At 52.6% G+C, this 141,600-nt stretch overlaps 1 protein-coding gene across 4 annotated transcripts; it reads left to right on the top strand.

Moving 5' to 3' along the window:
• Nucleotides 1–35,337: 35,337 nt before the first annotated feature.
• On the top strand, nt 35,338–130,038 carry LOC132835248 (ephrin type-B receptor 3-like). Of its 4 annotated transcripts, none has more exons than XM_060854631.1 (16): nt 35,338–35,459; nt 80,675–80,739; nt 82,571–83,243; nt 91,505–91,660; nt 94,719–95,051; nt 95,751–95,878; nt 97,924–98,086; nt 100,625–100,724; nt 104,766–104,818; nt 110,772–110,894; nt 119,957–120,204; nt 121,684–121,899; nt 124,277–124,426; nt 125,942–126,135; nt 128,164–128,319; nt 128,843–130,038. In XM_060854631.1, the coding sequence occupies exons 1-16, from the start codon at nt 35,369–35,371 to the stop codon at nt 128,949–128,951; spliced, it is 2,958 nt and encodes a 985-aa protein (XP_060710614.1). In that variant the 5' UTR covers nt 35,338–35,368; the 3' UTR covers nt 128,952–130,038. The 4 variants fall into 4 exon arrangements, with proteins under 4 accessions (XP_060710614.1, XP_060710613.1, XP_060710612.1 ...); XM_060854630.1 differs by having other exon boundaries at nt 97,924–98,092; nt 121,687–121,899; XM_060854629.1 differs by having other exon boundaries at nt 97,924–98,092.
• The last annotated feature ends 11,562 nt before the right edge of the window (nt 130,039–141,600 follow it).

Genomic DNA, 141,600 nt, shown 5'->3' with positions numbered 1-141,600 from the left:
TCTGCCTCTCTCTCTCTGTCTCCCTCTCTCTCTCTGTCTCTCTCTGTCTCTCTCTCTCTCTGCCTCTCTCTCTCGTGTTTAAAGTGATACAATGCCACCCTCTGCTGGTCCCTCTGCGCCACTGCACAAGCAGCTGATGTTTTTTGGGACATTCCCTGTTCATTCCATTATCTGTAAACTTCTGTCCCTGTCCCCAGTCCAAATCAATCCCCAAACAATAACAAACAGAAATACATCTGCATAAGTGGATAGATTGTTTTATCTTTGCAAGCCTGTCTAAGAATTTAGCTTTTCGTCACAAACTGTAAAGATTCGTGACTTAGCCGCTCTGAGCAATCCCACAATCCCCGACACAGAAATACAGCAGCTACCACAGCAGGGTCAGAGGTGGGGATTACTGAGGCAGGTAACACACCTCCTGCCCCCACCCAAAGCCCGTCCATCGTCGACAAGGCACGAGGCAGGAGGGTGATGGAATATTCCCAGGAGAAAGTGAGGACAGCAGATGCTGGCGATGAGAGGGCGGTGCTGGAGAAGCGCAGCAGGTCAGGCAGCATTCGGAGGAGCAGGAAAACCGACGTCTGGGACAAAAGGTGGAATATTCCCCACTTGTCCCGGGATGGGGGCAGCTCCAACAACAGCTGAGCCACAACACACTGCAGTACGCCAGAACTGCGAAAAGAGGAAGAGGAACACCTATACAAGGTATTCGCCAAAAACGGATACCCACGCATCTTTATCACCAGATGCCTAAGAGATAGACCACGGAACGAGGACATGCCACAACCAAAAGGACTAGCCACACTACCATACGTCAGGAGCGTCTCAGAACTGACAGCCAGACTACTGCGACCCTTAGGACTCATAACAGCACACAAGCCAACAGCCACGCTTAGACAACAACTTACTAGAACAAAGGACCCAATAGCCAGCACGAGCCAAACTAACGTAGTTTACAAAATACCATGCAAGGACTGCACAAAACACTATATAGGACAAACAGGAAGACAGCTAACAATCCGCATCCATGAACATCAGCTAGCCACAAAACGACACAACCAGCTATCCCTAGTAGCCATACACTCAGACAACCAGCAACATGAATTTGACTGGGAAAACACTACCATCATAGGACAAGCCAGACAGAGAACAGCCAGGGAATTCCTAGAGGCATGGCATTCATCCACAAACTCCATTAACAGACACCTGGACCTGGACCCCATATACAAACCACTACAGCTGAAACTGACACCCGGAAGCGGCAAGAACAAACCACTATAAATACCGGAAGAAACATCAAAGCAGCGCTTCACAGGAGGCTCCAATAGCACTGATGATGTTCCCTAGCCAGGGAACGAAACGTTTGCAGCAAAAACTTCCAGCTCGGCGAACAGAACCACAACAACAGCTGAGAAGCTCGACATCATCCTGGTACAAAGCAGCCCCCCTCCCCCACCCCCCCAGCTTGATTGGGACCACATCCTCAAACATCCCCTCCCTCCCCCACCGATGCTCAGTTGCAGCAGGGAGTGTTATCTACAAGATGCGCTGCAGAAACTCACCAAAATGCCTCAGACAACACCTTCCAAAACCCACGGCCGCTTCCACCTGGAAGGACAAGGGGCAGCAGATATATGGGGAACACCACCCCATCCCCTCTACACAATCTCCTCCGTTCCCTACCCTGAGTTGGAAATATATCGCCGTTCCTTCACTGTCGCTGGTACAAAACCCAGGAATTCCCTCCCTAATGCATTGTGGGTCAACCCACAATCGGAGGACGGCAGCATTTCAAGATGGCAGCTCAGCCCCACCTTCTCAAGGGGCAACTAGGGACAGGCAATAAATGCTGGGCCCAGCCAGTCACTCTCACAGAGGAATAAAGAGGCAACTCTTTTCTGGCAATGAGCAATCTCAACTGAACATTTCTTCCACTTGGGTTCTGCCAAGAGTCAGATCCTAATCCACCCTAACCTGTACACCCTGGGCACTATGGGTAATTTAGCACGGCCAATCCACCCTAACCTGCACATCCCTGGACACTATGGGTAATTTAGCACGGTCAATCCACCCTAACCTGTACATCCCTGGGTACTATGGTTAATTTAGCACGGTCAATCCACCCTAACCTACTCATCCCTAGGCACTATGGGTAATTTACCATGGCCAATCCACCCTTACCTGCACATCCCTGGACACTATGGATAATTTAGCATGGCCAATCCACCCTAACCTGCACATCCTTGGACTGTGGGAGGAAACTGGAGCACCCGGAGGAAACCCACACAGACTCAGGGAGAACGTGCAAACTCCACACTGACAGTTACCCTGAGGCTGGAATCGAACCCAGGCCCCTGGCGTAGTGAGGCAGCGGTGCTAACCACTGAGCCACCATGTGTGTGTTTACACTTAATAAAGGTTTCAAATGTTTTCCAATTCTTATTTTCTTCTGACCTTACATCTGCACAATGTGAGAGAGAGTTTATAATTCTCAGCCCAATACAAACTCCTGCGCAATTATTTATTTCATAACATCAGTAAATAAATAGACAGACTCACATGAAATACACGTTCACGGAATTCATAACCTTACATTCTGAGGTCAGGTGTACCATATTTACCGGGAACCAAATCCCAAACCATAACATTCAGGGATTACATGGAAGGGGACATTGGGAATGAGTGAGAATCATGAACAGATCCTCGGCTGACCGGAATATTTGGGATTTGGTTCCAAGCTGAAGAAGTTGAGAAGCAGAATATTTTGTCAATGTTTCCCAATCATCTCAGGACCCACGGGGTTTCGGGGACTGAAATACCACACTGTTTAATGTTGCCTCTGGATTCCCAGATCCAATTATTTCCCCTTGCTCCGTGAATCTGTTCCCCACCGTCCCGATCGAATTCCATCAACAACTCCCTCTGCCTCCCAGTCACCCTGGAACTGTCACTGCTTGAGCACACTTTATTGTTCAATCTGCTGGTCAAGTTCAACTGCACACAGAGGTAAGGCATTCGGCCCCTCTAACCTGCTCTCCCATTCAGTGAGATCGGGAATGATCCGATTGCTCCACATTCCCATCCATCTCCATAAACCTTTCCCTCCATCGCTTCCCCAGAACCTATCGGGGTCTGAATGATGTCCTCTGGAAGCTGGGGATCGGACATAAACAGGACAGAAAGTGCTCAAGAAACTCGGCAGGTCTGGCAGCATCTGTGTGGAGAGAGAGAGAGAGAGAGAGAAACCAAAGATAATGTTTCGAGTCTGGTCTGACTCTCCCTCAGAACAGGGCCTAAGCATTCCAAACACGCCATCAGCCTTGAAACGTTAACTCGGTGTCTCTCTCTGTAGTTGCTGCCAGACCTGCTGAGTTTCTCCAGCACTTTTGAACGGCGTTCAGGAATTTCCCCGTCTCTGCTGTGAAAGTAAACCCACTCTCACCAACTGGAAGGAAGTCAGGACTTGGAGAAATGAGATGCAGGGGGACAGTCTGCACGGAATAAAAGAATTCTCCATCTTAAATGGACAAACCCCAAATTAATTGCACATGATGTTCCAAACCCAGCCAGCGTTTGTTTTATTGCTCACTTGTGAGCAAGGGTGACATGTATGAGAGAGAAATATGTCGACAGCACAAACAGAGATGGAGAACTAAGTTGCAATGAGGACATAAGACATTTGCAAACGGATATGGATGGGTTGGGCGAAATGGGGAAGAAATGTGGGTGCAGGAACAGACTGAAGGTGGGTACAAAGGGGCAGCACGCTGGCTCAGTGGTTAGCACTGCTGCCTCACGGCGCCAGGGACCCAGGTTCGATTCCCACCTCAGGCGACTGTCGGTGTGGAGTTTGCACGTTCTCCCTGTGTCTGCGTGGGTTTCCTCCGGGTGCTCCGGTTTCCTCCCACAGTCCAAAAATGTCCACGTTAGGGTGAATTGGCCATGCTAAATTGTCCCGTAGTGTTAGGTATTTGAGTCAGAGGTAAATATAGGGTGGGGGAATGGGTATGGGTGGGTTGCTCTTCGGCGGGTCGGTGAGGACTTGTTGGGCCGAAGGGCCTGTTTCCACACTGTAGGGAATCTAATCTAATTTGAAAACGGAGCCCGTATTCTCTCGGGTTTCGTGAATGTGAGATAATCTCAGTGAACATTGCAAAATAGCTCAAGTAAATGACCAGGGGGAGGATGTGGGAGTGAATCCAGGGTAAAGGAGTCTACAACCAGGGAGCGCCTTCTAAAAATAAGGAAGATGCCATTTAGGATTGAATTTATAGAATCATGCAGCACAAAAGAGGCCCTTCAGCCCATCAACTCTGCTCTCCCAGAAATACTACCTCCCATGAGGCCTGTAGCCTTGAATGATGAGGCATTTCACCGGGTGCTAACCCATCCGAGCTCAATAGCTTATCCTGAATCATGCTGGAATCAGAGTCCATGGGAATCACATCACTCTGTCTGCGGATGGGGCTTGAAGCTAAGTAGTAATGGGAAGGGGACTTCAGGTGCATGGAACATTCTGGAAAATGTTTGAGGCTGGAGCGCTCAGCAGAGTTTAGGAGCATTTCCAGGACTGGTGTTAGGATGCAGAGTAAACTTCAGGGACAGCAGACAAGGGGACAACAAGAGAAGGGGCGAAGTCAACACAGGGATGAGGCTGTTGCACTTAAACGCACACGGTCCACAAAGCAAGGTCAGTGAGAGTGTAGCACAGATTGGAATTGGCTGGTGCATTGCTGTGGGTATCCCAGAAATGTGGCTGTAAGGGAATCAGGTCTGGGAATGGAATTTTCAAGGATATCCATGCTGTTGGGAGGACAGGCAGAGAGTGCAGGATTGCTGCGTTACTAAACGGTGATGTTATATCGGTCAGAAGGATGGGGTCAGATAGGTTGGAATCTCGGGGGATTGAACTGAGGAACCACGCTGGAGAAATGCCCCTTGATGGGAATGGTGTACCGGCCTCCCAGCGGCACTCAGGGTGTGGGAGTGAAAATAAATAAGAAGATTGATCAGCCAGGTTAAAACAGCAGTAACCCCGTGATCATGGGGACAGGGGGACAGGGAAAATCGAGTCAACAGCGTATCCCAAAGAATGGGAACTTGTGGAATGTCTATGACCTTTTTTTTGTAGCAGCTTGTGGGAGAACCCACAAGGGAACAGGGAACACGGGATTTAGCATCGTGTCATGTGCAGATTTGATGAGGGAGCTGCAGGTGATGGAACCCTCCCTCCCTCCCCCTCCCCCGGGGAGCAGTGACCATAATATGATCCAGAGAGATCGATGGCTGACAGTGTGGGCTGGTTTCCTGAAGAAGGGCTCATGCCCGAAACGTCGATTCTCCTGCTCCTTGGATGCTGCCTGACCTGCTGCGCTTTTCCAGCAACACATTTGCAGCTCTGATCTCCAGCGTCTGCGGTCCTCCCTTTCTCCTGGTCGGTCTTTACCCTGTTTCGGATTTATTCACGAGGGTGGAAGGGTACAGAAGTCTAAATCCAAACTCTGAAACCCAACTCCAGTACCAACACATGACACCCACGCACCATTCCTCACCTCATGCCCGGTCGCTTGACCCACCTTCTCATCACGAGGAGGGGCCAGTGTTGGACTGGGGTGGGCAAAGTTAAAAATCCCACAACACCAGGGTGGCACTGTGGCTCAGTGGTTAGCACTGCTACCTCACGGCACAAGGGACTCAGGTTCAATCCCAGCCTTGGGCGACTGTCGGTGTAGAGTTTGCAGATTCTCCCCGTGTCTGTGTGGGTTCCCTCCCACAATCCAATGATGTGCAGGTCAGGGTGGATTGGCCGTGCTAAATTACCCACAGGTTAGGTGCGTCAGTTAGGGGAATGGGTTTGGGTGGGTTACTCTTCGGAGGGCTATTGTGGGCTTGTTGGGCTGAAGGGCCTGTTTCCCAACTGTCGGGAATCTAATCTGGGGAGAAAGTGAGGACTGCAGATGCTGGAGATCAGAGCTGAAAATGTGTTGCTGGAAAAGCGCAGCAGGTCAGGCAGCATCCAAGGAGCAGGAGAATGGACGTTTCGGGCATGAGCCCTTCTTCAGGAATGAGGAAAGTGTGTCCAGCAGGCTAAGATAAAAGGTAGGGAGGAGGGACTTGGGGGAGGGGCATTGGGAATGCGATAGGTGGAAGGAGGTCAAGGTGAGGGTGATAGGCCGGAGTGTGAGTGGGGACAGAGAGTTCAGGAAGAAAATTGCAGGTTAGGAAGGCGGTGCTGAGTTCGAGGGTTGGGACTGAGACAAGGTGGGGGGAGGGGAAATGAGGAAACTGGAGAAATCTGAGTTCATCCCTTGTGGTTGGAGGGTTCCTAGGCGGAAGATGAGGCGCTCTTCCTCCAGCCGTCGTGTTGCTATGGTCTGGCAATGGAGGAGTCCAAGGACCTGCATGTCCTCGGTGGAGTGGGAGGGGGAGTTGAAGTGTTGAGCCACGGGGTGGTTGGGTTGGTTGGTCCGGGTGAGCCAGAGGTGTTCCCTGAAACGTTCCGCAAGTAGACGGCATGTCTCCCCAATATAGAGGAGGCCACATCAGGTGCAGTAAATGATGTGTGTGGAGGTGCAGGTGAATTTGTGGCAGATATGGAAGGATCCCTTGGGGCCTTGGAGAGAAGGAAGGGGGGGAGGTGTGGGCGCAAGTTTTACATTTCCTGCGGTTGCAGGGGATGTGCCGGGAGTGGAGGTTGGGTTGGTGGGGGGTGTGGACCTGACGAGAGAGTCACGGAGGGAGTGGTCTTTGTGGAACGCTGATGGGGGAGGGGAGGGAAATATATCCCTGGTGGTGGGGTCTGTTTGGAGGTGGGGGAAATGACGGCGGATGATACGATGTATATGGAGGTTGGTGGGGTGGTAGGTGAGGACCAGTGGGGTTCTGTCCTGGTGGCGGTTGGAGGGGCGGGGCTCAAGGGCGGAGGAGCGGGAAGTGGAGGAGATGCGGTGGGGTCTAATCTAAACCTGGTTATAGTCCGACAGGTTTGTTTGGGAGCGCTGCTCCTTCTGCTCACAACCACCTGATGAAGGGGCAGCGCTCCGATAGCTAGTGCTTCCAAATAAACCTGTTGGACTCTCACCTGGTGTTGGGTGGTTTTTAATTTGTACACCTTTTCATCATCTCCAATCCTGTGGAAGGTCTTTGATCAAAACACAACAAACAGCAGATCTCTCCCCAACTGGGGCAGACACAGTTTCTGTGGTCAGTACAGTAGCTCAGTGTCCAGGTGGGACAGGGGAGATCTCTTAGTGACACCTCATCTCTCTCTCTCTCTGCCTCTGTCTGCCTTTCTCTGTCTCTCTCTGCCTCTCTCTCTCTCTCTCTGTCCCTCTCTGTCTCTCTCTGCCTCTCTCTCTCTCTCTCTCTGCCTCTGTCTGCCTCTCTCTGTCTCTCTCTGCCTCTCTCTCTCTCTCTGTCCCTCTCTGTCTCTCTCTGCCTCTCTCTCTCTCTCTCTCTGCCTCTGTCTGCCTCTCTCTGTCTCTCTCTGCCTCTCTCTCTCTCTCTCCCTCTCTGTCTCTCTCTCTCTGTCTTCCTCTCTCTCTCTCTCTTCCCTCTCTGCCTCTCTCTTTCTCTCTCTCTCTCTCTCTGTCCCTCTCTCGGTCTCTCTCGTGTTTAAAGTGGTACAATGCCACCCTCTGCTGGTCTCTCTGCGCCACTGCACAAGCAGCTGATGTTTTTTGGGACATTCCCTGTTCATTCCATTATCTGTAAACTTCTGTCCCTGTCCCCAGTCCAAATCAATCCCCAAACAATAACAAACAGAAATACATCTGGATAAGTGGATAGATTGTTTTATCTTTGCAAGTCGGTCTAAGAATTTAGCTTTTCGTCACAAACTGTAAAGATTCGTGACTTAGCCGCTCTGAGCAATCCCACAATCCCCGACACAGAAATACAGCAGCTACCACAGCAGGGTCAGAGGTGGGGATTACTGAGGCAGGTAACCCACCTCCTGCCTCCCCAAAGCCCGTCCATCATCGACAAGGCACGAGGCAGGAGGGTGATGGAATATTCCCAGGAGAAAGTGAGGACAGCAGATGCTGGCGATGAGAGGGCGGTGCTGGAGAAGCGCAGCAGGTCAGGCAGCATTCGGAGGAGCAGGAAAACCGACGTCTGGGACAAAAGGTGGAATATTCCCCACTTGTCCCGGGATGGGGGCAGCTCCAACAACAGCTGGGAAGCTCGACACTATCCTGGTACAAAGCAGCCCCCCTCCCCCACCCCCCCCAGCTTGATTGGGACCACATCCTCAAACATCCCCTCCCTCCCCCACCGACGCTCAGTTGCAGCAGGGAGTGTTATCTACAAGATGCGCTGCAGAAACTCACCAAAATGCCTCAGACAACACCTTCCAAAACCCACGGCCGCTTCCACCTGGAAGGACAAGGGGCAGCAGATATATGGGGAACACCACCCCATCCCCTCTACACAATCTCCTCCGTTCCCTATCCTGAGATGGAAATATATCGCCGTTCCTTCACTGTCGCTGGTACAAAACCCAGGAATTCCCTCCCTAATGCATTGTGGGTCAACCCACAATCGGAGGACGGCAGCATTTCAAGATGGCAGCTCAGCCCCACCTTCTCAAGGGGCAACTAGGGACAGGCAATAAATGCTGGGCCCAGCCAGTCACTCTCACAGAGGAATAAAGAGGCAACTCTTTTCTGGCAATGAGCAATCTCAACTGAACATTTCTTCCACTTGGGTTCTGCCAAGACTCAGATCCTAATCCACCCTAACCTACACATCCCAGGGTACTATGGGTAATTTAGCACGGCCAATCCACCTTAACCTACACATCCCTGGGCACTATGGGTAATATAGCATGGCCAATCCACCCTAACCTACACATCCTAGGGTACTATGGGTAATTTAGCATGGCCAATCCACCTTAACCTGCACATCCCTGGGCACTATGGGTAATTTAGCATGGCCAATCCACCCTAACCTGCACATCCCTGGGCTCTATGAGTAATTTAGCACAGCCAAACCACCCTAACCTACACATCCCTGGACACTATGGGTAATTTAGCATGGCCAATCCACCATAGCCTGCACATCTTTGGACTGTGGGAGGAAACCGGAACACCCAGAGGGAACCCACGCAGACTCGGGGAGAATGTGCAAACTCCACAGACAGTCCGAGGCTGGAATAGAACCTGGGTCCCTGGCGCTGTGAGGCAGCAGCGCTAACCACTGAGCCACCGTGGGGCCCATGAGGCAGCACGCTGCATTTCTTGGGGCCGCTGTCCGTTGTAAATATTTGAACCTCTACTTTGACATCATGTAGTGTGAGACCAGGGCATGCTGGTGAAGTTACTTAACACAGAAATAACAGGCGTATCCTTTGTTCTCTTTCACATCGGTCAGTATGTTCCTTGCGATGCCCCTTTAACTCTGAGAGGGGTTCTAACTGGATCGTGTTGTTTCATTGCTGTCGGCTGCCTCTCCTGTTACTCCATCACCGCAGCCAAACTCTGGTGCAGCCGCACTCGGAGTATTGTGTACAGTTCTGGTCACCGCATTATAGGAAGGATGTGGTAACTTTGGAAAAGGTGCCGAGGAGATTTACCAGGATGTCACCTGGTACGGAGGGAAGGTCTTATAAGGAAAGGCTGAGGGACCTGAGACTGTTTTTGTTAGAGAGAAGAGGGTTGAGAGGTGACTTTGTTCAGACATACAGGATAACCAGAGGGTTAGATAGGGTGGACAGCGAGAGCCTTTTTCCTTGAATGGTGATGGCAAACACGAGGGGGCACAGCTTTAAATTGAGGGGTGATAGATATAGGACAGATGTGTGAGGTAGTTTCTTTACTCAGAGAGTAGTAAGGGGTGGAGCACACTTACCTGTAACGGTAGTAGACTCGCCAACTTTAAATGGTTATTGGATAGACATATGGACGAGAATGGAATAGTGTAGGTTAGATGGGATTGAGATTGGTCAGCACAACATCGAGGGCCGAAGGGCCTGTACTGTGCTGTAATGTTCTATGTTCTACTGACCTACAAGTTTATCATGAGAGATTTGTGGACTAGAACTCCCAAGTCCCTTTGACGTTCAGACTTATGAATTTTCTCCCCATTTAGAAAATAGCCAAAGTCCATGACCTCACACTTTCCCAACGTTGTATCCCACTTCCTTTCCCACTCTCCTAACCCATCCAAATCCTTCCGCAGCCTCCCCGCCTCCTCACTACGACCTGTCCCTCACTCAGCCTTCCCTACTCTCAGGGTAATGAGCCTACTGAGATTCTCTGAGTGTAGGGAAATGGCTCCATCCCAGGGGAAGATCGTCTCTGCACCCCGTCCAGCACGGTCCTATTCCTCCCACGGTGTGTGGTGACCAGAACTCAATCCAGCTCTCCAAACCCGGACCTACCGAACAGCTCCATCGCAACCTCCCTGCTCCTGGTTTCAATACCCTGTTCCATCAAGAGAAATATCCCCGTGTGCCTCCTTCACCACCCCATCTACCTCGCCGTCTGCCATTAAAGGATTTTTGAACATACACACAGCCCATGTTTCTCTGATTCTTGGTATTACCCAGGGTCCGACCAACCAACATGTCCCACCCTTGGTTATAGCTGTCCCATAACGTATCATAGAACACAGAACAGTACAGTGCAGAACAGGCCCTTCGGCCCTCGATGTTGTGCCGACCAGTGAACTATTCACAGCTCATTCCCCCACACTATCCCACGATCATCCATGTGCTTATCTAAGGATGGTGTAAATCTCCCTAATGTGGTTGAGGTGACTACATTGGCAGGTAGGGCATTCCACGCCCTTACCACTCTCCGAGTAAAGAACCTGCCTCTGACATCTGTCTTAAATCTATCACCCCTCAATTTGTAGTTGTGCCCCCTCGTACACGCTGACGTCATCATCCAAGGTAAAAGTCTTTCACTGTGTACCTTATCTAATCCTCTGATCATCTTGTATGTCTCCATCAAATCCCCCCTTAGCTGCCTTCTTTCCAATGAGAACAGACCCAAGTCTCTCAGCCTTTCCTCAGAAGACCCTCCCTCCAGACCAGGCAACATCCTGGTAAATCTCCTCTGCACCTTTTCCAATGCTTCCACATCCTTCCCGAAATATGGGGACCAGAACGGGACACAATATTCCAAGTGTGGCCGCACCAGGGTTTTGTAGAGTTGCAGCATTTCCCACACCTTTCTGAGGTATACATTCCATCGGGCACAGCCCTGTCCCTCTAACCAGCCCACACCCTGTTTGTGTGAGAGACTGAGTGGGCCTGTGTGAGCAGCAATGGTTGGTGTTGTCAGGATGTGTGATGGTTCGAGTGTGTGTCTGAGTGTGAGTGTGTGTGAGTGTGTGTATCTGTGTTTGTGTGTGTGTCAATGTGTGTGAGTGTATGTATGTATGTGTCTGTATGTGTCTGTCTGTGTGTGTGTTTGAGCGTCTGTGTTTGTGTGTGTGTCTGTGTTTATGTGTGTGTGTCTGTGTGTCTGTCTGTGTGTGTGTTTGTGTGTCTGTGTTTGTGTGTGTGTCTGTGTCTCTGTGTGTCTATGATAGCGAGAGTGTGTGTGAGTGTGAGTGTAACAGTGAGAGTGAGTGTGAGTGTGTGTGGGTGAGTGTGTGAGTGTGTGTGTGAGACAGTGATAGCATGTGTGTGTGACAGTGTGTGTGTGACAGTGAGTGTGTGTGTAAAAGTGAGAGTGTGTGTGTGACAGCAAGAGTATGTGTGTGTGACAGTGAGAGTGTGTGTGAGTGAGTGTGAGTGTGTGTGAAAGTGAGAGTGAGTGTTTGTGTGTGGGTGTGTGTGTGTGACAGTGAGTGTGTGTGTGTGTGACAGTGAGAGAGTGTGTGTGACAACAAGAGGATGTGTGTGTGACAGTGAGAGTGTGTGTTTGACAGTGAGAGTGTGTGTGTTGGTGAGGGTGTGTGTATGACAGTGAGAGTGTGTGTGTGAGTGTGTGATAGTGAGAGTGTGTGTGTAAGGGTGTGTGTGTGTGAGTGTGTGTGTGAGTGTGAATGTATGTCAGTGAGAGTATGGGTGTGACAGTGAGAGTGTGATGTGTGAGGGCGTGTGTGAGTGTGTATGTGAGGGGGTGTGTGAGTGTGTGTGACAGTGAGTGTGTGAGAGTTAGAGGGTGTGTGTGAGTGTGTGTGACAGTGAGAGTGTGTGTGTGACAGTGAGAGTGTGTGTGTGTGAGGGTGTGTGTGTGAAAGTGTGTGTGACAGTGAGAGTGTGTGTGTGTGAGAGTGTGTGTGACAGTGAGAGTGTGTGTATGTGTGAAGGTGTGTGTGAGTGTGTGTGACAGTGAGTGTGTGAGAGTTAGAGTGTGTGAGAGTGTGTGTGACAGTGAGAGTGTGAGAGTGTGAGGATGTGTGCCTGACAGTGAGAGTGTGTGTGTGTGACAGTGAGAGTGTGATGTGTGAGGGCGTGTATGAATGTGTGAGTGTGTGTGTGAGGATGTTTGTGAGAGTGTGATTGACAGTGAGAGTGTGTGTGTGAGGGTGTGTGTGTGTTTGAGTGTGTGTGACTGTGAGAGTGTGTGTGTGACAGTGAGAGTATGAGAGTGTGAGGGTGTGTGTGTGACATTGAGTGTGTGTGTGTGTGTGTGTGTGTGTGTGAGAGAGGGTGTGTGTGAGTGTGTGTGACAGTGAGTGTGTGAGAGTTAGACGGTGTGTGTGAGTGTGTGTGACAGTGAGAGTGTGAGTGTGACAGTGAAAGTGTGTGTGAGGGTGTGTGTGTGAGAGAGTGTGTGACAGTGAGAGTGTGTGAGTGTGTCTGAGAGTGTGTGTGACAGTGAGAGTGTGTGTGTGAGTGTGAGTGTGTGTGACAGTGAGAGTGTGAGGGCGTGTGTGTGACAGTGAGAGTGTGAGTGTGTGAGAGTGTGTGTAAGTGTGTGAGCATGTGTGACAGTGAGTGTATGAGTTAGAGAGTGAGTGTGATAGTGAGTGTGTGAGGGTGTGTATGTCTGTGTTTTTCTGTGAGTGAGTGTGTCTGTGTGTGTATGTCTGTGTTTGTGTGTGTGTGTCTGTGTTTGTCTGAGTGTGTGCCTGTGTGTGTGTGTCTGTGTGTCTGTGTGTTTGTGTCTGTGTGTGTGTGAATGTGTGTGTCTGTGTTTGTATGTGTATTTGTGTGTGTGAGTGTGTGGGAGAGAGAGTGTGTGTGTGACTGTGTAAGTGTGTGCATGTGAGTGTGTGTGTTTCTGCTTTTGTTTGTGTGTGTGTCTGTGTTTGTGTGTATGTCTGTCTTTGTGTGTGTGTCTGTGTTTGTCTGTGTGTCTGTGTTTGTCTGTGTGTGTGTCTGTGTGTGTCTGTGTTCGTGTGTGTGTGTCTGTGTGTGTGTCTGTGTTTGTGTGTGTCTCAGTTTGTGTGTGTGTGTCTGTGTTTATGTGTGTGTGTGTCTGTGTATATGTCTGTGTGTGTGTCGGTGTGTGTTTGTGTGTGTCTGTGACAGTGTGAGTGTGCGAGTGTGTCTGTGTGTGTGTGTGAGACAGTGAGTGTGTGTGTGACAGTGAGAGTTTGTGTGTGTGTGGGTGTGTGACGGTGAGAGTGTGTGTGAGGGTGTGTGTGTGACAGTGAGAGTGTGTGTGTGAGGGTGTGTGTGAGTGTGTGTGACAGTGAGAGTGTGTGTGTGACAGTGAGAGTGTGTGTGTGAGGGTGTGTGTGAGTGTGTGTGACAGTGAGAGTGTGTGTGTGACAGTGAGAGTGTGTCTGTGTGAGGGTGTGTATGTGTGAGTGTGAATTTGTGTCAGTGAGAGTATGTGTGTGACAGGGAGAGTGTATGAGTGTGAGGGTGTGTGTGAGTATGTGTGACAGTGAGAGTGTGTGTGTGACAGTGAGAGTGTGTGTGTGAGGGTATGTGTGTGACAGTGAGAGTGCGTGACAGTGAGATTGTGAGTGTGTGAGGGTGTGTGTGACTGTGTGAGCGTGTGTTACAGTGTGTGTCTGAGAGTGTGAGGGTGTGTGTGTGTGAGGGTGTATGTGTATGTGTGTGTGAGTGCATCTGCCTATGTGTGTGTGAGTGCATCTGTGTTTGCATGTAAGTGTGTGTGTGTGTGTCTGTGTTTGTTTGTGTGTGTTTGTGTGTTTCTGTGTTTGTGTGTAGTGAGTGTGTTTGAGTGTGTGTGTGTCTGTGTCTGTCTGTGTGTGCATCTGTGTGTGTCTGTGTGCATCTGTGTGTGTGTCTGTCTGTGTTTGTCTGTGTGTGTGTGCCTGTGTGTGTTTCTGTGTGTGTGTGTGTGTGTGTGTGTGTGTCTGTGTTTGTGTGTGCGCGAGGGTGTGTGTGTGTGTCTGTGTTTGTCTGTGCATGTGTCTGTGTTTGTGTGCGTGTGAGAATGTGTATGAGTGTGTCTGTGTGTGTGTGCCTGTGAGTGTGTGTGTGTCTGTTTTTGTCTGTGTGTGTGTGTCGTTGTTTGTCTGTGTGTGTGTATCTGTATGCGTGTGTGTTTGTCTGTGTGTGTGTGCATCTGTGTTTGTGTGCGTGTGCATCTGTGTTTGTGTGTGTGTCTGTGTGTGTCTGTTTGTGTGTGTGTGTGTCTGTGTTTGTGTGTGTGTGTGTGTGTCTGTCTGTCTGTCTTTGTGTGTGTGAGTGTGTCGCTGTTTGTGTGTGCGTATCTGTGTTTATGTGTGTGTTTCTGTGAGCGTGTCTGTTTGTATGTCTGTGTAAGTGTGAGTGTTTATGTGTGTGTGTATGTCTGTGTGTGTCTGTCTGTATGTATTTGTGTGTGTCTGTGACAGTGAGAGTGTGTGTGAGTGTGAATGTGTGTGTGTGAGTGTGCCTGTGTTTGTGTGCGTGTGAGAATGTGTATGAGTGTGTCTGTGTGTGTGTGCCTGTGAGTGTGTGTGTGTCTGTGTGTATGTGTCGTTGTTTGTCTGTGTGTGTGTATCTGTATGCGTGTGTGTTTGTGTGTGTGTGAGTGCATCTGTGTTTGTGTTTGTATGCGTGTGTGTCTGTGTTTGTGTGTGCGTCTGTGTTTGTCTCTGTGTGTGTTTGTGTGTGTGTGCGTCTGTGTTTGTGTGTGTGTCTGCCTGTGTTTGTCTGTGTGTGTGTGTATGTGTGTCTGTCTTTGTGTGTGTGAGTGTGTCACTGTTTGTACGTGTGTATCTGTGTTTATGTGTGTGTTTCTGTGAGCGTGTCTGTTTGTATGTCTGTGTAAGTGTGAGTGTTTATGTGTGTGTGTATATGTCTGTGTGTGTGTGTGTCTGTATGTATTTGTGTGTGTCTGTGACAGTGAGAGTGTGTGTGAGTGTGTGAGTGTGCCTGTGTTTGTGTGTGTGTGTGTGACAGTGTGTATGTCTGTGACAGTGAGAGTGTGTGTGAGAGTGAGAGTGAGTATGTGTGTGTGAGTATGTGTGTGTGACAGTGACAGTATGTGTGTGACAGAGAGAGTGTGTGTGTGTCAGTGAGAGTGTGAGTGTGTGAGGGGTTGTGTGTGTGAGAGTGAGTGCGACAGTGTGTGAGAGTGTGTGTGTGACAGTGAGAGTATTATATGACAGTGAGAGTGTGTGTGTGAGGGTGTGTGTGACAGTGAGAGTGTGTGTGTGACAGTGAGTGTGAGTGTGTGAGGGAGTGTGTGAGCATGTGTGACAGTGAGTGCGTGAGTGTGTGACGGTGTGTGTGAGTGTGTGTGCATGAATGTGTGTGTGTGACAGTGAGAGTGTGAGTGTGTGAGTGTGTGTGTGTATGTCTGTGAGACTGTGAGTGTGTGAGCATGTGTGAGAGTGTGGGTGTGACAGTGACAGTGTGTGTGAGGGTTTGTGTGAGTGTGTGAGGGTGTGTATGAGGGTGTGTGACAGTGAGAGTGTGTACGTGACAGTGAGAGTGTGTGTGTGACAGTGAGAGTGCATGTGAGTGTGTGTGTGAATGTGTGTGTGAAAGTGAGAGTGAGTGAGTGTTTGTGTGTGAGTGTATGTGACAGTGAGTGTTTGGGGGGGGGGTGTGACCATGAGTGTGTGAGGGTGTGTGTGTGTGTGTGTGAGTGCGTCTGTGTTTGTGCCTATGTGAGGGTGTGGGTGTGTCTGTCTATGTGTGTGTGTGTGTGCGTCTGTGTTTGCGAGTAATTGTGTGTGTATGAGTGTGTGTGTGTGTCTGTGTGTGTGTTTGTGTGTGTGCGTCTGTATGTGTGTCTGTGTTTATCTGTGTTTGTGTGTCTGAGTGTGTATGTGTCTGTGTTTGTCTGTGTGGGCGTCTATGTGTGTATCTGTGTGTGCATCTGTGTGTGTCTGTCTGTGTCTGTATGCGTGTCTGTGTGTTTGTGTGTGTTTGTGCGTCTGTGTTTGTGAGTGTGTGTGTCTGTGTTTGTCTGTGTGGGCGTCTATGTGTGTGTCTGTGTGTGCATTTGTGTCTGTCTGTCTGTGTCGGTGTGTGTGTCTGTGTGTTGGTCTGTGTGTGTTTGTGCGTGTGTTTGTGTCTGTGTGTCTGTGTTTGTGTATGTGTGAGTGTGTCTATGTTTGTGTGTGTGTCATTGTTTGTGTGTGTGTGTGAGCGTGTGTGTGTGAGTGTGTCTGTGTATGTGCCTGTGAGAGCGTATGTGTGTCTGTTTTTGTCTGTGTGTGTGTCTGTGTTTGTCTGTGCGTGTGTGAGTGTGTCTGTGTTTGTCTGTGCGTGTCTGTGTTTGTGTGTGCTTGTTTGTGTGTCTGTCTGTGTATGTTTGTCTGTGTATGTGTCTGTGTGTGTTGGTGTTTGTGTCCGTGTACGTCTGTGTTTGTGTGTCTGTGTCTGTGTTTGTCTCTGTGTGTGTGTCTGTCTGTGTGTGTGTGCCTCTGTTTGTCTGTGTGTGTGTCTGTGTGTGTGTGTCTGTGTATGTGTGTGTGAGTGTGTCTCTGTTTGTGTGTATGTGTCTGTGTGCGTGTCTATGTGTATTTCTATGTGTGTGCACGTCTGTGTGTGTGATATGTCTGTGTGTATCTGTGTGTTTGTGTGTGTCTGTGACAGTGAGAGTGTGTGTGAGTGTGTGTGTGTAAGTGCACTTGTGTTTGTGTGTGTGACAGTGTGTGTGTCTGTGACAGTGAGAGTGTGTGTGAGTGTGTTTGTGACAGTGAGAGTGTGTGTGTGTGACAGTGAGAGTATGTGTGTGTGACAGTGAGAGTATGTGTGAGTGAGTGTGAGTGTGTTTGGGACAGTGAGAGTGTGTGTGTGTGAGTATGTGTGTGACAGTGAGTGTGTGTGTGTCTGTGACAGTGAGAGTGTGTGTGAGTGTGAGTGTGTGTGAGTGTGTTTGTGACAGTGAGAGTGTGTGTGTCTGACAGTGAGAGTATGTGTGTGTGACAGTGAGAGTGTGTGACAGTGAGAGTGTATGCGAGTGTGCATGTGAGTGTGTCTGTGACAATGAGAGTGAGTGTGAGTGTGTGTGTCTGAGTGCATGTGTGAGATAGTGAGAGTGTGTGTGTGAGACAGTGAGAGTGTGAGTGCGAGGGGGTGTGTGTGTGTGTGTGTGAGTGCGTGTGACAGTGAGTATGTGAGCATGTGTGAGAGTGTGTGTGTGACAGTGAGAGTGTGTGTCTGAGGGTGTGCGTGAGTGTGTGCATGAGGGCGCGTGTGAGTGTGTGTGACTGTGAGAGTGTATGTGTGACAGTGAGAGTGTGTGTGAGGGTGTGTGTGTGTGACAGTGAGAGTGTGAGTGTGTGAGGGTTGTGTAAGTGTGTGAGTGTGTGAGGGTGTGTGTGTTACAGTGAGTGTGTGAGGGTGTGTGTGTGAGTTTGTCTGTGTTTGTGTGTGTATGTGTGTGTGAGTGTGTCTGTCTATGTGTGTGTGCATCTGTGTTTGTATGTAATTGTGTGTGTGTGAGTGTGTGTGTGTTTGTGTTTGTGTGTGCGTGTGCGCCTGTGTGTGTGTACGCCTGTGTGTGTGTCTGTGTTTGTCTGTGTGTGTCTGTGTTTGTCTGCGTGTGTGCGTCGGTGTGTGTGTCTGCATGTGTGTCTGTCTTTGTTTGTCTGTGTGTGTGTGCCTGTGTGTTTGTCTGTGTGTGTTTGTGCATCTGTGTTTGTGTCTGTGTGTGCGATTGTGTCTGTGTGTGTTTGTGTGTATATGAGTGTGTGTGTGTGCCTGTGTTTGTCTGTGTGTGTATTTGTTTGTGTGTGAGAGTGTGTGAGTGTGTGTCTGTGTGTGTTTGTCTGTGTGTGTGTCTGTGTTTGTGTGTGTGTGTCTGTGTTTGTCTGTGTCTGTCTGTCTGTGTTTGTGTCTGTGTGTGTCTGTGTATGTGCGTCTGTGTTTGTGTTTGTGAGTGTGTCTCTGTTTGTGTGTGCGTGTCTGTATTTATGGGTGTGTGTGTCTGTGTGCGTGGCTGTGTGTATTTCTGTGTGTGTGAGTGTCTGTTGTGTGTGTATGTCTGTGTGTGTGTCTGTGACAGTGAGAGTATGTGTGAGTGTGTGTGTGTAAGTGCGCCTGTATTTGTGTGTGTGTGGCAGTGTGTGTGTGTCTGTGACAGTGAGAGTGTGTGTGAGTGTGTGTGTGAGAGTGTGTGTTTGTGACAGTGGGAGTGTGTGTGTGTGACAGTGAGAGTATGTGTGTATGACAGTGAGAGTGTGTGTGTGACAGCGAGTATGTGTGTGTGACAGTGAGAGTGTGTGTGTGACAGTGAGAGTGTGTGTGAGACAGTGAGAGTGTGAGTGTGTGAGGGTGTGTGTGAGTGTGTATGACATGTAGAGTGTGTTTGTGACAGTGAGAGTGTATGTGTGTGTGAGTGTGTGAGCATGTGTGTGAGGGTGTGTGTGGGTGTGTGTGACATGTAGAGTGTGTGTGTGTGACAGTGAGTGCGCCAGTGTGTGAGGGTGTATGTGAGTGAGTGAGTGTGTGTGACAGTGAGTGTGTGAGGGTGTGTGTGAGTGTGTATGTTTGCAACAGTGAGTGCGTCAGTGTGTGAGGGTGTGTGTGAGTGTGTGAGGATGTGTATGTGTGTCTGTGTTTGTGTGTGTGTGAGTGCGTCTGCCTATGTGTGCGTGAGTGCATCTGTGTTTGCGTGTAAGTGTGTGTGTGTGTGAGTGTGGGTGTCTGTTTTTGTCTGTGTGTATGTGCATCTGTGTGTGTGTGTCTGTGTGTTTGTCTGTGTGTGTGTCTGTGTTTGTGTGTGTGTGAGTGTGTGAGTGTGTTTTTTGTTTGTGTGCATCTATGTGCGTCTGTGTGTGTGTGCCTGTGTGTGTGTGCCTGTGTTTGTGTGTGTGTGTGTGTGTGTGTGTGTGTGAGTGTGTGTGTCTGTGTCTGTGTTTGTCTGTATGTGTGTGTCTGTGTGTTTGTGCATCTATATTTGTGTCTGTGTGTCTGTGTTTGTGACTATGTTTGTGTGTGTGAGTGTGTGTAAGAATGTGTTAGTGTGTAAGTATGTGCTTGTGAGTGTGTGTATGTGTCTGTTTTGTCTGTGTGTGTGCCTGTGTTTGTCTGTGTGTGTGTGTGTCTGTATGCGTGTGTGTTTGTCTCTGTGTGTGTGAGTACATCTGTGTTTGTGTGTGTCTGTGTTTGTGAATGTCTGTGTTTGTGCGTGTGTCTGTGTTTGTGTATGTGTCTGTGTGCATGTCTGTGTGTATGTCTGCGTGTGTGAGAGTGTCTCTGTGTGTCTGTCTGTCTGTTTGTGTGTGTTTGTGTGCGTGTCTGTGACAGTGAGACTGTGTGTGAGTATGAGTGTGAGTGTGTGTGTGAATGTGTGTGTGTGACAGTGAGAGTGCGTGTGTGACAGTGAGTGTGTGTGTGTGACAGTGAGAGTTTGTGTGTGACAGTGAGATTATGTGTGTGTGACAGCGAGAATATGTGTGCGTGACAGTGAGAGTGTGTGTGTGACAGTGAGAGTGTGAGTGTGTGTGGGAGTGTGTGAGTATGTGAGCATGTGTGACAGCGAGGGTGTGAGTGTGGGAGGGTGTGTGTGTGTGACAGTGAGTGTGTGAGTGTGTGTGTGAGGGTGTGTGTTTTTACGACAGTGAGTGTGTGAGAATGTGTGTGTGTGTCTGTGTGAGTGTGTATGTGTGTGTGTGTGTGACAGTGAGATGTGTGTGTTTGATAGCAACAGTATGTGTGTGTGAGTGTGCATGAGTGTGCGCGTGTGTGTGAGTGTGTGTGTGTGTGAGACAGTAAGAGAGTGTGTGTGACAGTGAGAGTGTGTCTGTGTGAGTGTGTGTGACAGTGAGGGAGTGTGTGTGTGAGGGTGTGTGAGTGTGAATGTGTGTCAGTGAGAGTGTGTGTGTGACAGTGAGAGTGTGAGTGTGTGAGGGTGTGTGTGTGAGTGTGTGTGACAGTGATTGTGTGAAAGTGTGTGTGTGTAACAAGGAGAGTGTGAGTGAGGATGTGTGTGAGTGTGCGTATGAGGGTGCATGTGAGTGTGTGTGACAGTGAGAGTGTGTGTGTGACAGTGAGTGTGTGTGTGACAGTGATTGTGTGAGCGTGTATGAGAGTGTGTGTGTAACAAGGAGAGTGTGTGTGTGAGGATGTGTGTGAGGGTGCGTGTGAGTGTGTGTGAGTGTGTGTGACAGTGAGTGTTTGGGGGGAGTGTGACAGTGAGTGTGTGAGTGTGTGCGAGTGCGTCTGTGCTTGTGTGTATGTGTGTGTGTGTTCGTCTATGTTTGTGTGTGAGAGTGTGTGTGAGAGTGTGTCTGTTTTTGTCTGTGTGTGTGTGTCTGTGTATGTGTCTGTATGCATATGTGTTTGTCTGTGTGTGTGTGAGCTTGTCTGTGTTTGTGTGTGCGTGTTTGTCTGTGTGTGTGTCTGTCTGTGTGTGTTTGTCTGTGTGTGTGTCTGTGTTTGTGTGTGTGTATGTCTGTGTTTGTATGTGTCTGTGTCTGTGTTTGTCTCTGTGTGTCTGTGTATGTGCACCTGTGTTTGTGTGTGAGTGTGTCTCTGTTTGTGTGTGCGTGTCTGTGTTTATGGGTGTGTGTGTGTCTGTGTGTATTTCTGTGTGTGTGAGTGTCTGTCTGTGTGTATATGTCTGTCTGTGTGTATATGTCTGTGTGTGTGTATGTGTGTGTCTGTGTGTGTTTTTGTTTGTGTGTGTGACAGTGAGAGTGTGCGTGAGTGTGTGTGTGAGAGTGTATGTTTGTGACAGTGAGTGTGTGTGTGTGACAGTGAGAGTGTGTGTGCGACAGTGAGAGTGTGTGTGTATATGAGGGTGTGTGTGTGACAGTGAGAGTATGTGTGCGACAGTGAGAGTGTGTCTGTGTATGAGGGTGTGTGTGTGTGAGTGTGTGTGAGTGTGAATGTGTGTCAGTGAGAGTGTGTGTGTGACAGTGAGAGTGTGAGTGTGTGAGGGTGTGTGTGAGTGTGTGTGACAGTGATTGTGTGAGCGTGTGTGAGAGTGCGTGTGTAACAAGGAGAGTGTGTGTGTGAGGATGTGTGTGTGTGTATGAGGGTGCATGTGAGTGTGTGTGACAGTGAGAGTGTGTGTGTGTGACGGTGAGAGTGTGAGCGTGACAGTGAGTGTGTGAGTGTGTGAGGGTGTGTGTGAGTGTGTGTGACAGTGAGTGTTTGGGGTGGTGTGACGGTGAGTGCGTGAGGGTGTGTGTGTGAGTGTGTTAGTGTGAATGTGTGTCAGTGTGTGTGTGTGTGTGACAGTGAGAGTGTGTGTGAGGGAGTGTGTGAGTGTGTGTGACAGTGAGAGTGTGTGTGTGAGGGTGTGTGTGTGACAGTGAGAGTGTGAGCTTGTCTGTGTTTGTGTGGGAGTGTGACAGTGAGAGTATGTGTGTGACAGTGAGTGTGTGTGAGTGACAGAGAATGTGTACGTGTGCCAGTGAGAGAGTGTGAGTGACAGTCAGAGTGTGTGTGTGACAGTGAGAGTGTGTGAGTCTGTGTGTGTGAGTGTGTGTGTGTGTGACAGTGAGAGTGTGTGTGAGTGTGTGTGACAGTGAGTGTGTGTGAGACAGTGAGAGTGCGTGAGTGTGTGTGACAGTGAGTGTGTGAGTGCGTGTGTGTGTGACAGTGAGAGTGTGTGTGTGACAGTGAGTGTGTGAGTGTGTGAGTTTGTGTGTGACAGTGAGTGCGTGAGTGTGTGACAGTGAGAGAGTGAGTGTGTGAGGGTGTGTGTGAGTGTGTGTGTGTGTGACAGTGAGTATGTGAGTGTGTGTGCGTGACAGTGAGAGAGTAGTGTGGGAGAGTGTGTGGGAGTGTGTGTGACAGTGAGTGTGTGTGTGTATGAGGGCGTGTGTCAGTGTGTGATAGTGAGTGTGTGAGTGTGTGTGAGTGTGTGAGGGTGTGTGTGTCAGTGTGTGATAGTGAGTGTGTGAGTGTGTGTGTGTCACTGTGTGACAGTGAGTGTGTGAGTGTGTGTGACAGTGAGAGTGTGAGTGTGTGTGAGTGTGTGAGTGTGTAAGTGTGTGAGGGTGTGTGTGTGAGGGTGTGTGTAAGTGTGTGTGTGAGGGTACGTGTGAGTGTGTGTGAGTGTGAGTATGTGTGTGACAGTGAGTGTGTGTGACAGTGAGTGTGTGTGTGAGAGTGTGTGTGACAGTGAGAGTGTGTGTGTGTGTGTGTATGTGTGAGTGTGTGTGTGACAATGAGTGTGAGTGTGAGTGTGTATGTGTGTGGGGCTGAGGGTGAGACAGAGCAGCGTTCCGTCTCTCTGCGTGAAGTGCCTTGAACAGCTCTTTCCCACGATGACGCCCTGCTGGAGCATTCCCAAGTTCTGCTTTGTTTTTCCAGGATATGTTGTGACGATATGGGAAGTATAGGCAGGAATCCAACACAAAGAGATGATAGTATTGGCCTCTCGATGCCTGAATTGCTGATATTGTTGTTAAAATTGGCATTGCGGGAAGCTGGTATGAGGGGGCACTGGGCACCAGCTCAGGTGTGCTGCCAGTTTGGTGATGCTGCAATACAGGAATATTTACCACAAAACTCACAGCAGGACAATGCTGGCCATTCCCAGTGACCCCTGCAAAGCATAAGGCTGAAGTATTCCCAACAATCTTCAGCCGGAGGTGCCCATCCGTGGAGGTACGGCTTGACTGTTAATCTAGAAACTCGGCTAATCGTCTGGGGAGCTGGGTTCGATTCCCAACACAGCAGAATTAGAACTCGGTTAAAAAAAAGTGTGGAATTAAGAATCCAGTGCTGAACCTGGCTCACACATGTTCAGGAAATCTGCCGTCCTTTCCCTGATCTGGCCGACAGACCCCCACCAACCCAACCTCCACTCCCGGCACCTTCCCCTGCAACCGCAAGAAATGCAAACCTTGCGCCCACACCTCCTCCCTTCCTTCCCTCCAAGGCCCCAAGGGATCCTTCCATATCCGCCACAAATTCACCTGCACCTCCACACACATCATTTACTGCATCCGCTGCACCCGATGTGGCCTCCTCTATATTGGGGAGACTGGCCGCCTACTTGCGGAACGTTTCAGAGAACACCTCTGGGACACCCGGACCATCCAACCCAACCACCCCGTGGCTCAACACTTCAACTCCCCCTCCCACTCCACCGAGGACATGCAGGTCCTTGGACTCCTCCATCGCCAGACCACAGCAACACGACGGCTGGAGGAAGAGCGCCTCATCTTCCACCTGGGAACTCTCCAACCACAAGGGATGAACTCAGATTTCTCCAGTTTCCTCATTTCCCCTCCCCCCACCTTGTCTCAGTCCCAACCCTCGAACTCAGCACCGCCTTCCTAACCTGCAATCTTCTTCCTGACCTCTCCGTCCCCATCCACCTCCGGCCTATCACCCTCACCTTAACCTCCTTCCACCTATCGCATTTCCAACACCCCTCCCCCAAGTCCCTCCTCCCTACCTTTTATCTTAGCCTGCTGGGCACACCTTCCTCATTCCTGAAGAAGGGCTCATGCCTGAAACGCCGATTCTCCTGTTCCTTGGATGCTGCCTGACCCGCTGCGCTTTTCCAGCAACACATTTTCAGCTACAGGCCGAAAGCCCATCATCTCAGAAATGGGGGAGCGAGCTCTTTTCTACCAAGTCTCCAAGCAGTGGCGGATTGCCTCGCAGTGACCCAAACGATAACGGCAGAAACAGCCCTGTCAATCCCGTAATGTCCTCCTCGCTAACAGGCGGGGGCTGGTGCCAATATTGGGAGAGCTGTCTCACAGACCAGTCAAGCCACAGCCTGTCAGAATCAGGCTCATGGAATCATAACTCACGGCCAATGAGTATAGAAGCAAAGAGGTGCTTCTGCAGCTGTACAGGGCCCTGGTGAGACCACACCTGGAGTACTGTGCGCAGTTCTGGTCTCCAAATTTGAGGAAAGACATTCTGGCTATTGAGGGAGTGCAGCGTAGGTTCACGAGGTCAATTCCTGGAATGGCGGGATTACCTTACACTGAAAGACTGGAGCGACTGGGCTTGTATACCCTTGAGTTTAGAAGACTGAGAGGGGATCTGATTGAGACGTATAAGATTATTAAAGGATTGGACACTCTGGCAGCAGGAAACATGTTTCCGCTGATGGGTGAGTGCCGAACCAGAGGACACAGCTTAAAAATACGGGGTAGACCATTTAGGACAGGGATGAGGAAAGACTTCTTCACCCAGAGAGTGGTGGCTGTGTGGAATGCTCTGCCCCAGAGGGCAGTGGAGGCCCAGTCTCTGGATTCATTTAAGAAAGAGTTGGATAGAGCTCTCAAAGATAGTGGAATCAAGGGTTATGGAGACAAGGCAGGAACAGGATACTGATTAGGAATGATCAGCCATGATCATATTGAATGGTGGTGCAGGCTCGAAGGGCTGAATGGCCTACTCCTGCAGCTATTGGCCCAGACACCACCACAGCCACCTCTGGGTATGTCCTGTCTCATTGGCCGGATAGAGAGGGCGGCACACTGGGATCCAATCGGGAGGGAGTTACTCTGGGAGTCCCAACATTGATGCTTGCCACTTATCGGCCCAAGCGTGGATATTGCCCGGCCCTTGGGTATCTGAGTGATGCTGAGCTGACGGGCAAGCTTGACGTTAACTGGAAAGCAAGCAGTTAGCTAGTAATTCAGCTCCTCATGTGACGGAACGCATGTTTCCAAACGACCAGAATCCCATCCATCCATCCAGCGGGAAATCGCATCATCAATGTATTTTCGACCTGGGATATGAGCTTCGAGCCAAGGCGCCAGTTCCTTTCGAAACGGGTTGCCGGGGCAACCGGCTCATAAACCAGCATCCTTATCAGTCCGAAACAACAGCGATCGATGATTGAGTGGCAGGAGAGCTGAGAGCCAACCGCTGGGAGTGCTGGGTCATCAAAGATCATGTCAAACCCAGCCCCGACACAATACACGAGGTCGGTAAGGCACTGGCCGAGCTTCCCATCCAACGCTCAAGGGAGTTCCACCCAAACTCAGACAGGAAGTATCAGAACAAAGCTGAGCCTGAAACCACACAATGAGAGAGACTTTTTTTTTAAACTAATGCTCTGTTCTCTCCCTGGTCAAAGCTGTTCATAAAACTGGTGTGAGGCCCCACACCAGGCTGAAGGGACGATGTCGAGGGTGCCAGTCGTTGGCACTGCCAGCTTTCTGATGCTCACCCTCTCCTATTTGAGATCAAACCCACAGGATTGTTCTGTCGCTGGGTTATCCTTCCTCCTCCCAGCCTCCAGCTCACCACCAGGAGCCAGTCCAGACATCGTCTGCCCCAGCTCCCCTGGCCCTTACACAGTTGTCGCACAGTGTAGGGCATTGCTGGTGGGACAGAGACAGACACACACTCTCACACTTCCCCCCTTCTCTCTCACACTGCACTCCCTCTCTCTCACACACACACACATCCCCTCCCTCCCTCACACATTGTGCCTCACACAGACACTCTCTCTCACACTCTCTTTCTCACACACTCTCTCACACATAGACATTCTCTCTCATACATACTCTCTCCTCTCACACAGTCTCTCTCACACTCTCTTTCTCACCCGCACACGTTCTCTCTCTCACACCCTCTCTCTCTCACACACACTCCCTCTCACACATTCTCTCTCTCTCACACTCTCTCTCTCTCACACATTCTCTCTCTCACACACTGTCTCTCCCATTCTCTCCCTCTCACACACTGTCTTTCACTCTCTCTCACGTTCTCTCTCTCTCATAGATATCCTTTCTTACACTTTCTCTCTCAAATACACATTCGCTCCCTCTCTCTTTCACATTCTGACTTTCTCACGGGTTTCCTCTCTCTCTCTCTTTCTCTCTCTCTCACACACTATCCCTCATTCTCCCTTTTCTTCCTCACATTCTCTTTCCCTTGATTTCCCTCACATTCGCTCTTTCACACTCTCTCTCTCTCCTACATAACCTCTCTCTCCCATAATTTCTCTTTCACACACTCTCCCTCTGTCTCCCATAATCCAAACTCTCTCTCACACAATTCCTCTGTCACACTCTCTCTCTCTCTCTCCCACAGCCTCTCTCTCCCACAATCTCTCTTTCACACAATGCTCTAAAGACCAACACAGCACAGGAACAGGCCCTTCGGCCCTCCAAGCCTGTACTGACACATTTTGTCCTTCCATACTAAAACTATCTTCACTGACAGGATCCGTATCCCTCTATTCCCTTCCTATCCATGTATCTGTCCAGGTGTTTCTTGAATACTGCTGTTGTATCTGCTCCCACCACCTCCCCTGGCAGCACGATCCAGGTCAAATCTGCCTCACACATCTCTTTTAAACATCCCCTCACTCACCACAAACCCGTGTCCCCGAGTAATTGTCCCTGACGTCCTGGGAAACATTCTCAGCCTCCCCCTCTCCGGCACTCTGTCCCACACAGTCACCCACGCTCCCGGCCTTGTACTCTCTCACCCCTCGCGCTACACGAACGCACGAGCAAGGAACAACAAGAGGCCACTCGGCCCTTCCAGCCTGCCCCGCCCGATCTGATTGCAACCTCTCTTCCATCTTCCTGCCGTTCCCCTAGAAACGCCCATCCCCGTGGACAATGGGAATCTCTCCCTCCCTCTGCCCCGAACATATTCCAAAACTCTACATCCGCTGACTTTTCAGGAAGGGAATTCCCAAAGACTCACAACGCCATGAGAGAGAGAGAGAGATGTTTCCTCATCTCCCTTCTGAATGGGCGGCCATTTTTTTTTGCTCTCTCACGGGATGTGGCTGGGCCCAGTATTTTTTGTCGGCCCCTAATTGCCCAGACCAGGTAAGGATGGCAAAGACAGAATGTTAGAGGGGTAGTGTGTGAGAGGGGGAGGGAGATAGTGTAAGGGAGAAGGACATTTAATTGAGATCCTTTTCTCTGAATAGTCCACAATGAGTCAGTATTCAACTTCAGCCCGGATTTTTTTTTTCGATTGAATTCAAGTTCCGCCGTCTGCCGAGGTGGGATTGCGAACCCGCAATCTTTCCCAGATTGGAAGGCCAATGATAATACCCCTTCCACCACCGACCTGCGGCCCTCGCTCTGGAGGAGACATCCCTCCAACGTCTACCATGACCAGTTCCCCTCGGCATCTTCTGTGTTTCACCAGCGTCGCCGCGGATACAGGGCCTACCCCGTCTAGGCTTTTCCCCCCTAAGGCTTATTCCACATGTTAGTCTTCCATCCCGGCACTCGCAACCTGATCAATGAGGTAGTCTTTCCCCAAACCAAGCTCCATCAATGGGTTGGGCGATCTAACACTGCCTGGTCTCCTCAGGCCTGTCAAACCTGACTGAAGTTCCTGGGCCCGCTCTCCACCCCCCCAACATTTTCGCAGGAAAGGGTCAGTTCTGTGGCTTTCCGGATGTCCAGATTTCATTCAGTTCGCGACTCCCCTTTGCCGTGTTGTTGATTAAGCGATCCCTTAACATTTCCCGAAAAGCGGACCCGTACAGTGGGAAATGAAGGTGAATGCTAAAGTTGTAGAGTCGTAGAGGTGTACAGCACGGAAACAGACCCTTCGGCCCAACCCGTCCATGCCGACCAGATATCCCAATCCAATCTCGTCCCACCTGCCAGCACCCGGCCCATATCCCTCCAAACCCTTCCTATTCATATACCCATCCAAATGCCTCTTAAATGCTGTAATTGTACCAGCCTCCACCACGTCCTCTGGCAGCTCATTCCATACACATACCACCCTCTATGTGGAAAAGGTCTCTTTTACATCTTTCCCCTCTCCCCTAAACCTATGCCCTCTAGTTCTGGCCTCCCCCACCCCTGGGGAAAAGACTTTGTCTATTTATCCTATCCAAGCCCCTCACATGATTTTATAAACCTCTGTAAGGTCAGCCCTCAGCCTCCGACGCTCCAGGGAAAACAGAGGGGGTTCACTCGGCTGATTCTGGAGTTGAGGGGGTTGGCGTCTGAGGAGAGACTGGGTAGACTGGGATTATATTCATTGGAATTCAGAAGTTGAGGGTGGAATCTTATAGAAACATATCAAATTCGGAAGGCGATAGAGTAGAAGGTGGGAGATTGTTTCCATTGGTGGGTGAAATTAGAACGAAGGGGCATAGCCTCAAAATAAGAGGAAGCAGATTTCAGACTGAGTTGAGGAGGAACATCTTCCTCAACAGAGAGTTGTGGAATTCATTGCCCTGGGAAGCAGTCGAGGAGCTCACAGCAGGTCAGGCAGTATCCGTGGAGCGAGAGAGCAAGCTAAGGTTTCGAGTCCAGATGACTCTTCAGCAGAGCTCTGAAGCAGTTGACTCTGCTTCATTGAACATCATTAAGGGGAAGATAGACTAGACTAGATTCCCGACAGTGTGGAAACAGGCCCTTCGGCCCAACCAGTCCACACCGACACCTCCACAGAGTAACCCGCCCAGGCCCATTTCCCTTAGACTAATGCACCTAACACTACGGACAATTTACCGTGGCCAATCCACCCTAACCTGCACATCCCTGGGCACTATGGGACAATTTAGCATAGCCAATCCCTGGGCACTATGGGTAATTTAGGATGGCCAATCCACCCTGACCTGCACATCTTTGGACCGTGAGAGAAAACCGAAACACCCGGAGGAAACCCACACAGGGAGAACACACAAACTCCACACAGACAGTCACCCGAGGCTGGAATTGAACCTGGGATCCTGGTGCTGTGAGGTAGCAGTGCTAACCACTGAGCCACAGGGCCACCCCAATGCTCTTTGGGCAGAAGAGGAATTAAGGGTTGTTAGATTAGATTACTTACAGTGTGGAAACAGGCCCTTCAGCCCAACAAGTCCACACCGACCCACCGAAGAGCAACCCACCCAGACCCATTCCCCTACATTTACCCCTTCACCTAACACTACGGGCAATTTAGCACAGCCAATTCACCCTAACCCTCACATCCCTGGGCACTATGGGACAATTTAGCATAGCTAATCCCTGGGCACTATGGGTAATTTAGCACGGCCAATTCACCCTAACCTGCACATCCCTGGGCACTATGGGACAATTTAGCATAGCTAATCCCTGGGCACTATGGGTAATTTAGCATGGCCAATTCACCCTGACCTGCACCATTTTTGGACTGTGGGAGGAAACCGGAGCACCCGGAGGAAACCCACGCAGACACGGGAAGAATGTGCAAACTCCACACAGACAGTTGCCTGAGGCAGTCATGGTGAGCCGGAGGGGGGGGGTGTGATGGGGGTAAGGGGAACTGAGTACATGTGAAATCTCCGTGAATAGTGGGATCAGGATCGATGGGCCAGCCGGCTTCCTCGGCTCCTTTTCCTTCTGTCCTGACAGACTCCGAGTGATTTCCACAGTCCCCTCAAGAATTCCGCGGCTGGTTCCCCAGGAAGTCTCGTTAAACCCTTGCGAGAGCCGCACTTGGCTCCCACTACCATTCCTGATGAAGAGCCTCTGCCCGAAACGTCGGTTCTCCTGCTCCTCGGATGCTGCCTGACCTGCTGTGCGTTTCCAGCCCCACGCTTGGCTCTGAATCTGTGGGGCCCACTTTTGCCTCCCATCTCTATCAGTCCGTCGGGAGATTAGGACTCTGGGTGGGTTAAAAGTGAGGGCCCCACCACCAGTCAGGACAATGACCTCTTGTTGGTGGCCCCCCGGGCCCACACTTCTCTCCCCATCGGCCTGAATAAAGTACCTCATTCTAATGGAGGTGGATCCCCCACACAGTTCCGGTTCCGCAAATGGCGGCCTTTCCAATATTCCGCAGCCATGCTCTTTCCTGGTTGCTTGGGAGACCAGGGCTACCCGAAATCATTTTCCCGTGTAATAATCTCCAGGAAGCCCGGATGGAGAGGAACATCATTTCTCATTGAAAACCAAAGCTAGCAATACCAATGGTTACCAAGGCAACTGAAGGAGCTAGATCAGTGATTACCATTGGACCCTGTGCAGTGGAGACTCTCCCTAGATGTCTCCTCCATAGGGGAGGGACATATAGTCTCTGAATGCCCCCATGCAGTCTCTCCATAAGACCATAAGATGTGGGAGCAGATTTACACCATTCGGCCCAACTATTTGAGGATGGCTGATTTGTTCCTCAGCCCCATTCTCCCTATAACCCTTGACCCCTTCACCCATCTATCTCTGTCTTAACGACACTTGGTCTCCACAGGCCTCAATGAGTCCCACAGATTCACCAGGGGATGGCAAAATTCCTCCATGTGTCAGGTCTAAAGGGTCACCCCTTCAGCCTGAGGCTGTGCCCTCGGGTCCTAGTCTTGCTGACTGGTGGAAACATCTTCCCAGCATCCACTCTATCCAGGCTCCTCAGTGTTCTGTAAGCTTCAACCAGATCGTCCTCATCTTTCTACACGCCAAGCACAGCCCCAGTCCCACACCTACCCCTATGTATCCCTATACTGGGGAGACACACGCTATAGTCTCAATATCCCTCTATACAGTGACAATTCTCTCTATAGCCTCGATATCCCTCTATACAGTGAGAATTCTCGCTATAGTCTCTATATCCCCCATACAGTGACAATTCTCTCTATAGTCTCTATATCACCCATACAGTGAGAATTCTCTCTATAGTTTCTATATCTCCTATACAGTGAAAATTCTCTTTACTGACTCTATATCCCCTTATACAGTGAAAATTCTCGCTATAATCTCTATATCCTCCTATGCAGTGAGAATTCTCTCTATACTCTCTTTATCACCTATACAGTGAGAATTCCCTCTATAGTCTCTATATCCCTCTATTCAGTGTGAATTTCCCCATAGCCTCTATATCCCCCTATACAGTGAGAATTCTCCCTATAGTCTCTATATCCCCCAATACAGTGAGACTTCTCTCTATAGTCTCTATATTCCCCATACAGTGAGAATTCTCTCTATAGTTTCTATATCCCCCTATACAGTGTGAATTCTCTCTATAGTCTCTATATCCCCCTATACAGTGTGAATTCTTTCTATAGTCTCTATATCCACCTATACAGTGAGAATTCTCTCTCTAGTCTCTATATCCCCCTATACAGTGAGAATTCTCTCTATACTCTCTATATCACCTATACAGTGAGAATTCTCTCTATAGTCTCTATATCCCTCTATACAGTGAGAATTCTCCCCATAGTCTCTATATCCCCTATACAGTGAGACTTCTCTCTATAGTCTCTATATTCCCCATACAATGAGAATTCTCTCTATAGTTTCTATATCCCCCTATATAGTGTGAATTCTCTCTATAGTCTCTATACCCCCCTGTACAGTGGATACTCTCTCTATAGTCTCTATATCCCCCTGTACAGTGGATACTCTCTCTATAGTCTCCATATCCCCCTGTACAATGGATACTCTCTCTATAGTCTCTATATCCCCCTATACAGTGGATACTCTCACTATAGTCTCTATATCCCTCAATGCAGTGAGAATTCTCTCTCTAGCCTCTATATCCCTCTATACAGTGAGAATTCTCTCCATAGTTTCCATATCACCCTATACAGTGAGAATTCTTTCTATAGTCTCTATGTCCCCTATACAGTGAGAATTCTTTCTATAATCTCTATATCCCCCTATACAGTATGAAATCTCTCTACGGACTCCATCTATCCCTATACAGTGAGAATTCTCTCTATAGTCCCTATATCCCTCAACACAGCGAGAATTCTCTCTGCAGTCTCTATATCCCCCCCCATACAGTGAGAATTCTCTCTATAGTCTCTATATCCCCCTATACTGTGAGAAATTTCTCTATAGTCTCTCTATACCCCTATACAGTGAGAATTCTCTCTATAGTCTTTATAACCCCTATACTGTGAGAATTCTCACCATAGTCTCTACACCCCCCCTACACAGTGAGAATGCTTTCTCTTGTCTCTATATCCCCCTATACAGTGAGAATTCTCTCTATAGTCTCTATATCCCCCCCCATACCATGAGAATTCTCTCTATAGTCTCTATATCCCCCTGTACAATGGATACTCTCTCTATAGTCTCCACATCCCCCTATACTGTGAGAATTCTCACCATAGTCTCTATATCCCCCATACCGTGAGAATTCTGTCTATAGTTGTTGTGGTTCTGTTCGCCGAGCTGGGAGTTTTTCTTGTTAACGTTTCGCCCCTTTCTAGGTGACATCTTCAGTGCTTGGGAGCCTCCTGTGAAGCGCTTCTGTGCTGACTCCTCCGGCATTTATACTGGTTTGAATCTGCCGCTTCCGGTTGTCAGTTGCTGTCCGCTGCAGTGGCCGGTATATAGGGTCTAGGTCGATGTGTCTGTTGACAGAATTCGTGGATGAATGTCAACAGACACATCGACCTAGACCCTATACACCGGCCACTGCAGCGGACAGCAACTGACAACCGGAAGCGGCAGATTCAAACCAGTATAAATGCTGGAGGAATCAGCACAGAAGCGCTTCACAGGAGGCTCCCAAGCTCTGAAGATGTCACCTAGAAAGGGGACGAAACGTTAACAAGAAAAGCTCCCAGCTCGGCGAACAGAACCACAACAACGAGCACCCGAGCTACAAATCTTCTCACAAACTTTGAATTCGTCTATAGTCTCTATATCCCCCCTATGCCGTGAGAATTCTCTCTATAGTCTCTATATCCCCCTGTACAGTGGATACTCTCACCATAGTCTCTATATCCCCCTATACAGTGGATGCTTTCTTTATAGTCTCTATATCCCCCTGTACAGTGGATACACTCTCTATAGTCTCTATATCTCCCTGTGCAGTGGATACTCTCTCTATAGTCTCTATGTCCCCCTGTATTGTGGATACTCTCTCGATAGTCTCTATATCCCCCATACAGTGAGAATTCTCTCTGTAGTCTATATATCCTCCTATACAGCGATAATTCTCTCTATCGTCTCCACATCCCCCATACAGTGAGAATTCTCTCTATAGTCTCCATACCCCCCTATAAAGTAAGAATTCTCGCTATAGACTCTACATCCCCCTGCGAGTGAGAATTCTCTCTATAGTCCCTGTATCCCTCTGTACAGTGGATACTCTCTCGATAGTCTCTATATCCCCCTGTACAGTGGATACTCTCTCTATCATCTCTATATCCCCCTGTCCTGTGGATACTCTCTCTATCACCTCTATATCCCCCTGTATAGTGGATACTCTCTCTATAGTCTCCATATCCCTCTGTACAGTGAACACGCTATCTATAGTCTCTATGTCTCCCTGTACAGTGGATACTCTCTCTATAGCCTCTGTATCCCCCTGTACAGTGGATACTCTCGTTATAGTAAAAAATGAGGTCTGCAGATGCTGGAGATCACAGCTGAAAATGTTTTGCTGGTCAAAGCACAGCAGGCCAGGCAGCATCTCAGGAATAGAGAATTCGACGTTTCGAGCATAAGCCCTTCATCAGGACTCTCGTTATAGTCTCTATATCCCACTGTACAGTGGATACTCTCTCTATAGTCTCCAAATCCCCCTGTACAGTGGATACTCTCTCTATAGTCTCTATATCCCACTGTACAGTGGATACTCTCTCTATAGTCTCCAAATCCCCCTGTACAGTGGATACTCTCTCTATCGTCTCTATAGTTGTGGTGGCACAATGGCTAGCACTGCCGCCTCACAGCGCCAGAGACCGGGGTTCAATTCCCGCCTCAGGCGACTGACTGTGTGGAGTTTGCACGTTCTCCCCATTTCTGCGTGGTTTTCCTCCGGGTGCTCTGTGCTTTGGCGGGTCGGTGTGGACTTGTTGGGCTGAAGGGCCTGTTTCCACAAGTAATCTAATCTAATCATATACCCCTGTAAAGTGGATTCTCTCGCTAGCACTGCTGCCTCCCAGGTTCGATTCCAGCCTCGGGTGACTGTCCGTGTGGAGTTTGCGTGTTCTTTCCCGTGTCTGCGTGGGTTTCCTCCCGCAATCCAAAGATGTGCAGGTCAGGGTGAGTTGGCCGAGCTAAATTGCCCGCAGTGTTCAGGGATATATGGGCGAGGTGCGTTAGTCAGGGGGTATGTGTGGAGTGGTTGGGGTCTGGGTGGGTTAGTCTGCGGAGGGTCGGTATGGACCTGTTGGGCCGAAAGGCTGTAGGGGGAATCTAATCTACATGGAGAAAGCGAGGACCGCAGATGCTGGTAATCAGAGCTGAAAATGTGTTGCTGGAAAAGCGCAGCAGGTCAGGCAGCATCTAAGGAGCAGGAGAATCGACGTTTCGGGCATAAGCCCTTCTTCAGGAATCTGAAACGTCGATTCTCCTGCTCCTTGGATGCTGCCTGACCTGCTGCGCTTTTCCAGCAACACATTTTCAATCTAATCTGCATCCCATCCGCACAGTAGGGACTCTCAGTTACCCCTCTCGATGCCACCTTACAGGTGGGTAAGGAATGAGACAGAGAGTGCCACTCTGGTGGGTTGTGTGTGTTTATAGTCTGTATCCTTGCCTCGGAGGGGAGTGGGGATAGCTGCAGCTAGTGCAATGAACAAAGGGGGACACATATACACACACTCCGCGTTCACCCTCCATCAGGGGGCGGTCACGTACCACCCCTGGGAGACAGAGAGGTAACTTTCATTTCATCTTAACCTTCCCCCCTCCTCCCCTTCCCTCTAAACCCCAAAACAACAACAACAACAACAAAGCAACTCGAGGGAAACTTTTCAGCGAACCCTTAGTGGGAGGGAATGGGTCTATTTGCCCTCCCCCCCTTTTTTTTCCCCCACCCTGGAGGGAGAGCAGTTTATTTTAACGAAAACTTGCCAAGCAAGGGAAAAAGTTTTTGGAAGTGGCTATTTATTTGGTGCAGTTTGTAATTGTGAGGATGCAAAATGCAAAGGGGGTCCTCCGACGAGGTGAGGGTACAGAAATGAAGCCGGGTTGTTGTTTTATCTCGGGAGGGGACCTGCGAGGTGGGGGAGAGAAAACTATCCCGTCCCTGCAAACTTGGTCGAGTTCAGGAAAGTTGCTCCACTCTGCCCTGGGGGCGAGCTGTCAATCACAGGGTTGAGCGGCAGCGGGAACGGGCCAATGGGAGGGCGGCGGGCGGGGTCCGCCGACGCGCCTTGGCCAATGGGCTGCAGGCAGGGGCGGGGCCGGGGCCGGCTATGGTCCCGCCCCCGCCCTCTCCCTCCCTTCAGTCCCGAAGTTGCGGCTGGTCCCGGTCCCAGCGATGGCCCGCTCCCTGGTCCCGATCCCGATCCCGATCCCGATCCCGATCCTGATCCGGATCCTGATCCTGCCCGCTGCACTGGCAGTGGAAGGTGGGTGCACCACCGGGGGAGAGGGGTACAGAGGGAATGGGAAAGGGGAGAGGGAATGGGAACGGGGAGAGGGAATGGGAACGGGGGAGAGGGAATGGGAAAGGGAGAGAGGGAATGGGAAAGGGAGAGGGATTGGGAAAGGGAGAGGGAATGGGAAAGAGGGAGAGGGAAAGGGAAGAGGGAATGGGAATGGGAAAGTTCAGGGAGAGGGAATGGGAAAGGGAGAGAGGGAATGGGAAAGGGAGAGTGAGTGGGAAAAAGGGAGAGGGAAAGGGAAGAGGGAATGGGAATGGGAAAGTTCAGGGAGAGGGAATGGGAAAGGGAGAGGGAATGGGAAAGGGAGAGAGTGGGAAAAAGGGAGAGGGAATGGGAAAGGGGAGAGAGGGAATGGGAAAGGGAGAGCGCGAATGGGAAAGGGTGAGGGAATGGGAAAAAGGCAGAGGGAATGGGAAAGGGAGAGAGGGAATGGAAAAGGGAAGAGGGAATGAGAAAGAGAGAGAGAGGGAATCGGAAAGGCAAAGAGGGAGAGGAATTGGGAAAAGGGGAGAGCGAATGGGAAAGATGGATAAAGGGAATGGGAAAGGGAGAGAGGAATTTGGATAGGGGAGCGGGAATGGGAATGTGAAAGGGGGAGAGAGGGAATGGGAAAGTTGAGGAGAGGGAATGGGAAAGTGGGGGAGAGAGAGAATGGGAAAGGGAAAAGATGGAATAGGAAAGGGAGAGAGGGAATGGGAAAGAGGAGAAGAAATGGGAAAGGCAAAGAGGGAGAGGAATTGGGAAAAGGGGAGAGGGAATGGGAAAGATGGATAGAGGGAATGGAAAAGGGAGAAAGAGGGAATGGGAAAGTTGGGGTCAGGGTATGGGAAAGAGGAAGGGGTGAGAGGGAATGGGAAAGTTGGGGGAGAGGAAAGGGAAAGGAGAGAGGGAATGGGAAAGGGGGAGAGGGAATCGGAATGTTGGGGAGAGGGAATGGAAAGGGGGAGAGAGGGAATGGGAAAGGGGAAGGAATGAGAGGGAGTGTAAAGGGGAGAGAGGGAATGGGAAAGTTGGGGGAAAGGGAAAGGAGAGAGGGAACGGGAAAGTTAGGGAAGAGGGAATGGTAAAGTTGGGAGAGAGAGAATGAGAAAGGGATCGGAGAGGGAAAGAGGAAGAGGGAATGGGAAAGGAGAGAGGGAATGGGAAAGGGGAGAGAGGGAATGGGATAGTGGGGGTGAGAGGATGAGAAAGGAAAAGGGGGAGATAGGAGAATGGGAAAGGAGGAGTGGGGGAGGGGTATGGGGAAGAGGGAGGGCAATAGGATGGAGAGAGAGGAAAAGGGGAGAGATAGAGGGGGATTGAGGGAGAGAGAGGGGGATTGAGGGAAGACCAGAGAGGTGGATTGGAGGGGGAGAGGGGCAAAGGTGGATTAGAGGGGGGAGGGAGTGGGGATTGGCAATGGAGGCAATGAGAAGTTTTTGGGGAGAGAGGGAGGGGCCAAGACAGGACGGGCTAAGGGGAGACGGCTGACGGGAGGGAATGTTGAGAGGTGATGGAGGGTGTTGAGGGATGATGAGGGGGTGAGTGTTGAGGGGCGATGTGGGTGGGTGTTGAGGGATAATGGTAGGTGGGTGTTGTGGGGTGAAGGGGGGATAGGTGTTGAGCAGCGATGGGGGTGCGGGTGTTGAGGGACAATGATAGGTGGGTGTTGTGGGGTGAGGGGGGATGGGTGTTGAGGGGCGATGTGGGGGGGTGTTGAGGGGCGATGTAGGGGTGGGTGTTGAGCAATGATGGGTGTTTAGGGATGATGGGGGGATGGGTGTTGAGGGATGATGGGTGGTGGGTGTTGAGGGGTGATGGGAGGGTGGGTGTTGAGGAACGATGGGGAATGGATGTTGAGGGATGATGTGGGGGTGGGTGTTGAGAGATGATGGGGGGATGGGTGTTGAGGGGTGATTGGGGGGATGGGTGTTGAGAGATGATGGGGGATGGGTGTTGAGGAATGATGAGGGATGGGTGTTGAGGGGTGATTGGGGGGATGGGTGTTGAGAGATGATGGGGGATGGGTGTTGAGGAATGATGGGGGATGGGTGTTGAGGAATGATGGGGGATGGGTGTTGAGGGGTGATTGGGGGGGTGGGTGTTGAGGGGCGATGTGGGGTGGGTGTTGAGGGATGATGGGGGGGTGAGTGTTGAGGGGCGATGGGTGTTGGGGGCGATAGTGGGGTGGGTGTTGAGGGACAATGGTAGGTGGGTGTTGGGGGTGATGGGGGGGTGGGTGTTGAGGAATGATGTGGGTGGGTGTTGAGGGGCAATGTGGGTGGGTGTTGTGGGGTGAAAGGGGGTGGGTGTTGAGGGATGATGGGGGGGTGGGTGTTGAGGGGCGATGGGGGTTAGGTGTTGGGGGCGATGGGGGGGTGGGTGTTGAGGGATGATGTGGGTGGGTGTTGAGGGGCGATGTGGGTGGGTGTTGAGGGGCGATGCGGGTGGGTGTTGTGGGGTGAAAGGGGGTGGGTGTTGAGGGATGATGGGAGTGTGAGTGTTGAGGGATGATGGGGGTGGGTGTTGAGGGGCGATGGGGGGGGGTGTTGCGAGCTTTGAGGGAGTCAGTGCTGGACAGGGCTGTGTGGAAAGTGCAGTCTGTTTGGTGTCGGGGTGATGTGGGGCTGGTGCTGGTTGGGGAGCTAGCTGGCTGTGCCCGATCCAGTGGAACAGGAGGCCTGTTTAAACGTCTTCGGGGCGAGTAGGGTCAGGTCTGAGCTGCCTGCTCCCTCTCCCAGCTCCGTGTAATCCGACCTGAACAAATATTTCTCTCATGGAGTCAGCGGCTTGCTCTTTGTGCTGGGTTTTTTTGTCTGAGTCAATCATTTGCTTTACTGTTTCCTTTTCTGCGTGTGTTTATATATATAGCCAGAACAGGAAGAAAATCTGTATAAGTGGGATGTTTGAGATTGTAAAGTAGTTTCTCGATTTCTCGTGGTGTTTAAATTGATGGTATCAGGATGGTACAGGCTTGGAGATAATTACTGTTTGGATTTGAGAGAGTAGAGAATCATTAACTTGAGTACAGCAGCTCGACTACGAACCTTCAGAAGGGGACCTTCAGAAGGGGCCAGTTAAAGTCACCGAGATGTACAGCACAGAAACAGACCCTTCGGCCCAACCCGTCCATGCCGACCAGATATCCCAACCCAATCTAGTCCCACCTGCCAGCACCCGGCCCATATCCCTCCAAACCCTTCCTATTCACATACCCATCCAAATGCCTCTTAAATGTTATAATTGTACCAGCCTCCACCACATCCTCTGGCAGCTCATTCCATACACATACCACCCTCTGTGTGAAAAAGTTGCCCCTTAGGTCTCTTTTATATCTTTCCCCTCTCACCCTAAACCTATGCCCCTCTAGTTCTGGACTCCCCCACCCCAGGGAAAAGACTTTGTCTACTTAGCCTATCCATGCCCCTCATGATTTTATAAACCTCTGTAAGGTCACCCCTCAGCCTCCGACGCTCCAGGGAAAACAGCCCCAGCCTGTTCAGCCTCTCCCTGTAGCTCAGATCCTCCAACCCTGGCAACATCCTTGTAAATCTTTTCTGAAACCTTTCAAGTTTCACAACATCTTTCCGATAGGAATTGCACACAATATTCCAACATTGGCCTAACCAATGCCCTGTACAGCCACAACATGACCTCCCAACTCCTGTACTCAATACTCTGACCGATAAAGGAAAGCATACCAAACGCCTTCTTCACTATCCTATCTACCTACGACTCCACTTTCAAGGAGCTATGAACCTGCACTCCAAGGTCTCTCTGTTCAGCAACACTCCCTAGGACCTTACCATTAAGTGTATAAGTCCTGCTAAGATTTGCTTTCCCAAAATGCAGCACCTCGCATTTATCTGAATTAAACTCCATCTGCCACTCCTCAGCCCATTGGCCCATCTGGTCCAGATCCTGTTGTAATCTGAGGTAACCCTCTTCGCTGTCCACTACACCTCCAATTTTGGTGTCATCTGCAAACTTACAAACTGTACCTCTTATGCTCGCATCCAAATCATTTATATAAATGACAAAAAGTAGAGGGCCCAGCACCGATCCTTGTGGCACTCCACTGGTCACAGGCCTCCAGTGTGAGTGGTGAATGTTTGTAGAAGACTCGGCAAACGAGCACAGGTTTCATGGGATGGGGAGGGAGGTACATCCTCCAAGGTTTGAGGTGTGGAGGCGGGGAGACACAGGATGGGGGCAGCTCCACCTTCGATGTGTGGGCTTTCTGCTTTGGGAGTGAGGTTCTAACTCTCCGAACGGATTCGATAACCGAGGTGGCTCAGCGGAAACAGCAGGGGGACGTTCGGCCCCTCGAGCTCTCTCGCGGCCTCTCTCCCAAAGGGATTGGGAGCTCCGAAGCGCAGAGCTATCCCGGGACCTCGGTGGTTCCTCCCCCCCACCCTGAGGGTGAAGGGCAGTGGGCAGTCAGGAAGGCAAACACGACGCTGGCGTTGGTTTCGAGAGGGTTCGATTACAAGGGGAGTGCTGTTCTCTGCGTCAGGCTAGGGCAGACCGCTTCGGGAATATTTGAGGGCGGCTTCCGACCCTGGACTCAAGAGAAGGGTGCTGTGAAACATGGAAGGGTTCAGAAAAGGATGTTGCTGGGGTTAGAGGGTTTGAGTTACAGGGAGAGGCTGAACAAGCTGGGGCTGTTTTCCCTGGAGCGTCGGAGGCTGAGGGGTGACCTTATAGAGGTTTATAAAATCATGAGGGGGCATGGATAGGCTAAATAGACAAAGTCTTTTCCCTGGGATCGGGGAGTCCAGAACTAGAGGGGCATAGGTTTAGAGTGAGAGGGGAAAGATTTAAAATGGACCTAAGGGGCAACATTTTCACACACAGAGGGTGGTACGTGTATGGAATGAGCTGCCAGAGGAAGTGGTGGGGGCTGGTACAATTGCAACATTTAAGGGGCATTTGGATGGGTATATGAATAGGAAGGGTTTGGGGGGATATGGGCCGGGTGCTGGCAGGTGGGACTAGATTGGGTTGGGATATCTGGTCGGCATGGACGGGTTGGGCCGAAGGGCCTGTTTCCGTGCTCTACATCGCTATGGCTCTAACTGAGGGTTAGGGTGAGCGGGCCGGTAAGTGGAAATATTAGCCATGATCTTATTGGACAATGAAGCAAACCGTGAGGGGCCCAGGGGCCTACTCAGGCAGCTCTTCCTGGCGTTCTGAGGCAGGAGCAGGGAGAGCTGGGTAAATTCGTGCCGAAAGGTGGCAGAGACGGGCAGGGAGAGCTGCTAAACAAAATTGCATTCTCGGTTTTATTGGGAAAAGGTGCAGGGAATGCGCTTAATCCGGTGATTACACGCCATCTCCCTCAACCTGTGAGTTTACCAGCAACTAAGCAACGAGTGCTCTTTGATGTCCCGTGTTGCGTGTCGGGTAGTCGCAGGGTTGAGTTTCACAACAACTCCAGCTGACTCCCAGGGTCAAATAAAGAGCCGACAGCACAGAATGAGGCCGCTCTGCCCCTCAGTGTCCCTGGTGTACGCGAGCCTGAACTTCAGGAGAGCCTACAGCGCAAATGGAGGCCGCTCTGCCCCACAGTGTCCCTGGTGTACGCGAGCCTGAACTTCAGGAGGGTCTACAGCACAGAATGAGGCCGCTCTGCCCCACAGTGCCCCTGGTGTACGCGAGCCTGAACTTCAGGAGGGTCTACAGCACAGAATGAGGCCATTCTGTCCCACAGTGAGCCTGCTGTACGCGAGCCTGACTTCAGGAGAGCCGACAGCACAGAATGAGGCCGCTCTGCCCCACAGTGTCCCTGGTGTACGCGAGCCTAAACTTCAGGAGGGTCTACAACACAGAATGAGGCCGCTCTGCCCCACAGTGTCCCTGGTGTACGCAAGCCTGAACTTCAGGAGAGCCGACAGCGCAGAATGAGGCCGCTCTGCCCCACAGTGTCCCTGGTGTACGCAAGCCTGAACTTCAGGAGGGCCTACAGCACAGAATGAGGCCACTCTGCCCCACAGTGCTCCTGGTGTACACGAGCCTGAACTTCAGGAGAGCCGACAGCACAGAATGAGGCCGCTCGGCCCCACAGTGTCCCTGGTGTACACGAGCCTGAACTTCAAGAGAGCCGACAGCACAGAATGAGGCCGCTCAGCCCCACAGTGTCCCTGGTGTACGCGAGCCTGAACTTCAGGCTCCCTGTCAATCGAAGCCAGAGATGTCCGGATGCAGGATCCGAGCAGAGATTCCGGGATGGCAGTTGGTAGAGTTGGAGGGGGGGCTAAACTCTTCCAAAGGGAAGCTTTCGGATGCCCCCCTCCCCTCCATCTTCCATTGAAGTTCGGACCCTCGCGAGGAAGTGGATTCCTTCCGATAGGAAGGAGACCGGAATCGCACACACTATTCCAACAGTGGCCTAACCAATGTCCTGTACAGCTGCAACATGACCTCCCAACTCCTGTACTCAATACTCTGTCCAATAAAGGAAAGCATACCAAACACCGCCTCACTATCCTGAGTATCCTGAGAGGGGATGTTTGAGCCTGTTGTTGGGGTCTATGTCAGGCTGGATTGATCTGAACCTGCTCCATGCCTCAGGTCAGAGGCTAGGGCCTTTGCAGTGACCTCACCAAGGGCGGGCATCACTGTCCAACCAGCTGAGCTAACCAACCGCCTTGCCGTTCGCCCTTCGAGATGTGCTATCCAAGGAGCCTTGGTGGGTTTCTGCCGTGTACTGTGCGGGTGGGACACACTGAGTGTCGGTGACTGAGGGAACGCGGGGAGAGCTGGCCAGACAATTCAGCCAATGTTGAGGGCCGCGGCTCACAGGGGCGTTTAGGGACGGGGAGTAAATTCTGGCCCGCATCCCAGGAATGAGTTTGAGTCATTCAGTGTCAGTGAAACTTTCTCAAAGAGGTAGAAATTAAGACTTGATTTGATGATTGTCACATGTACCGAGGTACAGTGAAAAGTTTTGTTTTCTATGTCAAGAAAAGTGCATCAGAACAGAGCAAGGTTCCAGCGACAGAGGAGGGACAGAAAGAGCGAGATCGACATTAAATATAAAGTTTGGGAGGTCCATTCAGATATCTGCTATCAGCGGGGAAGAAGCTGTTCTTGAATCTGATTATGTGTTTTGGATCATCTGCCCATAAGAGATTGTAACCAGGTCTTTACTGACGCGGCTGCCGTCCCGAGGGAAGTGTAGACGGAGTCAGTGGATGGAAGGTCGGTTTGCGTGCTGGACTGGGCTGTGTTCGCAGTTCTCTGGGGTTTCTCACACCTCCTGGGTAGAGTAGTTGCTAGACCCAGCCACGGTGCGTCCTTGATGGAATGTTTTCTCTGTAGACGGTAGGCATCAAGTTCCTCGGCGTGCCAACTCTCCCGGCCCCGGTGTTGCTCTCTTGCAACCCCTTCGGTCGGGCAGGAGGTTGAAACGCACGCACGCCAACAGGTTCAGGAACAGCTTCGTCCCTGTCGTTATAAGAATGGACCACTCGAATTTCAAATCTGACGTTGACCCTGCGCCCCTCCTGTGAGGTGTTCCCTTGTGTACCTAGCTCGGGCTAAACACCCCCGTACGACCTGTGTGTCCTTAATGGCTACGATCTGCCTGTAACGCTTGCAAAACCTTTCTCGTCGCACTTTGAATCAAACTGAAAAGTGGTGGGAGCTGTGACTCAAACTGGGCACCGTGTTTGTAAGGTAGATAGTCAAGTTCCAAATTGAGGGGGGAACCCAGGAGAAACATCCTTCTGTTCGGATACTGTGGGGAGAATGTGGAACATGCTGGGGTGGGGTGAGGGGAAGCACACTGAGGGGGTGAAGGGGAAGTTGGGTAAACCCACAGGGAGGTAAGGACTGGGAGCGGACGAGCTAGTTTCTGGGCTGAAACACAATAGAAGCAACTGGAACACTGAGAAATTTAACACCCAAACTACCCGCTCCCTTGATACACAACATTGAAGATCAAAGAGGGTGCCTGGCTCAGTCACTGATAAAGCTCAGGAAGATTAGCGAGGCCAGGCCCAACCTTGGGATCGCTGCGTATCTTTTGTCTCAGAGAGACTGCGATCCGCACGGCGGTGTGCCCACCTCCCTGCTTAATCTTCGAGCCGTCCCGATAAGAAATGGGATTGGACGGCTTCCCGAACGCTTTCCTCGCCCTGCCATTGGGAGTGTTTCCCACCCCAGGCCCCATTCCCTGCTGTGGTTGCAGTGTGAGGCACTCAGGTAACGCAGTGCTCTCCCTACCCCTCCCGGATTCTGGATGAATGCCGAGAGAGAGAGAGAGAGAGAGAGAATGGAGACTGAGATCTGATTACACCAAGTTTCACTCAGTGATTATATCCCACAGATTAGCAGCGTCATTAAAAGGGTAAAGTAGGATTTAATACGAGCGTGCAAATGTTTGATTATATCATTGTCGGCGGCTTTCAGGCTCAGAGGCATGTTGTTAACTTGATCTCCTGTAGCGTGCATGCAAACATTTCGATGGTGAGAAACCAGTATCCACCAGTACTGTACCCCACTGTTATACAGGGACAGACCTGTCCCCACCAGTACTGTACCCCAGTGTTATACAGCGACAGACCACTATGCACCAGTACTGTACCCCAGTGTTATACAGTGACAGACCTGTCCCCACCGGTACTGTACCCCAGTGTTATACAGGACAGACCTGTCCCCACCGGTACTGTACCCCAGTGTTATACAGCGACAGACCTGTCCCCACCAGTATTGTACCCCAGTGTTATACAGTGACAGACCTGTCCCCACCGGTACTGTACCCCAGTGTTATACAGCGACAGACCTGTCCCCACCAGTATTGTACCCCAGTGTTATACAGGGACAGACCTGTCCCCACCAGTACTGTACCCCAGTGTTATACAGGGACAGACCTGTCCCCACCAGTACTGTACCCCAGTGTTATACAGGACAGACCTGTCCCCACCGGTACTGTACCCCAGTGTTATACAGCGACAGACCTGTCCCCACCAGTACTGTACCCCAGTGTTATACAGGACAGACCTGTCCCCACCAGTACCGTACCCCAGTGTTATGCAGTGACAGACCTGTCCCCATCAGTACTGTACCCCAGTGTTATACAGTGACAGACCTGTCCCCACCAGTACTGTACCCCAGTGTTATACAGCGACAGAGCTGTCCCCACCAGTACTGTACCCCAGTGTTATACAGTGACAGACCTGTCCCCATCAGTACTGTACCCCAGTGTTACACAGTGACAGACCTGTCCCCACCAGTACTGTACCCCAGTGTTGTACAGTGACAGACCTGTCCCCACCAGTACTGTACCCCAGTGTCGTACAGTGACAGACCTGTCCCCACCAGTACTGTACCCCAGTGTTTTACAGTGATAGACCTGTCCCCGCCAGTACTGTACCCCAGTATCATACAGTGACAGACCTGTCCCCACCAGTACTGTACCCCAGTGTTATACAGCGACAGACCTGTCCCCGCCAGTACTGTACCCCAGTGTTACACAGGACAGACCTGTCCCCACCGGTACTGTACCCCAGTGTTATACAGCGACAGACCTGTCCCCACCAGTACTGTACCCCAGTGTTATACAGGGACAGACCTGTCCCCACCAGTACTGTACCCCAGTGTTATACAATAACAGGCCTGTCCCCACCAGTACTGTATCCCAGTGTTATACAGGGACAGACCTGTCCCCACCAGTACTGTACCCCAGTGTTATACAGGGACAGACCTGTCCCCACCAGTACTGTACCCCAGTGTTATACAGTGACAGACCTGTCCCCACCAGTACTGTACCCCAGTGTTATACAGTGACAGACCTGTCCCTACCAGTACTGTACCCCAGTGTTATACAGTGACAGACCTGTCCCCACCAGTACTGTACCCCAGTGTTATACAGCGACAGACCTGTCCCCACCAGTACTGTACCCCAGTGTTATACAGTGACAGACCTGTCCCCATCAGTACTGTACCCCAGTGTTATACAGTGACAGACCTGTCCCCACCAGTACTGTACCCCAGTGTTATACAGTGACAGATCTGTCCCCACCAGTACTGTACCCCAGTGTTATACAGAGACAGACCTGTCCGCACCAGTACTGTACCCCAGTGTTATACAGTGATAGACCTGTCCCCACCAGTACTGTACCCCAGTGTTATACAGTGACAGACCTGTCCCCACCAGTACTGTACCCCAGTGTTATACAGTGACAGACCTGTCCCCACCAGTACTGTGCCCCAGTGTTATACAGTGACAGACCTGTCCCCACCAGTACTGTACCCCAGTGTTATACAGTGACAGACCTGTCCCCACCAGTACTGTACCCCAGTGTTATACAGGGACAGACCTGCTCCCACCAGTACTGTACCCCAGTGTTATACAGTGACAGACCTGTCCCCACCAGTACTGTACCCCAGTGTTATACAGCGACAGACCAGTATCCACCAGTACTGTACCCCAGTGTTATACAGTGACAGACCTGTCCCCACCAGTACTGTACCCCAGTGTTATACAGCGACAGACCAGTATCCACCAGTACTGTACCCCAGTGTTATACAGTGACAGACCTGTCCCCACCAGTACTGTACCCCAGTGTTATACAGTGACAGACCAGTCTGCACCAGTACTGTACCCCAGTGTTATACAGTGACAGACCTGTCCCCACCAGTACTGTACCCCAGTGTTATACAGTGACAGACCTGTCCCCACCAGTACTGTACCCCAGTGTTATACAGGACAGACCTGTCCCCACCAGTACTGTACCCCAGTGTTATACAGCGACAGACCAGTATCCACCAGTACTGTGCCCCAGTGTTATACAGTGACAGACCTGTCCCCACCAGTACTGTACCCCAGTGTTATAGAGTGACAGACCTGTCCCCACCAGTACTGTACCCCAGTGTTATACAGTGACAGACCTGTCCCCACCAGTACTGTACCCCAGTGTTATACAGCGACAGACCAGTATCCACCAGTACTGTACCCCAGTGTTATACAGTGACAGACCTGTCCCCACCAGTACTGTACCCCAGTGTTATAGAGTGACAGACCTGTCCCCACCAGTACTGTACCCCAGTGTTATACAGTGACAGACCTGTCCCCACCAGTACTGTACCCCAGTGTTATACAGGACAGACCTGTCCCCACCAGTACTGTACCCCAGTGTTATACAGCGACAGACCAGTATCCACCAGTACTGTGCCCCAGTGTTATACAGTGACAGACCTGTCCCCACCAGTACTGTACCCCAGTGTTATAGAGTGACAGACCTGTCCCCACCAGTACTGTACCCCAGTGTTATACAGTGACAGACCTGTCCCCACCAGTACTGTACCCCAGTGTTATACAGCGACAGACCAGTATCCACCAGTACTGTACCCCAGTGTTATACAGTGACAGACCTGTCCCCACCAGTACTGTACCCCAGTGTTATACAGTGACAGACCTGTCCCTACCAGTACTGTACCCCAGTGTTATTCAGTGACAGACTAGTACCCACCAGTACTGTACCCCAGTGTTATACACTGACAGACCTGTCCCCACCAGTACTGTACCCCAGTGTTATACAGTGACAGACCAGTACCCACCAGTACTGTACCCCAGTGTTATACAGTGACAGACCTGTCCCCACCAGTACTGTACCCCAGTGTTATACAGTGACAGACCTGTCCCCGCCAGTACTGTACCCCAGTGTTATACAGTGACAGACCTGTCCCTACCAGTACTGTACCCCAGTGTTATACAGTGACAGACCTGTCCGCACCAGTACTGTACCCCAGTGTTATACAGTGACAGACCTGTCCCCACCAGTACTGTACCCCAGTGTTATACAGTGACAGACCTGTTCCCACCAGTACTGTACCCCAGTGTTATACAGTGACAAACCTGTCTCCACCAGTACTGTACCCCAGTGTTAGACAGGGACAGACCAGTACCCACCAGTACTGTACCCCAGTGTTATACAGTGACAGACCCATCCCCACCAGTACTGTACCCCAGTGTTATACAGTGACTGACTGTCCTCACCAGTACTGTAACCCAGTGTTATACAGGGACAGACCTGTCCCCACCAGTACTGTACCCCAGTGTTATACAGGGACAGACCTGTTCCCGTCAGTACAGTGCCCCAGTGTTATACAGTGACAGACCTGTCCCCACCAGTACTGTACCCCAGTGTTAGACAGGGACAGACCAGTACCCACCAGTACTGTACCCCAGTGTTATACAGTGACAGACCTGTCCCCACCAGTACTGTACCCCAGTGTTATACAATGACAGACCCATCCCCACCAGTACTGTACCCCAGTGTTATACAGTGACTGACCTGTCCCCACCAGTACTGTACCCCAGTGTTATACAGGGACAGACCTGTCCCCACCAGTACTGTACACCAGTGTTATACAGTGACAGACCTGTTCCCGTCAGTACAGTACCCCAGTGTTATACAGGGACAGACCTATCCCCACCGGTACTGTACCCCAGTGTTATACAGTGACAGACCTGTCCCCACCAGTACTGTACCCCAGTGTTATACAGTGACAGACCTGTCCCCACCAGTACTGTACCCCAGTGTTATACAGTGACAGACCTGTCCCCACCAGTACTGTACCCCAGTGTTATACAGGGACAGACCTGTCCCCACCAGTACTGTACCCCAGTGTTATACAGGGACAGACCTGTCCCCACCAGTACTGTACCCCAGTGTTATACAGTGACTGACCTGTCCCCACCAGTACTGTACCCCAGTGTTATACAGGGACAGACCTGTCCCCACCAGTACTGTACACCAGTGTTATACAGTGACAGACCTGTTCCCGTCAGTACAGTACCCCAGTGTTATACAGGGACAGACCTGTCCCCACCAGTACTGTACCCCAGTGTTATACAGGGACAGACCTATCCCCACCGGTACTGTACCCCAGTGTTATACAGTGACAGACCTGTCCCCACCAGTACTGTACCCCAGTGTTATACAGTGACAGACCTGTCCCCACCAGTACTGTACCCCAATGTTATGCTGAGTGTTTCTACTTGTCATGAGCTTTCACAGTGTCCGACCTGCACTGGTAGCCTCAGTATGTGATTTAGAGAATGTATTTGGTATGCTTTCCTTTATTGGTCAGTGTATTGAGGACAGTTGGGAGGTCATGTTGCGGCTGTACAGGACATTGGTTAGGCCACTGTTGGAATATTGCGTGCAATTCTGGTCTCCTTCCTATCGGAAAGATGTTGTGAAACTTGAAATGGTTCAGAAAAGATTGACAAGGATGTTGCCAGGGTTGGAGGGTTTGAGCTACAGGGAGAGGCTGAACAGGCTGGGGCTGTTTTCCCTGGAGTGTCGGAGGCTGTGGGGTGACCTTATCGAAGGTTTTACATCAGGAGGGGACAAGTTAAATGGTCAAGATGTTTTCTCTAGGGTAGAGGAGTCCAGACCAAGAGGGGCATAGGTTTAGGGTGAGAGGGGAAAGATGTTAAAGAGAGCTAAGGGGCAACTTTTTCACACAGAGGGTGGTACGTGTATGGAATGAGCTGCCAGAGGAAGTGGTGGAGGCTGGTACAATTACAACATTTAAGAGGCATTTGGATGGGTATATGAATAGGAAGGGTTTGGGGGGATATGGGCCGGGTGCTGGCAGGTGGGACTAGATTGGTATTGGATATCCGGTCGGCAGGGACGGGTTGGGCTGAAGGGTCTGTTTCTGTGCTGTACATCTCTATGAATCTTCCTATGTGTGCGGCTGGTCCAGTTGGATTCTGGGAGAGTAATCCGTTCCATTAACTTCGAGTACAGTCACTTATTCCATCAATCCCCAATACCTCTTTCATTGGGGAGTTAAAATATCTCAGCCTTCCCAGACCATCATTCCCCTCCACCCTCTACGCCCTGCAAATTCTCTCCCATCTCCAACCCCCAACATCTCCCCTTGTAATACAGTGTCCGGTTTCAGTTGCTAATTGTCATCATGAAAGACCATTCGATGGTTCTGCATATTGTAGGTGCCATAGCAATGCAACGCCTTTGTTGCAGAAAGCAGCTTTACTTTCAGTTTAAAACGTAGAGAGAGCTTTACCCGTAACTAGCCCCATGCTGTCTCTACCCTGGGAGTGTTTGAACAGGGGGACAGTGTAGAGGGAGCTTTACTCTGTATCTAACCCCATGCTATTCCTGTCCTCGGAGTGTTTGATGGGGGGAAAGTGTAGAGTGAGTTATACTCTATACTTAACCCCATGCTGTCCCTGTCCTGGGAGTATTTGATTCGGGAAAGTGTAGAGGGAGTTTTACTCTGTATATAACCCCGTGGTGTCCCTGTCTATGGGAGTGTTTGATGGGGACAGTGTAGAGGGAGCTTTTCTCTGTATCTAACCCCGGGCTGTCCCTGTCCTGGGAGTGTTTGATGGGGGGACAATGTAGAGGGAGCTTTACTCTGTCTCCAACCCCGTGCTGTCCCTGTCCTGGGAGTGTTTGATGGGGACAGTGTAGAGCGAGGTTTACTCTGTATCTAACCCCGTGCTGTCCCTGTCCCTGTCCCTGGGACTGTTTGATGAGGACAGTGTAGAGGGAGCTTTACTCTGTATCTAACCCTGTGCTGTCGCTGTCCCTGGAGTGTTTGATAGGGGACAGTGTAGTGGGAGCTTTACTCTGTATCTAACCCTGTGCTGTCCCTGTCTATGGGAGTGTTTGATGGGGGACAGTGTAGAGGGAGTTTTTCTCTGTACCAATCCTGTGCTGTTCCTGTCCTGGGAGTGTGTGATGGGGACAGTGTAGAGCAAGCTTTACACTGTATCTAACCCCGTGCTGTCCCTGTCCTGGGAGTGTTTGATGGGGGACAGTGTAGACAGAGCTTTACTCTGTATCTAACCCCGTGCTGTCCCTGTCCCTGGGAGGGTTTGATAGGGAAAGTGTAGAGTGAGTTTTACTCTGTATCTAACCCCGTGCTGTCCCTGTCCTGGGAGTGTTTGATGGGGGACAGAGTAGAGGGAGCTTTACTCTGTATCTAACCCCGTGCTGTCCCTTCCTAGGAGTGTTTGATTCAGGGTCAGTGTAGCGGGAGCTTTACTCTGTATCTAACCCTGTGCTGTCTCTGTCCTAGGAGTGTTTGATGGTGAGACAGTGTAGAGCGAGTTTTACTCTGTATCTAACACCGTGCTGTCCCTGTCCTGGATGTGTTAGATGGGGGGACAGTGTAGAGGGAGTTTTACTCTGTATCTCACCCCGTTCTGTCCCTGTCCTGGGAGTGTTTGATGGGGACAGTGTAGAGGGAGCTTTTATCTGTGTCTAACCCCATTCTGTCCCTGTCCTGGGAGTGTTAGATGGGGGACAGTTTAGAGGGAGCTTTACTCTGTATCTAACCCCACAGTGTCCCTGTCCTGGGAGTGTTTGATGGAGACAGTGTAGAGGGAGCTTTACTCTGTATCTAATCTTGTTCTGTATCTGTCTTGGGAGTGTTTGATGGGGACAGTGCAGAAGGAGTTTTACTCTGTACGTAATCCCATGCTGTCCCAGTCCCTGGGAGTGTTTGATGGGGGGACAGTATAGAGGAAGCTTTACTCTGTATCTAACCCCGTGCTGTCCCTGTCCTGGGAGTGTTTGATGGAACAGTGTAGAGGAAGCTTCACTCTGTATCTAATCCCATGCTGTCCCTGTCCTGGGAGTGTTTGATGGGGGGACAGTGTAGAGAGAGCTTTACTCTGTATCTAACCCCGTTCTGTCTCTGTCCTGAGAGTGTTTGCTGGGGGATAGTGTAGAGCGAGCTTTATTCTGTATGTAACCCCACAGTGTCCCTGTCCTGGGAGTGTTTGATGGAGACAGTGTAGAAGGAGCTTTATTCTGCATCTAACCCCGTGCTGTCCCTGTCCTGGGAGTGTTTGATGGGAGGACAGTGCAGAGGGAGCTTTACACTGTATCTAACCCTGTGCTGTCCCTGTCCTGGGAGTGTTTGATGGGGGACAGTGTAGGGGAAGCTTTACTCTGTATCTGACCACGTGCTGTCCCTGTCTATGGGAGTGTTTGATTGTGAATAGTGTTGAGGGAGCTTTACTCTGTATCTAACCCTGTGTTGTCCCTGTCCTGGGAGTCTTTGATGGGGACAATGTAGTGGGAGCTTTACTCTGTATCTGACCACATGCTGTCCCTGTCTATGGGAGTGTTTGATGGGGACAGTGTAGAGGGAGCATTACTCTGTATCTAACCCCTGTGCTGTCCCTGACCTGGGAGTGTTTGATGGGGACAGTGCAGAGGGAACTTTACTCTGTATCTAACCACATGCTGTCCCTGTCTATGGGAGTGTTTGATGTAAGAACAGTGTAGAGGGAATTTTACTCTGTATCTAACCCCGTTCAGTCTCTGTCTTGGGAGTGTTTGATGGTGAGACACTGTAGAGTGAGCTTTACACTGTATATATCCCTGTGCTGTCCCTGTCCTGGGAGTGTTTGATGGGGACAGTGTGGAGGGAGTTTTACTCTGTATCTAACCCCGTGCTGTCCCAGTCCCTGGGAGTGTTTCATGGAGGAACAGTGTCAAGGGAGATTTACTCTGTATCTAACCCCGTTCTGTCGTTGTCTTGGGAATGTTTAATGGGGAACAGTGTAGAGTGAGCTTTACACTGTATATATCCCCGTGCTGTCCCTGTCCTGGGAGTGTTTGATGGGGAACAGTGTAGAGAGAGCTTTACTCTGTATCTAACCCTGTGTTATTCCTGTCCTGGGAGTGTTTGATGGGTGGACAGTGTAGAGCCAGCTTTACTCTGTATCTAACCCCGTTCTGTCCCTGTCTTTGGAGTGTTTGATAGGGGACAGTGTAGAGAGAGTTTTACTCTGTATCTAATCCTGTTGTGTCCCTGTCCTAGGAGTCTTTGATGGAGGATTGTATAGAGGGAGCTTTACTCTGTATCTAACCCTGTGCTGTCCCTGTCCTGGGAGTCTTTGATAGGGACAATGTAGTGGGAACTTTACTCTGTATCTGACCACGTGCTGTCCATGTCATATGGGAGTGTTTGATGGCGGACAGTGTGGAGGGAGTTTTACTCTGTATCTAATCCTGTGCTGTTCCTGTCCTGGGAGTGTTTGATGGGGACAGTGTAGAGGGAGTTTTAGTCTGTACCTAACCCCATGCTGTCCCAGTCCCTGGGAGTGTCTGATGTCGGAACAGTGTAGAGGAAGCTTTACTCTGTATCTAACCCCGTGCTGTCCCTGTCCTGGGAGTGTTTGATGGAGCATAGTATAGAGGGAGTCTTACTCTATATTTAACCCCGTGCTGTCCCTGTCCTGGGAGTGTTTGATGGTGAGACAGTTTAGAGGGAGTTTTACTCTGTATCTAACCCCATTCTGTCTCTGTCTTGGGAGTGTTTGATGGGGGACAGTGTGGAGGGAGTTATACTCTGTATCTAATCCTGTACTGTTCCTGTCCTGGGAGTGTTTGATGGGGGACAGTGTCGAAGGGAGCTTTACTCTGTATCTAACCCCGTGTTGTCCCTGTCCCTGGGAGTGTTTGATGGGGACAGTGTAGAGTGAGCTTTACTCTGTATCTAACCCTGTGCTATCCTTGTCCCTGGGAGTGTTTGATGGGGGACAGTGTAGAGGAAGCTTTATTCTGTATCTAACCCTGTGCTGTCCCTGTCCTGGGAGTGTTTGATGGGGACAGTGTCGAGGGAGCTTTATTCTGTATCTAACCCTGTGCTGTCCCTGTTCTGGGAGTCTTTGATGGGGACAATGTAGTGGGAGCTTTACTCTGTATCTGACCACGTGCTGTCCCTGTCCCTGGGAGTGTTTGATGGGGACAGTGTAGAGGGAGTTTTAGTCTGTACCTAACCCCATGCTGTCCCAGTCCCTGGGAGTGTTTGATGTAGGAACAGTGTAGAGGGAGCTTTACTCTGTATCTGACCCCGTGCTGTCCCAGTCCCTGGGAGTGTTTGAAGTAGGAACAGTGTAGAGGGAGCTTTACTCTGTATCTAACCCCGTGCTGTCCCTGTCCTGGGAGTGTATCATGGGGACAGTGTATAGGGAGTTTTACTCTGTACCTAACCCCATGCTGATCAAGTGCTGGGAGTGATTGATGTAGGAACAGTGTAGAGGGAGCTTTACGCTGTATCTAACCCCGTGCTGTCCCTTCCTAGGAGTGTTTGATTCAGGGTCAGTGTAGCGGGAGCTTTACTCTGTATCTAACCCTGTGCTGTTTCAGTCCCTGGGAGTGTTGGATAGGGGACAGTGTAGAGGGAGCTTTACTCTGTATATAACCCCATGCGATTCCTGTCCTGGGAGTGTTTGATGGGGGGACAGTGTAGAGTGAGTTTTACTCTATACTTAACCCCATGCTGTCCCTGTCCTGGGGGTATTTGATTCGGGAAAGTGTAGAGGGAGTTTTACTCTGTATCTAACCCCGTGGTGTCCCTGTCTATGGGAGTGTTTGATGGGGACAGTGTAGTGGGAGCTTTTCTCTGTATCTAACCCCATGCTGTCCCTGTCCTGGGAGTGTTTGATGGGGGATATTATAGAGGGAGCTTTACTCTGTATCTAACCCTGTGCTGTCCCTGTCCTGAGAGTGTTTGATGGAGACAGTGTAGAGCGAGCTTTACTCTGTATCTAACCCTGTGCTATCCCTGTCCTGGGAGTGTTTGATGGGGACAGTGTAGAGCGAGCTTTACTCTGTATCTAACCCTGTGCTGTCCCTGTCCTGGGATGGGGGAACAGTGTAGAGAGAGCTTTACTCTGTATCTAACCCCGTGCTGTCCCTGTCCTGGGAGTGTTTGATGGGGGACAGTGTTGAGGGAGCTTTACTCTGTATCTAACCCTGTGTTATTCCTGTCCTGGGAGTGTTTGATGGGTGGACAGTGTAGAGCCAGCTTTACTCTGTATCTAACCCCGTTCTGTCCCTGTCTTTGGAGTGTTTGATAGGGGACAGTGTAGAGAGAGTTTTACTCTGTATCTAATCCTGTTGTGTCCCTGTCCTAGGAGTCTTTGATGGAGGATAGTATAGAGGGAGCTTTACTCTGTATCTAACCCTGTGCTGTCCCTGTCCTGGGAGTGTTTGATGGGGACAGTGTAGAGGGAGCTTTACTCTGCCTCTACCTCTGTTCTGTCCCTGTCTTGGGTGTGTTTGACAGGAGACAGTGTAGAAGGAGCTTTACTCTGTATCTAACCCTATGCTGTCCCTGTCCATGGGAGTGTTTGATGGGGCATAGTATAGAGGGAGCCTTACTCTATATTTAACCCCGTGCTGTCCCTGTCCTGGGAGTGTTTGATAGGGGACAGTGTCGAGGGAGCTTTACACTGTATCTAACCCCGTGTTGTCCCTGTCCCTGGGAGTGTTTGATGGGGACAGTATAGAGAGAGTTTTATACTGTAGCTAATCCCGCGCTGTCCCTGTCCTGGGAGTCTTTGATAGGGACAATGTAGTGGGAACTTTACTCTGTATCTGACCACGTGCTGTCCATGTCATATGGGAGTGTTTGATGGGGACAGTGTAGAGGGAGTTTTAGTCTGTACCTAACCCCATGCTGTCCCAGTCCCTGGGAGTGTCTGATGTCGGAACAGTGTAGAGGAAGCTTTACTCTGTATCTAACCCCGTGCTGTCCCTGTCCTGGGAGTGTTTGATGGAGCATAGTATAGAGGGAGTCTTACTCTATATTTAACCCCGTGCTGTCCCTGTCCTGGGAGTGTTTGATGGTGAGACAGTTTAGAGGGAGTTTTACTCTGTATCTAACCCCGTTCTGTCTCTGTCTTGGGAGTGTTTGATGGGGGACAGTGTGGAGGGAGTTATACTCTGTATCTAATCCTGTACTGTTCCTGTCCTGGGAGTGTTTGATGGGGGACAGTGTCGAAGGGAGCTTTACTCTGTATCTAACCCCGTGTTGTCCCTGTCCCTGGGAGTGTTTGATGGTGAGACACTGTAGAGTGAGCTTTATGCTGTATCTAACCCTGTGCTATCCTTGTCCCTGGGAGTGTTTGATGGGGGACAGTGTAGAGGAAGCTTTATTCTGTATCTAACCCTGTGCTGTCCCTGTCCTGGGAGTGTTTGATAGGGACAGTGTAGTGGGAACTTTACTCTGTATCTGACCACGTGCTGTCCCTGTCTATGGGAGTGTTTTATGGCGGACAGTGTGGAGGGAATTTTACTCTGTATCTAATCCTGTGCTGTTCCTGTCCTGGGAATGTTTGGTGGGGACAGTGTAGAGGGAGTTTTAGTCTGTACCTAACCCCATGCTGTCCCAGTCCCTGGGAGTGTTTGATGTAGGAACAGTGTAGAGGAGGCTTTACTGTGTATCTAACCCTGTGCTGTCCCTGTCCCTGGGAGTGTTTGATGGGGACAGTGTAGAGGGAGCTTTATTCTGTATCTAATCCAATGCTATCCATGTCCTGGGACTGTTTGATGGAGACAGTGTAGAGGGAGTTTTACTCTGTACCTTACCTCATGCTGTCCCAGTCCCTGGGAGTGTTTGAAGTAGGAACAGTGTAGAGGGAGCTTTACTCTGTATCTAACCCCGTGCTGTCCCTGTCCTGGGAGTGTATCATGGGGACAGTGTATAGGGAGTTTTACTCTGTACCTAACCCCATGCTGTCCAAGTGCTGGGAGTGATTGATGTAGGAACAGTGTAGAGGGAACTTTACTCTGCATCTAACCCCGTTCTGTCCCTGTCCTGGGAGTGTTTGATGGGGGACAGTGTAGAGGGAGCTTTACACTGTATCTAATCCTGTGCTATCCCTGTCATGGGAATGTTTGATGGGGGACAGTGTTGAGGGAGCTTTACTCTGTATCTAACCACGTTCTGTCCCTGTCCGAGGAGTGTTTGATGTAAGAACAGTGTAGAGGGAATTTTACTCTGTATCTAACCCCGTTCAGTCCCTGTCCCTGGGAGTGTTTGATGGGAACAGTGTAGAGAGAGTTTTATTATGTATCTAACCCTGTGCTGTCCCTGTCCTGGGAGTCTTTGATGGGGACAGTGTAGAGCGAGCTTTACTCTGTATCTAACCCCGTTCTGTCCCTGTCTTGGGAATGTTTAATGGGGGACAGTGTTGAGGGAGCTTTACTCTGTATCTAACCACGTGCTGTCCCTGTCCCTGGGAGTGTTTGATGGGAACAGTATAGAGAGACTTTTACTCTGTACGTAACCCCATGCTGTCCCACTGCCTGGGAGTGTTTGATGTAGGAACAGTGTAGAGAGAATTTTACTCTGTATCTAACCCCGTTCTGTCCCTGTCCCTGGGAGTCTTTGATTGGGACAGTGTAGAGAGAGTTTTATACTGTATCTAATCCCGCGCTGTCCCTGTCCTAGGAGTGTTTGATGGTGAGACAGTGTAGAGTGAGCTTTACACTGTATCTAACCCTGTGCTGTCCTTGTCCCTGGGAGTGTTTGATGAGGGACAGTGTAGAGGAAGCTTTATTCTGTATCTAACCACGTGCTGTTCCTGTCCTGGGAGTATTTGATAGGGACAGTGTAGAGGGAGTTTTACTCTGTACCTAACCCCATGCTGTCCAAGTCCCTGGGAGTGTTTGATGCAGGAACAGTGTAGAGGGAGCTTTACTCTGTATCTAACTCTGTTCTGTCCCTGTCTTGGGAGTGTTTGATAGGAGACAGTGTAGAAGGAGCGTTACTCTGTATCTAACCCTATGCTGTCCCTGTCCCTGGGAGTGTTTGATGGGGACAGTGTATAGAGAGCTTTACTCTGTATCTAACCCCGTGCTGTCCCTGTCTTGGGAGTGTTTGATGGGGAGACAGTGCAGAGGGAGTTTTACTCTGTATCGGACCCCGTGCTGTCCCTGTCCTGGGAATCTTAGATGGGGGACAGTGTAGAGGGAGCATTACTCTGTATTTAACCCCATGCTGTCGCTGTCCTGGGAGTGTTTGATGGGGAGAACAGTGTAGAGGGAGCTTTATTCTGAATCTCACCACGTGCTGTCCCTGTCTATGGGAGTGTTTGATGGGGCATAGTATAGAGGGAGCCTTACTCTATATTTAACCCCGTGCTGTCCTTGTCCTGGGAGTGTTTGATGGGGGACAGTGTAGAGGGCGCTTTATTCTGTATCTAACACTGTGCTGTCCCTGTCCTGGGAGTGTTTGATAGGGACAATGTAGTGCGAACTTTATTCTGTATCTGACCACGTGCTGTCCCTGTCTATGGGAGTGTTTGATGGTGGACAGTGTGGAGGGAGTTTTACTCTGTATCTAATCCTGTGCTGTTCCTGTCATGGGAATGTTTGATGGGGACAGTGTAGAGGGAGTTTTAGTCTGTACCTAACCCCATGCTGTCCCAGTCCCTGGGAGTGTTTGATGTAGGAACAGTGTAGAGGAGGCTTTACTGTGTATCTAACCCCGTGCTGTCCCTGTCCCTGGGAGTGTTTGATGGGGACAGTGTAGAGGAAGCTTTACACTGTATCTAACCCCGTGCTGTCCCTGTCCTGGGAGTGTTTGATGGGGACAGTATAGAGGGAGCTTTACTCTGTATCTAACCCCATGCTCTTCCTGTCCCTGGGAGTGTTTGATGGGGACAGTGTAGAGGAAGCTTTACACTGTATCTAACCCCGTGCTGTCCCTGTCCCTGGGAGTGTTTGATGGGGACAGTGTAGAGAGAGTTTTTTTCTGTATCTAACCCCATGCTATCCATGTCCTGGGACTGTTTGATGGAGAGAGTGTAGAGGGAGCTTTACTCTGTACCTTACCCCATGCTGTCCCAGTCCCTGGGAGTGTTTGATGTAGGAGCAGTGTAGAGGGAGCTTTACTCTGTATCTAACCCTGTGCTGACCCTGTCCTGGGAGTGTATCATGGGGGACAGTGTAGAGGGAGGTTTACTCTGTACCTAACCCCGTGCTGTCCCGGTCCTGGGAGTGTATCATGGGGGACAGTGTATAGGGAGTTTTACTCTGTACCTAACCCCATGCTGTCCAAGTGCTGGGAGTGTTTGATGTAGGAACAGTGTAGAGGGAACTTTACTCTGCATCTAACCCCGTTCTGTCCCTGTCTTTGGAGTGTTTGATAGGGGACAGTGTAGAGAGAGTTTTACTCTGTATCTAATCCTGTGCTGTCCCTGTCCTGGGAATGTTTGATGGGGGACACTGTTGAGGGCGCTTTACTCTGTATCTAACCACGTGCTGTCCCTGTCCTGGGAGTATTTGATGGGGACAGTGTAGAGGGAGTTTTACTCTGTACCTAACCCCATGCTGTCCAAGCCCCTGGGAGTGTTTGATGCAGGAACAGTGTAGAGGGAGCTTTACTCTGTATCTAACCCCATGCTGTCCCTGTCCTGGGAGTGTTTGATGGAGAGAACAGTGTAGAGGGAGCTTTATTCTGAATCTCACCACGTGCTGTCCCTGTCTATGGGAGTGTTTGATGGGGGACGGTGTGGAGGGAGTTTTACTCTGTATCTAATCCTGTGCTGTTCCTGTCCTGGGAGTGTTTGATGGGGGACAGTGTAGAGGGAGCTTTACTCTGTATCTAATCCTGTGTTGTTCCTGTCCTGGGAGTGTTTGATGGGGACAGTGTAGAGCGAGCTTTACTCTGTATCTAACCCTGTGCTGTCCCAGTCCCTGGGAGTGTTTGATGGGGGGACAGTGTAGAGGGAGCTTTACTCTGTATCTAACCCCGTGCTGTCCCTGTCCCTGGGAGTGTTTGATAGTGAGACAGTGTAGAGCGAGCTTTACACTGTATCTAACCCCGTGCTGTCCCGGTCCTGGGAGTGTATCATGGGGGACAGTGTAGAGGGAGTTTTACTCTGTACCTAACCCCATGCTGTCCAAGTCCCTGGGAGTGTTTGATGCAGGAACAGTGTAGAGGGAGCTTTACTCTGTATCTAACCCTATGCTGTCCCTGTCCCTGGGAGTGTTTGATGGGGACAGTGTAGAGAGAGCTTTACTCTGTATCTAACCCCGTGCTGTCCCTGTCCTGGGAGTGTTTGATGGGGCATAGTATAGAGGGAGCCTTACTCTATATTTAACCCCGTGCTGTCCCTGTCCTGGGAGTGTTTGATGGTGAGACAGTGTAGAGTGAGCTTTACACTGTATCTAACCCTGTGCTATCCCTGTCCTGGGAGTGTTTGATAGGGGACAGTTTAGAGGGAGTTTTACTCTGTATCTAACCCCGTGCTGTCCCTGTCCTGGGAGTGTTTGATGGTGAGACAGTGTAGAGAGAGCTTTACACTGTATCTAACCCCGTGCTGTCCCGGTCCTGGGAGTGTATCATGGGGGACAGTGTAGAGGGAGTTATACTCTGTATCTAACCCCACTGTGTCCCTGTCCTGGGAGTGTTTGATGGGGACAGTGTAGAGGGAGTTTTACTCTGTATCTAACCCTATGCTGTCTCTGTCCCTGGGAGTGTTTGATGGGGACAGTGTATAGAGAGCTTTACTCTGTATCTAACCCCATGCTGTCCCTGTCCTGGGAGTGTTTGATGGTGAGACAGTGTAGAGTGAGCTTTACACTCTATCTAACCCTGTGCTATCCCTGTCCTTGGAGTGTTTGATGGGGACAGTGCAGAACGAGCTTTACACTGTGTCTAACCCCGTGCTGTCCCTGTCCCTGGGAGTGTTTGATGGGGCATAGTATAGAGGGAGCCTTACTCTATATTTAACCCCGTGCTGTCCCTATCCTGGGAGTGTTTGATGGTGAGACAGTGTAGAGCGAGCTTTACACTGTATCTAACCTCGTTCTGTCTCTGTCCTGAGAGTGTTTGCTGGGAGATAGTAGAGAGAGCTTTATTCTATATCTAACCCCACAGTGTCCCTGTCCTGGGAGTGTTTGATGGGGAGACAGTGTAGAGAGAGTTTTGTCTGTATCTAACCCAGTGCTGTCTCTGTCCCTGGGAGTGTTTGATGGGGACAGTGCGGAGGGAGCTTTACTCTGTATCTAATCCCGTGCTGACCCTGTCCTGGGAATCTTAGATGGGGGACAGTGTAGAGGGAGCTTTACTCTGTATCTAACCCCGTGCTGTCCCTGTCCTGGGAGTGTTTGATGGGGACAGTGTAGAGGGAGATTTACTCTGTATCTAACCCCGTGTTGTCCCTGTCCCTGGGAGTGTTTGATGGGTGGACAGTGTAGAGCGAGCTTTACACTGTATCTAACCCTGTGCGGTCCCAGTCCCTGGGAGTGTTTGATGGGGAACAGTGTAGAGGGAACTTTACTCTGTATCTAACTCTGTTCTGTCCCTGTCTTGGGAGTGTTTGATAGGAGACAGTACAGAAGGAGCTTTACTCTGTATCTAACCCTATGCTGTCCCTGTCCCTGGGAGTGTTTGATGGGGCATAGTATAGAGGCAGCCTTACTCTATATTTAACCCCGTGCTGTCCCTGTCCTGGGAGTGTTTGATGGGGCATAGTATGGAGGGAGCCTTACTCTATATTCAACCCCGTGCTGTCCCTGTCCTGGGAGTGTTTGATGGGGGACAGTTCAGAGGGAACTTTACTCTGTATCTAACTCTGTTCTGTCCCTGTCCTGAGAGTGTTTGCTGGGAGATAGTAGAGAGAGCTTTATTCTATATCTAACTGCACAGTGTCCCTGTCCTGGGAGTGTTTGATGGAGACAGTGTAGAGGGAGTTTTACTCCATATCTAACCCTGTTCTGTCCCTGTCTTGGGAGTGTTTGATGGGGAGACAGTGTAGAGAGAGTTTTACTCTGTATCTAACCCAGTGCTGTCTCTGTCCCTGGGAGTGTTTGATGGGGACAGTGCGGAGGGAGCTTTACTCTGTATCTAATCCCGTGCTGACCCTGTCCTGGGAATCTTAGATAGGGGACAGTGTAGAGGGAGCTTTACTCTGCATCTAACCCCGTTCTGTCCCTGTCTTTGGAGTGTTTGATAGGGGACAGTGTAGAGAGAGTTTTACTCTGTATCTAATCCTCTGCTGTCCCTGTCCTAGGAGTCTTTGATGGGGGATAGTATAGAGGGAGCTTTACTCTGTATCTAACCCCATGCTGTCCCTGTCCTGGGAGAGTTTGATGGGGAGAACAGTGTAGAGGGAGGTTTATTCTGTATCTAACCACATGATGTCCCTGTCTTGGGAGTGTTTGATGGCGGACGGTGTGGAGGGAGTTATACTCTGTATCTAATCCTGTACTGTTCCTGTCCTGGGAGTGTTTGATGGGGGACAGTGTAGAGGGAGCTTTAATCTGTATCTAACCCTGTGCTGTCCCTGTCCTAGGGGTGTTTGATGCGGACAGTGTAGTGGGAGCTTAACTCTGTATCTAACCCCGTGCTGACCCTGTCCTGGGAGTGTTTGATGGGGGACAGTGTAGAGGGAGTTTTACTCTGTACCTAACCCTATGCTGTCCCAGTGCCTGGGAGTGTTTGATGGAGGGACAGTGTAGAGCGAGCTTTACACTGTACCTAACCCCATGCTGTCCAAGTCCTGGGAGTGTATCATGGGGGACAGTGTATAGGGAGTTTTACTCTGTACCTAACCCCATGCTGTCCAAATGCTGGGAGTGTTTGATGTAGGAACAGTGTAGAGCCAGCTTTACTCTGCATCTAACCCCGTTCTGTCCCTGTCTTTGGAGTGTTTGATAGGGGACAGTGTAGAGAGAGTTTTACTCTGTATCTAATCCTCTGCTGTCCCTGTCCTAGGAGTCTTTGATGGGGGATAGTATAGAGGGAGCTTTACTCTGTATCTAACCCCGTGCTGTACCTGTCCTGGGAGTGTTTGATGGTGAGACAGTGTAGAGGGAGCTTTACTCTGTATCTGACCTCGTTCTGTCTCTGTCCTGAGAGTGTTTGCTGGGAGATAGTAGAGAGAGCTTTATTCTATATCTAACCGCACAGTGTCCCTGTCCTGGGAGTGTTTGATGGAGACAGTGTAGAGCGAGCTTTACTCTGTATCTAACCCTGTGCTGTCCCAGTCCCTGGGAGTGTTTGATGGGAGGACAGTGTAGAGGGAGCTTTACTCTGTATCTAACCCCTGCTGTCCAAGTGCTGGGAGTGTTTGATGTAGGAACAGTGTAGAGGGAACTTTACTCTGCATCTAACACCGTTCTGTCCCTGTCTTTGGAGTGTTTGATAGGGGACAGTGTAGAGAGAGTTTTACTCTGTATCTAATCCCGTGCTGTCCCTGTCCTAGGATTCTTTGATGGGGGATAGTATAGAGGGAGCTTTACTCTGTATCTAACCCTGTGCTATCCCTGTCCTGGGAGTGTTTGATGGGGAACAGTGTAGAGGGATCTTTACTCTGTATCTAACTCTGTTCTGTCCCTGTCTTGGGAGTGTTTAATAGGGGACAGTGTAGAAGGAGCTTTACTCTGTATCTAACCCCATGCTGTCCCAGTGCCTGGGAGTGTTTGATGTAGGAACAGTGTAGAGCCAGCTTTACTCTGCATCTAACCCCGTGCTGTCCCAGTCCCTGGGAGTGTTTGATGGGAGGACAGTGTAGAGGGAGCTTTACTCTGTACCTAACCCCATGCTGTCCAAATGCTGGGAGTGTTTGATGTAGGAACAGTGTAGAGCCAGCTTTACTCTGTAGGAACAGTGTAGAGGGAGCTTTACTCTGTATCTAACCCTGTGCTGACCCTGTCCTGGGAGTGTTTGATGGGGGACAGTGTAGAGGGTGCTTTAATCTGTATCTAACCCTGTGCTGTCCCTGTCCTGGGAGCGTTTGATGCGGACAGTAAAGTGGGAGCTTTACTCTGTATCTAACCCTGTGCTGACCCTGTCCTGGGAGTGTATCATGGGGGACAGTGTATAGGGAGTTTTACTCTGTACCTAACCCCATGCTGTCCAAGTGCTGGGAGTGTTTGATGTAGGAACAGTGTAGAGGGAGGTTTACTCTGTATCTAACCACGTGCTGTCCCTGTCCTGGGAGTATTTGATGGGGACAGTGTAGAGGGAGTTTTACTCTGTGCCTCACCCCATGCTGTCCAAGTCCCTGAGGGTGTTTGATGCAGGAACAGTGTAGAGGGAGCTTTACTCTTTATCTAACTCTGCTCTGTCCCTGTCTTGAGAGTGTTTGATAGGAGACAGTGTAGAGAGAGTTTTACTCTGTATCTAATCCCGTGCTGTCCCTGTCCTAGGAGTCTTTGATGGGGGATAGTATACAGGGTGCTTTACTCTGTATCTAACCCTGTGCTGTCCCTATCCTGGGAGTGTTTGATGGTGAGACAGTGTTGAGGGAGCTTTACTCTGTATCTAACCACGTGCTGTCCTTGTCCTGGGAGTATTTGATGGGGACAGTGTAGAGGGAGTTTAACTCTGTACCTAACCCCATGCTGTCCAAGTCCCTGGGAGTGTTTGATGCAGGAACAGTGTAGAGGGAGCTTTACTCTGTATCTAACTCTGTTCTGTCCCTGTCCCTGGGAGTGTTTGATGGGGACAGTGTATAGAGAGCTTTACTCTGTATCTAACCCCGTGCTGTCCCTGTCCTGGGAGTGTTTGATGATGAGACAGTGTAGAGGGAGTTTTACTCTGTGCCTCACCCCATGCTGTCCAAGTCCCTGAGGGTGTTTGATGCAGGAACAGTGTAGAGGGAGCTTTACTCTTTATCTAACTCTGCTCTGTCCCTGTCTTGAGAGTGTTTGATAGGAGACAGTGTAGAGAGAGTTTTACTCTGTATCTAATCCCGTGCTGTCCCTGTCCTAGGAGTCTTTGATGGGGGATAGTATACAGGGTGCTTTACTCTGTATCTAACCCTGTGCTGTCCCTATCCTGGGAGTGTTTGATGGTGAGACAGTGTTGAGGGAGCTTTACTCTGTATCTAACCACGTGCTGTCCTTGTCCTGGGAGTATTTGATGGGGACAGTGTAGAGGGAGTTTAACTCTGTACCTAACCCCATGCTGTCCAAGTCCCTGGGAGTGTTTGATGCAGGAACAGTGTAGAGGGAGCTTTACTCTGTATCTAACTCTGTTCTGTCCCTGTCCCTGGGAGTGTTTGATGGGGACAGTGTATAGAGAGCTTTACTCTGTATCTAACCCCGTGCTGTCCCTGTCCTGGGAGTGTTTGATGATGAGACAGTGTAGAGTGAGCTTTACACTCTATCTAACCCTGTGCTATCCCTGTCCTGGAGTGTTTGATGGGGACAGTGTAGAGGGAGTTTTACTCTGTATCTAACCTCGTTCTGTCCCTGTCTTGGGAGTGTTTGATCGGGGACAGTGTCGAGGGAGCTTTACTCTGTATCTAACCCCGTGTTGTCCCTGTCCTAGGAGTCTTTGATGGTGAGACAGTGTTGAGGGAGCTTTACTCTGTATCTAACCACGTGCTGTCCTTGTCCTGGGAGTATTTGATGGGGACAGTGTAGAGGGAGTTTAACTCTGTACCTAACCCCATGCTGTCCAAGTGCTGGGAGTGTTTGATGTAGGAACAGTGTAGAGGGAACTTTACTCTGCATCTAACCCCGTTCTGTCCCTGTCTTTGGAGTGTTTGATAGGGGACAGTGTAGAGAGAGTTTTACTCTGTATCTAATCCCGTGCTGTCCCTGTCCTGGGAGTGTTTGATGGGGAACAGTGTTGAGGGAGCTTTACTCTGTATCTAACCACGTGCTGTCCCTGTCCCTGGGAGTGTTTGATGCAGGAACCGTGTAGAGGGAGTTTTACTCTGTATCTAACTCTGTTCTGTCCCTGTCTTGGAAGTGTTTGATGGGGACAGTGTAGAGGGAGTTTTACTCTGTACCTAACCCCCTGCTGTCCAAGTCCCTGGGAGTGTTTGATGGGGCATAGTATAGAGGGAGCCTTACTCTATATTTAACCCCGTGCTGTCCCTGTCCTGGGAGTGTTTGATGGTGAGACAGTGTAGAGCGAGCTTTACACTGTATCTAACCCTGTGCTATCCCTGTCCTGGGAGTGTTTGATGGGGGACAGTTTAGAGGGAGTTTTACTCTGTATCTAACCCCGTTCTGTCTCTGTCCTGAGAGTGTTTGCTGGGAGATAGTAGAGAGAGCTTTATTCTATATCTAACCCCACAGTGTCCCTGTCCTGGGTGTGTTTGATGGAGACAGTGTAGAGGGGGTTTTACTCCATATCTAACCCTGTTCTGTCCCTGTCTTGGAGTGTTTGATGGGGAGACAGTGTAGAGAGAGTTTTACTCTGTATCTAACCCAGTGCTGTCTCTGACCCTGGGAGTGTTTGATGGGGACAGTGCGGAGGGAGCTTTACTCTGTATCTAATCCCGTGCTGACCCTGTTCTGGGTATCTTAGATGGGGGACAGTGTAGAGGGAGCATTACTCTGTATCTAACCCCATGCTGTCCCTGTACTGGGAGAGTTTGATGGGGAGAACAGTGTAGAGGGAGGTTTAATCTGTATCTAACCCTGTGCTGTCCCTGTCTTGGGAGTGTTTGATGGGGGGACAGTGTAGTGGGAGCTTTACTCTGTATCTAACCCCGTGCTGTCCCTGTCCTGGGAATCTTAGATGGGGGACAGTGTAGAGAGAGTTTTACTCTGTATCTAACCTAGTGCTGTCTCTGTCCCTGGGAGTGTTTGATGGGGACAGTGTAGAGGGTGCTTTACTCTGTATCTAATCCTGTGCTGACCCTGTCCTGGGAATCTTAGATGGGGGACAGTGTAGAGGGAGCATTACTCTGTATCTAACCCCATGCTGTCCCTGTCCTGGGAGAGTTTGATGGGGAGAACAGTGTAGAGGGAGCTTTATTCTGTATCTAACCACAAGGTGTCCCTGTCTATGGGAGTGTTTGATGGCGGACGGTGTGGAGGGAGTTATACTCTGTATCTAATCCTGTACTGTTCCTGTCCTGGGAGAGTTTGATGGGGGACAGTATAGAGGGAGCTTTAATCTGTATCTAACCCTATGCTGTCCCTGTCCCTGGGAGTGTTTGATGGGGACAGTGTATAGAGAGCTTTACTCTGTATCTAACCCCGTGCTGTCCCTGTCCTGGGAGTGTTTGATGGGGCATAGTATAGAGGGAGCCTTACTCTATATTTAACCCCGTGCTGTCCCTGTCCTGGGAGTGTTTGATGGTCAGACAGTGTAGAGCGAGTTTTACTCTACAGCTAACCCCGTGCTATCCCATTCTGGGAATGTTTGATGGGGGGACAGTGTAGAGCGAGCTTTACACTGTATCTAACCTCGTGCTGTCCCGGTCCTGGGAGTGTATCATGGGGGACAGTGTATAGGGAGTTTTACTCTGTACCTAACCCCATGCTGTCCAAGTGCTGGGAGTGTTTGATGTAGGAACAGTGTAGAGGGAACTTTACTCTGCATCTAACCCCGTTCTGTCCCTGTCTTTGGAGTGTTTGATAAGGGACAGTGTAGAGAGAGTTTTACTCTGTATCTAATCCTCTGCTGTCCCTGTCCTGGGAGTCTTTGATGGGGGATAGTATACAGGGTGCTTTACTCTGTATCTAACCCTGTGCTGTCCCTATCCTGGGAGTGTTTGATGGTGAGACAGTGTTGAGGGAGCTTTACTCTGTATCTAACCACGTGCTGTCCTTGTCCTGGGAGTATTTGATGGGGACAGTGTAGAGGGAGTTTAACTCTGTACCTAACCCCATGCTGTCCAAGTCCCTGGGAGTGTTTGATGCAGGAACAGTGTAAAGGGAGCTTTACTCTGTATCTAACTCTGTTCTGTCCCTGTCCCTGGGAGTGTTTGATGGGGACAGTGTATAGAGAGCTTTACTCTGTATCTAACCCCGTGCTGTCCCTGTCCTGGGAGTGTTTGATGATGAGACAGTGTAGAGGGAGTTTTACTCTGTGCCTCACCCCATGCTGTCCAAGTCCCTGAGGGTGTTTGATGCAGGAACAGTGTAGAGGGAGCTTTACTCTTTATCTAACTCTGCTCTGTCCCTGTCTTGAGAGTGTTTGATAGGAGACAGTGTAGAGAGAGTTTTACTCTGTATCTAATCCCGTGCTGTCCCTGTCCTAGGAGTCTTTGATGGGGGATAGTATACAGGGTGCTTTACTCTGTATCTAACCCTGTGCTGTCCCTATCCTGGGAGTGTTTGATGGTGAGACAGTGTTGAGGGAGCTTTACTCTGTATCTAACCACGTGCTGTCCTTGTCCTGGGAGTATTTGATGGGGACAGTGTAGAGGGAGTTTAACTCTGTACCTAACCCCATGCTGTCCAAGTCCCTGGGAGTGTTTGATGCAGGAACAGTGTAGAGGGAGCTTTACTCTGTATCTAACTCTGTTCTGTCCCTGTCCCTGGGAGTGTTTGATGGGGACAGTGTATAGAGAGCTTTACTCTGTATCTAACCCCGTGCTGTCCCTGTCCTGGGAGTGTTTGATGATGAGACAGTGTAGAGTGAGCTTTACACTCTATCTAACCCTGTGCTATCCCTGTCCTGGGAGTGTTTGATGGGGACAGTGTAGAGGGAGTTTTACTCTGTATCTAACCTCGTTCTGTCCCTGTCTTGGGAGTGTTTGATCGGGGACAGTGTCGAGGGAGCTTTACTCTGTATCTAACCCCGTGTTGTCCCTGTCCTAGGAGTCTTTGATGGTGAGACAGTGTTGAGGGAGCTTTACTCTGTATCTAACCACGTGCTGTCCTTGTCCTGGGAGTATTTGATGGGGACAGTGTAGAGGGAGTTTAACTCTGTACCTAACCCCATGCTGTCCAAGTGCTGGGAGTGTTTGATGTAGGAACAGTGTAGAGGGAACTTTACTCTGCATCTAACCCCGTTCTGTCCCTGTCTTTGGAGTGTTTGATAGGGGACAGTGTAGAGAGAGTTTTACTCTGTATCTAATCCCGTGCTGTCCCTGTCCTAGGAGTCTTTGATGGGGGATAGTATAGAGGGAGCTTTACTCTGTATCTAACCCTGTGCTATCCCTGTCCTGGGAGTGTTTGATGGGGAACAGTGTTGAGGGAGCTTTACTCTGTATCTAACCACGTGCTGTCCCTGTCCCTGGGAGTGTTTGATGCAGGAACCGTGTAGAGGGAGTTTTACTCTGTATCTAACTCTGTTCTGTCCCTGTCTTGGAAGTGTTTGATGGGGACAGTGTAGAGGGAGTTTTACTCTGTACCTAACCCCCTGCTGTCCAAGTCCCTGGGAGTGTTTGATGGGGCATAGTATAGAGGGAGCCTTACTCTATATTTAACCCCGTGCTGTCCCTGTCCTGGGAGTGTTTGATGGTGAGACAGTGTAGAGCGAGCTTTACACTGTATCTAACCCTGTGCTATCCCTGTCCTGGGAGTGTTTGATGGGGGACAGTTTAGAGGGAGTTTTACTCTGTATCTAACCCCGTTCTGTCTCTGTCCTGAGAGTGTTTGCTGGGAGATAGTAGAGAGAGCTTTATTCTATATCTAACCCCACAGTGTCCCTGTCCTGGGTGTGTTTGATGGAGACAGTGTAGAGGGGGTTTTACTCCATATCTAACCCTGTTCTGTCCCTGTCTTGGGAGTGTTTGATGGGGAGACAGTGTAGAGAGAGTTTTACTCTGTATCTAACCCAGTGCTGTCTCTGACCCTGGGAGTGTTTGATGGGGACAGTGCGGAGGGAGCTTTACTCTGTATCTAATCCCGTGCTGACCCTGTTCTGGGTATCTTAGATGGGGGACAGTGTAGAGGGAGCATTACTCTGTATCTAACCCCATGCTGTCCCTGTACTGGGAGAGTTTGATGGGGAGAACAGTGTAGAGGGAGGTTTAATCTGTATCTAACCCTGTGCTGTCCCTGTCTTGGGAGTGTTTGATGGGGGGACAGTGTAGTGGGAGCTTTACTCTGTATCTAACCCCGTGCTGTCCCTGTCCTGGGAATCTTAGATGGGGGACAGTGTAGAGAGAGTTTTACTCTGTATCTAACCTAGTGCTGTCTCTGTCCCTGGGAGTGTTTGATGGGGACAGTGTAGAGGGTGCTTTACTCTGTATCTAATCCTGTGCTGACCCTGTCCTGGGAATCTTAGATGGGGGACAGTGTAGAGGGAGCATTACTCTGTATCTAACCCCATGCTGTCCCTGTCCTGGGAGAGTTTGATGGGGAGAACAGTGTAGAGGGAGCTTTATTCTGTATCTAACCACAAGGTGTCCCTGTCTATGGGAGTGTTTGATGGCGGACGGTGTGGAGGGAGTTATACTCTGTATCTAATCCTGTACTGTTCCTGTCCTGGGAGAGTTTGATGGGGGACAGTATAGAGGGAGCTTTAATCTGTATCTAACCCTATGCTGTCCCTGTCCCTGGGAGTGTTTGATGGGGACAGTGTATAGAGAGCTTTACTCTGTATCTAACCCCGTGCTGTCCCTGTCCTGGGAGTGTTTGATGGGGCATAGTATAGAGGGAGCCTTACTCTATATTTAACCCCGTGCTGTCCCTGTCCTGGGAGTGTTTGATGGTCAGACAGTGTAGAGCGAGTTTTACTCTACAGCTAACCCCGTGCTATCCCATTCTGGGAATGTTTGATGGGGGGACAGTGTAGAGCGAGCTTTACACTGTATCTAACCTCGTGCTGTCCCGGTCCTGGGAGTGTATCATGGGGGACAGTGTATAGGGAGTTTTACTCTGTACCTAACCCCATGCTGTCCAAGTGCTGGGAGTGTTTGATGTAGGAACAGTGTAGAGGGAACTTTACTCTGCATCTAACCCCGTTCTGTCCCTGTCTTTGGAGTGTTTGATAAGGGACAGTGTAGAGAGAGTTTTACTCTGTATCTAATCCTCTGCTGTCCCTGTCCTAGGAGTCTTTGATGGAGGATAGTATACAGGGAGCTTTACTCTGTATCTAACGCTGTGCTGTCCCTGTCCTGGGAGTGTTTGATGGTGAGACAGTGTTGAGGGAGCTTTACTCTGTAGCTAACCATGTGCTGTCCATGTCCTGGGAGTATTTGATGGGGACAGTGTAGAGGGAGTTTTACTCTGTACCTAACCCCATGCTGTCCAAGTCTCTGGGAGTGTTTGATGCAGGAACAGTGTAGAGGGAGCTTTACTCTGTATCTAACTCTGTTCTGTCCCTGTCTTGGGAGTGTTTGATAGGAGACAGTGTAGAAGGAGCTTTACTCTGTATCTAACCCTATGCTGTCCCTGTCCCTGGGAGTGTTTGATGGGGCATAGTATAGAGGGAGCCTTACTCTATATTTAACCCCGTGCTGTCCCTGTCCTGGGAGTGTTTGAGGTGAGACAGTGTATAGCGAGCTTTACACTGTATCTAACCCTGTGCTATCCCTGTCCTGGGAGTGTTTGATGGGGAACAGTGTTGAGGGAGCTTTACACTGTATCTAACCCTGTGCTATCCCTTTCCTGGGAGTGTTTGATGGGGGACAGTGTAGAGGGAGTTTTACTCTGTATCTGACCTCGTTCTGTCTCTGTCCTGAGAGTGTTTGCTGGGAGATAGTAGAGAGAGCTTTATTCTATATCTAACCCCACAGTGTCCCTGTCCTGGGAGTGTTTGATGGAGACAGTGTAGAGCGAGCTTTACTCTGTATCTAACCTTGTGCTGTCCCAGTCCCTGGGAGTGTTTGATGGGGGGACAGTGTAGAGGGAGCTTTACTCTGTATCTAACCCGTGCTGTCCCTGTCCTGGGAATCTTAGATGGGGGACAGTGTAGAGGGAGCATTACTCTGTATCTAACCCCATGCTGTCCCTGTCCTGGGAGAGTTTGATGGGGAGAACAGTGTAGAGGGAGCTTTATTCTGTATCTAACCACATGCTGTTCCTGTCCTGGGAGTGTTTGATGGGGGACAGTATAGAGGGAGCTTTAATCTGTATCTAACCCTGTGCTGTCCCTGTCCTAGGAGTATTTGATGTGGACAGTGTAGTGGGAGCTTTACTCTGTATCTAACCCTGTGCTGACGCTGTCCTGGGAGTGTTTGATGTGGGACAGTGTAGAGGGAGCTTTACTCTGTATCTAACCCCGTGCTGTCCCTGTCCTAGGAATGTTTGCTGGGGAACAGTGTAGAGCGAGCTTTACACTGTATCTAACCCTGTGCTATCCCTGTCCTGGGAGTGTTTGATTGGGGACAGTGTAGAGGAAGCTTTACTCTGTACCTAACCCTGTGCGGTCTCTGTCCTGGGAGTGTTTGATGGGGACAGTGTAGAGCGAGCTTTACTCTTAATCTAACCCTGTGCTGTCCCTGTCCTGGGAGTCTTTGATAGGGGATAGTATAGAGGGAGCTTTACTCTGTATCTAAACCCGTTCTGTCCCTGTCCTGGGAATGTTTGATGGGGGACAGTGTAGATGGAGTTTTACTCTGTATCTAATCCCATGGTGTCCCTGTCCCTGGGAGTGTTTGTTGGTGAGACAGTGTAGAGCGAGGTTTATTCTGTATCTAACCCCGTGCTGTCCCTGTCCTGGGAGTATTTGATGGGACAGTGTAGAGGGAGTTTTACTCTGTACCTAACCCCATGGTGTCCAAGTCCCTGAGAGTGTTTGATGCAGGAACAGTGTAGAGCGAGCTTTACTCTGTATCTAACCCTATGCTGTCCCAGTCCCTGGGGGTGTTTCATGGAGGACAGTGTAGAGGCAGCTTTACTCTGTATCTATCCCCATTCAGTCCCTGTCTTGGGAGTGTTTGATAGGGGACAGTGTAGAGGGAGCTTTACTCTGTATCTCACCCGTTTCTGTCCCTGTCCTGGAAGTGTTTGATGGGGACAGTGTAGAGGGAGCTTTACTCTGTATCTAACCCTGTGCTTTCCCTGTCCTGGGAGTGTTTGATGGGGGACAGTGTAGAGTGAGCTTTACACTGTAGCTAACCCTGTGCTATCCCTGTCCTGGGAGTGTTTGATGGGGGACAGTGTTGAGGGAGCTTTATTCTGTATCTAACCCCGTTCTGTCCCTGTCCTGGGAGTGTTTGATGGGGACAGTGTAGAGGGAGCTTTACTTTGTATCTAACCCCGTGCTGTCCCTGTCTATGGGAGTGTTTGATGGGGACAGTGTAGAGGAAGCTTTACTCTGTATCTAACCCTGTGCTGTCCCTGTCCTGGGAATGTTTGATTGGGGACAATGTAGAGGGAGCTTTACACTGTATCTAACCCTGTGCTAGCCCTGTCCTGGGAGTGTTTGATGGGGGACAGTGTAGAGGGAGCTTTACTCTGTATCTAACCATGTGCTATCCCTGTCTATGGGAGTGTTTGATGGCGGACGGTGTGGAGGAAGTTATACTCTGTACCTAACCCCATGCTGTCCCAGTGCCTGGGAGTGTTTGATCTAAGAACAGTGTAGAGGGAATTTTACTCTGTATCTAACCCCGGTTCTGTCCCTGTCCTGGGACTGTTTGATGGGGGACAGTGTAGAGCGAGCTTTACACTATATCTAACGTTGTGCTTTCCCTGTCCTGGGAGTGTTTGATGGGGGACAATGTAGAGGGAGCTTTACTCTGTATCTAACCTCGTGCTGTCCCTGTCCTGGGAGTGTTTGATGGTGAGACAGTGTAGAGGGAGTTTTACTCTGTACCTAACCCCATGCTATCCTAGTGCCTGGGGGTGTTTGATGGGGGACAGTGTAGAGCGAGCTTTACACTGTATCTAACCCTGTGCTTTCCCTGTCCTGGGAGTGTTTGATGGGGGACAGTGTAGAGTGAGCTTTACACTGTAGCTAACCCTGTGCTATCCCTGTCCTGGGAGTGTTTGATGGGGGACAGTGTTGAGGGAGCTTTATTCTGTATCTAACCCCGTTCTGTCCCTGTCCTGGGAGTGTTTGATGGGGACAGTGTAGAGGGAGCTTTACTTTGTATCTAACCCCGTGCTGTCCCTGTCTATGGGAGTGTTTGATGGGGACAGTGTAGAGGAAGCTTTACTCTGTATCTAACCCTGTGCTGTCCCTGTCCTGGGAATGTTTGATTGGGGACAATGTAGAGGGAGCTTTACACTGTATCTAACCCTGTGCTAGCCCTGTCCTGGGAGTGTTTGATGGGGGACAGTGTAGAGGGAGCTTTACTCTGTATCTAACCATGTGCTATCCCTGTCTATGGGAGTGTTTGATGGCGGACGGTGTGGAGGAAGTTATACTCTGTACCTAACCCCATGCTGTCCCAGTGCCTGGGAGTGTTTGATCTAAGAACAGTGTAGAGGGAATTTTACTCTGTATCTAACCCCGGTTCTGTCCCTGTCCTGGGACTGTTTGATGGGGGACAGTGTAGAGCGAGCTTTACACTATATCTAACGTTGTGCTTTCCCTGTCCTGGGAGTGTTTGATGGGGGACAATGTAGAGGGAGCTTTACTCTGTATCTAACCTCGTGCTGTCCCTGTCCTGGGAGTGTTTGATGGTGAGACAGTGTAGAGGGAGTTTTACTCTGTACCTAACCCCATGCTATCCTAGTGCCTGGGGGTGTTTGATGGGGGACAGTGTAGAGCGAGCTTTACACTGTATCTAACCCTGTGCTTTCCCTGTCCTGGGAGTGTTTGATGGGGGACAGTGTAGAGTGAGCTTTACACTGTAGCTAACCCTGTGCTATCCCTGTCCTGGGAGTGTTTGATGGGGGACAGTGTTGAGGGAGCTTTATTCTGTATCTAACCCCGTTCTGTCCCTGTCCTGGGAGTGTTTGATGGGGACAGTGTAGAGGGAGCTTTACTTTGTATCTAACCCCGTGCTGTCCCTGTCTATGGGAGTGTTTGATGGGGACAGTGTAGAGGAAGCTTTACTCTGTATCTAACCCTGTGCTGTCCCTGTCCTGGGAATGTTTGATTGGGGACAATGTAGAGGGAGCTTTACACTGTATCTAACCCTGTGCTAGCCCTGTCCTGGGAGTGTTTGATGGGGGACAGTGTAGAGGGAGCTTTACTCTGTATCTAACCATGTGCTATCCCTGTCTATGGGAGTGTTTGATGGCGGACGGTGTGGAGGAAGTTATACTCTGTACCTAACCCCATGCTGTCCCAGTGCCTGGGAGTGTTTGATCTAAGAACAGTGTAGAGGGAATTTTACTCTGTATCTAACCCCGGTTCTGTCCCTGTCCTGGGACTGTTTGATGGGGGACAGTGTAGAGCGAGCTTTACACTATATCTAACGTTGTGCTTTCCCTGTCCTGGGAGTGTTTGATGGGGACAATGTAGAGGGAGCTTTACTCTGTATCTAACCTCGTGCTGTCCCTGTCCTGGGAGTGTTTGATGGTGAGACAGTGTAGAGGGAGTTTTACTCTGTACCTAACCCCATGCTATCCTAGTGCCTGGGGGTGTTTGATGGGGGACAGTGTAGAGCGAGCTTTACACTGTATCTAACCCTGTGCTTTCCCTGTCCTGGGAGTGTTTGATGGGGGACAGTGTAGAGTGAGCTTTACACTGTAGCTAACCCTGTGCTATCCCTGTCCTGGGAGTGTTTGATGGGGACAGTGTTGAGGGAGCTTTATTCTGTATCTAACCCCGTTCTGTCCCTGTCCTGGGAGTGTTTGATGGGGACAGTGTAGAGGGAGCTTTACTTTGTATCTAACCCCGTGCTGTCCCTGTCTATGGGAGTGTTTGATGGGGACAGTGTAGAGGAAGCTTTACTCTGTATCTAACCCTGTGCTGTCCCTGTCCTGGGAATGTTTGATTGGGGACAATGTAGAGGGAGCTTTACACTGTATCTAACCCTGTGCTAGCCCTGTCCTGGGAGTGTTTGATGGGGACAGTGTAGAGGGAGCTTTACTCTGTATCTAACCATGTGCTATCCCTGTCTATGGGAGTGTTTGATGGCGGACGGTGTGGAGGAAGTTATACTCTGTACCTAACCCCATGCTGTCCCAGTGCCTGGGAGTGTTTGATCTAAGAACAGTGTAGAGGGAATTTTACTCTGTATCTAACCCCGTTCTGTCCCTGTCCTGGGACTGTTTGATGGGGGACAGTGTAGAGCGAGCTTTACACTATATCTAACGTTGTGCTTTCCCTGTCCTGGGAGTGTTTGATGGGGGACAATGTAGAGGGAGCTTTACTCTGTATCTAACCTCGTGCTGTCCCTGTCCTGGGAGTGTTTGATGGTGAGACAGTGTAGAGGGAGTTTTACTCTGTACCTAACCCCATGCTATCCTAGTGCCTGGGGGTGTTTGATGGGGGACAGTGTAGAGCGAGCTTTACACTGTATCTAACCCTGTGCTTTCCCTGTCCTGGGAGTGTTTGATGGGGGACAGTGTAGAGTGAGCTTTACACTGTAGCTAACCCTGTGCTATCCCTGTCCTGGGAGTGTTTGATGGGGGACAGTGTTGAGGGAGCTTTATTCTGTATCTAACCCCGTTCTGTCCCTGTCCTGGGAGTGTTTGATGGGGACAGTGTAGAGGGAGCTTTACTTTGTATCTAACCCCGTGCTGTCCCTGTCTATGGGAGTGTTTGATGGGGACAGTGTAGAGGAAGCTTTACTCTGTATCTAACCCTGTGCTGTCCCTGTCCTGGGAATGTTTGATTGGGGACAATGTAGAGGGAGCTTTACACTGTATCTAACCCTGTGCTAGCCCTGTCCTGGGAGTGTTTGATGGGGGACAGTGTAGAGGGAGCTTTACTCTGTATCTAACCATGTGCTATCCCTGTCTATGGGAGTGTTTGATGGCGGACGGTGTGGAGGAAGTTATACTCTGTACCTAACCCCATGCTGTCCCAGTGCCTGGGAGTGTTTGATCTAAGAACAGTGTAGAGGGAATTTTACTCTGTATCTAACCCCGGTTCTGTCCCTGTCCTGGGACTGTTTGATGGGGGACAGTGTAGAGCGAGCTTTACACTATATCTAACGTTGTGCTTTCCCTGTCCTGGGAGTGTTTGATGGGGGACAATGTAGAGGGAGCTTTACTCTGTATCTAACCTCGTGCTGTCCCTGTCCTGGGAGTGTTTGATGGTGAGACAGTGTAGAGGGAGTTTTACTCTGTACCTAACCCCATGCTATCCTAGTGCCTGGGGGTGTTTGATGGGGGACAGTGTAGAGGGAGCTTTACACTGTATCTAACCCTGTGCTTTCCCTGTCCTGGGAGTGTTTGATGGGGGACAGTGTTGCAAACTCCTCTCTCTCTTTCCCCCACTCTCTCTCCCGCCCCGCCCCCCCGTTCTCTCTCTCTCTCTCTCTCCCTCTCTCTCTCTCTCTCTCCCCCCCTTCCCCCTCTCCCTCTCTCTCCCTCTCTCTCCACCTCTCTGCCCTTCTCTCTCTCCCCCCCGTTTCCCTCTCTCTCTCTCTCCCCCTCTCTGTCTCTCTCTCTCTCTCTCCCTCTCTCTCCCTCCCCCACTCTCTCTCTCTCTGTCCCTCCCTCTCTCTCCCTCTCTCTCTCTCGCCCTCCCTCCCAGGGGGCCGGTGAATGCTGCCAGCTGACGGTGTTGGGGTGGGGATTCGTTGCCAAGTCCGGTGCGTGCTGTCTTCACCATGAGCTGACAGCGAGTCGGGGCCAGGTTTTGTGTCTGTGTGTAAACACGCCGTTGGTAGGCCCCGTGGCTGTTCATTGAAGATGAGCAAATGTTAGTTCCCAATCCAAACAATGATCGGAAGGGGAGGTCCCTTGTGCATTTGGAATGTATACAGTCACGTTCCTGAGCTTGGGATTGATCCAGCGGGGCTCCTGAGGGGACAGACATGCGCCAGCGCGTTTTCCCTCCTCTTGGCACCCAGCCCCATTCACCCACCACCCTGCCCGGGTACCCGTACCCCGGCCTCTCTCCCTTCTCACTCTGGAACGGATGCAGCCCTTCAGTTCCGGCCGGAAAATTCCCCTGGGTTGACTCGTGTCCTCCTGAGGGGTGGGGAAATCTTACCCTTACCCAGTGTGAGCCAACATGGCCACCGAGAAAGTGGGGAGAGGAGTCCACTCAGCCCGTCCACACCAGCCCCCTGAAGAGTGGACCGCTCCCTCCCTGTCCCTGGGGCCCGCCATTTCCCCATGGCCCACCCACCGAGCCAGCACACCCCTGGGCACTCCGGGGCAATTCAGCACGGCTGATCCACCCAAACCTGGCGACACACATGGTTCAGGGGGCAATGAGAGATGGGCAGGGAGTGCCCAGTCTCACCCGCAATGCCCACCTGCCGCCAAAGGTCATTAGCAGCACCTTTTATTGGAGAGCTTTACTGTGTATCTCACCCCGTGCTGTCCCTGTCCTGGGAGTGTTTGATGGGGAACAGTGTAGAGGGAGCTTTACTCTGTATCTAACCCTGTGCTGTCTTTGTCCTGGGAGTGTTTGATGGGGAACAGTGTAGAGGGAGCTTTACTCTGTATCTAACCCCGTGCTGTCCCTGTCCTGGGATGGGGGAACAGTGTAGAGGGAGCTTTACTCTGTATCTAACCCCGTGCTGTCCCTGTCCTGGGACGGGGGAACAGTGCAGAGGGAGCTTTACTCTGTATCTAACCCTGTGCTGTCTTTGTCCTGGGAGTGTTTGATGGGGAACAGTGTAGAGGGAGCTTTACTCTGTATCTAACCCCGTGCTGTCCCTGTCCTGGGACGGGGGAACAGTGTAGAGGGAGCTTTACTCTGTATCTAACCCCGTGCTGTCCTTGTCCTGGGGAGTGTTTGATGGGGGTCAGTGTAGAGGGAGCTTTACTCTGTATCTAACCCCATGCTGTCCCTGTCCTGGGAGTGTTTGATGGAGGGACAGTGTTGAGGGAGCTTTACTCTGTATCTAACCCCATGCTGTCCCTGTCCTGGGATGGGGGGACAGTGTAGAGGAAGCTTTACTCTATATCTAACCCCGTGCTGTCCCTGTCCTAGGATGGGGGACACTGTAGAGAGAGCTTTACTCTGTATCTAACCCTGTGCTGTCCTTGTCCTGGGAGTGTTTGATGAGGGGACAGTGTAGAGGGAGCTTTACTCTGTATCTAACCCCGTGCTGTCCCTGTCCTGGGAGTGTTTGATGGGGAACAGTGTAGAGGGAGCTTTACTATATCTAAATCCATTATCTCCCTGTCCTGGGGAGTGTTTGATGGGGGACAATGTAGAGGTAGCTTTACTCTGTATCTAACCCCGTGCCGTCACTGTCCTGGGGAGTGTTTGATGGGGGGTCAGTGTAGAGGAAGCTTTACTCTATCTAACCCCATGCTGTCCCTGTCCTGGGATGGGGGGACAGTGTAGTGGGAGCTTTACTCTGTATCTAACCCCATGCTATCCCTGTCCTGGGAGTGTTTGATGGGGTCAGTGTTGAGGGAGCTTTACTCTGTATCTAACCCCATGCTGTCCCTGTCCTGGGAGTGTTTGATGGTGAGACAGTGTAGAGGGAGCTTTACTCTGTATCTAACCCCATGCTGTCCCTATCCTGGGAGTGTTTGATGGGGGACAGTGTAGAGGGAGCTTTACTCTGTATCTAACCCCGTGCAGTCCCTGTCCCGGGAGTGTTTGATGTGGGACAGTGTAGAGGGAGCTTTACTCTGTATCTAACCCCGTGCTGTCCCTGTCCTAGGAGTGTTTGATGGGTGACAGTGTAGAGGGAGCTTTACTCTGTATCTAACCCCGTGCTGTCCCTGTCCTAGGAGGGGGGGACAGTGTAGAGGGAGCTTTACTCTGTATCTAACGCCAAGCGGTCCCTGTCCTCACCGTGCCAGTGACATCTGATTCCCTCCCGTGGTCCGAAGGTGTGAGGGTGCTGTTGGACGTGCTGCGATAGATTGTTCCGTAGCGTCCAGGGAATGGTCAGGCTGGGTGGGTTAGCCGTAGGGAAAATGCCGGGATTGGGTAGGGAGGAGGGAGGCAGAATTCTGCTTCCACTGTCTAGTGTGCTGAATGCTGGAATGGGCTCCAAGGGCCGAATGGCCTCCTCTTGCTTCCCGTGTTTTTAGGGAATCATCAAATCCCTGCACAGAATCCCTGCAGTGTGGAAACAGGCCCTTCGGCCCAACAAGCCCACACCGACCCTCCAACGAGAAACCCAGCCAGACCCATTCCCCTCCCTTATCATCCTATGTTACCACGAACCTACACATCCCTGGACCCTACGGGGCAATTTAGCGCGGCCAATTCACTGCACATCTTTGGAATGTGGGAGGAAACCGGAGCATCCGGTGGGAAAACCACGCAGACACGGGGAGAATGTGCAAACTCCACACAGAGAGGCTGAACAGGCTGGGGCTGTTTTCCCTGGAGCGTCGGAGGCTGAGGGGTGACCTTATAGAGGTTTACAAAATTATGAGGGGCATGGATAGAGTAAATGGACAAAGTCTTTTCCCTGGGGTGGGGGAGTCCAGAACTAGAGGGCATAGGTTTAGGGTGAGAGGGGAAAGATTTAAAAACGACCTAAGGGGCAACTTTTTCACACAGAGGGTGGTATGGAATGAGCTGCCAGAGGATGTGGTGGAGGCTGGTACAATTGCAACATTTAAGAGGCATTTGGATGGGTATGTGAATAGGAAGGGTTTGGAGGGATATGGACCGGGTGCTGGCAGGTGGGACTAGATTGGGTTGGGATATCTGGTCGGCATGGACGGGTTGGGCCGAAGGGTCTGTTTCTGTGCTGTACCTCTCTATGACTGTACGACGAGAGATTGGATCAAGTTGGGTTGTATTCATTGGAGTTTGAGAAGAACTGGCCAGGGTGAGGGGGGGGGGGTGGAGGAGATCTCATAGAAATCTATAAAATTCGAACCGGACTAGATGGGGGAAACTCAGGAAGGGTGCTCCCGATGACCTGGGTGGGGGGTGGGGTCACAGTCTAAGGAAACGGGATAGGTTTGAGAGAGAGAGAGAGAGATTTCTTCCCTCAGAGAGTGGGGAGGCCTGTGGGAATTCTCTGCCGCAGGAAGGGGTAGAGGTCGAAACATGGAATGTTTTCCAGAGGGAGTTGGCTATCGTTCTCCGTGTGTGTGTGTGTGTGTGTGTGAAGGAAACGGGAACAGGGGACTGAGTTGGACAATCGACCATGATCCCGCCCCGAGGAGGGCAGAGTGGCCTACCCCCACTCCTCTCCCGGATGCTCCCGCGTTTGGCGGTATTCCCGGACGGGAAAACCTGACGGTCCCAACAGCAGGGTGGGGTGGGGGTCAAACCCCCCCCAACCTTGTCCAGTCGGACTTGCCTTTCAGAATGCCCCCTGGTGGCGGGGTGGTGGGGGAGGGGTGGAGCGGAGCTGGTGGGGGGGATGGGCACTATCAAAAGCCGTCGTCCCTTGGCGATGGGAACCTGGGTCTCCGTTTGCCGCCCCCCGGTGACCCCTTCACTGCCCACTCTAGCTGAGGCCTAGCCTGAGGGTTAACCAGGTTTTTTGGGGGGAATCGAGTGGGATCCGACCGGGTCCTCGAATCCGGGAGGGGGTGGGGCGGGGGTGTGGTTGACCCTGGCTCTGCGTCTCAAACCGACATGGAGGTGGGTGCTTGTATTTGGCGCCGTTTTCTCTGTGTGGAGCGAGAGAGGCCGCTGTCCAGGCCTGGTTTGACAATTGCGGCTAACTTTGGTTAGGTTGTGGCAATTTCTTGCTGTTTTGGGGAAGAGGGGGTGGGGTTGGGGTTGAGAGTGTGCGGGAAAATAAACATGTCTGATCTAATCCAGAAAAAAATGTCTGACGTCTACTCTCGTCACAGAAATGCTGATGAACACGAGACTGGAGACTGCGGACCTGAAATGGATGGTGTACCCGGAAACCGGGGTGAGAATCTGATCAGTTTTTACCCCCTACGTCCTCCGTTCAACTTTCACCTCGACAAAGGGTCCTGCCCGAAATGTCGTCTCTCCTCAGATGCGGCCTGACCTGCCATGCCTTTTCCAGCGTGCCCTCCCCGGGGGGGGGGGAGCATCCCTTTCTTGACCCTTGACACCACAGTGTGTTCAGAAACTGAGGTGTCGAGTATAAAAGCGAGGCCTTTGTTTAGGCCTCAGCTGGCGGCCATTTTTTTTGGCCATTCCACCTCAGGCAGCTTGTCACTTCCTTGAAGAAATTGGGGGTTGATGGGAAGGAAAATGGTGGGGATTTACCAGAATGTTATGAAGGGACTTGCGGTTATTCTAAGACCCGGAGGAAGCAGGGGATGGTTCTCCTTGGAGCTAGAAGGTCAACAGGGGTTTCCACGGTGACCCCACACCCTATAACTCCGGGGCTTGACTCTTAACAACACCCTGGGCCTGGGCAATAAATGAGGGCCCAGCCGGTGAGCGTCCAGGTGGATATTAAGCCTTGGGCTCTACTCAAGCAGCCTACCCTCCGTAGAGTGTCTGGCCAAGTTTAATCTCCCCGGCAATTCCCAGTCTCGGGAATTTCTCAGTGAGCCGCTTATCTCGCGGGCGCTCGGATAAGGGGAGGAGGTTTCCGATAAGACTGGGCGATGAGACCAGGGGGTCTTGGCTTCGTAATGTGGACACCCACGGCTTTTCAAATTTGCTATGTTTGGAAGGAGAGTCATAGAGACGTAAACAGACCCTTCGTCCCAACTCATCCATGCTGACCAGATATCCTCACCTAATCTAGGCCCATTTGCCAGCACTTGGCCCGTATCCCAATACACCCAATCCACCCTAACCTGCACATCCCTGGGCACTATGGGTAATTTAGCGCGGCCAATCCACCCGAACTTGCACATCCCTGGGCACTATGGGTAATTTAGCATGGCCAATCCACCCTAACCTGCACATCCCTGGGCACTATGGGTAATTTAGCATGGCCAATCCACCCTAACCTGCACATCCCTGGGCACTATGGGTAATTTAGCACGGCCAATCCACCCTAACCTGCGCATCCCAGGGGACTATGGGTAATTTAGCACAACCAATCCACCCTAACCTGCACATCCCTGGGGCACTATGGGTAATTTAGCACGGCCAATCCACCCGAACCTGCACATCCCCGGGCACCATGGGTCAATTTAGCATGGCCAATCCACCCTAACCTGCACATCCCTGAGCACTATGGGTCAATTTAGCACGGCCAATCCACCCTAACCTACACATCCCTGGACACTATGGGTCAATTTAGCACGGTCAATCCACCCTAACCTGCACATCCCTGGGCACTATGGGTAATTTAGCACGGCCAATCCACCCGAACCTGCACATCTTTGGACTGTGGGAGGAAACCGGAGCACCCGGAGGAAACCCACGCAGACACGGAGAGAATGTGTAAACCCCACACTGACAGTTGCCCAGAGGGTGGAATTGAACCCGGGTCCCTGGCGCCGTGAGGCAGCGGTGCTAACCACTGAGCCACCGTGCCACCTTAAGGTCAGCATTGACGAGTCGGGCTGGAGGGCCTGCGATCCTGGTCTGTCCGAGTCGGGAGACTTTGGAATTCCGTTCCGCAGACGGCGGCAGGCGCGGGATCCGTCGGGAGTAGAGTTCGAAGGGCGCGGTTTTGGGGGGGGGGGGGGAGGGGGTGGTGGGTGCTCAACGCTGGCAAACTGGGGCTGTGGACCCGGAGTGGGCATGGAGCGTGACCTTGTGTCGTGTTGTGTGTGGCCCCCACCCCCACCCCTCCCCACCCCGCGCAGTGGGAAGAGCTGAGTGGGATCGACGACGAGGCGAACACCGTGCGGACGTACGAGATCTGCCAGCTCAACGTGCCCAACCAGAACAACTGGCTGCGCACCACCTACATCCCACGGCGCGGGGCGCAGCGGGTCTACGTGGAGCTGAAGTTCACCATGAGGGACTGTGCCTCCATCCCTGAGGCCCGCGGCTCCTGCAAGGAGACTTTCAACCTCTACTACTTTGAGTCGGACTCAGACTCGGCCACCCGCAGCTACCCGGCCTGGATGGAGAACCCTTACGTCAAGGTGGACACGGTGGCCGCCGACTCGGTCTTCCCCGACAAGACCCGGGGCCGCGCCAACACCAAGACCCTCCACCTGGGCCCACTCAACCGGAACGGCTTCTACCTGGCCTTCCAGGACCAAGGGGCCTGCATGGCGCTGCTCTCCGTCCGCGTCTACTTCAAGAAGTGCCCGGCCCTGGTCTCCGACTTCGCCTCCTTCCCCGAGACGGTCACCGGCGCCGAGCCCACCTCGCTGGTCATCGCCCCCGGCGCCTGCATCCCCAACGCCGTGGAGGTCTCCATCCCCCTCAAGCTGCACTGCAACGGCGACGGCGAGTGGATGGTGCCCTTCGGGGCCTGCACCTGTGGGCCCGGATACGAGCCAGCGGAGAAGCACACCGCCTGTAAAGGTCAGCGCCGCCGTGGGGGAGGGAGGGCTAGGGGGAGAGAGACGGGCCGAACTGCCTGTAAAGGTCAGCGCCGCCACTCGGGGAGGAGGGCTAGGTGGGGAGAGACGGGCCGAATCTCCTGTAAAGGTCAGCATCACCGAGGGGGTGTGGGCTAGGTGGGGAGAGACGGGCCGAACTGCCTGTAAAGGTCAGAGTCGCTGTAGGGGAGGGAGGGCTAGGTGGGGAGAGACGGGCCGAACTGTCTGTAAAGGTCAGCGTCGCCGTGGGGGAGGGGGGGGCTAGGGGGCGAGAGACGGGCCGAACTGCCTGTAAAGGTCAGCGTCGCTGTGGGGGGGGGGGGGGGGCTAGGGGGGGAGAGACGGGCCGAACTGCCTGAAAAGGTCAGCGTCGCCATGTAGGGGAGGGAGGGCTAGGTGAGGAGACACGGGCCAAACTGCCTGTAAAGGTCAGCGTCGCTGTTGGGGAGGGAGGGCTAGGTGGGGAGAGACGGGTCAAACCTCCTGTAAAGGTCAGCGTCGCCATGTAGGGGAGGGCAGACTAGGTGGGGAGAGACGGGGCCGAACCCCCTGTAAAGGTCAGCATCGCCATGTAGGGGAGGGAGGGCTAGGTGGGGAGAGACGGACCGAACCCCCTGTAAAGGTCAGCGTCACCGTGTAGGGGAGGGCAGACTCGGTGGGGAGAGACGGGCCGAACTGCCTGTAAAGATCAGCGTCACCATGTAAGGGAGGGCGGACTAGGTGGGGAGAGACGAGCCGAACCTCCTGTAAAGGTCAGCGTCGCTGTGAGGGGGAGGGAGGGCTAGGTGGAGAGAGACGGGCAGAACCCCCAGTAAAGGTGACACTTCTGAGCCAGTGCCCTCCCATCACCATGACGATGACACTGACTCTCTGCCCCCTTCCCCTTTGACCCTTGCCCCCTGACGGTTGTCCATCTCTCTCTGGTGGCTGTAGCCTGTAGAGCTGGGGGATCCGTGGCAGAGTGGGGGATGGGGGAATGTCCTGGTGGGGTCACAGAAGGTTCCAGGGTAACAGGAGGCCATTTGGCCCATCGGCCCGTTTCCCCACCTTGTGGTCTGACCCTTCAGTTGCTGACCTTTTGGATAATCCTTCGCACCCTCCTTCAGGGTAAACATTTGGACCTGCCCTCCCCCCCCACCGAACGGCACCCCCTACAGACGGTGTGGCCCTCATGGTAATGCCCCAGGGCCTAGTAACGCAGAGCCCCAAGCTAACACTCTGTTGAATGTTTTTCCCATAACGCTCCCCGAAGAGGAGGGTGGAGGGACAGTCTGATGCGGGAGAGGTTGGCACCTGCACTCACTGGAACAGTACGGCACAGGAGGGGGGGGCCATTCGGCCCATGGGGGACATGGCAACACGGGAGGAGGAGGTCATTCAGCCCTTCGAGACTGGCGCCACCATTCACCACAATCACTGCCGGTCATCCAACTCGACAGCCTCAATGTGCTTCCTCCCCGTAGCCTTTGGTCTCATTCACCTCCCCCCCCCCCCCCCAGGGAGCCAAATCTTGAGCACATTCGATGTTTTGGGAACCAACTAAAGCCGGAAACGTTGACGGCAACTCAGCTGCAGCCTGACCGGCCCCCTCCTCGCTGTTACAGCCCATTCCCTTCAAAACTAAGACCAATGTTCCTTCTGGTATCCCTTGTTATCCTCGATGCTAGTGTGTGTGTGTGTGTGTGTGTGTGTGTGTGTGTGTGTGTGTGTGTGTGTGTGTGTGTGTGTGTGTGTGTGTGTGTGTCTCTGTGTACGTGCACGTGTGTGTCTGTGTGTGTGTGCTTGTGAGTGTGTGTGTCTGTCTGTGTACGTGCATGTGTGTGTGTGTCTGTGTGTGTGTGCTTGCGAGTGTATCTGTGTGTGTGTGAGTGTGTGTGTGTGTGTGCGCTTGTGAGTGTGTGTGTGTCTGTGTGTATGTGCTTGCGAGTGTATCTGTGTGTGTGAGTGTGTGTGTGTGTGCTTGTGAGTGTGTGTCTGTGTGTCTGTCTGTACGTGCACGTGTGTGTGTGTCTGTGTGTGTGTGAGTGTGTGTGTGCCTGTGTGTGAGTGTGTGTCTGTGTGTGAGTGTGAGATTTATGGATGAGGGAAGATATGGAGTAGCAGGAATTGGGATCGAAGTGTGGGGAGGGTGAGGAGTCGTCCAGTCGGATTCCCACAGAGGGTGGTACGTGTATGGATTGAGCTGCCAGTGGAAGTGGTGGGAGCTGGTACAATGCAGCATTTAAGAGGCATCTGGATGGGTATATGAATAGGAAGGGTTTGGAGGGATGTGGGCCAGGCAGGTGGGACTAGATTGGGTTGGGATATCTGGTCGGCATGGACGGGTTGGGCCGAAGGGTCTGTTTCCGTGCTGTACATCTCTATGACTGTATGAACCGTGACAGGGAATTGAATGTGCGGGAGACAGGAGTTAAAGCCGGGACGAGGGAGGACCAGGAGATGGGAGGCGAGGGCAGGTTGGGGCGTGGGTGATGATGCCCGTGTGAGCTAGCGTCTAGAGAGGCAGACGGTGACTCCTCTCCCTGGGCGGTGTGCCAGAGGGCTCTGTTTGAACCTTCTCCCGACCTGAGTCAGCGCCCATCGCGACTGGGCGGTGGGGGGTGGGGTGGGGAGGGCAGGCCTGAGGGCGGGAAGGCATTAGCGAAGCCCCGCACTGGGCGTTGTCGGAGGCGGCTACAAACGATGCCGAAGAGTGCGCCTGCCAAAAAATATAAAACAAAAATACATGTGCCGGAACCCCGGCAGAGCCTGGGAATTGTGTCCGAACACGTTGGGGCTGCTTTGCTGCGGTAAAGGCAGACATAACGTGATCAAAGGGAGGATTCGCTCAGGTCGCCATGGAGATGGCTCCCTCCACGTGTGTCCACTTGCCCTGTTACAGTCCTCGCCTTCCCATGATGCTCCAGCCGGGGGGGGTGGTTTGGAGGCGAATATGGAAACTGTCTTCACCTTGGGAAGGGGGTGAGAATGTGGGATGGCGATCGGTTCGGGTGAACATTGAAGGTGTGGGGGGGAGGGGGAAGGGTGCAGTCGGCTAATCGCAGGGAGGGCTGGGCACCGTTGTTGAGGCAGGGGGTAGGCTGGTGTAGGCCTCTAGCCGCTCTGCAAGCCACCGCTGAACAATCAGGAATTGCAGTCTGAGGCCAGGACGTCGAGTGTTTTAAAGTCAGAGTCCGAGGCTGAAGGGAATGGGGGAGGTGAAAGTGGGCAGAGGAGGACTGAGTCAGACGGTCGGCCATTTTAAATAGCAGGGCAGGCTGGAAGGGCCAAAAGGCCTTCTCCTGTTTTCTATGTTTCAGAGCAGTGCGCGTGCCTGTGTGTGTGCATGCATGTATGTGTGTGTGTGTGTATGTGTGTGTGTCTGTGTGTGTCTCTCTGTGTGAGTCTCTGTATGCCTGTCTGTATGTGTCAGTGTGTCTATGTGCGTGTCTGCGTGTGTGCGTCTGAGTGTGTCTGTGTGTATCTACGTGTCTGCGTGTGTGCGCATATGTGCGTCTGAGTGTGTCTGTGTGTATCTACGTGTCTGTGTGTGTGTCTGTGTCTGTCTGTCTGTGTCTGTGTCTGTGTGTATCCCTATGTGTGGGTGAGTGTGTTTGTATGTGAGTGTGTGTGTGTGTGTGAGTGTGAGTGTATGTGTGTGTGTCTGTATGTGTGTCTGTGTGTGTGTCTGTGTGTGTCTCTCTGTGTGAGTCTCTGTATGCCTGTCTGTATGTGTCAGTGTGTCTATGTGCGTGTCTGCGTGTGTGCGCATATGTGCGTCTGAGTGTGTGTATCTACGTGTCTGTGTGTGTGCGCATACGTGCGTCTGAGTGTGTCTGTGTGTATCTATGTGCCTGTGTGTGTGTGTGTCTGTGTCTGTGTCTGTGTGTATCCCTATGTGTGGGTGAGTGTGTTTGTATGTGAGTGTGTGAGTGTGTGTGTGTGTGAGTGTGTGTGTGTGTGTGAGGTGTGAGTGTATGTGTGTGTGAGTGTGTGTGCACACTTTTCCCCTCGGGGGGGATTCCCAGGGGTCTTGTTGTCCCTGATTGCCTGACTGACCGCTCCTGCCCCATACCCCCCCGCCGATGTTCCCACCTGTGGTTCGGTTGGTCGGGTTTGCTGGGTAATCGCCCCCCTGACGCCACCCTACAGCCCCTTCTGGGGCATCCAACGATGTCAAGAGGCAGCGTGCAAACATACAACGAAAATTCCAGCTCAGGAACAGGCCCTTCGGCCCTTCCAACCTGCGCTGATCCAGATCCTCAATCTAAACCTGTGGCCTATTTTCTAAGGGCCTGAGCTCCCTGCCCATTCATGTATCTGTCTGGGTACATCTTAATTTCTTGCCCGTCTCTTACCACCTCAGCTGGCAACAAGTTCCAGGCCCCCATTACTCTCTGCGTAACCAACATTCCACGCACATCTCCCCCCCAAACCTATCCCCCCCTCACCGTGAATGAAGGTTGCGACGATGGGAGGCTGAGGTGGAACTAACTATGTCCCTAGGCCGAGACATTGGGGTGCAAGGGGCAAAGACATCTCACTGCTGACCACGCCTGTGGGGGGGTTACACATCCCCATACCCAAGGGGGAGATACCCCACCATGGGGGTGCGGTGGAAGTGACCCTCAGTGTCAGTCCTGGGGATATGGCGGCTACATTCTCGCTGGGGTCTGGATGAATGAGCGGGCTGAGGTGGGAGAGGACAGTCTAGCAGGGCCGGACAGACGCGATGGAGTTGGGGGGAGGGGCAACGATGGATCCTCAGCCGATTCTAGACAGCACCCCCCTCCTTTCTGCTCCTTCAATTTATCATCCAGCCCAGTTACCCACCCACCCCCTCCCACCAGCACCAGATGGATCACTCTCTTTGGAAACTCTCTCTCGTTTCCCACAGTGGAGTTGTGGATAGTGCTGAAGGATGTTGTAGGTTACAGAGAGACATAGATAAGCTGCAGAGCTGGGCTGAGGGGTGGCAAATGGAGTTTAATGCGGCCAAGTGTGAGGTAATTCACTTTGGTCAGAGTAACCAGAATGCAAAGTTACTGGGCTAATGGTAAGATTCTTGGGAATGTGGATGAGCAGAGAGATCTCGGTGTCCAGGTCCACAGATCCCTGAAAGTTGCCACCTAGGTTGACAGGGCTGTTAAGAAGGCATACAGTGTTTTAGCTTTTATTAACAGAGGGATCGAGTTCCGGAACCATGAGGTTATATTACAGCTGTATAAAACTCTAGTACGGCCACACTTGGAGTATTGTGTACAGTTCTGGTCACCGCATTATAAGAAGGATGTGGAAGCTTTGGAAAGGGTGCAGAGATTTACTAGGATGTTGCCTGTTATGGAGGGAAGGTCTTACGAGGAAAGGCTGAGGGCCTTGAGGCTGTTCTCTTTAGAGAGAAGAAGGTTGAGAGGTGACTTAATAGAGGCATACAAGATAATGAGAGGGTTAGATATGGTGGACAGGGAGAGCCTTTTTCCAAGTGTGGGGATGGCCAACACGAGGGGACACAACTTTAAAGTGAGGGGTGATAGGTATAAGACAGAGGTCAGAGGTAGTTTCTTTACTCAGAGTAGTAGGGGTGTGGAATGCCCTGCCTACAACAGTAGTAGACTTGCCAATTTTAAGGGCATTTAAATGGGCATTGGACAGATATATGGATGTTAATTGAATAGTGTAGGTTAGATGGGCTTCACATTGGTTTCACAGGTCGGTGCTACTTCGAGGGCCAAAGGGCATGGACTGCGCTGTTATGTTGTATGTTCTAGTCCAAAGATGCGCAGGTTAGGGAGGATTGGCCGTGCTAAATTACCCACAGTGCCCAGGGATGTGCAGGTTAGGGTGACTGTCTGTGCTACATTACTCATAGTGTCCAGGGATGTGTAGGTTAGGGTGGATTGGCCATGCTAAATTACCCATAGTGCCCAGGGATGTGCAGGTTAGGGTGATTGGCCATGCTAAATTACCCATAGTGCCCAGGGATGTGCAGGTTAGGGTGATTGGCCATGCTAAATTACCCATAGTGCCCAGGGATGTGCAGGTTAGGGTGGATTGGCCATGCTAAATTACCCACAGTGCCCAGGGATGTGCAGGTTAGGGTGACTGTCTGTGCTAAATTACCCATAGTGCCCAGGGATGTGTAGGTTAGGGTGGATTGGCCATGCTAAATTACCCATAGTGCCCAGGGATGTGCAGGTTAGGGTGATTGGCCATGCTAAATTACCCATAGTGCCCAGGGATGTGCAGGTTAGGGTGATTGGCCATGCTAAATTACCCATAGTGCCCAGGGATGTGCAGGTTAGGGTGGATTGGCCATGCTAAATTACCCACAGTGCCCAGGGATGTGCAGGTTAGGGTGATTGGCCATGCTAAATTACCCACAGTGCCCAGGGATGTGCAGGTTAGGGTGATTGGCCGTGCTAAATTACCCACAGTGCCCAGGGATGTGCAGGTTAGGGTGATTGGCCGTGCTAAATTACCCACAGTGCCCAGGGATGTGCAGGTTAGGGTGGATTGGCCGTGCTAAATTACCCATAGTGCCCAGGGATGTGCAGGTTAGGGTGGATTGGCCGTGCTAAATTACCCATAGTGCCCAGGGATGTGTAGGTTAGGGTGGATTGGCCGTGCTAAATTACCCATAGTGCCCAGGGATGTGCAGGTTAGGGTGATTGGCCATGCTAAATTACCCATAGTGCCCAGGGATGTGCACGTTAGGGTGATTGGCCATGCTAAATTACCCACAGTGCCCAGGGATGTGCAGGTTAGGGTGATTGGCCATGCTAAATTACCCACAGTGCCCAGGGATGTGCAGGTTAGGGTGATTGGCCATGCTAAATTACCCACAGTGCCCAGGGATGTGCAGGTTAGGGTGATTGGCCGTGCTAAATTACCCACAGTGCCCAGGGATGTGCAGGTTAGGGTGATTGGCCGTGCTAAATTACCCACAGTGCCCAGGGATGTGCAGGTTAGGGTGGATTGGCCATGCTAAATTACCCACAGTGCCCAGGGATGTGCAGGTTAGGGTGATTGGCCATGCTAAATTACCCACAGTGCCCAGGGATGTGCAGGTTAGGGTGATTGGCCATGCTAAATTACCCACAGTGCCCAGGGATGTGCAGGTTAGGGTGATTGGCCGTGCTAAATTACCCATAGTGCCCAGGAATGTGCAGGTTAGGGTGATTGGCCATGCTAAATTACCCACAGTGCCCAGGGATGTGCAGGTTAGGGTGATTGGCCGTGCTAAATTACCCACAGTGCCCAGGGATGTGCAGGTTAGGGTGGATTGGCCGTGCTAAATTACCCACAGTGCCCAGGGATGTGCAGGTTAGGGTGGATTGGCCGTGCTAAATTACCCACAGTGCCCAGGGATGTGCAGGTTAGGTGCATTAGTACTGGTCCCAGCGCCAACCAACGGACGTTAATCCATTGGAAGCAGAGGTTTACTGAGCAGCCTACCTTTGAGGAAAGCCTAAACGGGCTAGGCCCAGTATCCTTCTGGAGTTTAGGGGAGTCAGAGGTGACTTGATTGAAATGGGGAAGATCCCAGAGGGGGACTCGGATGTTGAAAGGATGTCTCCTGCTGTGGGACAACCTGGAACTGGGAGTCAGGAGCTGAAAAATAAGTTGGGGGTGGGGTGGGGTGTGGGTCGGCCATTTTAAATCAGACATGAGGCATTACCTTCTCTCAGAATTCCCTCGCTCAACGGGCAGTGGATGCCGTACGGTTTCGATGTTTAGTTTTAAGGCACAGAGAGATGGTTGAGGGGGTTGAGAGATTGGTGTGGGGGCGGTGGGGTGGGGGGCACGGGGAGGGAGAGGGTAACAGAGAGTTGAGGTTAAAGGGGCGGATCTGACCGAACCAGGCCCGAAGGGGCCTACCCGTCGTTCCTTGTTTTTGTGAGGCCAGGCCGGTTAAAACCCCCGATCCGCAGCGGAACGGGGAGCAGGCGGGTTCCCCCTTCAGGGGCCCTGTCTACCCGCCCTCCTCCTTGCCAGGGCACAACCAGGAAATAGCGCGGGGGGCAGGGGGTTGTCGCCTTGGATCGACTAGGCCGAAACTCCCGCATTATTCCCAACTGATCTCTCAAGAAGGGATTGCCCTTGACGAGCTGGGTGTCAGTGGGTGGTTGGAGGCCCGAGGCCTCGCGGAACATTCTGGAAACCGGGGTGGGGATGGCGTGTCCCCTCCCTGAAGGTTGCTGTCCGTTTACTTTCTGTCTCTCTCTCTCTCTCTCTCTGTCTTTCCTCCCCACCCCCCAACTCCAGCCTGCGCCCCCGGCCATTTTAAGGCCACGCAAGGTGAGGGGCTGTGCAGCATTTGCCCCCGGAACAGCGGTGCTTCCTCGCCAGGCGCCACCTCCTGCAGCTGCCTGCGGGGGCACTACAGAGCCAGTAACGACCAGCCGGAGATGCAGTGCACAAGTAAGCCAAGGGTGTGGGGGTGGGGGTGGGGTGTGAGGGAGCCGCGGTTTGGGGCGGGCAGGGTAGTCTGTGCCGCGGGCGTGGCCTTTGAGAACCAGGAAAAAAAATGGCACGTTTCCATGAAACGGGTTGGGGAGTCACATAGAAAAGGGACAGGGGTTTCGGCGGTGGGTAACGCTGTCTGTTGGGTGAGCCATTCAAGCATCAAAGTCAGGAGAGTACCACAACCAGCAGAGGCTCTTTGGCCTACCATGTTACGCCAAACCTGACGCCAAATCAGGCTCATCCCGTCCGCCTGCCATCTTCCGCCCCTCCCCCCTCATTCCTGGCACGGTCGTCTGTTTATCCAAAAGCCCCTTAGACCACCCCCTGTCTCCAACATCACCCCAGACAGCGCCTTCCACACACCTACCACTCTGCGCGCGTTTCAAACAAAACTTGCCGCCTCACCTCTCCTTTCCCCCTTAAGTGCGTACACCCTAGTTTTCGGCATATCAACTCCAGGGAGAAAGCGATTCCGGTCATCCGCACTACCTCCCACTCAGTCTACCTAACACAGTCTCCCACTCAGTTGGCTCGATCGTTGGTTTGGGATGCAGAGGGAGGCCATGAGCGCAGGTTCAGTTCCCCACACTGACAGAGATGACCATGAAGGGGATGGTCTCTCAACCTCACCCCTTCACCCGCAGTGCGCTGACCTTCAGCGTAAACCACCATGAGTGGTCTTTCTAATGAGAGTTCTTTGGGACCCTATTCTAACAATGTTAGCATTTGTGGGTGGCTCAGTGGTTAGCACTGCTGCCTCACAGCGCCAGAGACCCGGGTTCAATTCCCGCCTCAAGCGACTGACTGTGTGGAGTTTGCACGTTCTCCCCGTGTCTACATGGGTTTCCTCCGGGTGCTCCGGTTTCCTCCCACAGTCCAAAGATGTGCAGGTTAAGGTGAATTGGCTGTGCTAAATTACCCATGGTGTCCAGGGATGTGAAGGTTAGGGTGGATTGGCCGTGCTAAATTACCCATAGTGTCCAGGGATGTGGAGGTTAGGGTGGATTGGCCGTGCTAAATTACCCATAGTGTCCAGGGATGTGCAGGTTAGGGTGAATTGGCTGTGCTAAATTACCCATAGTGCCCAGGGATGTGCAGGTTTGGGTGAATTGGCTGTGCTAAATTACCCATAGTGCCCAGGGATGTTTAGGTTAGGGTGGAATGGCCATGCTAAATTACCCATAGTGCCCAGGGATGTGCAGGTTAGGGTGGAATGGCCATGCTAAATTGCCTGTAGTGTTAGGTATGGGGCAAATATGTAGGTGGCGGGTCGGTGTGGACTTATTGGGCCGAAGGGCCTGTTTCCACACTGTAAGTAATCTAATTTAACTACCTGCGCGTCTCATAGGTTGATCGAGTTCTCTCAAGTCTCCCCTCAGCCCCCGCCACACCACAGTGAACAAGCTGTGCCAGTTTTGACCTGCTCCTTCCACCTCGGCCTAATCCAGGCAGGACAACGTTCCTGCACCCTCTCCGAAGCGACCGCGTCCTTCCCTTCCTGTGGCGACCGGAAATAAACACATTACTCTTCAGCCTGGCCCAGTCGACACCTTAGAAAGCGGCAACGTTTCATCCCGACTCTTGTACTCAGTTCCCCGATCATGCCACACGCTTTCTTTACCACCCTGTCTCCTCAGGTCACCACTTTCAGGAAGCGATGGGCCCGAGCCCCAGTTGCCCCAGCCTGCTCAGCCTCTTCCTGTCACTCCAACCCTGGCAACATCCTTGTAGGTCTTTTCTGAACCCTTTCACAACATTTTTCCGATAGGAAGGAGACCGGAATTGCGCGCTATATTCCAACAGTGGCCTAACCAATTTCCTGTACAGCCGCAACATGACCTCCCAACTCCTGTACTCAATACTCTGACCAATAAAGGAAAACATGCCAAACACCTTCTTCTCTATCCTATCTACCTGCGACTCCACTTTCAAGGAGATATGAACCTGCACTCCAAGGTTTCTAAAGTGTAGAGGGAGCTTTACTCTGTGTCCAACCCCCGTGCTGTCCCTGTCCTGGGAGTGTTTAATGGGGACAGTATAGAGGGAGCTTTACTCTGTATCTAACCCCGTGCTGTCCCTGTCCTGGGAGTGTTTAATGGGGACAGTATAGAGGGAGCTTTACTCTGTATCTAGCCCTGTGCTGTCCCTGTCCTGGGAGTGTTTGATGGGGACAGTGTAGAGGGAGCTTTACTCTGTATCTAACCCTGTGCTGTCCCTGTCCTGGGAGTGTTTGATGGGGACGGTGTAGAGGAAGCTTTACACTGTATCTAACCCGTGCTGCCCTTGTCCTGGGAATGTTTGATGGGGACAGTGCAGAGGGAGCTTTACTCTGTATCTAACCTGGGGGTGGGGTTGAGTTTGGTGGTGGGGATGGGGTGGTGGGGTTGAGGTCAGGGGTGGGGATCGGGGTGGGGATGGGGGTGGGAGAGAGGTGGGTGTGGGGATGGGGCGTGAGGATGAGGGTGGGGGTAGGGGTGGGGGTGCGGTTGGGTGTGGGGATGGGGAGTGGGGTTGGGTGGTGGGGATGGGGTCAGGGGTGGGGTAGGGGTGGGTGTCCGGGTGGGGGTGGGGATGGGGGGTGGGGTTGGGGGTGAAGATGGGGGTGGGGTAGGGGTGGGTGTCCAGGTGGGGGTGGGGATGGGGTTGGGGATGGGGGTGGGATAGGGGTGGGGATGGGGGGTGGGGATGAGGGTGGGGGTAGGGGTGGGGGTGCGGTTGGGTGTGGGGATGGGGGGTGGGGACGAGGGCAGGGGTGGAGATGGGGTTGGGGATGGAGGTGGGGGTAGTGGTGGGTGTGCGGTTGGGGGTGGGGATGGGGGTCTGGATGGGTGTGGGGGTGAGGATGGGGGTGGGGATAGTGGTGGGTGTGCGGGTGGGGGTGTGGATTGGTGTGGGGGTGCGGGTGGGGGTGGGGAGGGGGTAGGGGGTTAGGGGTGGGGATGGTGTTGAGGGTGGGTGTGGTTGCTGAATGTGACCCCTGACGGTGACCCCTGACCCTTTGCCCTTCCGACAGCCATCCCGTCCGCCCCTCAGGATGTGAGGGCCAGCATCAACGAGACGACGGTGACCCTGGAGTGGGCGGAGCCGCAGAGTAATGGCGGCCGTCAGGATGTGTATTACACGGTGTGGTGCCAGCAGTGTGGGGAGCCCGGCCCGTGCTCCCCGTGCGCGGACAGCGTCAGGTACACCCCGGCACAGACCAGGCTCCGTCAGCGCCGAGTCCGGGTCAGCCAACTCCGGCCTCACACCCCCTACACCTTCAGGATCCAAGCTCACAACGGGGTGTCCGGGCAGAGCCCCCAGCCTCCACACTCCACCACCGTCAACGTCACCACCAACCAGCACGGTGAGTTCCTGCTCCCCTCCCCTCCCCTCCCCCCCACACTTCTCTCCACTCCTCCTGGGTCCATCTACGCCCCCTCCCCTCCCTGTCCCCGACTCCCTGCTCCCCCCCCCCGGCCCTTCTCACCTGTCCCCCACTCCCTCTCACTCCCTCCCTGTCCTGCCCCTTGTCTGTCTGACCGACCCCTCTTCTTGCTCTCTCCCCTCTCCCCGTTCCCCTAACTTTTCCCTCTCCCCCTCCTCCCCACTCCCTATTCCCCCACCTGTTCCCTCTCCCCCTCCTCCCCTCTCCCCCACCTTTTCCCTATTCCCCCACCTTTTCCCTCTCCTCCTCCTCCCCTCTCCCCGTTTCCCCACATTTTCCCTCTCCCCCTCTTCCCGCGCTCTCCCCGTTCCCCCACCTTCTTCGCCTCCCCACCCCCTCCCTCCTCCCTTGCTCATTCCCTTCCCCCATCCCCCACCCCTGTCTCCCCCCCCCCCCCCCCCCAACTGACGGACTATATCTCCCCCCCACCCAGTATTCCGGTCTCTATATCCCATTATCCCCTTCCCTCATTCCCTCACATTCTCCCACACTGACACCCCCCCAGCCAGTATTCTGGCCCACATATCCCATTCCCTCCCTCCCTAGTGGTCTCCCACCCTGGCACCCCCCTGCCCCCAGTATTCCGGTCTCTATATCCCTCGATGTTCTCTCCTGTAGCGAGCGGAGTCCAGGTCAGTGTGATCCAGCAGAGCAACGTGAGCGGGAACAGCATCTCCCTCTACTGGCCGGAACCAGCTGACCTCCGAGGCCGGGTTCTCGACTACGAGGTCAAGTACTACGAGAAGGTGCGACTTGGGGGTGGGGGGGTGTAAGTGAGGGAAGAGGGTGAGAACCTTTTGCTGTTCTATGGTGAGGGGAGGGGGGGGGATGCTGGCCCAGCCGGAGCTCTCGGACCTGCGCCTGTCACCCGTTTCCGGGCAACGGTTTCGAAAGTGAAACCCTTTTACGTCGATAGTGACCGCATCCCTCTATCCCCTGCCTTTTCATGGATCTGTCAACATGCCGATGAAATGTTGCTCTGGTGAGGGCTTCCACCAATATCTCTGGCAGCACAGTCCAGGCACTTAACAGCCTCGGTGTTAAAAAAACCAACTTGCCTCTCACATCTCCCCATTTATCTTCAACCTATCTCCCCCATGTAGTTTCCACTCTGGGAGAAAGATGATCCAATTCTATCCATGCCTTTCTGAATCATGTCAATGTCCATCCTCTTCCAATGAAAAAGGCTTTCTTTTATTGGTCAGAGTATTGAGTACAGGAGTTGGGAGGTCATGTTGCGGCTGGACAGGACATTGGTTAGGCCACTGTTGGAATATTGTGTGCAATTCTGGTCACCTTCCTATCGGAAAGTTGTTGTGAAACTCGAAAGGGTTCCGAAAAGATTCACAAGGATGTTGCCAGGGTTGGAGGGTTTGAGCTACAGGGGGAGGCTGAACAGGCTGGGGCTGTTTTCCCTGGAGCGTCGGAGGCTGAGGGGTGACCTTATAGAGGTTTACAAAATCATGAGGGGCATGGATAGGGTAAATAGACAGTCTTTTCCCTGGGATGGGGGAGTCCAGAACTAGAGGATATAGGTTTAGGGTGAGAGGGGAAAGATATAAAAGAGACCCAAGGGGCAACTTTTTCACTCAGAGGGTGGTACGTGTGTGGAATGAGCTGCCAGAGGAAGTGGTGGAGGCTTGTACAGTTACAACATTAAGAGGCATTTGGATGGGTATATGAATAGGAAGGGTTTGGAGGGATATGGGCCGGGTGCTGGCAGGTGGGACTAGATTGGGTTGGGATAGCTGGTCGGTATGGACAGGTTGGGCCGAAGGGTCTGTTTCCGTGCTGTACATCTCTGTGACTGTATGAGGCTGCCCCTCAATCTCCAACGTTCCGAGTGATAGCGAACCATTCTCTCCCCATGGCTAATGGCTGCCAAACCAGGCAACATCCCGGGAAACCATCTCTGTCCCCTCTCCCAATTCCCCCGCCACCCTTCTGCTCGTGTGGCGACCAGGACTGTGCGCAGCTGTGGCCTGAATGAGCCACAACACAACTTGCCGATTCTTCGACCCTCTGCCAAACGCCACCTTGACCACCTTACTCCCCCACTGCCGGGTGTCGCCAACCCCAGGGAACTGTGGACCAAGAGCCCCCTGTCTGTTGGTGATAAATTACCCATAGTGCCCAGGGATGTGCAGGTTAGGGTGGATTGGCCGTGCTAAATTTCCCATAGTGCCCAGGGATGTGCAAGTTCGGGTGGATTGGCCATGCTAAATTACGCATAGTGCCCAGGGATGTGTAGGTTAGGGTGGATTGGCCGTGCTAAATTTCCCATAGTGCCCAGGGATGTGCAGGTTAGGGTGGATTGGCTGTACTAAATTACCCATAGTGCCCAGGGATGTGCAGGTTCGGGTGTATTAGTCATGGGGTAAATATAGAGTAATAGAGTAGGGGAATGGGTCTGGGTGGGTTATCCTTCAGAGGGTCGGTGTGGACTTGTTGGGCTGATGGGCCTGTTTCCACACTGTGAGCAATTCTTTAAAAATGCACCACCTCACGTTGGTTACGGTGAAATCACATCCGCCGTCTCTCTGCCTACGTTCCCGCTCATCTCCCCCTCACTTTCGGAAGTGTGCCTTCTCTCTGATGCGGGAGAGTCATCCCCAATGCCTCCTCTCCCTGTCGTCCCCACGTGGGAGCTGGCTTCGAACAAGATGGCTGCCATCGCCAGTGGTCAACGCCTAGTGATGCAGCACTACGCCAAGGCGGCGGGTTGGATGGGGTGGAGGATTCCCAAACCCCGGTCTGAATTTGCCGATCGAATTCTTCCCCCCCACCACAGGAGAGCAACGAGAGCAGCGCCTCATCCATCGTCAGCACCACCAACTCTGCCGTGATCCCGGGCCTGAGGAACGGGGCGACCTACGTGGTGCAGGTCCGGGCCAGGACTGAGGAGGGCTACGGCGCGTTCAGCAGGAAAAGAGACTTCCAGACCCTGTCAGGAGGTACAGGCGAGTCCCAGGCTTTTACCTGTGCTAGGCCCCTCACCCACTCCCTGCGCGTGGAGCGATCCTGAGGGCTTAAACGTTCACTCAACGCCAAAACAGAAAAGGCGATTGGAACGGCCTTGTGCTTAAACAAAACCTGGATTTCTTTCTTGCCGGCAATTTTCATCCAGATGCTCGAGAAAGCATGGGCCGGGAAAGGGGATGCCTGTCTGAAGGCCGGGATTGGGCGTAGGTTCATGACAAGGGCCTGGGGTGTCCGTGATAGCCCTCGGCAACAGGGAGTAGGATGGTCCCGATCAACATCCCCCGCCACCCTACCCGCTCTCCCCCTGCCTTCCTGTGCGGGATTGAAACAGCCTCCGCCACAGTCTCGGGCGTGGGACTTCCAGATCCCGCAGCCCTGTGTTGGTTTCGGCTCCGGTCTCCCTTTGCCAGGACTCTGTACCGTCCAGCTCCCGCGTTCCCTCTCGCGAGCAGTTTCTCCTGCACTTCCGTCCCTCAGTAACTGGAAAGCAGCTCCAGTATCCCCCGGCTACGCTGAGTTCTATCCCGTGCACTCACTCATAAGAGGATTAGGAATAGGAACGGAAATGGGGGTGGCACGCTGGCTGAGTGGTTAGCAATGATGCAGGCTTCAATACACACCGGGACACTGTCTCAGTCTCCAATACACACCGGGACACTGTCTCCGTCTCCAATACACACCGGGACACTGTCTCAGTCTCCAGTACACACCGGGACACTGTCTCAGTCTCCAGTACACACCGGGACACTGTCTCAGTCTTCAATACACACCGGGACACTGTCTCAGTCTCCAGTACACACCGGGACACTGTCTCAGTCTCCAATACACACCGGGACACTGTCTCAGTCTCCAGTACACACCGGGACACTGTCTCAGTCTCCAGTACACACCGGGACACTGTCTCAGTCTCCAATACACACCGGGACACTGTCTCAGTCTCCAGTACACACCGGGACACAGTCTCAGTCTCCAGTACACACCGGGACACTGTCTCAGTCTCCAATACACACCGGGACACTGTCTCAGTCTCCAGTACACACCGAGACACTGTCTCAGTCTCCAATACACACCGGGACACTGTCTCAGTCTCCAATACACACCGGGACACTGTCTCAGTCTCCAGTACACACCGGGACACTGTCTCAGTCTCCAATACACACCGGGACACTGTCTCAGTCTCCAATACACACCGGGACACTGTCTCAGTCTCCAATACACACCGGGACACTGTCTCAGTCTCCAGTACACACCGGGACACTGTCTCAGTCTCCAATACACACCGGGACACTGCCTCAGTCTCCAATACACACCGGGACACTGTCTCAGTCTCCAGTACACACCGGGACACTGTCTCAGTCTCCAGTACACACCGGGACACTGTCTCAGTCTCCAATACACACCGGGACACTGCCTCAGTCTCCAATACACACCGGGACACTGCCTCAGTCTCCAATACACACCGGGACACTGTCTCAGTCTCCAATACACACCGGGACACTGTCTCAGTCTCCAATACACACCGGGACACTGTCTCAGTCTCCGGTACACACCGGGACACTGTCTCAGTCTCCAATACACAGGAGAAGAAATTCCTTCCCTTTCCACTCTGGAATTGGCCCCTCTTTTACCCTGAGACTGTGCCCTCTGGCCCTGGTTTCTCCCTGTGAGGGGTGGTGCGCCCCCTCAGCATTGACCCTGTCGAACCCGTTAATGTGTTTCCCTGACAACGTCTCGCTCTCCTCTGAACCCTGGCGAGTAGAGCCCCTAACCTGTCCAGCTTTTGCCAGTAAGACAGTCTATCCCTTAAATCCCGGACGCTTTCGGGAATATTCGGACAGGTCTCTGCCTTCCCTGTCCTTCTCAGAATGCATCACCTCAGAGTTATATCCCGTGGTTCGGCCCGTCTAACCTCAACCACTCCCCCCACCGACTGAGCGTAAACTCGGACTGACCCCACACCAGCGAGAGAAGGAGGCAAGGAGGGAGGGAAGGAAGGAGGGTAGGAAGGAAGGAGGGAGGGAAGGAAGGAGGGAAGGAAAGAGGGAAGGAGGGAGGGAAGGAAGGAGGGAAGGAAGGAAGGAGGGAGGGAAGGTGCGAGGGACGGAGGGAGGGAAGGAAGGAAGGAGGGAGGGAAGGTGGGAGGCAAGGAAGGAGGGAGGGAGGGAAGGAAGGAAGGAGGGAAGGAGGGAGGGAGGAAAGAAGGAGGCAAGGAAGGAGGGAGGGAAGGTGGGAGGCAAGGAAGGAGGGAGGGAGGCAAGGAAGGAGGGAGGGAAGGAAGTAAGGGGGCAATGAGGGAAGGAGGGATGGTGGGAGGGAAGGAAGGAGGGAGGGAGGGCGGATGCGAGGCTGTGTGGGATCGCGCTGTGCGTAAGTTGATGGCCGGTGGCGCTGTGAGCCGTTCGGATTTGGGAATGGGGGTGGGGAGAGAAGACAGCGAGGTGGAGTCGGTGTTCAGGCGGAGAGTGTTCACGGTGCCGAGCTGATCCCCGCCCGACCCCCTGTCATTCCAGAAACCTGGAGTAGGCGCGAGGAATTCCTCCTCATCGGCAGCTCCGCCTCCGTCATCTTCGTGCTCCTGGTGCTGGGTGTCCTCACTGTGTTCTGTCTCAGGTAAAGCCACGCGCGCGCGAGGGGGGGTCAGAGACGCAGCCCACCCCCCTCCCCACCCACCTGTGATTCTAGTGGGACGTGGTCCCCATCGCCGATTCCACCCCCTCCCCCCCCCCCCCCACCCAGGGAGAGGGCCAACTGGCTGGGTGTGGGACCACCCCGAGGGCAGGGGGGTGATGGGGTGAAAGGTCACTGTTGGTCTCACCACCAGGGTCCCACCCCAGGGGCTGCTGGGAAAGGCAGGGAACAGGGACCGTCTGAGGAGCTGGGTGGGAGGCTGGGGGAGGGGGGAGAGGAACCAGATTCCCTGTGTCCTTGCCCAGTCTCCAGTCTCTCCGTCTTGTCTCACACCCTCTCTCACTCCCGTCTGTCTCGTGCGATCTCTCTCTCCCGGGCATTCTCTTTCTCTCTCACGCGCGCGCTCTCTCTCTCTCTCTCTCTCTCTCACACACACACGTTCTCTACCTCTCTCTTGTGCGTTCACTCTCTATGTCTCGTGCGTTTTCTCTCTCTCTCTTGTGCACATTCTCTCACTCCCTCAACCACCTCTCTCTCACGCACGTGTTCTCTCTGTCTCTCCCCTACATTCTCTCACGTTCTCTCACTCTCCCTCATGTGTTCTCCCTCAAGTTCTCTCACGTTCTCATGTTTTTTTTCTCCCTCTCTCAATGCGTTCTCTCTGTCTCACGCATTCTCTCACTCCCGCACACGTTCTCCTCACCTGCGCATTCTGTCACTCTCTCTGTCATGCATGTTCGCTCTCTCTCATGTTCTCTTTTTCTTGTGTGTTCTCTCTCTCTCTGTCTCCCATCCTCTCTCTCTCTCTCTCATGTTCTTCCTCTCTCTCTCTCGCGCACACGCTTTCTCTCTCTCGCACACACTTTCTCTCTCTCTCTCATGTTCTTCCTCTCTCTCGCACACACGCTTTCTCTCTCTCTCTCGCACACACTTTCTCTCTCGCGCGCACACGCTTTCTCTCTCTCTCTCTCGCTCTCTCGCACATGCTTTCTTCCTCTCTCTCGCACACACGCTTTCTCTCTCTCTCTCTCGCACACGCTTTCTCTCTCTCTCTCTTTCGCACGTGCTTTCTGTCTCTCGCGCACATGCTTTCTCTCTCTCTCGCACACGCTTTCTCTCTCTCTCGCACACACTTTCTCTCTCTCTCACACACGCTTTCTCTCTCTCTCTCGCACACGCTTTCTCTCTCTCTCTCTCACACACGCTTTCTCTCTCTCACACGCTTTCTCTCTCTCTCTCTCGCACACACTTTCTCTCTCTCGCGCACACGCTTTCTCTCTCTCTCTCGCTCTCTCGCACATGCTTTCTTCCTCTCTCTCGCACACACGCTTTCTCTCTCTCTCGCACACGCTTTCTCTCTCTCACACACTCTCTCTCTCTCTCGCACACGCTTTCCCTTTTTCTCTCTCTCACACATGCTTTTTCTCTCTCTCTCGCACACGCTTTCTCTCTCTCACACACTCTTTCTCTCTCGCACACGCTTTCTCTTTTTCTCTCTCTCACACACACTTTTTCTCTTTCGCACACGCTTTCACTCTCACACGCTTTCTCTCTCTCTCGTACATGCTTTCTCTCTCTCTCGCACACGCTTTCTCTCTCTCTCTCGCACACGCTTTCTCTCTCTCACACGCTTTCTCTCTCTCTCGCACACGCTTTCTCTCTCTCACACACTGTCTCTCTCGCACACGCTTTCTCTTTTTCTCTCTCTCACACACACTTTTTCTCTCTCTCTCGCACACGCTTTCTCTCTCTCACACGCTTTCTCTCTCTCGCACACGCTTTCTCTCTCTCTCGCACACGCTTTCTCTCTCTCTTGCACACGCTTTCTCTCTCTCACACGCTTTCTCTCTCTCTCTCGCACACACTTTCTCTCTCTCGCGCACACGCTTTCTCTCTCTCTCTCTCGCTCTCTCGCACATGCTTTCTTCCTCTCTCTCGCACACACGCTTTCTCTCTCTCTCTCACACACGCTTTTTCTCTCTCTCTCGCACACACTTTCTCTCTCTCACACACTCTTTCTCTCTCTCTCTCGTACACGCTTTCTCTCTCACGCTTTCTCTCTCTCTCTCACACGCTTTCTCTCTCTCTCGCACACGCTTTCTCTCTCTCACAAACGCTTTCTCTCTCTCTCGCACACGCTTTCTCTTTTTCTCTCTCACACACGCTTTTTCTCTCTCTCTCACACACTCTTTCTCTCTCTCACACGCTTTCTCTCTCTCTCTCACAAACGCTTTCTCTGTCTCTCGCACACACTTTCTCTCTCTCTCTCACAAATGCTTTCTCTCTCTCTCGCACACGCTTTCTCTTTTTCTCTCTCACACACGCTTTTTCTCTCTCTCTCGCACATGCTTTCTCTCTCTCGCACACACTTTCTCTCTCTCGCACACGCTTTCTCTCTCTCACACGCTTTCTCTCTCTCACACGCTTTCTCTCTCTCGCACACGCTTTCTCTCTCTCACACGCTTTCTCTCTCTCTCGCACACGCTTTCTCTCTCTCACACACGCTTTCTCTCTCTTGCACACGCTTTCTCTCACACACGCTTTTTCTCTCTCTCTCTCTCTCGCACACGCCTTCTCTCTCTCGCACACGCTTTCTCTCTCTCTCGCACACGCTTTCTCTCTCTCGCACGCGCCTTCCCTCTCTCTCTCGCACACGCTTTCTCTCTCACACACACTTTCTCTCTCTCGCACACGCTTTCTCTCTCTCTCGCACACGCTTTCTTTCTCTCTCTCTCTCTCGCACACGCTTTCTTTCTCTCTCTCGCACACACTTTCTCTCTCGCACACGCTTTCGCTCTCTCTCTCGCACACACTTTCTCTCTCTCACACACACGCTTTCTCTCTCTCTCTCGCACACACTTTCTCTCTCTCTCTCGCACACGCTTTCTCTCTCTCTCTCGCACCCACTTTCTCTCTCTCGCACACGCTTTTTCTCTCTCTCTCACACACTCTTTCTCTCTCTCACACGCTTTCTCTCTCTCTCGCACACGCTTTCTCTCTCTCTCTCACAAACGCTTTCTCTGTCTCTCGCACACACTTTCTCTCTCACAAATGCTTTCTCTCTCTCTCGCACACGCTTTCTCTTTTTCTCTCTCACACACGCTTTTTCTCTCTCTCTCACACATGCTTTCTCTCTCTCTCGCACACGCTTTCTCTCTCTCGCACACGCTTTCTCTCTCTCACACGCTTTCTCTCTCTCGCACACGCTTTCTCTCTCTCACACGCTTTCTCTCTCTCTCGCACACGCTTTCTCTCTCTCTCTCACACACGCTTTCTCTCTCTTGCACACGCTTTCTCTCACACACGCTTTTTCTCTCTCTCTCTCTCTCGCACACGCCTTCTCTCTCTCGCACACGCTTTCTCTCTCTCTCGCACACGCTTTCTCTCTCTCGCACACGCCTTCCCTCTCTCTCTCGCACACACTTTCTCTCTCACACACACTTTCTCTCTCTCGCACACGCTTTCTCTCTCTCTCGCACACGCTTTCTTTCTCTCTCTCTCTCTCGCACACGCTTTCTTTCTCTCTCTCGCACACACTTTCTCTCTCGCACACGCTTTCGCTCTCTCTCGCACACACTTTCTCTCTCTCTCACACACACGCTTTCTCTCTCTCTCTCGCACACACTTTCTCTCTCTCTCTCACACACACGCTTTCTCTCTCTCTCTCTCTCGCACACACTTTCTCTCTCTCTCTCGCACACGCTTTCTCTCTCTCTCTCGCACACACTTTCTCTCTCTCGCACATGCTTTCTCTCTCTCTCTCACACACACTTTCTCTCTCTCGCGCACACGCTTTCTCTCTCTCTCTTGCTTGTTTTCTCTCTCTCATGTGCGTTCTCTGTCTCCCGCCTGTGTTCTGTCACTCTCTCGTGCGTGTTCTCCCTCTCTCTCTCTCTCTCCCTCTCCAGGCTTGGCACCAGCCCTTCCCTGTTTCCTGTCCGGGAGGTCGGATGAAGCAGGGAATTCTGATATCTCAGAATTCTGTCGTCTGGCACTAACACTCGTTCTGGTTTCTCCTCTTAGGAAGCAACGCAAACGAGATCCCGACTATTCCGAGAAGCTGCCTCCGAATATCAGTGAGTCCGGAAGCTTCCGTGAGGTTGGGGCGTAGGTGAATGGAGTGGAAGATTGGGAAAGAGGCCATTCAGTCCCTGGCTGCTATCCCCAGAAAGTGACATCACTGGGAGGGTCAAATCTAACACGGAGAAACGTTCCATGGACCAATCCATGTTTGCGGATTGGTTTGGGACGTGACGATTGGTGCAAGTGTGAATTAAGGGAATTGTCATGTGACCTTCAGGTTGGCATCCAATTGGAGTCAGCACCCCTCGAAATTCCAGAATCGGAATGTGCTCAGCTTGGGAAAAGCGGGAACACCAATGTGACACCCTCCATCTGAGCGTCCCTTAGATTGCACACCGCGCAGCCTCCCCAGGGTGAATAGTTCATGCGGCTGGGCAAGGTGGGATTGGGACCAGACTCTAGAGGGGATTGTGGGTGTGGGAGATACACAGTGATTCTGACGGATGAGTCACGGAAAAGTCAGTCTGCGGTAGCTGCTCGGGAAGGTCAGGGACCATCAGGGCTAGGAGCAGAAAAAGGCCATTCAGCCCATCGAGTCTGCCCCCGCAACCCCCAGCCCCAGCTGATGGGATCTCATCCTAACCTTCAACTCCACCTTCCTGCCTGGCTGATGGAAAGCATCGCTGGGTCTCAGCTTTCAGCGTACTGTGTGACTGGGAGAGTCTGAGAGGCTGGGTCTGGGGGATTCAGTTCCCACACTGGCTGGGCATACCATGAAACCCTCTGCTCTCAGCCTCCCCGGGCTCCTGAGATGTGGGGAACCTCCAGTTAAACCACCACCACTCTCCTCTCTCTCTCTCCTCTGTCTGTATGTGTGTGTGTCTGTCTCTCTCCCTCTATCTCTCTCTCTCTGTGTCTGTCTCTCTCCCTCTATCTCTCTCTCTCTCTCCCCCTCTATCTCTCTCCCTGTGTCTGTCTCTCTCTCTATCTCTCTCACTCTCTCTGTATGGGTGTATGTGTGTATCTCTCTCTCTCTCTGTCTTTCTTCCTCTGTCTCGCTTTCTGTATTTCTTTCAATCTCTCTCTCTGTCTTTCTGTGTGTCTCTCTGTCTGTGTCAGTGTGTGTGTGTGTCTCTCTGTCTTTGTGCCTTGTGTCTCTCTCTCTCTTTCTGTCTGTGTGTGTGTGTGTGAGTGTGTGTGTGTCTGTCTCTGTCTCTTTCTCTCTGTGTCTGTGTGTATATCTGTCTGTTTCTCTGTTTATGTGTCTGTATGTCTGTCTGTCTCTCTCTCTCTCTCTGTATGTCTGTGTGTGTGTGCCTGTCTGTGTGTGTGTGTCTATCACTGTGTGTGTGTATGTCTGTGTGTGTCTGTCTGTGTGTGTATGTGTGTGTCTGTCTGTCTCTCTCTCTGTGTCTGTGTGTATATCTGTCTGTTTCTCTGTTCATGTGTCTGTATGTCTGTCTGTCTCTCTCTCTCTCTCTGTATGTCTGTGTGTGTGTGCCTGTCTGTGTGTGTGTCTATCACTGTGTGTGTGTATGTCTGTGTGTGTATGTGTGTGTCTGTCTGTCTCTCTCTCTCTGTCTGTGTGTATATCTGTCTGTGTCTCTGTTTATGTGTCTGTGTGTCTGTCTGTCTCTTTCTGTGTATATGTCTGTGTGTATGTATGTATGTATATATGTCTGTGTGTGTGTGTCTGTCTCTGTGTCTGTGTGTATATCTGTGTATGTGTGTCTGTGTGTGTGTGTGTCTATCACTGTGTCTGTGTGTGTCTGTCTGTGTGTGTCTGTCTGTGTGTGTGTCTGTCTCTCCCTCTCTCTGTGTGTCTGTCTGTCTCTTTCTCTCTGTGTCTGTGTCTTTCTGTCTCTCTCTGTGTCTGTGTTTGTGTGTCTCTGTGTGTCTGTCTTTCTCTGTGTCCGTGTGTGTGTCTATCTGTCTGTCTCTCTCTGTGTCTGTGTGTGTGCCTGTCTGTCTCTCTCTGTGTCTGTGTGTGTGTCTCTCTCTGTGCCTGTGTGTGTGTGTCTGTCTGTCTGTCTCTCCCTCTCTGGAGTACCTCTGATAACAGCCTCTCTCTCCTCAGCCCCTGAGGCATGTCCTTGATGCTATCCTCCGCAGCTTTAGCAAAACCTCCTGACTTTTATATCCCATTCCCTCGGAATTCAATTCGACTCGCCTTCCCCTATTCCCCACTGAACCTGGATGCTGGCTTTTTGGGAATCTTGGGTTGTTCCCCAGTCGGAATAAAATTCAGTTCCTCTGTCCGGCCATAACCTCTCTCTTCCCTGCATTATACTCGGCATTCCTGTTACCCGTTCGCTTCACTGCAATGGAATGTTGTTGTTTATGGGAAGGGAAATGGGATGGAAGAGTCAGGAGAGTGTAGCTGCAGCTGTTCAGGGTGGTGTTCCCATTGTACCCGGAGTCCTGTGTACGGTTCTCGCCTCATCTCTGTGGACGGGTCAATTCAGATTCAACAAAGTGTTTATTGGTACCTCGGTCAGGACTTCAATTCAAATCGGTAACCAGGAAAACTGACACAAATGCCCGAAAATGTTTAAAAGCGTCAAATCCAGGAAAACTGAGACAAATGTCCAAAAATGTTTAAAAGCGTCAAATCCAGGAAAACTGAGAAAAATGTCCGAAAATGTTTAAAAGTGTCAAATCCAGGAAAACTGAGAAAAATGCCCGAAAATGTTTAAAAGTATGAAATCCGGGAAAAATGGGAAAAATGCTCGAAATGTTTAAAAGTGTCAAATCCAGGAAAACTGAGAAAAATGCCCAAAAATGTTTAAAAGAGTGAAATCCGGGAAAACTGAGACAAATGCCTGAAAATGTTTAAAAGTGTCAAATCATTAACAAGGAAAACTTAGAAAACTGTTTGAAAATGTTTAAAAGTGTGAAATCAATAATCAGGAAAACTTAGGAAAATGCCCAAAAATGTTTAAAAATGGGAAATCAATTAATCAGGAAAACTTAGAAAGGTGTCTGTAAATGTTTAACGTGTCAAATCAGTAAACAAGGAAAACTGAAAAGGTTTAAAATTGGAAAATCAGCAACCAGGGAAACTGTGCAAAATACCCGTAAATGTTGAAAAATGCCAAGTCAGTAACCGGCCGGTTGAGAGGGTGGGGCTGAGCTGGGCTTCTCAAATCACTGCAGACTATGGGCTGTGGGTTGATCCACTCTGCCCTGGGGGGGACATTTCCAGAATTGTCACCCAGCGGCACTGAAGGGACATACAGAACATTAAACGTTACAGCGCAGTACAGGCCCCGCGGCACTCGATGTTGCACTTACCCGTGCAGCCCAGTCAGCATGGGGAGTGGACAGGGAAGGACTTGAAGGTGGTGGTATATCTGCTGACTTTGACATAGGAATCCCCCCGCTCCCCCAACCACTGTGGAAACAGGCCATTCAGCCCAACAAGTCCACCCTGACCTTCCAAAGACTATCCTATCCAGACCTATCCCTGTAACCCTGCATTTCCTCACACCTAACCTGCACATCCCTGGGCACTATGGGTAATTTAGCACAGCCAATCCACCCTAACCTGCACATCCCTGGGCACTATGGGTAATTTAGCACGGCCAATCCACCCTAACCTGCACATCACTGGGCACTATGGGTAATTTAGCATGGCCAATCCACCCTAACCTACACATCCCTGGGCACTATGGGTAATTTAGCATGGCCAATCCACCCTAACATACTCATCCCTGGGCACTGTGGGCAATTTAGCGCGGCCAATCCACCCTAACCTGCACATCCATGGGCACTATGGGTAATTTAGCACGGCCAATCCACCCTAACCTGCACATTCCTTGGCACTATGGGTAATTTAGCACGGCCAATCCACCCTAACCTACACATCTCTGGGCACTATGGGTAATTTAGCACAGCCAATACACCCTAACCTGCACATCCCTGGGCACTATGGGTAATTTAGCATGGCCAATCCACCCTAACCTACACATCCCTGGGCACTATGGGTAATTTAGCTCGGCCAATCCACCCTAACCTGCACATCCATGGGCACTATGGGTAATTTAGCACGGCCAATCCACCCTAACCTGCACATTCCTTGGCACTATGGGTAATTTAGCACGGCCAATCCACCCTAACCTACACATCTCTGGGCACTATGGGTAATTTAGCACGGCCAATACACCCTAACCTGCACATCTCTGGGCACTATGGGTAATTTAGCATGGCCAATCCACCCTAACCTACACATCCCTGGGCACAATGGGTAATTTAGCGTGGCAAATCCCCCTAACCTGCACATCCCTGGGCACTATGGGTAATTTAGCGCGGCAAATCCACCCTAACCTGCACATCCCTGGGCACTATGGGTAATTTCGCATGGCCAATCCACCTTAACCTGCACATCCCTGTGCACTATGGGGTAATTTCCCATGGCCAATCCACCCTAACCTACACATCCCTGGGCACTATGGGGTAATTTCCCATGGCCAATCCACCCAAACCTTTGGACTGTGGGAGGAAACCGGAGCACCCAGAGGAAACCCACGCAGACACGGGGAGAACGTGCAAACTCCACACAGACAGTAACCCGGAGGGTGGAATCGAACCCAGGCCCCTGGCGCCGGTAGGCAGCAGCGCTAACCACTGAGCCACCGTGCCGCCCTAAAAATGTCCATCCAGATGGAAGTGGTCATGGGTTTGGATGGTGCTGTCTGAGGATCTTTGGGAGTTTCTGTCATGTAGATGGAACACTTGAGATGGGAAAAGTCTGAGAGAAACATTTACTAAGTGGGAACACAACTGGGGACAGAGTTCCTTGAAACCTGTGTCACAGACCAACGGGGCAGTTAACAAGGCGTTTAGCACATTTACCTTCACTGCTCAGACCTTGGAGTACAGGAGCTGGAACGTCATGTTGAGGACGTTAATGAGGCTCCTCTGGAATACTGTGTCCAGTTCTGGTCGCCCTGTTGCAGGAAGGATATTATCAAGCTGGAGAGGGTTCAGAAGAGATTTACCAGGATGTTCCCGGGAATGGAGGGTAGGAGGTTGAGGGGTGACCTTGTAGAGGTTTATAAAATCGCGAAGGGGTTGGATCAGGTGGATGACAAAGGTCTTTTCCCCAGGGTGGGGGGAGTCCAGAACTAGAGGGCGTAGGATTAAGGTGTGAGGGGAAAGGGACCTGAGGGGCAACTTTTTTCATGCAGAGGGTGGTACGTGTATGGAATGAGGTGCCAGAGGAAGTGGTGGAGGCTGGTACAATGACAGCATTTAAAAGGCATAGGAATAGAAAGGGTTTAGAGGGATATGGGCGAATGCAGCTGGTTCAATTTGGGAAAATTTATCAAACATAGACTGCTTAGACCCAAGGGTCAAGAAGAGATCAAGAGGGATGGGGTGGGGACCAAGCCTCTGACAAGGCAGCTGCTCCCGCATTTCCACACTGGACAACTGCCCGGAATTTTTTTGTTTTGGAGCTCTGAGGTGGGATTTGAACCCAGAATCTTCTCACTCCGAGGTTCAGCGTGTTGCTAACGGAGCCCAGATGCCTTCCAGGCTGTCTCCGTCAGAACCTGAAGTCCCAGGAGAGCGAAAGGTTTGGGCCTAGCACAACATTCGGGCCTAACTCAACATTCAGGCTTAGTGCTACGTTCAGGCCTAACCCAGCCATCAGGACCCGCCCTACGTTCAGGCCTAACACAACCCTGAGGCCTAGCGCGATGTTTGAGCCTAACTTGACGCTCAGGCCTAGTCTTGATGATCGGGCCTAATCCAACATTGAAGCCTGTCTGACAGTAAAGCCATGTTCCTCATGATGATGTAATAAAAGAGGAGAGACCAAGGAATGTGGAAGAGGGAAGGCTATGGTTGACACTCACGGGATTCCGCTGTTGACTAAATCTGAGTTGCCCCCCCCCCCCCACCACCATTTCTCGCTGTTCTATCCTCGCGGATGTGTTGTTATGAGAAGCCAAAGGCTTTGAAGGTAAATTCTCAGTAACCAAGTCTTTGATTGCTCTGCAGCTATTCCGGGAATAAAAGTCTACATTGATCCCTTCACCTACGAGGACCCCAATGAGGCTGTCCGAGAGTTTGCCAAGGAGATCGATATCTCCTACGTGAAGATTGAAGAGGTTATAGGAGCTGGTAGGTGACGGGGCGGTGTGGCTGGGTTGCTTCTTGACGTCGGGGTGTTCCGTGCACACACGTGCGGGCGTGCGGAGTCTAGGGGGGGTGGGAAGCGCCAACATGGCTCCCACAAGACCGTCCCAAACATCCTGCCCCTCCGGGTGCAGTACCAGCACTGGCCAGCACTCCCCGTGGCGCTGGCGAGCTGCCGGCCTCTGACCTGGGAGTGGCGGGGCCTCCTGCGTTACTGACAGCCAATCGTACGCGTCTGCGCCAGGTCATGTGCTCCCTTGGGTCTTTCCCAAGGTTCTCTGTGAGCTGGCACAGACTGGGATAAACCCCCGGGTACAGACTGGGATAAACCCCCAGGTACAGACTGGGATAAACCCCCGGGTACAGACTGGGATAAATCCCCAGGTACAAACTGGGATAAACCCCCAGGTACAGACTGGGATAAATCCCCGGGTACAGACTGGGATAAACCCCCAGGTACAGACTGGGATAAACCCCCAGGTACAGACTGGGATAAACCCCCAGGTACAGACTGGGATAAACCCCGGGTACAGACTGGGATAAACCCCCAGGTACAGACTGGGATAAACCCCCAGGTACAGACTGGGATAAACCCCTGGAATAGATCATACAACAATACAGGCCCTTCAGCCCATCATCTTGTGCCAAGCATTTACCTTCATCTAAGATCCAACCCCAACCCTACACACCCCCCTATTTCCTGCCCTCCATCGCTTCATTGTCCCTCATGTCCCTGACTCTGCGACCACCCTGACAGTGCATTCCACACACCCCCCCACTCTCTGTGGAAAGAACCTACCTCTGACATCTACCCTCGACCTTCCCCCAATCACCTTCAAGTTATGACCCCTCGTGACAGCCATTTCTGCCCTGGGGAAGAGTACTCTCTCTACGCCTCTCGTTATCTTGTACACCTCTCTCCCCTCTCTCCAGTGTGGAAAGCCCCAGCTCACTCATCCTCTCTTCATAAGACAAGCCCTCCAATCCAGGCAGCACCCTGGCAAATCTCCTCTGCGCCCCCTCTACAGCATCTACATCCTTCCTATAATGAGGTGACCAGAACGGGACACAATACTTCACGTGTGGTCTCACCAGGGCTTTATAGAGCTGCAGCAAAACCTTGCGGCTCTTAAACTCAATCCCCCTGTTACTGAAAGCTAAAACACCATACGCCTTCTTAACAACCCTATCAACTTGGGTCGCAACTTTGAGGGATATAGGCACGTGGAATTCGAATCCTGTTGTTCCTCCACACTGCCAAGAATCCAACCCTGGATTCAGCATTCAAATTCCATCTTCCAAAATGAATCACCTGGCATTTATCCAGGTCGAACTCCATCTGCCACTTCTCGGCCCAGCTCTGCATCCTGTCTGTGTCTTGTTGTAGCCTGCAACTTCCCTCTACACTATCTACGACACCACCCACCTTCATATCATCGGCAAACATACTAACCCACTCTTAACTTCCTCATCCAAGTCGTTTATAAAAACTACAAAAAGCAGCGAGAGGCCCAAGAACAGATCCCTGCGGGGTCCCCCCTGGTCACCGGACTCCAGACAGGACGCTTCCCATCCCCTAACACTTGCTGTCTTCACTCGGCCAGCCAACTCTGTATCCAGACCAGCCAGATTTCCCTGTATCCCCATACCTTCTCACTTTGTGAATGCTCGTAGGGATTTTCCGGCTCAGTCCAATGGATCTGAGAGGTGTACGGACTTTGTCTGAAACCCACCCTAGTGCTGTCATGTGGTCCTGTTCTGACAGTGGGACTCGAGATGGGGGCCGATGACCCACGCCAGTCCAGCTGCAGTTACAACCATCCCACCAGGGGCGGTGCTGTCCGCGGCTGCAGTGGCAGGCCATACAGCCCATCGAGACAGCTCCTCCATACCATCAGACCCTCCACCCCACCTCCCTGCCCTTTTCCCCTCGATTCCCTGCTTGATTTAAGAGCTGCCTCGGCCCACTGCCGGAAAGAGTTACACGGATTTCCTGCCCTCTGGTGGCTCAGTGGTTAGCGCTGCTGCCTCACAGCGTCAGGGACTCGGGTTCGAATCCAGCCTCGGGCGACTGTCTGTGTGGAGTTTGCACTTTCTCCCCGTGTCTGCGTGGGTTTCATCCGGGTGCTCCGGTTTCCTCCCACAGTTCAAAGATGTGCAGGCTAGGGTGGATTGGCCATGCTAAATTACCCATAGTGCCCAGGGATGTGCAGGTGAGGGTGGATTGGCCATGCTAAATTACCCATAGTGCCCAGGGATGTGCAGGTGAGGGTGGATTGGCCATGCTAAATTACCCATAGTGCCCAGGGATGTGCAGGTTTGGGTGGATTGGCTGTGCTAAATTACCCATAGTGCCCAGGGATGTGCAGGTTAGGGTGGATTGGCCATGCTAAATTACCCATAGTGCCCAGGGATGTGCAGATTAGGGTGGATTGGCTGTGCTAAATCACCCATAGTGCCCAGGGATGTGCAGGTTAGGGTGGATTGGCCGTACTAAATTACCCATAGTGCCCAGGGATGTGCAGGTTAGGGTGGATTGGCCGTGCTAAATTACCCAAAGTGTCCAGGGATGTGCAGGTTAGGGTGGATTGCCCGTACTAAATTACCCATAGCGTCCAGGGATGTGCATGTTAGGGTGGATTGGCCATGCTAAATTACCCATAGCGTCCAGGGATGTGCAGGTTAAGGTGGATTGGCCGTGCTAAATTACCCATAGTGTCCAGGGATGTGCAGGTTAGGGTGGATTGGCCATGCTAAATTACCCATAGTGTCCAGGGATATGCACGTTAGGGCGGATTGGCCATGCTAAATTACCCATAGTGTCCAGGGATGTGCAGGTTAGGGTGGATTAGCCGTGCTAAATTACCCATAGTGCCCAGGGATGTGCAGGTTAGGGTGGATTGGCCGTGCTAAATTACCCATAGTGCCCAGGGATGTGTAGGTTAGGGTGGATTGGCCATGCTAAATTACCCATAGCGTCCAGGGATGTGCAGGTTAAGGTGGATTGGCCGTGCTAAATTACCCATAGTGTCCAGGGATGTGCAGGTTAGGGTGGATTGGCCATGCTAAATTACCCATAGTGTCCAGGGATATGCACGTTAGGGCGGATTGGCCATGCTAAATTACCCATAGTGTCCAGGGATGTGCAGGTTAGGGTGGATTAGCCGTGCTAAATTACCCATAGTGTCCAGGGATATGCACGTTAGGGCGGATTGGCCATGCTAAATTACCCATAGTGTCCAGGGATGTGCAGGTTAGGGTGGATTGGCCATGCTAAATTACCCATAGTGCCCAGGGATGTGCAGGTTAGGGTGGATTGGCCGTGCTAAATTACCCATAGTGCCCAGGGATGTGCGGGCCAAGTGGTGTAGTCATGGCGAAATACAGAATTACGGGGAACGGGTCAGGAATGCTTTTCAGAGGGTCAGTGTGAACTCAATGAGCCGAATGGCCTGCACCCAGGGATTCTGGAACTCTGAGATAGACAAAGTCTCGCCCGCTCCCCCTCCCCCCCCTTGGTTTCCTGGTCTCCCGTGTCCGTCTCAAATTCATGACCCTGACCCCCCTCTGTCTAAATTATAACACTCGGCACTGTTAGATTTGTTGGGTGGGCTGGTGGGCGTAGGGGAGATGCAAAATGTTTGTGATGAAACACTTCTCGATGTCTCCCTGAAGGCCGTGGTTGTAATGTGAAGGTATCTCCTCCCCCTCCAGCCACCTCTCCCTGGACAAAATGGATTTCTCCCCAACATTCCCTCGCGAATCCTTCAGTCCCCCAGATGGGAGCAGTGTCTGCCAGGACCCTGTTGGAATCGATCCAGACCCCGCGGCGTTCCATCCCAGGACGGAATATCCTTCCTGAGGCGTGGTGCCCAGAGCTGAGTGCGAATTATCCCAGATGGGATATATACCAGGCCTGTCCTTATGATCTGAAGCCTGACTTCCGCCCCCATTGTCTCCCGATCCCCCGTGAGACACCAGCTCCCATTCCATTCGCTTTTGTAATATTTATTTTCCTGCACCTTTCCTGACCTCTGCCTGACGATGCGCTAGGCCCCAGCTCCTCTGAGTCCGCCCATCCCATTTCCTCCGCCATTCCTGTAGATAAATCCCAATACAATCACCGCTTTCTGGCCCAAACCTCCCCTCCTCCTCCCCCCCCGCCCCCCCCAAACTTCTTGAGTATTGGAAAGACACTTTCTCCCCCCTCACCCCACAGCCCCATGTGGTTTTTCACCTCATCGGGGCCATGATGTAAGGGTTGGGGTGTGGGGAGTGACACGTCAGCTGGATGGTAAATCCATGAGGAGGACACAGTGCTGGGTGGAAGATTAGCCGTGCTAAATTACCCATAATGCCTGGGGGTGTGCAGGTTAGGGTGGATTGGCCATGCTAAATTACCCATAGTGCCCAGGGATGTGCAGGTTAGGGTGGATTGGCCGTGCTAAATTACCCATACTGCCTGGGGGTGTGCAGGTTAGGGTGGATTGGCCATGCTAAATTACCCATAGTGCCCAGGGATGTGCAGGTTAGGGTGGATTGGCCATGCTAAATTACCCATACTGCCTGGGGGTGTGCAGGTTAGGGTGGATTGGCCATGCTAAATTACCCATAGTGCCCAGGGATGTGCAGGTTAGGGTGGATTGGCCGTGCTAAATTACCCATACTGCCTGGGGGTGTTCAGGTTAGGGTGGATTGGCCATGCTAAATTACCCATAGTGCCTGGGGGTGTGTAGGTTAGGGTGAATTGGCCATGCTAAATTACCCATAGTGCCCAGGGATGTGCAGGTTAGGGTGGATTGGCCATGCTAAATTACCCATACTGCCTGGGGGTGTGTAGGTTAGGGTGGATTGGCCATGCTAAATTACCCATACTGCCTGGGGGTGTGTAGGTTAGGGTGGATTGGCCATGCTAAATTACCCATACTGCCTGGGGGTGTGTAGGTTAGGGTGAATTGGCCATGCTAAATTACCCATACTGCCTGGGGGTGTGTAGGTTAGGGTGGATTGGCCATGCTAAATTACCCATACTGCCTGGGGGTGTGTGGGTTAGGGTGAATTGGCCATGCTAAATTACCCATAGTGCCCAGGGATGTGCAGGTTAAGGTGGATTGGCCATGCTAAATTACCCATACTGCCTGGGGGTGTGCAGGTTAGGGTGGATTGGCCATGCTAAATTACCCATAGTGCCCAGGGATGTGCAGGTTAGGATGGATTGGCCATGCTTAATTACTTATAGTGCCCAGGGATGTGTAGGTTAGGGTGAATTAGCCATGCTAAATTACCCATAATACCTGGGGATGTGCAGGTTAGGGTGGATTGGCCATGCTAAATTACCCATAGTGCCCAGGGATGTGCAGGTTAGGGTGAATTAGCCATGCTAAATTACCCATAATGCCTGGGGATGTGCAGGTTAGGGTGGATTGGCTACACTATATTACCCATAGTGCCCAGGGATGTGCAGGTTAGGGGGGATTGGCCGTGCTAGATTACCCATAGTGTTGGGGTGCATTAGTCTGGCATGAGTACAGCAAATGGCTCTGGGTGGGTTGCTCTTCGGAGGGTCTTGTTGGGCTGAAGGGTGTGTGTCCACACTGTAGGGAATCCAATCTAACCTGGTGAGGGCACACCTGGAGAACTGTGTGCAGCTTTGGGCGCCTGACTTGAGAAAGGATGGCCCTGGCACTGGGAAGGGGGAGCAGAGAGGGGGGGGGTCACTCGGTTAATTCTGGAGTCGAGGGGGTTGGCGTCTGAGGAGAGACTGGGTCGACTGGGATTATAATCTTTGGAATTCAGAAGAATATGGGTTGGGGGGAAGTCTTGTAGAAACATAAAACGATGAAGGGAATAGATAAGATGGAGGTAGAGAGGATGTTGTCTGCTGGTGGGTGAAACTAGGACACAAAGGGCCTAGTCTCGAGATTAGAGGGAGCAGGTTTAGGATGGAATTGAAAAGGAACATCTTCATCTGGAAAGTTGTGAATCCATGGAATTCCCTGCCCAGTGATGTGGTTGACACTACTTCAGTCATCGCTTTTATAGCTCAGGGAGATCATATGTTGAACAATTCCGGGTTACGGTGAGAGGGCGGGTAAGTGGAGCTCTATTGAGTGGGAGATCAGCTCGAAGGGCCGAATGGCTTACTGCTGCTCTGAGTCCTTCTGAGCTGTACAATTCTAACAGGGGGGAGGTGATGCAAGAGTAGAGGGAGCCGGGGGGGAGTGGGGGTTGGTTGGATGTGCGCGGACTGTTAGTGGGACAGGGGCGGAGGGAGCTGTGAGTCACACCCACAGTGTCCCACGTCTTTGTTCACAGGGACCGAGGGGACGGAACATTCAACTTGGGACAAGACCCTGGGTAGAGCTCAGCTGGAGGACAGGAAAGATGGGAACACATCAGAGAGAGAGAGGGAGGGAGAGGGAGAGGGGTAGAGAGAGAGAGAGAGAGAGAAGGGGAGAGAGAGGGAGGGAGACAGGGAGGGGAGGGAGAGAGAGAGAGGGAAGGGGAGAGAGGGGGAGAGAGAGGGAAGGAGGGAGAGGGAGAGGGGGAGAGAGAGAGAGAGAAGGGGAGAGAGAGAGAGGGAGGGAGACAGGGAGGGGAGGGAGAGAGAGAGAGGGAAGGGGAGAGAGGGGGAGAGAGAGGGAAGGAGGGAGAGGGAGAGAGAGGGAAGGAGGGAGAGAGGGAGGGTGAGAGAGGAAGAGAGAGAGGGGGGTAGGGAGAGAGGGAAGGAGAGACAGGGAGAGAGGGAGGGAAGGAGAGAGAGGGAGAGGGAGAGAGGGAAGGAGAGAGAGGGAGGGCAGGAGAGAGAGGGAGAGAGAGGGAAGGAGGGAGAAGGAAGAAGAGTGAGTGAGTGTGAGAGAGAGAGGGAGAGCATGAGAGAGAAAGTGTGAGAGACAGAGAGTGAGACACAGAAACAAAGCGCAGCGGGGTGGGGGGAAAGAGAGCGAGAGAGAGAGGGATGGATGAGAACGGTCCCTGGGATGAGGAACGTCAGTGATGGGGATGGATTGAAGAGGAAGGGAGATTCCAGAGAGGGTTAAACATCATGGGGAGGGGGGCAGAGGAGAAGCTGCTCCTGCCCCGAAAAGGGGCAAGAATGGGGTGGGGGGGGGAGGGGGTGGGCGCAGGTTGAAAGTGACGAATGAAAGGAGCAAGGGCAAGGAATGATCTCCACCCAGAGAGCAGCCCGGGGTCAGGGGGGGGGACACTGCCTGGGGACATGGGGGGGGAGGTTCCTCTGGAGAGGGCAGGGGGAGGAATTGGATGGGATTGGGGTAGAAATGGGGTGTGGGGAGGTGGCGGGAGATTCGGCACTCAGTGATGACAGGGCTAGGTAGGCACCGTTGGACTCATTGTTCGCTGTCGCAAAGGACAACACCGACTGGCTGTTTGCGGGATTGGCCGCAAAGGGAGCGTGGTATTCTTGCAAAGTGTCCAGATGTGACGGAAACGCTGGGACCACGTGTGTGTGTTTGTCTTGAGATCTGTGTTCGGCGGGGGGGGGGGGGGGGGAGTTTGGATCCTATCTGGAGGTGGGAGATGGAGGGATGCTCTGAAATACAAGGAGACCCAGACCCAATCACGGCTCAAGCTGTTCCATCCCCACCCTGTTCAAAATAATTTCTCGAACGCTCGGAAAATTAGCACAACTTCAGACGACTAAACCAGCCGTGAAATCTGACAGTAACAGGAAGTGGAAGGGGTTAAACTCCCGAGGGGTTTACACGCGTGGAGTCAGGGGTTTGATGAAAGTGCTGTAGTTGTATTTAAAGACGGTTAAAGCCCGCATTTTCAGAGGCTGGTTTGGAACGATACAAGGCCGTTATCAGATCAGCCGGGCCCATCCTTCTCTGGGTGGGCAGGGGGTGGGTTTGCGGCTTTAAACGTGGAAGGGTGGACTGCGCAATTCAGGGAGGATTGGCAGAACCGTCTCCACCCCAACCCACTCACCGAGAGGGATGTCCAAAACTGCGCGCATGCTACACACACACACACACACGCCACGCACACGCTACCTACACGCGACACGCTCCAGTAACGGCCACACAGGAGTTTTTAACCAGGGTCCGCTCAGTCCCCACTCCCCAGGTGAACGGAGCAGAACTGCCCCAAGTACCATTAACTGCCCCTTCGCATTCTGTAATCAGCCCCTCTCCCCCCCCCCGACCCCGTCAGTCACCTCCTCACCCCCCCGTCTCACCACTCCCACCCCCATCCCCTTTCCCCCTCCTCTCTACCCCCTACCCCCTTCCCCTCTCTCTCCCCTTCCCCCCCCCCCTCTCCCCTCTCCCCCTTCCCCTCTCTCTCTCACCCCTTCTCCCTCTCTCCCCCCTTCCCCTCTCTCCCATTCTCCTCTCTCCCCTTCCCCTCTCTCTCTCCCCCCCTCCCCTCTCTTTCCCCCCCCCCCTCTCTCCCCCCCTCCCCTCTCTCCCCCCCCCCCTCTCTCCCCTTCTCCTCTCTCCCCCTTCCCCTCTCTCTCTCATCCCTACCCCCTCTCTCCCCCTTCCCCTCTCTCCCCTTCTCCTCTCTCCCCTTCCCCCTCCCCCTCCCCTCTCTCTCTCCCCTCTCACCACCTTTCTCTCTCTCCTCCATCTTGCCCCTTCCACCTCCCCACCTTTGAGGGCTTCTGGCCTGAAGGGTCTCACGTTGGGAATGCAAGATGGAATTGTCAGGAGAGAGAGTCTGGGAAGGCATGGCCCTTTGGAAGGGACCAGGAGCAGAGGGAATGCTGGAGGCATGAGGTGGGGGTAGGGACGATGACTTGGTCAGGGACGCCATCTTGTTGCAGCCATCTTGTTGATACCATCTTGTTGATACCATCTTGCTGACGCCATCTTGTTGACACCATCTTGTTGACACCATCTTGTTGATGCCATCTTGTTGACGCCATCTTGCTGACGCCATCTTGTTGACGCCATCTTGTTGACACCATCTTGTTGATACCATCTTGTTGACGTCTGCTTGTTGACGCCATCTTGTTGATACCATCTTGCTGACGCCATTTTGTTGACACCACCTTGTTGACGCCATCTTGCCTTATTTTGCAGGGGAGTTTGGTGAGGTCTGCCGGGGGCGGCTGAAGGTGCTGGGAAAGAGGGAGACGTACGTGGCCATCAAAACGCTGAAAGGGGGCTACACAGACCGCCAGCGGCGAGACTTCCTGAGCGAGGCCAGCATCATGGGACAATTCGACCATCCCAACATCATCCACCTGGAGGGGGTGGTCACCAACAGCTGCCCAGTCATGATCATCACCGAGTTCATGGAGAACGGGGCACTGGACTCCTTCCTGCGGGTGAGTGCCAACAGCTCCGCCCCCCCCAACTCTCCGCCTCCCCGGGTTCGCAGCCTCTGCATTCATATAGCGCCCTCTCTTCATGCCTCCATCACTTTCAAGGGGAAACCATGCCCCCCCTCCTTGAGCCCTCCTTCGTCCCCTCTCTCTACCCCCTCCCCCCCCCTCCCACCACCCACCTCACCATGATAGATACACACCAGAACAATGGCAGAGCGTAGGGAGGGCACAGCACGATCCCACAGGCAGGCAGGGGACAGTTAAGGTGGGACAGTCTGGCTGTGCTTCTGCGCCGGGACAGTACTGGATCCCAGAGTTCCAGCGAGTGTTTCCATCCGCGTTCGGAATCTCCCCGGGGAAGGGGGTGGGTTTCTGCTGGCCAAGTGTTGGCGATTAAATGTTGACCATTTGTTGTTTTTCCTTCTCGTGTCTGTCTGTGTCTGTGTGTGTGTGTGTCTGTGTGTGTGTGTACCTGTGCGTGTGTGTGTATGTGTGCGTGTGTGTGTCTGTGTGCATGTGTGTGTGTGCATGTGTCTGTGTGTCTGTGTGTGTGTCCGTGTGTCTGTGTGTGTGTGTGCATGTGTCTGTGTGTGCGGCTGTGTGTGTGTGTCTGTGTATCTGTGGGTGTGTGTGTGTGTCTGTGTGTATGGTTGTGTGTGTGTGTATCTGTGTATGTCTGTGTGTGTGTATCTGTGTGTGTATCTGTGTGTATGTGTGTCTGTGTGTGTGTGTATCTGTGTGTGTGTGTATCTGTGTGTGTGTATGTGTGTGTGTGTATCTGTGTGTGTGTATCTGTGTGTGTGTATGTGTGTGTGTGTATCTGTGTGTGTGTATGTGTATGTGTGTGTGTGTCTGTATGTGTGTCTGTGTGTGTCTATGTGTATGTCTGTGTGTGTGTATCTGTGTGTGTGTGCATGTGTCTGTGTGTGTGTGCATGTGTTCTGTGTGTGCGGCTGTGTGTGTGCGTCTGTGTGTCTGTGTGTGCATGTGTCTGTATCTGTGTGTGTGTATCTGTGTGTGTATGTGTGTCTGTGTATGTGTGTGTGTGTGTGTGTCTGTGTGTATGGTTGTGTGTGTGTGTGTGTATCTGTGTATGTCTGTGTGTGTGTATCTGTGTGTGTGTATCTGTGTGTATGTGTGTCTGTGTGTGTGTGTGTGTATGTGTGTGTGTGTCTGTGTCTGTGTGTCTGTATGGCTGTGTGTGTGTATCTGTGTATGTCTGTGTGTGTGTATCTGTGTGTGTATCTGTGTGTGTGTATCTGTGTGTCTGTGTGTGTGTGTGTGTATCTGTGTGTCTGTATGGCTGTGTGTGTGTATCTGTGTATGTCTGTGTGTGTGTGTATCTGTGTGTCTGTGTATGTGTGTGTCTGTGTGTGTGTGTGTATCTGTGTGTGTGTGTGTGTGTATCTGTGTGTCTGTGTATCTGTGTGTCTGTGTGTGTGTGTGTATCTGTGTGTGCGTGTGCCCACCGGCCTGCAGCAGAATGACGGTCAGTTCACTGCCATCCAGTTGGTGGGGATGCTGAGGGGCATCGCCTCGGGCATGAGGTACCTGTCCGACATGAGCTACGTTCACCGGGACCTCGCTGCCCGCAACATCCTGGTCAACAGCAACCTGGTCTGTAAGGTCTCCGACTTCGGCCTCTCCCGCTTCCTGGAGGAGAATTCCTCGGATCCCACTTACACCAGCACCTTGGTGAGAAACCTCGGGGGGGAGAGGGGGCAGAGGGCATGGGGTGTGGAGCAGGGCGTGGGGGGGGGGGGCGACGGCGTTCATGTTACTGCCTCCATCTTGCCAGCCCTTTGGTCTGACTCGCAGAGGGAGGGGGCGAGGGGGCGGAGGGAGATGGGGAAGGCTGGACCTTTGCTCCATTTGTAATGATTGGCGATCCCTCCGTGATCCAGCGTTGCTGTTGAGTGTTGATCACATTTCAATGCAAGGGGCCTAACAGGAAAGGCAGATGAACTCAGGGCATGGTTAGGAACATGGGACTGGGATATTCTAACAATTACAGAAACATGGCTCAGGGTTTTTACAAATATATTAAGGACAAAAGTTAACTAGGGAGAGAATAGGGCCCCTCAAAGATCAGCAAGGCGGCCTTTGTGTGGAGCCACAGAAAAGGGGGGAGATACTAAATGAATATTTGCATCAGCATTTACTGTGGAAAAGGATATGGAAGATATAGACTGTAGGGAAATAGATGGTGACATCTTGCAAAATGTCCAGATTACAGAGGAGGAAGTGCTGGATTTCTTGAAACGGTTAAAGGTGGATAAATCCCCAGGACCTGATCAGGTGTACCCGAGAACTCTGTGGGAAGCTAGAGAAGTGATTGCTGGGCCTCTTGCTGAGATATTTGTATCATCGATAGTCACAGGTGAGGTGCTGGAAGACTGGAGGTTGGCTAACGTGGTGCCACTGTTTACGAAGGGCGGTAAGGACAAGCCAGGGAACTATAGACCGGTGAGCCTGACCTCAATGGTGGGAAAGTTGTTGGAGGGAATCCTGAGGGACAGGATGTACATGTATTTGGAAAGGCAAGGACTGATTCGGGATAGTCACCATGGCTTTGTGTGTGGGAAATCATGTCTCACAAACTTGATTGAGTTTTTTGAAGAAGTAACAAAGAAGATTGATGAGGGCAGAGCAGTAGATGTGATCTATATGGACTTCAGTAAGGCGTTTGACAAGGTTCCCCATGGGAGACTGATTAGCAAGGTTAGATCTCATGGAATACAGGGAGAACTAGCCATTTGGATACAGAACTGGCTCAAAGGTAGAAGACAGAGGGTGGTGGTGGAGGGTTGTTTTTCAGACTGGGGGCCTGTGACCAGTGGAGTGCCACAAGGATCGGTGCTGGGCCCTCTACTTTTTGTCATTTACATAAATGATTTGGATGCGAGCATAAGAGGTACAGTTAGTAAGTTTGCAGATGACACCAAAATTGAGGTGTAGGGGACAGCGAAGAGGGTTACCTCAGATTACAACAGGATCTGGACCAGATGGGCCAATGGGCTGAGAAGTGGCAGATGGAGTTTAATTCAGATAAATGTGAGGTGCTGTATTTTGGGAAAGCAAATCTTAGCAGGACTTATACACTTAATGGTAAGGTCCTAGGGAGTGTTGCTGAACAAAGAGACCTTGGAGTGCAGGTTCATAGCTCCTTGAAAGTAGAGTCACAGGTAGATAGGATAGTGAAGAAGGTGTTTGGCATGCTTTCCTTTATTGGTCAGAGTATTGAGTACAGGAGTTGGGAGGTCATGTTGCGGCTGTACAGGACATTGGTTAGGCCACTTTTGGAATATTGTGTGCAATTCTGGTCTTCCTATCGGAAAGATGTTGTGAAACTTGAACGTATTCAGAAAAGATTCACAAGGATGTTGCCGGGGTTGGAGGATCTGAGCTACAGGGAGAGGCTGAACAGGCTGGGGCTGTTTTCCCTGGAGCATCAGAGGCTGAGGGGTGACCTTATATAGGTTTATAAAATCATGAGGGACATGGATAGAGTAAATGGAAAAAGTCTTTTCCCTGGGGTGGGGGAGTCCAGAAGGAGAGGGCATAGGTTCAGGGTGAGACGTGAAACATATAAAAGGGACCTAAGGGGCAACGTTTTCGCACAGAGGGTGGTACGTGTGTGGAATGAGCTGCCAGAGGAAGTGGTGGAGGCTGGTACAGTTACAGCATTTAAGAGGCATCTGGATGGGTATATGAATAGGAAGGGTTTGGAGGGATATGGGCCGGGTGCTGGCAGGTGGGACTAGATTGGGTTGGGATATCTGGTCGGCATGGACGGGTTGGGCCAAATGTTGATCACTCGGTGATCCAGCGATATTATCGAGTGTTGCTGATGATGGAGAGACCCATTCGGGATGGGGGCAGCTGTGCGACAGCCATTTTGAACGGTTGGCCGGGTGATGATAATTACGAGTGTTTTATGACAGTCACCTTCCAAACGTGAGGCAGGTTGGGGGTGGAACTGAGGGAATGTGAGAACCTTCGGCTCTCTGACCAAGATGGCTGCTGGCTCGCACTCTGGTTTAATTGCTGATTTCCCTTTCTTCCGACACAGGGCGGAAAAATCCCAATCCGATGGACCGCTCCAGAAGCCATAGCTTTCCGCAAGTTCACCACGGCCAGCGACGTGTGGAGTTACGGGATTGTCATGTGGGAGGTGATGTCCTACGGAGAAAGGCCATACTGGGATATGTCGAACCAGGATGTAAGTATTCCAGAACCTGCCGGCTTCCTTTTCAAAAACCCTTACACTTCCGACCGACTCCTCTCCCTCACCCCGTCCCCTTTACCCCCGTCCCCTTTAATCCCGTCCCCAAACTTCCCAAGGCCTCACCCTCTGGGACCTGACTCCCTAAGTCTCACCTTCATTCCCCGTCTACCTAGGCCTCACACCCTGGTCCCAATCCCCCTAGGCCTCACATCCTGGTCCCAATCCCCCTAGGCCTCACACCCTGGTCCCAAACCCCCTAGGCCTCACACCCTGGTCCTAATCCCCCTAGGCCTCACATCCTGGTCCCAATCCCCCTAGGCCTCACATCCTGCTCCCAATCCCCCTAGGCCTCACACCCTGGTCCCAATCCCCCTAGGCCTCACACCCTGGTCCCAAACTCCCTAGGCCTCACACCCTGGTCCCAATCCCCCTAGGCCTCACACCCTGGTCCCAAACTCCCTAGGCCTCACATCCTGGTCCCAATCCCCCTAGGCCTCACACCCTGGTCCCAAACACCCTAAGCCTCACACCCTGGTCCCAATCCCCCTAGGCCTCACATCCTGGTCCCAATCCCCCTAGGCCTCACACCCTGGTCCCAATCCCCCTAGGCCTCACATCCTGGTCCCAATCCTCCTAGGCCTCACACCCTGGTCCCAATCCCCCTAGGCCTCACACCCTGGTCCCAATCCCCCTAGGCCTCACACCCTGGTCCCAATCCCCCTAGGCCTCACACCCTGGTCCCAATCCCCCTAGGCCTTACACCCTGGTCCCAAACTCCCTAGGCCTCACACCCTGGTCCCAATCCCCCTAGGCCTCACACCCTGGTCCCAAACTCCCTAGGCCTCACACCCTGGTCCCAATCCCCCTAGGCCTCACACCCTGGTCCCAAACCCCCTAGGCCTCACACTCTGGTCCCAAACCCCCTAGGCCTCACACGCTGGTCCCAAACTCCCTAGGCCTCACACCCTGGTCCCAAACTCCCTAGGCTTCACACCCTGGTCTCAAACTCCCTAGGCCTCACACCCTGGTCCCAAACCCCCTAGGCCTCACACCCTGGTCCCAAACCCCCTAGGCCTCACACCCTGGTCCCAAAATCCCTAGGCCTCACACGCTGGTCCTAAACGTCCCTAGGCCTCAAACCCTGGTGCCAAACTCCCTAGGCCTCACACCCTGGTCCCAAACCCCCTCAGCCTCACACCCTGGTCCCAACCTCCCTAGGCCTCACATCCTGATCCCAAACTCCTTAGGCCTCACGCTGGGCCCCCATCTCCCTAGACCTCACCGCAGGCTTCCCTGTCTCCCTAGGCCGCACTCCCGGGTCCCTGGGCATTCCCCCCACCCCCAGGCTCCTGACTCCCGAGGCCTCATGTCGACTTTGACTCTCAAATCCTTCTCACGACCTGTCACCCCGTGACCTCTGACCTATCCCTCTCAGCTCCCCGGAAACGGGAGCCCCTGCTGTCCCCCTCCCCACCGTGGTGCTAATGGCCTGCGCTCTCTCCCCCTCAGGTGATCAACGCCATCGAGCAGGATTACCGGTTGCCCCCGCCGACAGAGTGCCCCACCTCGCTGCACCAGCTGATGCTGGACTGTTGGCAGAAGGAACGGAACACCAGGCCTCGGTTCGGCCTCATCGTTGGCGCCCTGGACAAGCTGATCCGTAACCCGGCCAGCCTGAAGATCGTCACACGGGAACACGGAGCGTGAGTCACCTCAGCCGCTGCGCCAACACGCTCACTCGGCTCAAACCTGGCCCCCTCCTCACCCTCCAGCACCCTCCCTCCGGGCCTGTCCAGTCCCTAACCTGTGCATCCCTGGGCACTATGGGTAATTTAGCATGGCCAATTCACCCTAACCTGTACATCCCTGGCACTATGGGTAATTTAGCACGGCCAATCCTCCCTAACCTACACATCCCTGGGCACTATGGGTAATCTAGCACGGCCAATCACCCTAACCTACCCATCCTTGGTCACTCTGGGTAATTTAGCATGGCCAATCCACCCTAACTTGCACATTCCTGGGCACTATGGGTAATTTAGCATGGCCAATCCACCCTAACCTACACATCCCTGGGCACTATGGGTAATTTAGCATGGCCAATCCACCCTAACCTACACATCCCTGGGCACTATGGGTAATTTAACATGGTCAAACCACCCTAACCTGCACATCCCTGGGCACTATGGGTAATTTAGCATGGCCAATCCACCCTAACCTGCACATCCCTGGGCACTATGGGTAATTTAGCATGGCCAATCCACCCTAACCTACACATCCCTGTGCACTATGGGTAATTTAGCATGGCCAATCCACCCTACCCTGCACATCCCTGGGCACTATGGGTAATTTAGCATGGCCAATCCACCCTAACCTGCACATCCCTGGGCACTATGGGTAATTTAGCATGGCCAATCCACCCTAACCTGCACATCCCTGGGCACTATGGGTAATTTAGCACGGCCAATCCAGCCTAACCTACACATCTTTAGACTGTGGGAGGAAACCGGAGCACCCGGAGGAAAACCACACAGACAGTGGCCCTGAGGCAGGAATCGAACCCTGGGTCCCTGGCACCGTGAGGCAGCAGTGCTAACCACTGAGCTACTGTGGGGCCCCAACCTCTCCACATCTCTCCCCCCGCCACCACTCCCCATCAAATCCCACCCCCTCCCCCTCCCGCAAGTATCTGGTACGTTTCGACCAGGCCGTGTCTCTCACTCCTGTAAGCTCTTCAACAGGCAGCCCCTCCGTAACCAATAGCAACGGTCCCTCCACACAGCAACCTACCCGTGCAGTGTCTCCAGTGTTCATGGGGTTGGGGGTTTTGGGGGGAGGGGGAGTGAACATTGAGCAGGCAAAGTCGGGTTGGAGGGGAGTACGGGTTAGCAATGGGCCGGACAACCCTCCCCAGGCCAGGGAGCCACCCCACCCCCACCCCACCACCCTCAGGGCGTGGAAGAACCAATGGGGAACAAGCTGTGGACCGGAGCGTGGAATCCTGAGGGGCGATGTCCTCAGTGCCAGCCCGGTTGGCGACCCGCCCTTGGCTCGGCGTTTCCCGCTGGCGCAGCGGCCATTTTGTTTTGTGATGTCAAGAGGGGAGATGAGGCGGTTGTGTCCGTCCCCTAACCATGCCCCCGCACCCCCACCAATCCCCGATTCCCGAAACAATTCCCGGCCTCGTGATCCCGCTCTTGGGGAGGGTGGGGGGTGGTTTGGGAACATGCAGGGATAAAACTGAACAGAGCGACGCTGATCCGAACCTCCTTGACGATAACGTTTGGGGCCCTCTCTGAGCCTGGGGCTCACCTGCGGCCTAGCAGGAAAGGCTTTCCCCTCACCCCTGCCCGGTTGGCGCTGTGGTGCCAAGAGTCCCGTGTGGCGCATGATGCCAAAGACCCCCACCCCCTCGTTGGGGAGGAGGAGGGGGAATGTTGCTTTGAGGGGAAAAAACCCCAAATAAATCCCGGGGTGGCGGTTTGAGAGGAACGGGGGAGGGGCGTTGATGCATTGAACGACTGGAATCTGACTTTGGCTCAATGGGATCGCACTGTGCACTCACTGACAGGGTGCTAAGGGTGGGGAAGCGCTGCATTGGCCACGTTGTGTTGGCGGGGGTGGGGGTAGCAGAGAGAGAGAGAGAGAGGCACGTTTCTCTGACCTCCCGGACCACACGTCAAGTGACCTTTCACCTCCTGTTCTCTACCCCCCCACCCCCACCCCCCCAGGCCCTCACAGCCCCTTCTGGATCGCGGGACCCCCCACTATACCACATTCTCCACGGTGGGAGACTGGCTCGACGTGATCAAGATGGGCCGCTACGAGGAGAATTTCGTCAACGCCGGCTTCACGACCTTCGACCTGGTCACTCAGATCTCAGCGGAGTGAGTATTCCGTCACCCACCCCCTCCCCCATCCCCCACCTCGGCCTACTGCTACAGCGACGTCCTTCCTCGTTCCCCCAGGGACGGGATCTGCCTCTGTTGCCTCCCGTTCCCCGCTCCATTCCGTGATTGATCCCCTCCGGGAAGGCAAGGGATGCTGGGCAGGCCGCCATCTTGACTCTCTGTCACCACCACCACTGCGGATGTATTTCCAAGCCGGAGCGGGGAATGTGCCAGGGTTAGGGTGGGAGCAGTGTAGAGGGAGCTTTACTCTGTATCTAACCCTGTGCTGTCCCTGTCCTGGGAGTGTTTGATGGGAGCGGTGGTTTTACATCCAGTTTGAAGGTGTAGAGGGAGCTTTACCTGGTCTGCCTTTGAGCGTGGACAGTTGAGGAGAGTGCCATGAGCCGGAGAGGCCAGGCCTGGGATGAAGCAGCGGAGAGGGAGTATTGTCGGGGGGAGTGGGGGACACACGAGCGTTGGCAGTAGGCCTCAGGCCTGACCTTTCCTTGTGTTCGCACAGGGACCTGTTGCGGATTGGCGTGACCCTCGCTGGGCACCAGAAGAAACTGCTAGCCAGCATCCAGACCCTGAGGGCCCAGCTGAAACCACCAGGGCCAGGGCGCAACTGACTGAGCCGGGAGTCACGTGGAATCCGATAACCCAGGCATGGAAGGCGGAGGAGGCAGAGAGAGGGAGCGAGAGAGAGAGGACGCGACTTCCTGAGCCCTTCCACCCCAACACGTCTCTCGATCTCCTCTGGCATCTCGGACCTTCGGGAAAAACTTTTGGGAATTCTGTCCCGGACTTGTTTTGCACTTTTGTTTTCTTCCTGATACTGTTGCCATGACGGCCGTGGCACGGCACTGGGCGTAGCCCTCTCCATCGACACCACCCCAACTCAGCCTGCACTAATTCAACGCCGTTGGGCATCAGCGGGATGGCTAAAGGAGGGGGGTACAATGGGCAGTGCCGCCCCCCGCCCCTCCCATGAACGTCAGAGGACAATGTAAGCCGGGTGAGGAGTTGGCAGGGGGTGGGGTGAGGGCAGACGGGGAGCTAACACGGCAAAGAGGTGACACACTCGGATCCCGGCCTTCACATTGAAGGCGCACTCCAGGACCGGGGAGAGGCGGACAGAACGGCATGCTGGGTAGGCCCCTCCACTTGCCGATCCGAGCTCTGGCTGCCTTGCGGCTCTGTCCCGTGTGTTTACATAACGTGTTGGCCACTGCGACTAAGCTGAGCGGGGGTGTCGCCTGAGCTCCCTTTGCTGGCAGCCAGAAAGCCTGAGGCCTACTCAAGGCCTTGAAAGCCTTCCTCCTCCTCCCCCACCCTCCAACTCCTCACTTTGTTCCTCGTTCCTCACCACCCGCCTCTCATAAAAAAACAATTTGAATGAGGCTACCATTCCCCTGAGTTTGGAAGAGTGCCCACCCACCACCAAAGTGGTTGCCACTTGACTACCCTCTGGGATTCCGGCCTAGCCAACGACGCCCTCATCCCATGACTGAATGCTTTCAATAAAACCAAACAGACCTCCGAGAAAGAGAAAGCGGTTTTAAAAGAAATAGAGCTGGCGAAATGGCACTTAGACGCGGCATTGACTTGCCGGTCGTTCCCGGTGGGTCGCCCCTGGAGACGGGCCGGCGGCCATTTTGAAAGGAGGACACGCCAACCTGATGTTGGGGGGAAGGGGGCAGCGGGCGGGGTGGTCACCTGTAGGGTGTGAGGGGTGGGGGTGAGGAGCAGGGAAATGGGTGCGGTTGGCCGGGGAACGGTGAGTGAGGCGAGAAAATGGCGGCTAAAAAGGCTGGGCGACCACGGTTTGGGACCCGTGCGGTGGCCCAGGTGGGCCGGGGGAGGGGGCCGGGGGGGTGCGATCGATGCAATGAAAGGTCAAGGGAAGCACCTGTCCCCCTCCCGTGACCCCCCCCAGGGGGTGGGGTCGGGGGAAGGCAGAGGTGACACTGAGCGCGCCTGGCGTGAGGTAAAGTGATGATGCGACGCTCCGTTTTTTTGGGAGTTTTATGGCCGGTCACTCCGGAGTCGGAGCTTCACTCCGGGATTGGGATTGGCCGGAAGATTTGGAGAACCCCCGTATTCTGTTGACCCCACAATTTCCCACCAGCGCCCCCCCCCCACCCCCCACCCCTTGGTTGAGCGATGACGCCTGAATCTCTCAATGTCATATATTTCCATTTTTTTTATATTAAAAAGAAAATATTTAAATCGCTCTTGCGGCAGTGAATGGTGTTTCATTCCCCCTCGTCCTGGTCCAGTTGCAGGATTTCCTGACGCGGAAGAGCGACATTGTGGGAAGGGGAGGTCCATAATGCAGGAAGAGGGCCATCCAAGAGTGTGCTGTTCCCAATCCTGATCCCTATTTCCCAGCACTGGGCCTATCGTCCTGGCTCCTCTGGTGCGAGTTTTCTGCTCCTCCCGTCTCTCCAGACAGTCAGTTCCAGAGACATACCGCCCTCTGGGATTCTCACGTTCCCTCGAAAGCTCCTGCTCCTTCCCTTAACCCCATTTCCCTCCCTCCCCAAGCCCAGCCGTGATGGAGGAAGCTTCTCTCCTGACTGATCCCCTCCTAGATTTTTGTGCCCACCCCAATCAGGTCTGCCCTCGATCGTGGATCCTCCCAGGGCAACCAGCCCACTCGCTCCAAGCTGTCTTCAAAATGGCAACTCTCCAGACCCGGCAATATCCCGGGAAATCCCTCCAGACCGGGCAATATCCCGGGAGATTTCCACTGCAGACTGGTCAGTGTCCTGGTAAATGCGTCCATACCGGAGAACATTCCAGGAAATCCCTGCAGACCGGGTAATATCCCAGGAAATCCCTCCAGACTGAGCAATATCCGGGTAATATCCCAGGAAATCCCTCCAGACTGAGCAATATCCCAGGGAATATCCCGGTGAATCCCTCCAGACCGGGCAGTATCCCGGAGAATCTCTCGAGACCGGGCTGTATCCCGGGGAATCCCTCCAGACCGGGCTGTATCCCGGGAAATCCCTCTAGACAAGGCAGTATCCCGGTGAATCCCTCCAGACCGGACAGTATCCCGGGGAAATCCCTCCAGACCGGGCAGTATTTGGTGAATCCCTCCAGACCGGGCAGTATCCCGGGAAATCCCTCCAGACCGGGCTGCATCCCAGGGAAATCCCTCCAGACCAGACAGTATCCCGGGGAATCCCTCCAGACCGGGCTGTATCCCTGGAAATCCCTCCAGACCGGGCAGTATCCCAGGGAATCTCTCCAGACCGGGCAGTATCCTGGGGAAGTCCCACCAGACCGGGCAGTATTTGGCGAAATCCCTCCAAAACGGGCAGTATCCCGGGAAATCCCTCCAGACCGGACTGTATCCTGGGGAATCCCTCCAGACCGGGACAGTATCCCGGGGAATTCCTCCAGACCGGGCTGTATCCCGGGGAATCCCTCCAGACCGAGCAGTATCTGGGGAATCCCTCCAGACCAGGCAGTATCCTGGGGAAATCCCTCCAGACCGGGCAGTATTTGGGGATTCCCTCCAGACCGGGCAGTATCCCGAGAAATCCCTCCAGCCCGGGCTGTATCCCAGGGAAATCCCTCCAGACTGGACAGTATCCCGGGGAATCCCTCCAGATCGGGCTGTATCCCTGGAAATCCCTCCAGACCGGGCAGTATCCCAGAGAATCTCTCCAGACCGGACAGTATCCCGGGGAAATCCCACCAGACCGGGCAGTATTTAGGGAAATCCCTCCAGAACGGGCAGTATCCCGGGAAATCCCTCCAGACCGGGCTGTATCCAGGGGAATCCCTCCACACCGGGGCAGTATCCCGGGGAATCCCTCCAGACCGGGCTGTATCCCTGGAAATCCCTCCAGACCGGGCAGTATCCCAGGGAATCTCTCCAGACCGGGCAGTATCCTGGGGAAGTCCCACCAGACCGGGCAGTATTTGGCGAAATCCCTCCAAAACGGGCAGTATCCCGGGAAATCCCTCCAGACCGGACTGTATCCTGGGGAATCCCTCCAGACCGGGACAGTATCCCGGGGAATTCCTCCAGACCGGGCTGTATCCCGGGGAATCCCTCCAGACCGAGCAGTATCTGGGGAATCCCTCCAGACCAGGCAGTATCCTGGGGAAATCCCTCCAGACCGGGCAGTATTTGGGGATTCCCTCCAGACCGGGCAGTATCCCGAGAAATCCCTCCAGCCCGGGCTGTATCCCAGGGAAATCCCTCCAGACTGGACAGTATCCCGGGGAATCCCTCCAGATCGGGCTGTATCCCTGGAAATCCCTCCAGACCGGGCAGTATCCCAGAGAATCTCTCCAGACCGGACAGTATCCCGGGGAAATCCCACCAGACCGGGCAGTATTTAGGGAAATCCCTCCAGAACGGGCAGTATCCCGGGAAATCCCTCCAGACCGGGCTGTATCCAGGGGAATCCCTCCACACCGGGGCAGTATCCCGGGGAAATCCTTCCAGACCGGGCTGTATCCCGGGGAATCCCTCCAGACCGGGCTGTATCCAGGGGAATTCCTCCAGACCGGGCTGTATCCCGGGGAAATCCCTCCACACCGGGGCAGTATCCCGGGGAATCCCTCCAGACCGGGCTGTATCCCGGGGAATCCCTCCAGACCGGGCTGTATCCTGGGGAAATCCCTCCAGACTGGACAGTATCCCGGGGAATCCCTCCAGACAGGGCAGTATCCCGGCACACCTCCTTTCCAGTGCTATCACACCGTCCGATATTACGGATCCCGGATCTGGATGTAATGCTCTCGCTGCTGCGGATTTTCGAGGGAAGGAGGAAGAAGTTTGGAGGGAATTTACGGAACGGTGGGATATTTTGCCGGAGGAGAGGGGGGAATCCGCACCGTCCTCGAATATCGTAACGCTCTAGGGTTCAGGCCCCAGGGTGGGGTGTGTGACAATGGGTCAGGGTCGACTCGATGGGCCGAAGGGCCACTTTCTGCTCTGAGAGGGCGTGCACACTCGTGTTTGATGGTTGGAGGGGGAGGGGGAGTGGGGCCTCGGTTTAGGGGTAGGCTGTTCAGGGGGGCAGAGGAACAGAAATGTCTCCCCCCTCCCTCCCCCCTCCCCCAGGGAGTCAGGAGGCCTGTGGGATTCCCTGCCTCGGGAAAGGGGATTCCGGCTGAAACATTGGAATGTTTTCCAGAAGGAGGTGGCGAAAGGGTTCGATGGGGGAGGCTGTCCAACTCACTCCCCGCCTTTTCCCTTGCCCTCCCTGTCACCCACTCTCCCTCCATCCCTCACCCTTCCTCCCTCTCTCCCCTCCCTTCCTCCCTTTCACCTCTCTCCCATCTTTCTCTCCCTCTCTCTCTCCCCCTCTCTCTCCCTATCTCTCACTCGCTCCCTCCTCCTCTCCTCCTCACTCTACCTCACTCTCTCCATCGCGCTGTCTCTTTTTCTCTCCCCTCTCTCTCCCTCTCTTTTCCTCTCTCTCCCTCTCTCACTTGCTCTCTCCCCCCTCTCCCTCTGTCTTCCCCTCTCTCTCTCTCTCCCCCTCCCTCTCTCTCCATCCCTACCTCTCCCTTTCTCTCCCTTTCCCTCTCTCTTCCTCTCCCTCCTCTCCCTCCCTCTCTCTTCCTCTCTCTCCATCCTCTCTGTCCCTCTTTCCCCTCTCTTTCTCTCCCTCTCTCACAATTTCTCTCCCTCCATCCCTTCCTCTCTCTATTCCTCCCTCTCCCTTTCTCTCCTTTTCTGTCCCTCTCCCTCTCTCTCTCCCTCCCTCTCTCTCTCACTCTCTCTCATTCTCTCTCCCACTTTCTCTCTCTTCATCGCACTCTCCCCTCACTCTCTCCCTCCCTCTCTCTCACTTCCTCCCTCCCCCCTCTCCCCTCCCCCTCCCCCTTCCCTCCTCCCCCTCACTCTCCCTCACTCTCTCCCTCCATCTCTTTCTCTCTCTCTGTCCCTCTCTGTCTCTCTCTCTCTGTCTCACTCTCTCTGTCCATCTCTTTCACTCTCTCTCTTCCCTCTCTCCTCTCTCTCTAAGACCCTCTCTCTCACACTCGCTCTCTTCTCTCGCCCCCTCCTGCTCTCCTTCACTCTCCCCATCCTTCTTTCTCTCCCCTTTCTCTTCCCCTCTCTCACTCCATCTCGCTCTCTCTGTCTCTCCTTCCCTCCCTTTCTCTCCCTCTCTCTCCCCCCTCCCCTCTCTCTCTGTCTCTCTCCCTCCCTCCTCCTCCTCCCCTCTCTCCCCCTCTCTTTCTCACTCTCTCTCTCTCTCTCCCCCTCTCCCCCCTCCCTTTCTCTCCCTCCCTCTTTCCCTCTGTCTTTTTCTCTCTCTCTCTCTCTCTCCCTCCCTCCCTCTCTCTCCCTCTCTCTCTTTCCCCCTTCCTCCCACTTTCTCTCTCTCTGTCCCTCTCTCTCCTTCTCCCTCTCTCTCTGCCTCTCTCTCTCTCTCTCTTTCTCTGTGTGAATCCTCCTTCCTTTCCCACCAAACCCCTCCTCTCTAACTCATCATCTCCCCTTTCCCTCTCTCTCTCTTGCCCTTCTCTCCCTCCCTCCCTTCTCTCTTCTCTCTCTCTCTCCCTGCCCTTCTCTCTCTCTGCTCCCTCTTTCCCCACCACCCCCTTCTCTTTCTCTACCTCTTCCATTCCCATGCTCTCTCTCCCTTGCCCCTCTCTGTTCTCTCTCTTTCCTCCATGCTCTCTATCCCTCACCTGTCTGCATCTGCAACCCCCATGTCCCCTCCCCACTGACCCCCATCTCTCTCTCCCCCCTCCTCTCTCTCCCTCTCTCTCTCTCTCCCTCCTTTCTCTCCCCTATTTTCTCTCTCTCTCTCCCCCTTTCTCCTTTTCTCTCCCTCTCTGGCCCTGTCGGAAAACCCACACCAATTTCTCCTCAGGACAGGTTGCTGGGCCTGTCTCTTACGGAGAGGTGACCCGAGCCTGTTCCTTCAGGCCGAGGTAATTACCCCGTGTTCCCTCCTGGATGGTTACCCTGGCGGTGATGTGGAGGCCTAACCATCTGAAGAGGCCCTGTAATCCCACCAAACCCCCTCCCCACACCTGCCAAGTTGACAATGGCCAGTAGGCCTCAGGCTTCATCTGAGCATTGAGAGGGAGGCCATTGATGCTGGGTTTAATTAGCGGCCTGCGTTAGGCCTTGCCTGGGGGTGTGGAACAGAAGGCCTGTGAGGAAAGTGGACAGTAATAAACTCGTTTCCTGACAAAGAAAGCACGTTGTTCGTTTTATAATAAGCGTGACGAGGGCTGGCTAATTTCTCTTTCTCGTGCTAATGAGTTGGCGGAGCTCAATTGATGAGGCGGTTCTGAGCCTGACAGAGTCTGGCTCCTGGATAAGGCCGAGGTCTCTGCTTGGCTGAAGACGGGCCCACACCATCGTTCGAGAGAGGGCCCAGGACGGGACAGCGCCTTGGAAGACTCCTGATTAGTGTTTTTTTAAGTTATCCCGGAGAGGCAGGGACTATTTCTTGCGGAGAATTGCGGTCACGGAGAGTGCGGAAGAAAATCGCTGGAGAAACTCAACAGGTCTGTGAAGAGACAGAAAGAGAGAAAGCACAGTTAATGCTGTGCACCCACCGTCGAGTGTATTAACACCATCCTTGGGAAAACTCGCTGGGATTACTGGGAAGGGAGACCTCGATGTACCTGAGGGGACTCTCGTCCCCCCGGAACTCCGGGAGTGTGCCGAGACACACGTCGCTGGCCCATGGTGTGGGACTGGAGTCACAGACAGAAGTCCGGAATTCCCAACTAGCGACCCAGCTCAGGGGAGTGTATCCCGTGAAGGAGGGATTCACACCGAGGGCAGAGAAAGAGGCAAGAGAGAGAGAGAGTGTGTCACAGGGAAAGGGAGAGAGAGTCACAGTGGGAGAGAGAGAGTGCCACAGGGGGACAGAGGGAGAGGGAGAGGGAGTCTGTCACGGAGAGAGAGAGAGGGAGTGTCACAGGGAGAGAGTGAGAGTGTCACAGGGAGAGTGAGGGAGAGAGAGAAAGAGAGTGTCACAGTGGGAGGGAGAGAGTGTCACAGGGAGAGGGGGAGAGAGTGTCACAGGGAGAGGGGGAGAGAGTGTCACAGGGAGAGAGTCACAATGGGAGGGAGAGAGTGAGACAGTGTCACAGTGGGAGAGGGAGAGCGAGTGTCACGAGAGAGAGAGTGAAAGAGAGTGTCACTGAGAGAGAGGGAGAGTGTCACAGTGGAAGAGAGAGAGAGAGAGAGAGAGTGTCACAGGGAGTGGGAGAGACAGAGGGAGAGAGAGTGTCACAGGGAGAGGGAGAGAGTGTCACAGGGAGAGGGAGAGAGTGTCACAGGGAGAGAGAGAGAGAGAGAGAGTGTCACTGGGAGAGGGGGGAGAGTGTCACAGGTAGAGTGTCACGAAGTGGGAGAGAGAGAGAGTGTCACAGGGAGAGAGAGTGTCACAGGGAGAGAGAGAGAGAGAGGGAGGGAGAGAGAGAGAGGGAGGGAGAGAAAGTGTCATAGGGAGAGAGAGAGTGAGAAAGAGTGTCACAGGGAGAGTGAGGGAGAGAGAGAGAGAGAGAGTGAGTGAGACAGTGTCACAGTGGGAGGGGGAGAGAGATTGTCACAAGGAGAGAGAGAGTGAAAGAGAGTGTCACGGAGAGAGAGAGAGAGGGAGAGAGTGTCACAGTGGGAGAGAGAGAGAGAGACTGTCACAGGGAGAGAGAGAGGGAGGGAGAGAGTGTCACAGTGGGAGAGAGAGAGAGAGACTGTCACAGGGAGAGAGAGAGGGAGGGAGAGTGTCACAGTGGGAGAGAGAGAGAGAGACTGTCACAGGGAGAGAGAGAGGGAGGGAGAGAGTGTCACAGTGGGAGAGAGAGAGAGAGACTGTCACAGGGAGAGAGAGAGGGAGGGAGAGAGTGTCACAGTGGGAGAGAGAGAGAGAGACTGTCACAGGGAGAGAGAGAGGGAGGGAGAGAGTGTCACAGTGGGAGAGAGAGGGAGAGAGAGACTGTCAACAGGGAGAGAGAGAGGGAGGGAGAGAGTGTCACAGTGGGAGAGAGAGAGAGAGACTGTCACAGGGAGAGAGAGAGGGAGGGAGAGAGTGTCACAGTGGGAGAGAGAGAGAGAGACTGTCACAGGGAGAGAGAGAGTGTGAGTGTCACTGGCAGAGGGGAGAGAGAGTGTCACAGTGGGAGTGAGAGGGAGAGAGAGACTGTCAACAGGGAGAGAGAGGGAGAGACAGGGAGAGAGTGTCACAGGAAGAGAGAGACAGAGGGAGAGAGAGTGTCACAGTGGGAGAGAGAGAGAGAGAGACAGAGAGATAGAGAGAGAGAGAGAGTGTGGAAAGGCTGTGGAAATCTGAAGGACAACTTGGCAATCCTGGTTCAGGATTCCCTGGAGGTGAAGGGGCAGGTTCAGTTGGCAGTCAGGAGCATGTGTTTCCAGAGTGCTGGAATCCCCCTGCAGGGATGGGGGCTGGCTGAGGGGGGGGGGGTCAGACCACACCTGGAATATTGGGAGACGTTTTGGGGCAGCATAGCGGAGGGGGTTTGTGCCAGTGTTAGACGGGAAGGGGGGATTCCACAGGACGGTTTATAAGAATAATCCCAGGGATGAGGGGTGTGTCACATGAGGAACGGCTAAGGATTCTGGCTCTGGACTCAATGGAGTTTAGGAGGATTGGGTTGGGGGGGGCGGAATCCGATTATAACTTACAGAATACCGAATGGCCTGGGGAGAGGGGGGATGTCTCCACTAGCAGGGGAGAGGGAGAGAGTGAGAGAGAGTGAGTGAGAGAGGGTGAGAGATTGAGAGAGTGAGAGAGAGTCAGAGAGACGGTGAGTGAATGAGAGAGGGAGAGAGTGAGAGAGTGAGAGAGAGTGAGAGAGAGAGCCAGAGAGACAATGAGAGAGAGAGAGACAGTGAGAGAGAGAGTGTGAGAGAAAGTGAGAGAGAGTGAGAGAGAGAATCAGAGAATGAGAGAGAGAGAGAGAGAGTGAGAGAGAGAGAGTGAAAGTGAGAGAGAGAGGGAGTGAAGGGCCCAAGCACACCACCTCAGGGTGAATGGATGATCTGAGTTGGGGAGGACCCTGGTTAGCCTGTGGGTGGGGAATCTGCGGAGTTTGTTGTCCCAGAGGAAGGTGGAGGGCAAGCGCCTGAGTGTCTTTAAGGACAGAGCTGTTGATGAGTAACAATGGAATAGGACAGAGCCCACTCAAGTGTGGGAACAGGCCTATCAGCCCAGTACATCCATGCCGACCCTCCCATTATGACCATGCTATATTACCCATAGTGCCCAGGGATGTGTAGGTTAGGGTGGATTGGTGATGCTAAATTACCCATAGTGCCCAGGGATGTGTAGGTTAGGGTGGATTGGTGATGCTAAATTACCCATAGTGCCCAGGGATGTGCAGGTTAGGGTGGATTGGCCATGCTAAATTACCCAGAGTGCCCAGGGATGTGAAGCTTAGGGTCGATTGGCTGTGCTAAATTACCCATAGTGCCCAGGGATGTGAAGCTTAGGGTCGATTGGCTGTGCTAAATTACCCATAGTGCCCAGGGATGTGCAGGTTAGGGTGGATTTGCCATGCTAAATTACCCATAGTGCCCAGGGATGTGCAGGTTAGGGTGGATTGGCCATGCTAAATTTCCCATAGTGCCCAGGGATGTGTAGGTTAGGGTGGATTGGCCATGCTAAATTACCCATAGTGCCCAGGGATGTGCAGGTTAGGGTGGATTGGCCATGCTAAATTTCCCATAGTGCCCAGGGATGTGCAGGTTAGGGTGGATTGGTGATGCTAAATTTCCCATAGTGCCCAGGGATGTGTAGGTTAGGGTGGGTTGGTCAGGCTGTAGTGGAGCAGACGGCAGACAGCGGGGAGATGCAGCAGCTCCTTCAAGACAGATGGAGGAAATGGAAGAGGAGGGCTCACAGGAGGCAGAGGATTGGATTACAGTCAAAAACAGGAAGAGGAGACCTCACCAGGCCCCCAAAGCCACCCAGCGAAGGGGGAGGTGACACCGACACGGCAAGGATACAGGCAGCTCTTCCGACGGTGAGGACCGGCGCAAGAAGGGTCGTCACCTGAGGACGAGACAGAGCGCCGTGGGGAGAAAGGAGGGCAGCACCGCCCAGGAAGGGAAAGACGATCCCTCTGTGGGGATGGGTAAAGGCCTCCCCCGACCCGGTGAGAACCAAGAGTTACCCACCGGCCCACAGCTCCAGGAAACTGGGAGCAGCGGTCCTGTGACAGCCCCGCTGTCAGATGGAGAACTGGACGGTGCGGACTCTGGGCTCGACACAAAGACACCAGAGCGGGGAAGTGGCTCCAGCGTGGAGCCGGACAGCTACCTCAGCCCTGGGAGGGTCCAGCAGTTTGCCGTCACCACGGGGATGCACACAGCTACCCCAGAGGGGCAAGACCAGCAGCAAATGGACACTGTTAACCTTGTAAACTGTTAAAATGGGGTTTAAAATTGCCAGCATCAATGTGCGTAGCATCAAATCGGCTCCGCGATGTGTTTCTACGATGGCCTTCCTGGCCAGCGTTAAAGCCGACCTCCTGTTTCTGCAGGAGTGTGGGATACCGCACCTCAGCAGCTACAGGAGATGGTCGAGCTTGTGGGCCCATGGGCCGTCAGTTTGGTCGGGAGGCAACGATAGCCGCGCCTCCGGCCTGGGTATCCTGTTGCGAGGAAGCAACTTCACCATCTCCGAGGTTAAGGAGGTGGTGGGTGGGCGCCTCCTCGTCGCTGACGTTATGTACAGGAATGCTCCCCTGAGACTGATCAATGTGTACACCCCAGTGGGTAAGAGTGAACGGTTGGCCGTCCTGCAGCAGCTTCCCCTGTTGCTGGCTACGTCCAGGCCGGTAATTCTGGCCGGAGACTTCAACTGTATCATTGATGCAGATGGACGATCCGGCGGGGGGGACAGTAAACTGGACGCCATGTCCAGAGCCCTGATGGGCACGGTCAAAGATGCCAAGCTGCACGACGTCTTCAGCACCCCTGCAGAGGGAGCGCAGCGTAGATACACCTGGTCACGGGCAGACGGGTCTATCCGCTCAAGGATAGATTACCTGTTTGTGTCCCGAACGCTCTCAGTCAGATCCACCAACATCAAGCCGGTGTTCTTCTCTGACCGCTGCCTCCTGCTGGCCGACTGTCACCTACAGGACGAGCAGCGGGCGGGTAAGGGAACGTGGAAGCTGAACACAAAGCTGTTGACCCCGGGAAACATTGAGGAGCTCAAGAGGGACTACGCAGGTTGGAGAACCGTGATGCCTCTCTTTGAGTCCCCAGCAGACTGGTGGGAAACAGTTAAAGGGAACATTAAGAGGTTCTTCATCCTCAAAGGTGTTCAGGAGGCGAGAGAGAGGCGGGGAAAACTGTCCCAGCTCCAGGAAAGTATGCAGAACCTGCTCCTGCTGCAGACGATGGGGGTCGATGTCACGGAGGACCTCAAGGAGGTGAAGGGCCAGCAAACCTCGCTCTTTGCCTCGGAGGCCTCCAAGATAATCTTCCGGTCCAGGGTCCGCTCGGTGGAGCAGGACGAGACGTGCTCACGTTTCTTCTTCCAGAAGGTGCACAAAGAGAGCTCTGTGCTCAGCAGCCGGTCGGAAGAAGACGGCTCGATAACGTCATCTCAGGCTGACGTCATGAGGATCAGTAAATCCTTCTATGCCAGTCTGTATGACGCGAAGCCGACCGACAGCGCGGCCTCCCAGTCGTTCCTGTCGTCTATCACGGAGGTCTTAGACGACAGAACACTCGAGAGGCTGGACCAGCCGCTATCTCTGGACGAGCTGACCAAGGCCCTCGAGTCCTTCGAAAAGAATAAAACTCCCGGAAGCGATGGCTTACCGGTCGAGCTCTATTCCGCTCTGTGGGACTTGATTGGCCAGGACCTGCTGGAGGTGTATGTCAGTATGCTTCAGGCGGGTACCATGAGCGAATCCATGAGGAAAGGCATCATCTCCAAGCGGAAGGGGGAGAGGGAGGAACTCAAAAATTGGAGACCAATCACACTGTTGAATGCAGATTACAAAATCCTGTCAAAGGTCATCGCCAACCGGGTCAGGTCTGCTCTGGGGTCGGTGATTCACCCTGACCAAACCTGTGCTGTACCGGGCAGGAAGATCGCTGAGAGTCTTACACTCCTCAGAGATACGATCGCCTACGTGCAGGACAGAGGGTTGGACGCCTGCCTGATCAGCCTGGACCAGGAGAAAGCCTTTGTCAGGATATCACACAGGTATATGAGAGATGTTCTCTCCAAAATGGGCTTTGGGGAGGAAATCTGCAATTGGATCAGACTGCTCTACACCAACATCGTCAGTGCA

The sequence above is a fragment of the Hemiscyllium ocellatum genome, chromosome 44, assembly GCF_020745735.1.
Source record: "Hemiscyllium ocellatum isolate sHemOce1 chromosome 44, sHemOce1.pat.X.cur, whole genome shotgun sequence".
NCBI lineage: Eukaryota > Metazoa > Chordata > Chondrichthyes > Orectolobiformes > Hemiscylliidae > Hemiscyllium > Hemiscyllium ocellatum.
Note: the sequence above shows the minus strand (reverse complement) of the source record. Positions and strands in the feature narration are given on the sequence as shown.

Excerpts from the sequence above, each read along its gene's own strand:
- LOC132835248 (XM_060854629.1), top strand. The coding sequence starts at position 35,369 with ATGGCCCGCTCCCTGGTCCCGATCCCGATCCCGATCCCGATCCCGATC. Across the intron at positions 104,819-110,771 it reads GAAGCTGCCTCCGAATATCA|CTATTCCGGGAATAAAAGTC; the intron begins GTGAGTCCGGAA and ends ATTGCTCTGCAG. Across the intron at positions 124,427-125,941 it reads GGGATATGTCGAACCAGGAT|GTGATCAACGCCATCGAGCA; the intron begins GTAAGTATTCCA and ends TCTCCCCCTCAG.